Source organism: Populus trichocarpa, chromosome 5 (assembly GCF_000002775.5).
Source record: "Populus trichocarpa isolate Nisqually-1 chromosome 5, P.trichocarpa_v4.1, whole genome shotgun sequence".
NCBI classification, from domain to species: domain Eukaryota; kingdom Viridiplantae; phylum Streptophyta; class Magnoliopsida; order Malpighiales; family Salicaceae; genus Populus; species Populus trichocarpa.
In genome coordinates, this window is record NC_037289.2 from 18,822,603 (window position 1) to 18,944,124 (window position 121,522).

The following is a 121,522-nucleotide window of genomic DNA, read 5'->3' on the forward strand; positions in this document are numbered from 1 at the left end:
AAATGAAAATTGGAAATCTGGTACCCTCGTGATTTTACAAGTAGAAGTCCAAGAACAAGCATGAACGGCTTGAATTTGGTTTTCGAGACAAAGTATTGGTGGTGGTGGGATAAGAAGACTTTAACACCACGTGCCTGTGCAATTTTTTTTATTTTTTTTTTCTGGGCTGGCTCGTACCTCTTATAAATACCGCACCATCCCTTTCCTTCCAGTGTATCCCTGAATTTAATTCACTCTATTCTCCAGCTCATAAGAGCAGTGCCTCTGATACTGATAAATAAGCACACTCCCCCTGTCTCTCCCTTTTGAAGCAACGATAAAAACTAGGCTCTGAATCTATTTGGGTTTTGTGATTCTTGGGAGGTGTGTGGTTGAGCCTATGTGTCAGCTGTTGTTATTCTCGGTTTTCTGAGACTTAAACATCATACTTATAACTGCACTTGGATCTATCAAAGAAGGAGCCCCATCACTCTCTTTCGACACTTGTGCTTCTTTTCCACATGCTTTAATGTTACTGTGTTGAGTGCACAAACTTCCATATAGTCTCAGACGCTTTAGAGGCTCTTTTATAACATAACTCACGTAATTGGTATCTTTTGTGAGCAAAGATGGGTGAGAATACAGCCACAAAGAACCATCTCCCACCCCAGGCTTTCGGTGTCTCGGTTGACGCAGATCCACAAAGTGACTCCAAGTGGTTTGATGATGATGGGCGTCCCAAACGAACTGGTGAGCTTCACTACTTTTCTTCATTTCCTGGACAACTCTCACAAATAAATAAAAACATATTAGCGTTCACTGCTTTGGTTATCTTTTTTCTATCCTGATTCTCTCTTGTGTTGTTTGTTTAAACAGGAAATGTGTGGACTGCTAGTGCTCACATCATAACAGCTGTTATTGGGTCCGGGGTTCTATCCTTGGCTTGGGCTATAGGTCAGCTTGGATGGATTGCTGGACCAGCTGTGATGCTTTTGTTCTCTTTTGTCACTTACTATACTTCCATTCTGCTCTCTGCCTGCTACCGCTCCGGTGATCCTGACAATGGCAAGAGGAACTACACTTACATGGAAGCTGTTAGGGCCAACCTTGGTAAATTTGCTGACACATATATTGTTAATTAAATTAGCATGACCCTTTTTAACTTTAAACATTATAGATCTTTTTTTTACACGGTGATTTTTATTTTCACACAGGTGGTGTAAAGGTCAAAATATGTGGATTTGTTCAGTATGTGAACCTTTTCGGGGTTGCCATTGGCTACACAATTGCATCTTCTATAAGCATGATGTAAGTTTTAGTCCAACCAAGAATTTGTAATTAACTTTGCTCTCTTCTTCTTCTTCTTCTTCTTCTTCTTGTTGGGCTGATTGGTCCTTGTCTTTTGAATACAGGGCAATAAAGAGGTCTAATTGTTTCCACCAGAGTGGTGGAAAAGATCCATGCCGCATGAATGCCAATCCATATATGATAGGGTTTGGCATAGCTGAGATCCTTCTGTCTCAGATTCCTGGATTTGATCAGTTACACTGGCTCTCCCTTGTCGCTGCAGTCATGTCCTTCACTTATTCAACAATTGGTCTAGGTCTTGGCATTGGTAAAGTTATAGAAAATAAAAGAGTCAGGGGAAGCCTAACCGGAATAAGTGTTGGCACTGTGACTCAAACTCAAAAGATATGGAGAAGCTTCCAAGCACTTGGTGACGTTGCTTTTGCCTATTCTTACTCCGTGATCCTCATTGAAATTCAGGTATGTTACATTACATTCTCTTGTAGCATAAGTGCTCAGTATACATTCTCACATTTGTTCTATGATTTGCCTGTTAAACTGACCAATTGTTTGGTCCATTTCATGGCAGGACACGGTCAAAGCCCCACCTTCGGAAGCCAAGACAATGAAGAAAGCAACTCTAATAAGTGTTGTAGTGACAACGCTTTTCTACATGTTCTGTGGCTGCTTTGGATATGCTGCTTTTGGAGACCAGTCCCCTGGCAACCTCCTCACTGGATTTGGCTTCTACAATCCATATTGGCTACTTGACATTGCCAATACTGCCATTGTAATCCACCTTGTAGGTGCATACCAAGTTTACTGCCAACCCCTCTTTGCCTTTATTGAAAAAGAAGCGGCCCGAAGATTCCCAGATAGTGATTTCGTTACCAAAGATATCAAAATCTCAATTCCTGGTCTCAGTGCATTCAATATCAACCTCTTCAGAATGGTTTCGAGAACAATTTTTGTGGTTCTTACTACTGTGATTTCAATGCTCCTTCCCTTCTTTAATGACATAGTTGGTCTCCTTGGGGCGTTTGGATTTTGGCCATTGACCGTTTACTTCCCAGTTGAGATGTATATTTCACAAAAGAAGATACCAAAATGGAGCACGAGATGGCTTTGCCTCCAAATCCTTAGTGTTGCTTGCCTCATTATTACTATAGCTGCTGCCGCTGGCTCTATTGCTGGAGTTATTGATGATGTCAAGACTATTAAGCCCTTCAAGACCAGTTACTAGACCATTAGAATTTCATTGGTATCACAGCTGATGAGCATATCACAAGAAGGAGAAGCAACCAGCCTACTTCAGTGATTTTAGTCCCTGCTCATGTTCATACCATGCCAGAAGGAGATAATGTTGATTGATCATCTTATTTTAATATAGTTTCTTGCTGTTTATTTTAGCAGTTTAAAAACAAAAGATGGGACCATGCCTGTAATGTAAGTGGACTGTAAACGTATCCCTAGGCACCTATCCCAGCTCTGTAACTCTCTATTGTTCAATGCAAATTGAAAGAATTTCTGCAAAGGATTACCCTTATGATGTCTGTCCTAACTAACTAGTTAGTTCAATCCTTTTTTCATTTTCATTCTCATTCTTTGTTTCAGCAAGTTCCTTGTATTTGCTTGTTAGTCGAATGGTTTCAACGGTTGAATCTAAATTCAACTCCAATTTTGATCACTTATTATTCCAGCTGTTCAAATCAGCAGAGGGCAGCTCAAGATAGGAAATGGTATTTTTATTCTTACTTGATAAGGCATGTATTGGCATCTCCATTTGCACCATTGAAAGTGCAGCGATTTCCAATCAATAGCGACGAAAAGAGAGGGGGGGAGAACAATAATGACAATCCAGTTCATGCTGTTGAAACAAGGCCGATCATATCTAATCTGTCTTGAGGTTGTACATATATAGATCATGAGAACATGGTCAAGTGATCAAATGGTGGGTGGATCAATCGACTCGTGAGAGCATTAAGCACGAGTTCGGTCACTTTTTTGTGGGGGTCCAAAATATTAGATATGCGTCTTTGTTTGAACTATAGCAACAGTGAAAGGTTCAACTTTTTGGCCCAGATGCCTTGGCTAAAGGCGAGCCCTTCTCCTATATCCCCATTCCCTGCCATCCAAATGGAAAATGGATGTTGGTGAAGAACCCTGTATGGTATTGACACGAAGGTCTCCGTGAAGAGGAAAAGCAATGGCAATTTTGTGGAATTAAATTGGTCATTCCTTTCATGAAAGCAATGGTTTCCTAAATTGTACTGTGAGATATGTAAGCTCGGAGAAAATCTACTAAGTGCATGGGATAGTGGCATTGAAACAGAGGAAAAGAAAGAAAAAGCAATGGGAAATGAGATTTTTCAGAATTTTTCTGTAGAATTTTAATATCATGTTTCATTTTTAATTTACCTTAAATCAAGAAAAGTAGTAATAAAGAAAAGATTCCACTCCCCTAGCTAGTTCTCGAAAATTTTCCCGCTTGTAGAATAGCATGTGAGAACCATTGAGCGAAACACTCCTTGCGAATCCATTTTAGCATTTGAAAATTGAAAGCAAGAAAGCAAAACATCTGCACAAGTTGCTATTAACTACTTTGATCAACCTCGTTTATTCATTATTTTCACAATTCCCATGAAATGCAATTATGCAACACTGGAGTAAAGAAATACAAAATCTCTGATATTTTTGAGCCATGTCCTTGTCAAATGGGATGCTAGAGATCACCTACACAAACTCTGGACTTCAATGATGATGCCTGTTACAAGTATTTAAAATCGCTAAAGGTAGTGGGCAAGGCCGCCACCTCCGCCGCCACCGCTGGATTGTCCCTACTGAGTGGTGGGGTCTAATTTTTTGCCGGCATGGAATTTTTACTGAACTTTTCTTAAGGTCCAAGTTGATGTGCTTTTAGTGGGTAAGTATCGTGAAGTTTACCACCACCGATCACTCCGTTTCCCCGCCGTTCATTGATAAAACATAAAAGCGCTCCTTACTTGTGCTCGTTTATCATAATTACTTCCAATTAGCTAGTACCGGAGAGAATGGAGGAAGATTTTCCTAGGTTTAAGGAGATTTCAAGATTCTTTTTCTCCTAGCTGTGGTGGGATTTAGAATTGGACTATGTAAAGATTTAGTGGAGCATTGACGAAGGATTCTGGTGGTTCTGGGGATTGAAGTAGGCGTGGATTCTCATAGTAATAATTGTTTTTTAAAATATTTTTTTATTTAGAAATATATTAAAATAATATTTTTTATTTTTAAAAAATTATTTTTAACATCGACATATTACAACGATATAAAAACACCAAAAAAATTAATTTAAAATAAAAAAAATCAAATCAAATCAATTTTTTTAAAAAAATATTTTTTAAAATACAAAAACAAACGGGGTCTAAACTTATTAAGGAATCATATTATTCAAATTACCTTATATTTAATTTTTATAAAAAAAAAATAAAAATAATGATATTAAAACTTGTAACCGTTTAATTAATAAAGTTATAATACCATATTACATAATCAATTCAATTTAATAATTTAAATTATCACGTAAGTTACAGAAATACTTTAATATTATTCACTGACTGAGATAACATTGTTTAATTTATTTCTTGAAATCAATGAGCAAGAGGTAATTGGAGGATGCAGTTGAATTTATTGATGATTCAATGAATTTATGGATGCTTAAACTGACGGTTGTGGTGTTACCGCACAAGGAGCATGCATGTGGTTCGATGTTTGCCGTCCAATTGTCTACTCAGTTTTTGACAAATTGAAGTCGAGGTTTGGGTTCAAGAAACAATGATGAACCAGTTGCTGAGCCTCTAATCAATCTTGCTGTCAAGACGAAACGCAAATCTGCCACCAATTTATTGCGGTGGAATTTTGAGAATCAAGAACCAGTGGGAAGGGGATTGAAGACAATCCCATCCACCCGAACAGTAACATCTTATAAGGTGCATCTTTTGAGAATCAAGAACCAGTGGAACTCTAATGGTGTTTAATGTCCTTAAATCTGTCCAAGAAAAAAAAATGATTCATCATATGGTTGAATTAAAAAAAAAAAAAAAAAAAGGTGAAGCATAGGAGTAATTAGCTCACATTAAGCATTTAGGCCTCGTTTTTATGTTTTTGAATTTTTTTAATATTTAATGTTAAAAAATAAATTTTAAAAAATAAAAAATAAAAAATAAATTATTTTAATGTATTTCTAAATGAAAAACAGTTTGAAAAGCAACATTTATCACATTTTCATCGTAAGAAATACTTGTAGTAGAATTAGAAGAAGGCATGAAATTGCAAGGGAAAAAAGAAGAAGTTGGGTGTAGATCTGGCTTGCATAAAGATGATACCCTCTCCCTCTGGTTTATAGCATCCGTTGCTGGCATAGCCGATGCTGCGACAAAGCATTGTTTTGAGACCAACATGAATGCCCTTCCTGCCTAGTGTGCTTTTTTTCACCCCCTTCCTGACTTGGGAGTCATTTGAACTTCGCATGCTAGTTATGAAATATTTGTTTCCGATATTGAAATCAGGAGAGTTTTCTCATTCTTTTTTTTTTTTTTTTTTTTGGCAGCAACCTCCATGCCTAGTCTCTTTCATCCCTACCCTTTTCTCTTTGGCTTGGAAAAAGTTCGGTTTATGGAGTGTATATGCACATTCATCATTTGGCAAATGCTCATGCTCGGGGGGGGGGGGGGGGGGAATAATTTTTTTAGTGGGGAATCAATTCATAGAAATTAAAATAATATCACTCGGTTGTTTTAACGGTTCCAGATTATCAATAAAATTTATTTAACTCGAAATAAATATTTAACATGAACTTTTTTAATAAATATAAAGACGGTAATATATTGGATCGATTCAAATCAACCTGAATTAATCTGTCAATCTACATACCAAGTTATGAGATTATCATAACCTTATAAAAAGAAAATCAAAACAAATTATGAAACTTGATTTCAAATAAATCAAATATTAAATGATGAAACTGAGAAAAAAAAACAATTAAAAAAATAATCCAAGAAAATGATCATAGTCAACCTGGGTTAACATGTCAAACCTACAACCCGGTTCATGAGATCAAAATAACCCAATAGAAAGCAAATTGAAATAAATTATGAAACTCAATTCTCAATAAACATGGTATTAAAAGATAAAATTAAAAAAAAATAAAAAAATAACACAAAAAACAACTCGAGTCACCCTAGTTTAACTCATCAAACTCATGACATGAATCATAAGATGGAGACAACTTCATAGAAAACAAACTGAAAAAATCATGGAACATAATTCTCAATCAAGGATGAAATTGAAAAAAAAACAATTAAAAAAAATAGAATTAATTGAGTTAAATCATCAAATTCACTTATGAGTTTCAAATTGAGAAAAAATAAAACTTCAATGTCAAATAAATATAATATTAAATAATTAAATTAAAATTAAAAAAAATAAATTAAAAAATTATTTCAATAAATACAGTAAAAACATCTTCTCCTTTAGCTATGTTTTTTTTGTTAGAATAATATATACAGTGGTACTACAAAAAGCCCGTGTTTGTAAAGGTGTCGGATTAATTACGTATCCAGCCAGAATACAAGTCTGAAGGGAATAAGGAAATGAGGATTTAAAATTTACAAACCTTCCAAAGATGTATCTGGTAAATTTCAATGTGGTCCAACAATTTCCAAATAATATTCTTTTTTCCTTCCTGAGCTCTCTTATAACTTCAATTTCATCCCTAATTTTAATTGTGTCGGTTTGTATAAGCACAATCAAAAGACCACGTCACCGTTACCACATACCACTATGATCCCCAGTCAATTGTCAAACGATAATCCGTCATCATTTTTCACTAAAATTCAAGGAATCTATATATATCACGAACAATTGAGCCTAAATCCTGAATTCAAAAGTTTCTTTGCAAACCCGAGAATAAGAAAAATATTGATAAATTATTTAAAATGATAGTTATTATTATTTTTAAAAATATTTTTTACTTTAAAAATACATTAAAATAAAAAAAAATTAAAAAAATTATTTTTAATATCAAAATATTTGCATAACGAACGCTGCTATCAGCACAGAAACCAACAATCATGTTCTGTCCCCCAAAACTACTGAGAAGCAGCCTAAAAATGATATGGAAAATTACCTATCTGGGAATCATGCCTCAATAGTTTTGGCATTTAGGCCGATTTTTTTAAAGAGTAGTGGCCTCAATAGCTATTTGCATAGCGAACGCTGCTATCAGCACAGAAACCAACAATCATGTTCTGTCCCCCAAAAGGCCAAAACTACTGAGAAGCAGCCTAAAAATGATATGGAAAATTACCTATCTGGGAATCATGCCTCTTGTATTTACCATCATGCTACTTGCTAGTCGTTCACGTAATTGATGGCATATATCAGCGTTTAACAAGTGCAAATTTAAGGCACTTGTAAAACGCATTTATGTATATATTTATTTTTTACGTATTTTGTACATTGATCTTCAAAAAGTCTTAACTGCCCCTCTTTTACTTCACCGGCAGTGGAATCAACTACTGTCAAAAGTGGCCTCTTCAATTTCAACGTTTGTGAGGATCAAATTCAAATCATTAAGACTTTAGAATGGAACTTCACACTGGTAGGATGAAATTCTGTGTGTATCACTGCAAGAGCCTTGACAAATCGATGGCAGACGCAGATTATCACATCCCACCAAATAAACCATCGCCCCATTTTGAGAAAGCAAATGGGTGCATTCAAGAACAATAATTATGGTAAGAAAAAAATTCTGTGATGTTGAATATCAGCGAGTGCTGAAAAATCAGCTTTTGTAACTCAAGAATCATTAATTAATTGCGCCTGCTAAATGCACAGCAAAACAACCACACCTTTCTGATTGTTTAGTGGATTAAATTCACAGGCTCATGGAATATCATTATTACAATAAAGAAGAAAATCCCCCACGCCTTCCCCATAACTCAAATACTAAATGCTAATAAAGAATAAAAAATGAGAGCAAATTGAAATTCTCACCATCAAAGCAATTGCCGAATGGTAGTTGAAACTTTTCCTGGGGAAGGATTCTATAAATGTTGTAAAACCTGATGTTTCTAGAAGAAGCGTTAATTTACACCATCAAATACAACAGAAGTGATCTTCAATTAGCATATCTCTAAGTTATGAGACTCGGGATTCATGTTGTAATGGAGATATTGCACCTAAAGGGTGTAAGATCGACACAGCATGCAAGAACATTTACCTCAAAATGGAAGTCGTATAACTGCCAAATGGTGGGGCTCAAAATAATCGGAGGACGCATCATCAAAGGCATTCAAGAGAGCTCCTCCTTACTGAACTTGTTCCAAGCTTCCTGTTTAATGAAAAGCAAAAGACACCCTCAAGCAAATGAGAAACAAAGTAGAAAAGCAACTAAAGGCTAGATGTAGCAAATGAACCACAGTCGAAAATAATCCACTACCCAGCAATGTAGGTACCTAATTTTGATACTAGGAAATTCATGCTGTACCTTGAGGATATCAAAAACCTTCTCAGAAGTATATTTTTGTTGAATAGTGGCACCTTTCTGTTGAACCTTGTCAGGATGGACGCATAATGTTGCCTTTCTATAGACTTTTTTCACTGAGGTAGAGGTGATCAAATCTGTCAGTGAAACTGGTTTCCAATCACACTCAGGCCAAAGCACCTGCTCATCATTCCACATATAAAATAAACATGTTGGTAATTACTTTATGCTTAATTAAACCAAGCAGAGAAAAAAAAAAGAAATCATTGAACATTCAATAATAGCTTCAAAACATGAGAATGACACTTCATTTTCCTTTGAACTGAAACCCATCGCTTCAAGCGACCTCTTAAACAGAAAACACAACAAATACACAAGTTCTAGCGAGTCCAATGATGTTGCTAGTGGCCCTCAAAATGTTTTCTTTTTTTTTTTAGTTTAACGTGGGTGTCCGGGCCAGTTTGCGCGCACCTCGACTAATCCCACGGGCCCTGAAGTTAACGACCATGTAAGCCTCCAGCGGCCATCATATGAGCAACCATAGGGCTCGAACCTGAGATCACAGAGGAAGCAAACCTCTTGGTCCCAAGCTTTTATCACTGGGCCATCACCTAGATGGTTCCTCAAAATGTTTTCTTGATAGTATGGTTGGTGGTGAAAAAGCATGGACTTTACACCATTAGAGCAGTGCCTCTAAAGGTACCGCAAAAATAGGCATGCATGGAGTGTGGAGACACTATCATCACATCAAAACTACAACAATAATTTTAACTTCACCATCATAAATACAGATAACCCAACACTTTCAGAAGCAAAACAAATAAAAAGTTGTAGCAAGGCACAAGACTATTTTAATGGAGCATATCAACATATTAATGTTTCACGGCATTCATTCAGAGCCAGAAACAGCAGTTGTGATCGTCAATCCAGAAGCTCGCTTCGAAGACTGGTTCCAAATTCTCACTTCTAAGATGCAAGACCACAGTTTGGTCAGAGACTAACAAGCAATTCAGATATAAAAAGTAACAAATATAAGAGAATAGATGCAATACTTTCTTGCCTAGTAAAGTGCTAAAAGTTAAGCAAAAAGATTTACAAATTAAAAAGGCTGTTGTGAAACTCACATGTTGCAATGATGATAGCAGTGCACGCAAATTGCCTTCCTTCCCTGCAGCCCAGTGCTTTATCTGAACATCCATTTTGTCAGCTATCCTCTGCAAATTAATATCAAATATCACCAAAATATTACTCAAAATTAAGAGGTTACAGTGCGAAGAAAAAAATAAATATTGGAAGATATAGCCATCACCCTGTTAATCCCAGCCTCACAAAGAGAGAGCAACAAAGAAATGAATAGATATGATCATTTATGTATGTACCATATGTACATACAAATTAGCATATAGAGTGAGTTCTTTACAACTCGTCTTCAACCCCAAAAGAAGCACCGCAAGCATCCTTACATTGTGCATATGGTGCAAAAAAACCAATAACTTGTAGAGCCAGTACACAAAGATCCTACTAAATGCATTGCAAGTCAAGGCAACTCTGAATTTACTTACACGCCTCTCCTCTTGCTCATGCAAAGTTTGAAGGTCACGCTGGTTCATATCAGCAACTGCTTGTTCCTGTATATAAAACAATCCAAAATTGTAGAAATCTTCATCTATGGTGACAAATACAAATTCAATCTACAAAGTAAGGATGCATTCAATTTCATGCTGTCAACTAGGAACATCAGCTATGTGCTTTAAATCCGCAAGCAAGGAGTCACAGATATGACTCAATGGCAAGTTATCATTATTACTCTATGCAGGCTCTTACTAAGAAAAGGTGCACAAGATGAAGCCAGGGTGAGAAATACTGACAAAAACCAGAGAAGGACAAATCACTTCTTCCACTGCTGCTGGAAGGAATTTTGTGCAAGATGAAGGTCATTAATTTATGACTATAGCCACTAATTCATCAAGGTATAGTCACTAATTCATCAAGTACAAGAGCTCTTAGATACTCCTTTTCTATTCTTATTTCATTCATCCACTGATTTCTTTTCACCCTCTATATAAACAAACACGCAGTATTACTATAATCCAAGAGAAAAAAATAAGTTCATCCAGTCAATATTATAACTCTGGTCGTGTTTGAGAAACAAAGAGTGGAGAAATGACAAGAAGGAAAACAGACCATACGATCCCTGGTCCTCTGGTGACGATCCCATCTGGCTCTTCTTCTTTCTTCACTTTCCCCTTCAACTTCCTCAAATTCTCCAGATAATGTGGCATCTTTGGCAGAGTAAAGGTGTCATCATATTAGAAAAAACAATGCATCAAAAGAACATTTCTACTGCTACCACTGAAATCTAATTTCAATAACAAACTACCTCCAAAAATCAAAGAAAGGTCACCAAGTGCATTTGTTGTAGAAGAAGTCTTCCTTATGCCAGGTGAGGGGCTTGAAGCCTTTTTAAAAGGGAATTCGGGCTTTCCCTTTCCATTTATCTTTGCATCAAATAGAGGGTCCTAACAAGTCCATCCAGAGTCAAATAAAAACAAGCTACTAGTGTTACAGAAACCTTTACTCTGGTATCAGTAGTTCTTACCAGAACTCCAGACCTTAACTTTGGTACACTGCTAGACTGAGAAACCCTGCCAAAAAATGATTCTAGATCATCCGCGCTCTGCTTTACTTCCCCAGCATGGTGACCATTAGAGACACTACGAGCATTGTTTTGCATCCTACCCATAGCAAAGTCTTCCAGTTCATCTATGGCAGAAACATCCAAAACTTTTCCTGCATCATGGAGCATTGTAATATTATTAAGTTTATGAGAACAGACAAGTAAAGAAATCAAGTTGACCTATTGTTTCAATTTAAGTACACAGACTAATTTTTACCTGTCTTCAAAACTTGTCCTGGTTTTGGAGGGGGTCTCAATGGTGGGGAACAATTTGATGAAACAGCAGGTTCTGTTCTTCCAGAATGATTAAACTTACCAAATTCCTCCAGTGGGTCTGTAAACGATTTTGTTGTGGTTGAAGTTTGTTCAAGTACTGCAAAAGGGTCCTCTGATGAAGTGAATGCTGTTGTAATTGTATGCATATTTTTTCTGCACCAAAAGTATGATAACAAGAAACGTTCATGGCCATGCCATTACATCATACAGAAAATGGGGTAACACTATATAGGTCCAATAAAAAAGATTATAAATAGACTGGTAAATCACTATAAAAGGCTTTGAAAAATTTAACTAAATCCATACTAAACAAGAAATCTAATGCTCGATTTCAAGAATCACTTTGAGGTATATCATCCTGTCCCAACTTTTAGGCCATTAAACTACCATCTCATCATTTTCTTGAGAATGTGTGACAAGTAAAATAACTTGTCATGCCCACCAGTATTCATACATAAAGCACAAGATTTATTATAGTAAGCAAATATTTCCTTACATATACAAACCAATAACAGTAAATATAAACTAAAGCATTGGCATTTAGTTAACCAAACAACTAAGCAAGTAATCGATGAAAGCATCAATTAAGCATGTAATCAATGAAAGCGTCAACTTCCCCATAAAGAGACACATACTCTTTCCTTGATGAGTTGCTGGGACCAAACCCAGGTATCAAATCATCAAAACCAACAGATCCATTACGGCTCGGAGGCTTCAATTTTGTACCGAAACCCCCCAACAAATCTTTGACTGGTGCACTTTGCTTGGCGCCCTTTGAAGAAGTAAACGCCCCAAAAATATCACCATCCTCGTTGTTGTTGTTATTGTTATTGTTATTAACTGATGAACTAGACCCATTTAACCCACCAAATATATCATCAACAAAAGACGATTGCACACTCGAACTTTTAGTACTTGAAAACACAGAATCAATATCGAAAGCAAACCCAGTACTCGTCTGTTTTGAATTCTTTTGAAAACCACCAAAAATGTCAAAATCATCACCAAAATTCTGGGATTTTGAATTGCTGAAGAGAGTTTCGCGATCATCCATGAAAGACCCATTATATGAATTGGAGTTGTAAGTTGATTTAGAAGAATATGAGTTGGATTTCGGGTTTGAAGAAGGGAAATCTCGAGTTTGGGCGTTATTGGTTCCTCTCGATGCAGACATTGGAGCCGATTTTCCTTGCGGTTTTAACCCAAAACGTTCTGTTAACACACCAAACTCGTCCATTTTGAAAAGAAAAAAAATTGAGCTATTATTTTTAATCAGTTCTGAGAAATGGGTTTTTTGATCTATAAGAAAAGACAAAGAATTGGATGAAATTGGAGTGGAATTGAAGCAAAAGAAAGGAGGATCTTGGAAACAGGGGAATTTTTCTTTTTTCTTTTTCTTTTTCTTGTGTGGAAAAAAAAAGAGAAAGAATTAAAAGGTGAAAGAGGGTATCAGATGGTGTAGACAAAATGGCGGGAGTTGGGTGATAAATAGAAACAGAGAGGAGAAAATTTTCCGGGATTTGTCAGAGAAATTTTAGATTTCAGGGGTCCAGCCGTCTGCTTCACTCCCCCTCTCTCTCTCTCTCTAACATTTTCTGATTAGTGCCTGTCTGTCTGTGCTTCTGAGCACTGCCTAGGCGGTGGGTGGAAACGTGGAAGCAGCTCCATTTTGACTTCTAAGTTTATTATAAATCCTTCATCTTCTTTATTATTATCATTTATAAATCTCTCCCTGATGTCTCCAAAAGAAAATTGATATATATATACACTCAAATGGATTTTTTTCTTTTCTTTTCATCGAAAAGGAATTTTGGATCCTCTCATTAAATATGATTAATCATGTTTTTAAATCATTCTATTATTTTTTAAATTTAATGGTTTGAATTAAATAAAAAAATAATGTATAATTAAATTGCTGCCATTCTTATTATGCTTCAAATTATATTTATTTAATTTATACTCACAATTTAAATTTAATGAATATAATAAAATAAGAGAAGGAAATGACCTTAATTCAAAAAACAATATGCGACCAAAATTTTCAATAAATATAAAATTAAAAAAAATAACAATTGAATTTTTAGGATAGTTTATTTTCATAAATAGAATCCAAGAAATTTATATAGAGACTAAAAAAATTCATTGATAAATAAGAAATTTGTCTTGAACTAGTTAGAAATTCACTAAGAATTACCAATTATAAGAACAAAAAACTATGATCACCTCATTAACTTTAAGCAGTGAATTTTGATTTTTTTTTTGTGATTTTATAATTATTATTTAGATATTGTTTGGAATTGTGATTGGAATTATTTTTTAAAATATTTTTTTGTTAGAAAATATATTAAAAAATATTTTTAATATTAATATTTTAAAATGATCTAAAACATTAAAAAATTAATTTAAAATAAATAAAAATAAAAATTCTAAAGAGTACAGTTGGATAAAAATAAAATATTGTATTAAAAAGTTACATAATCCAACGTGGATCATGACAGTTTTGATAAAGGCCGAAAATCATAATTGTTTTTATCACCGACAATCTGGAAAAGGTTGGGCTGTGAGCTAACGTTGCGCTGCGAGGACTTTTACTGGCCAGAGTTTCATTTAATTTGAGAATATTAGTTTTAAAAAATAAAAATTATTTCAGTTTCAAAAATCAAAACTGAAAAAGCCAAAATCAAACCTAAGAAAAAAAACTTACAAAAAAACTAAAAGCTCGTTTTAGATTAAAAGCTCATTAAATCAAATTCTACCTTAATTAAAAAGTTCATGGATTAAATTGAATTTATTTAATTTTTTAAAATATAAAAATAAATCAAACCAATCACCCTCGTCAACCGAAGATTGGTCTTCAACTGTCGTCTCGTCTCCCAGGTCTCCGTCATGCCTTTCGTTGGCTATTGACTTTTGGAGGACTCCATTTTTATCGTAATAAAACTAGATAATTAGCTGGTGTTTCGCTATCAGTTGGATTAAAATCTTTATATATATATATATATATATATATATATATATATATATATATATATATATATTGTTAGCGTATTTTATAGCAAAAAATTAATTATAGATTTAAAATTTGATGCATAATTTTAATAAAAGAGATTGAGAATGATGTGTTAAAAAATGTTAAAAATAGATTTTGTTCCTAACTAAAATTAAGTCATGAAATTAAAAAATAAACACAAATCAAAATATTTGATTTTGTTTTTTGTCGTGGCAACCCCTTTAATTTTTTTTTCACTTGATTACAACACAGTATTTTTACAAGAAGACTAATAAATTAAATTCTATCAAAACAAACTAATTTGATGGTATAAGTCTTTTTTTTTATTAATATCTTTAATTTAAAAAAAAATCTAGCTTTTTGTTCATTGGCATTCATTTAATAAAAATTAAAAGCAATCACAACACATATAAGAATAAAAATATATCTCCCAAACCAGAGGTCTAAAACTCCTTCGTTTCATTAACGGGTTGAACTTTTAATGAATTTTTTCAACATAATATTTGTTTGTTAAGAAAAATTCTATCATTGTTCCAAAAGCAAGTTTTTATTATATATATAAAAAAATATTTTAAGAATTTTGATGCTAGTGTATGAACAAACATAAAAACAATACAACACTTCATAAAAACAGTACAACACTTATACATTCATCGCATGAAACTCTTTGACAATATCATCAGACTCGATCTAAAGAATCAATCTTGAAATCTTCTGACTTGAATTCTTGACTAGATCAGATTTCAAATTAAACCATGTAGGTTTAACCTAGGTGACTTAACAGGTCCTTGAAAACCTAGACAACTGATAAAAATCTGGCTTGATTTAAGAAAATTCAAGACGAAATCTTTTTATATGTTGATATGAAAGCATCTTGAATCGACTTAGATTAACCCTGACTAACTTGCCCAACTTACTATCCCTGTGATAGATCTGATTGAGTTTAATAACTTATTTTTACTATTTTTATTTAATTATATAATAACAAAAATTAACACTCACATGAAAGCAACCTAATAAAAAAAATCATGGTTGGTTATACAAAAATAATGTTTACTGTTGTTCTTAAAAAACTGTTATACTCTTTTTAAGAAACAAATGGTATTTAATAAAATAATTTCTAAAATATATTATTAATTAATTTAAAATTTAATAAAATAATATACATGTAATATATTTTAAATAAATTAATTTAAAATACATTAAATTTAAATTCAAGAAAAAACGTTTTAAAAAAAAATTGCAACAGTAAAATATCTGATGATCAACAGTAAAGTCAAGAGCTCATTTAGATTCATTTTTAATTTAATTTTAATAAGCAACATGCAGTTGACCACAGCCACTTCAATTGGACGTTATCAGTTGTGTTTTCTAAATAAATTTGCAACAGACAGTTGAAAAACGAAAAGTCTTTAATGCCTATACGCAATACTTTATAATTTTACCAATCCAACAACAATATTTTTAATGCAAACCAAAGACATTAGGGTGGTCTCATTGAGGGGGCGGCGGACGGGAGGTTTATGAGACGCCTGAGATGAAATTAAAAATCAATAAGGGGTATTTTAGAATTCTAAGGTGGTTTGATAAAAGTCTATGGAAAGTAAGACAATTTGAATTCAACTATTATCGAGAATAGTAGTTGTGTTTAAAAATCATGTCACTCTTAATTTGATTTGATTTAATTAATAAATATAAAAAAATCAATCCAAAAACAAATGAAAATTCAATGAATACAAAATAAAATTCAAGATTCAATATCAATAAAAAATAGATCATCAAGTTTTATTTTCAACATATTTATTACTGTTAGAAATATTTCAATGAAATAATTTTAACCATACCTTAAAAGACCACCAAACGTGATCATAATTTGTTAACGGCTTTGTTTAAGGTTAATTATGACCTTATTTGGTATTTTTTTCAATATGTAGTTAGAATCATCTCGTTAAAATTTTTATAATGGTACTAGGTGTGTTGAATATGAAGCTCGATGTGTCTTTAGTGATCTATTTCCTTCATTTCTTTCTCCTGCCACATCATTTTATATTATCTTTCTTTCTTGACCATTGAATCTTGAATCTTAATCTTTAACTATTAGATCTTTATAGGATTTTGAATTTATTTTTATTTAAGTTAATTAATTTGTAAAAAAAAATAATCTTGAAACATGACTAAACAACCATTATTTTAAAAAGTAGATGCGTGCAAAAATATATTCTGAAACTTGCCTATTATTTCAAATAATAGTTGTATATAGAAATGCTATTTTTAAATACAATTATATTTAAACTATGCTATTTTTCAAATATTATTTAATTTATGTTATTGTTCCAAAACTTGTAGTATTGTTTTTAGCAATGTTTCAAAATATTTTTTGATTTTTAAAATTTATTTTAAACATTACTGTATGAAAATGATTTGAAAAAATATATAAAAAATTAATTTGAAATAAAAAATTTAAAATTTTTTAGATTTATTTTAAAATATTTTTGAAAAGAAAAGAAAAGAAGATCTTTCACTTACCTGCCGAGTAATAAAAGTAAGAATAAAGTACCTATATTTGTGTGTTTCGGCGCGTGCGTGTATTCCGTGTCCAAAACCAAAACGTGAGTTTTGACCACGACCACAGCCACAGCCAGCCAACATTGATTGATTGTTCTGTTCAAAGCACAACAAATAACTAACTTTATATAAGTCCAACATGTGATTGAACAAAGGTGGTTTTGAAAGCCGCACACAAAAATGGGAAACAACCTGCTCTTCTCTTCCTCTCTCTGCTCCTGCTTCTTCTTCTTCTTCTTCACCATTTTATCCATTCATCCAGTTTCAGCCGCTTCTTCATGTCCCGTAGATCTCAGCTACGTCCAAACTGTGCCGTGGGACACATCGCTGTGTCGCCAACCTGATGGATTAGAGCATTGCTGCCAGACTCTTCTGAGTCTCTTTGGCATGGGACTTGCCCAACAATTAAGAGAGACCTCCATGTTTCAATTTCCTAATTTAAATGCTTCATCTGCTTGTTTATCTGATTTTCAAGCCAAACTTGCCACCTTGTCGATAGACCCATCATTAGTCCCTTCTTGCTTCAAGAACTCGAGTCAATTTGTTAGTAGCACTTCTAGTTGTATTGGAATCGTTACTACACAGGATTGGATTGAGAAGGTTGGTCCAATGACCCCATTAAACACGGCTTGCAGAGGCGATTTTTCAGAACTAACGAGGTGCAGCTCATGTCTTGATGCAGGGCAGAAGGTAAATTCTCAGTTAACGAGTCTAGACCCAAATGCCACCGCCACCTCCAAGTGCTTCTACTATACTTGTTTATATGCTGCTGGGATTGTGAGCGAGCTTGGTCCCCTGGATGCCAAAACAGCTGCCTGCACCCTAGCCTTGCCATTGGCTAACTCAGGTACTAAAAAGCCAGCCAAGAGCAAAGATAAGTTACTCAAGCTCGTATTTGGGCTATTGGGCTCTCTGATTGGTGTCTTGCTTGCTTTTGGACTGATCACCATGTATAGAAAATGGGACAGGAAGAGGAAGGTCAGTGCTTCACATGAAAGATTTGTCAGCAGTTTCAAGGCCAGCATGCTGCCTAACTCTGGTGCAAAATGGTTTCATTTATCAGAACTTGAACGAGCCACACAAGGGTTCTCTCAAAGGAATTTCATCGGCCAAGGAGCTTATGGGGTTGTGTACAAAGGAACTCTAGCAGATGGCACCTTGGTTGCAGTGAAACAAATGCATGATTTGGATTCACAGGGTGATGAAGACTTCTCCAATGAGGTTGAGATCATAAGCAAAATAAGGCACAGGAATCTTCTCTCTCTGCGAGGATGCTGTGTTACAAGTGATAACTCGAAAGGTAAAAGGAGATACATTGTTTATGATTTCATGTCTAATGGTAGCCTCGGTGACCATTTATCCAATGACCATAGCAGGAAGCAATTAACTTGGCCTCAGCGTAAGAATATCATTCTGGACGTGGCCAAAGGACTTGCTTACTTGCATTATGGTATCAAACCTGCCATTTATCACCGTGACATTAAGGCCACTAACATACTCTTAGACTTGGAAATGAAAGCAAAAGTTGCCGATTTTGGGTTAGCTAAGCAAAGTTTAGATGGCCAGTCTCATCTCACCACAAGAGTAGCCGGCACACACGGTTACTTGGCACCTGAATATGCTCTATATGGGCAACTGACAGAGAAAAGTGATGTTTACAGTTTTGGAATTGTGATTCTTGAAATCATGAGCGGCAGGAAGGTGATTGATACATCAAACTCATCATTCCTTTTGATTACAGATTGGGCATGGACACTAGCGAAATCAGGGAAGTTGCAGGAAATTCTCGATGAGTCGATAAGGGATCAGGGACCAAAAGGGGTAATGGAGAGATTTGTTCTTGTTGGAATTCTCTGTGCTCACGTGATGGTAGCTTTCAGACCTACCATTGCTGATGCTCTAAGAATGTTAGAGGGCGACATTGACATCCCCAGATTACCAGAAAGGCCATTGCCACTCGGTCACGAGTCATTCAGACCTTTATGGAAGGAAAGTTCGTATACAACCGAGAGATCAAGAACCAGCAGCTCAAGCAGGAGATTAATGTAGATTTTCCTACATTGGTTAGGTCAGCAAGGACATTGTTTTTTAATCCCCGCCAACCTTGGAATTTTCAACTCAGACCCTTCAAATGTGGCTGCTCTTTTGCATCTTGGAATACCTTATCATTCTACTTAATTTTACATCACTACCAATGTAATTAAAACATTTCTTTTTTCTATATCAAAACAGAATGTGGTTTCATTTATTGATCCCTTTCCTTTTTCCCTCATGGGAGAAAATAAGTACTGGGGAAATGCTTCTTTTTTCCAACCTCATGCGTGCGTTCTACATTACTTGTTGCAATATACCTTCGCTCTATCAAGGAAAAATTAACATCTCATATTGTGTTCCTGATAGCTGTCATGGCCGAGGGTTGAGCGTGATTTCTGCCACTCCAAACAGCAGCATAAGAGCTTTCCTCGCAAAACTTCAAGCAGCAGCATGTTCCCTGACTGAAGATCAGAGTATAACTTTTTGACTCACCTGCTTCATTTCACCAGTTTCCTTCTTTGGCTCTGCAAAGTCATGCCACATTTAGAGAACTACTAGAGACTATTGATTAAAATTTCAGCAGCTCAGAGTGCTGACTAATAACATCATGTTAGGCCCAAATGGAATAAAAATCATATAGGTTCTGATCCCATAGTCATATCACCAGAAACAAAACCATACAATCTGTCATTAACAAGCAATATCATAAATCTTAAACAACTTGCACTTGCGTGTGCACATGACAAAAAACAGGATGTAACAAAACATTGTTGGTCATGGATGCATGGAAAATAATTTAACATTAGTTCCAACATTCAAGCAAACCAAGAGGCATGCCTTTTACCAAAGCCTTAAAAAAAATCTCAAGGCATTCCATAAGTGCCGGACAACAGTGACCCATCTCAATGTTTTTATACTTTAGTTAAGCATGTCCCAAATTGTGAGCATTTTGACATTGTTTAGATAAATAGTGTGCTTTCAAAAAATTGCATGAAATTAACCAATACCAAAGAACTTTAAAAAAGTTCTAAAGTAGAGCTGCCGATAGATAGGGATACAGTACATGCATGTGAAATTCAACACAGAGATTGTCTAATAGGAAAATTCCCTTCTATCTTAAGGCACTTGGGTTTAAACATTAAATTCATCTCAACTGCCCAAGTCATGGAGAACAAAGATTGTCAATCTATCTAATGGCTTTCTACTGTTTCCATTTTTGAGCAGAAGTTACAATCCTCTTCTCTCTCTCAATTTTTAGTGATTGAGCCCTCCGCGGGCATTTGTTCTCATTCTCTCTTTACAGGCGTTGCTGATGTTACTCAGTCCAGTTCCGCTAAAGAAGGTTCAGTTTTACTCAGAAAATTTTAGGGGGCAAAAAGAAATAAAGAAGCAAAAACAGGACATTAATAATATGCAGAACTGCAGCATTGCCACACAAAAAAAAAAAAAAAAAAAAAAAGAAGGAAAAGAAAAGAAAAAAGAAAGAAAGAAAAGAGTAAACCCATCTGCGAAAACTGACCTATGCATTTGATACCAGGCAGTATACAGGCATTGCAACTCTGAATCTCATTGTTGATGGATAAACATAACAAACAGATTTAAGCTCATCCGAAATGGTTCACCACTCCCATAAAGGGTCATTGACGAGGACATTTATTTTCTTCTGAAGAAATTTTAGTACATCTTCTCTTCCTTCTTTTATAAGCAATTGTCTTAACCTCCCAAATGTCACACCCGAAGGCCTAATTCCCTTTTCTATCATCTCTTCCAATAAGACACAAGCCTGAGTGACATCACCCTTCTCGCAGAGTCCATTTATAAGAACTTGAAAAGTGTGCATGCTTGGCATAAACCGCTTCAACTTCATGTACTTCCACACTTTAAGTGCCTTTTTTAGCTCATCCCTCTCACAAAACATTTTTATCATCATAGTATATGTATCTGCATCTGGCTCGCATACCTTGATCATCCTGAGAAATACCCTATAAGCCTCATCAGTCTCTCCACGGCCAATCAAACTGCTCAGAATGATGTTGAAGGTCCTTGAATTGGGCGTCACACCCTTGCAATCCATCTCATTTAAGACTCTGTAGACGTTTTTAAGCCTGTTTGCTTTACAAAAAGCACCGATCAAAGCATTATAAACTGCAACATCAGGCTCGATTCCATTATTTTCCATCTCTAGGAAGGTGCTGACAGCATCCTCAATCCGATTCTCTATTCCGTATGTATGAACCAGAACACTATAAATGAAAGGAGTTGGCTTGCAAACTGTAGAGTCCATTTCATTGACAATTCCAAGGGCTTCATCAACCCTCCCAGCCTTGCAAAGCACATCTACCATGATACCATAAGTCACGATATCAGGTCTACAACCATTGCTGACCATTTCTCTGAAAATCTCCCTTGCTTTAGGCAGATTTGGATCCTTTCCCCATCCTTCAAGCAATATACTATAAGTTTTTGAGTCCGGAACAAACCGGTCCTTGATACTGTCAAAGATCTCTTGAGCCTTCCTCACATTCTTAGACTTACATAAAGCACTAAGCAACCCATTAAACGCCGCTAAATTTGGAGGCACATCATACTTATCCATGATATTAAACGTGTAAACAGCCTCCTCCACCTTCTGAGCTCTAGCATACTTTCTCATAATAATACAAAAGGTCTCAACATTTACCATTCTCTTACTCTTCATAACCTTCACAACATCCCACATTAGCTGATACTGCCTTATCTTAGCTAGAGAATCAATCACAGTATGGAAAGCCTTAACACTATGGTTATAATGCCGTTGTTTCTCGGCCCATTCGAAGAATCGATAAGCCACCATCCCAGCATTTTCAAACTTCTTAAGGACATCCTCCACTATCTGTTCTGAAACCCTAACCCCACTTTGATCAAGAGCAGTATCAAGTGTGACTACCGACGAAGACATCATAATTTTACATATTGTTTTCGTTGTATCACTTGTTTCACTTGACATGTATCTTCTCTTTAGCATTTTATTAAATCCCGAATATAATTTATTCGAGTTATTATAAATTCTGCTCATCTCTGTTAAACCCAAAATCTACCTGAAGCAAACACCCACAAAACTGTAATTAATTTTTTTTCTTTATCTGATACATCTGTCATTCAATGGAGTGTAAGCATATGTTTTTATGGGCAAGAAAAGATTTTTAAACAAGCAATTAAGAGAGGAAACTATAATTAACGTAAGTAATTATGAAATTAGCAAACGATAAGATTTACCGTGCTTGGGGACAGCTAAAGCTCTGTGACTGCTGCTAAGCTAGCTGTTGTTTCATTTCCGCCACTGAATCACTCTCAACGGAAGAGGAGATGAACGAATCTGGTACTGCTATATACGTAATATTTACTTACATTTAAGGGCATTTCGTTCTCTGTTTATCAACTTAAACGAGGCCCATAGGAAAAATTCACCCGAGCCTTGATTTTATTTGGGCTCCCCTGATAAGAAAATAAAAATAAAAATAGAAAGAGCGAGAAAGAAAGAGAAAAAAAGTGTTCAATTTGGGCTTTTATCTTTTGATTGAGTTCGCGCAAGACATCCCGTCACGATACCACGGATTGAGTTTTCTACTTTACATGTACATACTTGAATTAAAATTTATTATTTTTATTCAATTTAAAACCCTATAAATATAAATATCAAATACTCAAATCCAAACCTATTAGATTTTGGGTATTCATGATCCGAGAATATAAAAATTATAAAATCCCTCTATAACCCTAGTAATTACTAAAAAATTCTGAATGCAAACTTTTTTTTTTAATCTTTTTTAAGGTCAAATATGTATTTTAATTGTACATGAAGAAGGGGAAAAAAAAAACCCTTATCTTACAACCCAATATTTTTTTTATCCTAAAGATAAAAAAATATTTTTATTGTTTAAAAATTTATGAAAAGTAAAAAAAAAAACACTATATTAACAACTTTAAATTTTGGTGACTTCGATGATAATTTTTTTTACTGTACATAAAAAATTAGAAAAGACTTGGATACTCATAAATAATCTTTTAATGACCAATGAACAAGTGGAAAAGCCAAAGCACACCCACAACTAAGGGCTCGTTTGGGAACGCGGCTGCGGCTGCGTTCCTAAAAAATTTGAATTTTTTTTTTTTTTACTAAAATTTAATATGGTTTGTATGTTTTGGATCGTTTTGATGTGCTGATGTCAAAAATGATTTTTAAAAAATGAAAAAACATCATTGGCATGCATTTTGGCATGAAAAGTTATTTGAAAAGCACCCGCAACCACACTGCCAAACACACTCTTAGACTCCTATTCTTTCCACTCAAAGACAAAATAATCATTTTGTTGTAGCAATCCACAATAATGTGTCTACTGCTACAGTGAAATGGTCACGCCCTATATATTTTGTTAAAGAATTCACAACACGAGTCATTATCACGGGCATGGTAAAGAAACCAACATTATCATGATCCAATAGGAGAATCAACTTCCACATAAAAGAATGGTTTTACATAGAAAATAAAACATAAAAATCAAATTAAATAACATGAAATTTTGTTCTAGCTAGCACGAGAAGAAAAATAAGAGAAACTAACCCTTCTATTTTCATGATCTAGAATTTTCATTGGAGATAAAAGAAGAAAATGGGAAATGGACTAAAACCCTTTTATTTTCACGTTGTTTTTATCTTTTGGGCTTTTATCTTTTGATTGAGTTCGCTCAAGACATCCCGTCACGATACCACGGATTGAGTTTTCTATTTTACATGTACATACTCGAACTAAAAATTATTATTATTATCCAATTTCAAACCCTATAAATATAAATTTTAGATACTCAAATCCAAACCTATTAGGTTTTGGGTATTCATTATCTGAGAAAATAAAAATTATGAAATTCCTCTATAACCTTAATAATTACTAAAAAATCATAAAAGTATTTCTAAATACAAACTTTTTTTTTGTTTTTTCTAAGGTGAAATATGTATTTTAATTGTACATAAAGAAGGGAAAAACAAAAAAAAAACCTTATCTAACACCCTATTATTTTTTTAATCTCCAATATTTTTTTTTATCCTAGAGATAAAAAAAAATATTTTTATTGTTTACAAATTTATAAAAAGTCAAAAAACTACTAGTTCAATAACTCTAAAATTTGTTGACTTCAAGGATAGTTTTTTTTTACTGTGCATAAAAAATTAAAAAAGACTTAGATATCCCAAAACAATATTTTAATGACCAATGAGCAAGTGGAAAAGTCAAAGCATCCCCACAACTAAGATTTCTATTTTTTTCAACTCAAAGACAAAATAGTCATTTTGTTGTAGCAATCTATAATAATGTGTTTACTGCTATAGTGAAATAACAACACCCTATATATGTTGTTAAATAATTCAGAACACGAGTCGGTGTCACGGGCATGGTAAAGAAACCAACATTATCATGATCCAATAGGAGAATCAACTTCCATATAGAATGATGGTTTTACAAAGAAAATAAAACATAGAAAATCACATTAAATAACATGAAATTTTGTTCTAGCTAGTATGAGAAGAAGAATAAGAGAAACTACCCCTTTTATTTTCATGAATCTAGAATTTTCATCGGAGATAAAGAAGAAAATGGGAAATGGACTAAAACCCTTCTATTTTCATGTTGTTTTTATTGGTTGCTACTGGAAAGTGGACGAATATAAGGCCATCGTTGAATTTTGAGATAGATTCAAGTCGGGTTTCAGGATAATATTCATGCCCAACTTGAAATCCAATCTTTTCCCTTCATATTTTGCATTAATTCAACTTAAATTCAAACTATCCATCAAATTTATTATCAAATCAAGTTGGTCAATATTCATCGGGTATTAGTAAAATTATCATCCTTTGACGTCTTGAGTTATTTTCTCTAGAGAGGTTAAATTTGTTAATAATAATAGTTACAGATAGTAAAAACAATTGTGGGGTTATTATACTATCTTGAGATTATGATCTTTTTCTAGTAAAATCTCCCTAGAAATATTAAAACCCAGAATCAATTCCCACCTAGATGTATTGGATTAAACTAATAGCAAATTATTGTGTGACATGTCATTGGTCTTAGAAGTATGTTATGATTCATTCTTATTTGTTATTATTTAAACTTTCTTAGCTGTATATTTTCAATTGTAGTCCTAGGATCTAAAACAACACTTATAGCTCTCAGTTGTAATCTTCCTCTGTATATATTTGGCTACTAGTTTAATGAAAGCAAATAAAGAAAAAACTTACTCATTCCAAAGCTTTACATGGTATCAGAGCATCAGTAATACTTTATTTTTCCTGCCTTCCCTCCCCTCTCTTGCCACAATGGCCATCACTCCTCCCCAAACCACCATTCAAAACCTCAATAACAGTTATAATACACTCATCACCGTTAATATAGCAACCTAAATTCCTTTTAAACTCATGTCCAATAACTACCTCTCCTGGAAATTACAGTTTCACACCCTATTCATTGGGAATGACCTTCTAGGTTATGTTGATGGATCAAAACAATGTCTCACTGCCACCATCACTCAAAATACCACCACCAGCCCTAATCCAACATATACTCTCTAAATTAGACAAGATCAACTCATACTTAATGCCCTCATTGGTTCACTCTCCCCAACTATTATTCCTTTCATTGCTCAATACACAACTTCTTGTGAAGCATGGAAAATCTTGGCCAACACATACACCAAGCCATCTCGCGGACGCGTCAAGCAAGTTAAAACCCAACTGAAGCAACTTACCAAAGGTTCTGAAAGTGTCTCTGAATTTATGTAGAACATTAAAGCTTGATCTGATGAACTAACCATTTTTGGAGTCTCACTTGATATAGAGGATCTTATAGAAAAAGTTCTTGACAACCTTGGAGATGGCTACAAGGAACTTGTTCGAGTAGTTCAAGCCCGAGATTCACCAATTACCTTTGAAGAACTTTATGAAAAATTACTTAACTTTGAAGCATCCTTAAAATTACCAAAGCCAAAATCATCTCCCTTCCCAGCCACTACAAATCTAACCAGTCACAATATATAAAGCTGGCACTCTCACTTAGGCTCTAGAAACAACAACTCCTAGCGTCCCTTCAACCAGGGGCGGAGCCTTTTACAAGGCTAAGGAGGGTTGTAGCCCAGGTTAAAAAAAAATTAATGACCCACTTTCCCTTTTAAATTTTACACAGCAAATCTTGTCCCACTTTCCCTATCTTTTATAGCGAACCTATGTCCCACTTTCTGCATCTTTTACATCAAACCTAAATCCCACTTTCCGCATCTTTTACAACAAAACAAACCTAGTGTCCCACTTTTCCTTGCAATACAAATTAATTACTACCATCAGCTGCCACTTTACTTTCTAATTAGCCACCCAACTTCTCTTCCAATACTAATTAGTTAGTTATATTTTACAGCAAATTTATTTAAATATAAATAATTGATTGATTCACATGCCTTCTAAATAACTTGGGGTTTTAGCTATTTTTCTTCTCAACAATATACAATTTTAGCTTGGATTTTGAAGAAGAATCTATACAGAGAGCCGCTAGAGTATAAAATCATTAGGTAAGAATTTACAAGCCATGACTTTTCATTTTGAATTCAATGTTTCACATTCATTACAGTAAATTGTTAGTGGAGTAAACAGTAAACTGTACCCTAGAAATGGATGCATGCTAACACACCAGTAGTCTAGTACTAATAATTTACTGGTTATTTCAAAGTTAAGTTCCCCAAATCTCCCAGTAGTTTGCATCACTAGTTTATCCTTGTATATTCTGCATTTTATGAATATTCTATTGTGGCATTAGTATCTTTTCATCTTGCACCTAACTTCCCTAATCCTTTTTACTTGAATAGGTTATAAATTATAATGGAAAATTAAGGAAACAAGAGAGGAAAAACTATGTTTTCATTCTTTAAAACCAAACGAACAAACATCAACCAGTAAAGGACATTCTCCTTCCAATGTTGATGTGTCAAATCGTAGTGAACAACCCCCTTTCAAATCTCAAAGAGTTGAAATTGATGTTAATACTCTTGTACGAGATCCTGGGTTATGAATTCCAGTGTGGAGACATCCTATTAATCAACAAGATGAAATTAGAAGAGCTTATATCAAAATGGGTCCATTTCAACCTAAGTTAGCAGAGTATCCAAGGACTGAATCAGGGAGACAGTATCGTCGATTTCAGTACACTTGGTTTGATCAATTTCCTTGGCTAGAGTACTCTCCATCAAAGGATGCAATATTTTGTTTTCCATGCTTTATCTTTGAAAACAAAGTGTCTCGTCATCTCACATTCACCACCGAAGGCTTTAGAAGTTGGAAGAGGGTTAATGATGGGGTTAGATGTGCACTTTTGATGTATGTGGGAAGTCCCACTTCACCACATAATAATGCTGTGAAATCTGCTGAAGATTTAATGAAAGTAAGTAGACATATTGATAAAGTGTTGAATGCACAAACTGTTGAAGAAGTTCAGAAAAGTCGGTTGAGACTTATGACAACAATTGAAAGTGTTCGATGACTTAGCTTACAAGCATGTGCATTTAGAGGTCATGATGAATCTTCAGCTTCTAATAATCGAGGTAATTTTTTGGAGATGATAAGACTTATGGGGAGACTGAATGTTGACATTGATGATGTTGTCTTAGAAAAAGCTCCGAAAAATGCAAAGTATACCTCGCCGACTATTCAAAAAGAGATTTTGCATATTCTTGTGAACAAAGTGAGGAAAAAGATTTGTGAAGAAGTTAGAGATGCAAAGTTTTGTATTTTGGTTGACGAAGCCAAAGATGCATCAAATAAAGAACAAATGGCTATTGTTTTGAGATTTGTTGACATTCAGGGTTTTGTACGAGAGCGTTTTTTTAGTATTGTGCATGTTTCAGATACTACTTCTTCAACACTTAAAAAAGAAATTTGTGATGTGCTCGCTCGATATAACTTGTATATTTTTAATATGCGAGGTCAAGGGTATGATGGTGCTAGCAATATGCGTGGCGCATGGAATGGACTACAAGCTCTATTTCTCAGAGATTATCCTTATGCATATTATGTACATTGTTTTGCTCACCGACTACAACTGGCATTAGTTGCAGCAGCTGGAAATGAGATTTCTATTTGGTTATTTTTCTCAAAATTGACAACCATTATCAACCTTATTTGTGCTTCTCCCAAACGTCATACCGAGTTACATTATGCTCAGGCTATAGAAATTGCACATATGGTAGCTACTGGAGAATGTGAGACCGGTAGAGGAGCTAATCAAATTGGTAATTTACATCAAAGTGGAACTACTCGCTGGAGCTCTCATTTTGATTCTATTTGCAGCTTAATAGATATGTATGATGCAACTATTCTGTGCTTGAAAGTATGGTTCAAGAAGGATCTTCTAATTCTATACGTGGAGAAGCTGGTGGTTGTTTGATTGTGATGAAATCTTTTGAATTTATATTCATCTTATATTTGATGCATAAAATAATGGGGATTACTGATTTACTTTGTCGAGCTTTGCAGCAAAAATCTCTTGACATCTTAAATGCAATGGATCTTGTATCAACTACTAAAGCATTGCTTCAAACTTTGAGAGATGCCAGATTTGATCTTCTCCTTGCAAATGTGCAATTTGTTTGCACAAAATATGAGATTGACATACCACATATGAATGCTTCGTATAAAAAGGCTACAGATCGTTCATGTCAACAACAAGGTTCAGTGACAGTTTACTAGCATTATCATTATGATATATTTAACTCAACAATAGATTTTCAGTTGGAAGAATTAAATTCTAGATTCAATGATGAGACAATGAACTCCTTGTACTTAGCTCTGCTTTAGAACCTAAAGACAACTTTAAATCATTTAAAGTTGATGCTATTTACAAGCTTGCTGAGAAATTTTATCTTGAAGATTTCAATGAACAAGAGATGTATTATTTGAGATATCAGCTAGAGCATTATCAGATTGATGTGATTCATCATGAGAGCTTTCAGAATATGTCTACCATTTCTGAATTGTGTCGAGGATTAGCTGAAACAAATAAGTCACAACACTATCATTTGATTGATAGGTTGATTCGTCTTGTTTTGACTTTGCATGTTTCCACTGCCACTACAGAGCGGGCATTTTCAGCTATGAAACATGTTAAAACTGTGCTTTGCAATAAAATAGAAGAGGAGTTCTTAGCAGATTCTATGATGATTTACATTGAACGAGAGCTTGTTGAAGATATTGATTCGGATTCGATCATAGATGAATTCTATACTACAAAACATCGAAGGGTGCAGCTTTGATAGTATAATTTATTTTTATTTTGAATTTTATGTACTTTAAATTATATTTTATATATATTTTATGTTATGTATTTGAATTAAAACTTTATTGTTAACTTGACAAATTTATATATTCGAGTGAATAATTGATCTTAAAAAATAATTTATGTGTATTTATATAATAATTCAGGATAAGAAAAATTCATGGCTACTCCGCTCCCTTCAACCACAATGTCAATCGCTATTCAACACCACCAATTGGTAGACCACATTTTTCTCCTAACAATCGTCCTTTTTGTCTATACTTGAGATACCGTCAAATTTGCAGAATTCAGTCATACTGCCAAAAGGTATCCCTTATTCCAGCTAGTTCTTATTTCCTCGACCAACACCAACTCCACCCCTCCACCAAATCATCTTATTTCACCCTGGCAACCACAATTACACTATGAAACCAATTCATCTCTCTCTTTAACATGGATTCTGGATATTAGAGCATCTCACCATGTTACCTATGATCTCACCAACCTCTCCCTACACACTCCTTATAATGGCTTGGATGATATAATGATCGTAAATGGCTCGAGCCTTTCTATCACCCATACTGGTTCCATCTCTTTCACAACAACCTCTCAACATAATTTTCAATTAAATATTGTTCTTTGTGTTCTAGCAATGAAAAAGAATCTAATTTCCATGAAATAGTTTTGTGTTACAAACAATGTCTCGATTGAATGCTTACCACATTTTTTTTTCTTATGAAGGACCTTCGCACGAGAGCTGCACTTCCAAAGCTTTACATAAACATCTTTAAGTTAAGCCTCTCTCATGATAAAACAAAAAAACAAAAAGGAAGCTACTAGTATGGTGAATTTGTGGTGATGATCAATCACACAGCGCCCCTTGAAACGAAGGCATGCCTGGTTATTGGAATTTGTGTTCGAACTCGCCTAACATTTTTTGACAATTGGGAGAAAACGGCTACAGCCAAGCCTGGTGAAGGAAGATGGTCAAACCATCATGTCATGGCATTAATAAAGAAAGAAAGAAAAAGACGAAACTCTTTCTACAACCCATGGAAACAGCACGTTAGCAAGCCACACAGTGACGTGCTGTTGGTGGCCATATGTTCCATGACTTGTCATCGAAAGTCTCTGTCGCCTTTTCTTCCGCCCGTCATGCATGCTCGCTGGCGCTGGCTTTTGCTCGAGAGGGAAGTTTATTCTTTTCTTAATGGACTATTATTTATATTAAAAAATCCCTTAGAATCTCGATAATTTTTTAACGCGAGAATGCGTTGATCATAAACTCTTCATAAATCATATCTTGCGCGCTCAGTCAATGGCCATTTAAAATAATAAAAAATATCTCTATATATTAATAATTCAGATCTCGAGAATACGTTGTGTGGAAGATTAATGCTTTGAGGTTATCTTGAGATTTTGAAAAATTTAAACAAAAACCTACATGTAGTTATTTTAACCTTTTCAATTGTAGTAATTTGCTTAGCCAAATCACCTTTTCAATGGTCTAAAATCTATTTTAATACCTATATAGCTCTAATTTTCATTAATTAACTATTATTTTTTAGTTGTGTAGAGCAATGACAGCTTCTAAAAAACAAATATCTATCATTTAATTAATAGATTAATTTGACTAATTTTAACTCTTTATATATTTATGATAATTACAGAATAAGCTTTTTCTTAAAAGAAATTTGTGAAAACAAGACTAATTAGCAAAACAAATGATGACTTTCTTACTCATAATTTAGTTGTCTAGATAGAAAAAAAATTGTGGTTGTGAGCTTCATAACATATATGATTATGGATACGTACTACTTTATAAAAGATGAGTGAGGATGACTTAGTTTAGAGTTTTTTTGCATTTTTTTATGTTTATATTGAATATCTTTAATTTTTAGTATTTATTGAAATATAATAGAATACTACATATAAAAGAATCAAGAATTTTATTTTGTTATAATTATTAAGCTCATTGGAATGGAATTTGGTTTCATTTTTTACTATTATTTATATAATTGTTTTAGAGTATTTTGTTACAAGAAAAATATGAAGATGATAAGTATTTTATTTATAAAAGAATTATGGGTATTAAAAAAATCAAAATAGCAAATATATAATGTTTTTAATTTTTCATTAATCATCAGGTTGATAAGATTAATGATTCATTATGAAATGTTAAGCCAATTTAATACCATGGGTATGTAAAATATAATTTATAAAAATTTAATAATCAAAGTGTTTCTAACCTTTTAAAAAATAAAATTTTTAATAATTTTATCTTATTATTTAAATAAATAAAAAGTGATTAAAATATAAAATCATGTTTTGTCATTCTTCACAATAATTCTCTCTTATTTTATGCCGGTAAACCTTTCAATATCTTTTAAAACTTGTTGTCAAAACAATTATTTTATTATAAAAAACTAAGGTGCGTCGTTGTTTTTTTCTTCTGCAGATTGTGAGGAGAAGCATGTTTTTTTTTAATTGTGTTTCTTTTTTTTACTCCTAGAAATTTTTATGCTTTGGTCCTTTAGTTTCTTTATCTACTTATTTGATTCTTTAAAATTGATTTGATTTCCGATTGTTTTCGGTGATTTATTTTTCATGCATGCTTATAGATATCTCGAGGTGTCGAGGAAACATTTCGTCGCTCGGTTAATTCTTAGTATGAAAAAAAACTTAATTTCATTAATTAAAAAAATTAAAAAATCAATAATTGAATTTGAAGCTTAAAGAAATATTAAGTCTCTTTTTTTTTTCCAACATCGAGGACTAATTTGATTTCTATTATTTTGATTGTTATTTTATTTTATTTTTTATCAATCTCATCCCTCAACATTTAATTTCATTTAATTTTTACATCAAATTTGATCCTCATTCCTTCTTTTTTATCCTTTTGTTAATTATTTTTTTTTATCACATCCCTCAACATTTAGTTTTAATTTATTTTTATGTTAAATTTGATCATTGTTTTTTTTTATTGTTATTTGTTTTGTTTTAGATCTTTGGTTGGATTCTTTTCTTCAATCTTATCAATCAACATTTGATTGACTGAGAACTTAACTTTATGATTTTTCTGGGTTTTTGTTTTATGAGGTTAGTCTCAGCCCCATAATCTAGGTCACGAATTTTGAAAATTAACTCAAGTTGACTTATGTTTTTTAGGTTCTTTTTAAAAAAATTGATTATTTTTTTAATTTTATCATTCAACATTGAGTTAGTAAGGGATTGAGCTTCATGATTTTTTCTAGTTTTCTTTATATGAGGGTTATCTCGATCTTATATCTCGAGTCGCTGGCTTGACGAGTTAACCCAAGTTGGCTCGGGTTTTTTTGTTGTTTTTTTTTATAAATTTGATTTTTTCTAGTTTCACTCTTCAACATTAGGTTGTTTGATAATTGAGCTTCATAGTTTTATTCAATTTGCGTTCTACGAGGTTATCACACTCTCACAACCAAATTGTGAATTTAGCAAGCTAACTCAGGTCGAGTTTTTTTCCATGTTTTTTTTTTACTTTTTTTCTTCTTCTAATTTCTTCCTTAAACATTTGATTTGATGAGAATTAAGCTTCAAATATTTTTCATTTTGCTTTTTTAATGGGCTATTATATTCTCATTTAATTTTTACTTTATTATCAAATAAGATTATAAAAACCTTTTTAAGAATATTAAGAGCATATATTTATGTAATATTGACAAGCATTTATTTTTTAAATTTATTATTATTAATTTTTCTGTTTAGTTCGAGTTATTTACTGTCATTATTTTGTTTTAATCTTCTTATTAAAGTAATCAAGCTTATTGAATTTATTTAAGTTAATGACTAAAATTTTAATTTTTTCTTACTGTTTAAAAATTTCTAGCATCACTTAAATATTATTTTTACGTTGAGAAATATCTGGCTCGACTCACGATGTAGCAGATGTGAGCGATCTAGTAAAATCTACTAGGTGCCGACTGATTATCACATACAAATTATTTATTAATATTAAATATTAACAGAGAAATGATAGATATAAAGACTCATATTTCATAAATAAATAATGATTATTACGAGAAACATTTTTTATTCAATAATAAACACAAGATTAAATCTTTTATCAAGAACTCATTCCACATGTAGGAAGCAGTGAGAAACTCGGTGAATGTTCTATTTGTATATATTTGTATATGGGATTATGAAGGATGGCATCGCTTTTTTACATATAGACTCAAAGAGAAATAGTACGTGGCTCGCTCGCTCGCTCCAGCGCGTGCCCGGTGGTTCTGCAAACTCCCAAGCGAGTAGTGTGTAAGAGGTCCTGTTATGGGCGGTTACCGAATGGAAGTTGGAAAGCACCAAGCCATCATCTCTCAATGGCAGCTGTTAATATTCTTTTCTTATTCCCCCTCTAGCCTTTTAAGCTAATTCTTCCTGGTTCTAGTTTTATTCTTCTAGTCCACCAAAATTAGAAAGCAGAGAGATAGAGAGAGAGAGAGAGAGAGAGAGAGACGGATTCTTCTTACATCAACATGTGCCCACACCACCACACACGCAAATCTCAAAAAACCCAATAACTCTGACAGTCTTCTCTTCTTGGTAAGTCAGTCTCAGTCAACCGTTTCTTCTTTCTTTCTCACTTGTCATTAATTCTTTCTTGTTAGGTCCATTCTTTCAGTTTCTTGGTTTTCTTGATTTTGATTGTTATGTTTTTTCTCTTTTTTTTTGGCTTTAAGCCTTAACTCATCCTTTATTGCTATTTGAGCTCTTAGTTTCCTTTTTCTTCTAATTTGTTTTTTATTGTCTTCCCACTGTAAAACCTCTAGACTGCGATTCCTTGGACTTTGCATGGTATACTTGATATGGGTTGTTTGCTGGCTGACGAATTTAGTTGGAAAAACTGCAAGTGCTAAGTTAGGTTGAAGTGGACAGTTACAGTTTTTAGCATATCAATCCGGCCAAAAACGTTCTTTTTTCTACAGGTTTCCTATGGTAATTCCTGTCGTGGGAAACTCAAGCCATGGCTTCTTCTTTTGAATCATCAACAGTAAACAATACATATCTGGGTTGCTTGAAGAACATGGATTATTTATGATTTTCAATTTATTCAGAAATTTACGGATGCCTGCGCTTGTGCAAATGAGCACATCCCTGATTCTTGAATTTAAAGTTTGGTTTCAGAAAATGAATACTTATATTCCTCTTTATTACATGCCTCTCTGCTTGTATACATGCAACTACATGTCTCAATTAAGTGTTTTCCACAAGTCTCGGTTCACTTCCTTTGAATGAATTTATCGGATCCAATTCCCATAGTACAGGGTTCACATAAGAATTATCCAGTGTAACAGTCATAAAAACCCTGTTATTTGATTGCTTGATAAAAATATTATTGCTGGAGTGTTGTTTAGTTTTCTAATGGGTTATGAGAGTGGTATTTATCCATTCGAGTTTCTTTTAGTACACAAAGTGAATGATGTTAAGCTGATCTCTTGATGCAGTTCAAGCCCAGACCTTGACATAACTCTCTGTTGCTGAACGATTGTTGGAGGATAAAGCTGAAGTGAAAGCTTTCGACTTTTCAACCGACCAGTAAATTGTGTGATCTGGTGTTAATCGAATCATGCAGCTATATCACCATCCATACTCCCTGGATAGCCAGAAGGTCAGACTAGCTTTGGAAGAGAAGGGCATTGATTACACATCAAACCATGTCAATCCTATAACGGGCAAGAATATGGACGCCTCATTCTTCGGGATAAATCAAAGCGCAAAACTCCCAGTTTTCCAGAACGGCTCTCACATCATTTTCGACACTATTGAAATAATCCAGTATGTCTCATCCTTCGCATTTCCTTTTCTACCACTGTTCTATCGAGTGTATGAGTTGTGTTTGGAAGCTATTTCAAATTTGACACAATCCATGGAGGTCTTTTTTCCCTTAGTTATTTCTCATCATAACGCATATGCTCAGAAGTATTTAAGAATCAAGTTTGAGTTGACTCACGTATTATGATACATCAATAAGCTTTCAACATTTTCAGTGGTACCAAAAGGCCACTAGTTTTTTTTTTTTTGAAGTTCTTTCAAATACACCATATTTTCAGGCAGTTGTTAAAATGATGAACACTACTCTGTAGGTATATCGAAAGAATTGTAGTCGTCTCTTTGGGTGGTGGTGACTCATCCTTTAGCAGCAGAGAGGTTGTTGAATGGATGTGCAAGATACAGGAGTGGAACCCCAAGTACTTCACACTTTCACACGTCCCTGAGAAGTACCGCATCTCTGTTTCCAAATTCATTAGACAAGTGATCATAGCACGGATGGCTGAATCTCCTGAACTAGCCAGTGCTTACCACCGTAAGCTAAAAGCTGCATATGAAACGGAGGACAGGCTGGGAAACCCTGAAGTTTTGAAACGGAGCAAAGAGCATCTTGTTAGACTTCTTGATGAAGTTGAGACCAAGCTAAAAGAAACAGCATATTTAGCAGGGGAGGAATTCTCAATGGCAGATGTAATGCTGATCCCAGTGCTGGCTCGCTTAGTCCTCTTGAAGCTGGAAGATGAGTACATAAGTAGCAGGCCAAATATTGCTGCGTACTGGGTTTTGATGCAGCAAAGGCCTAGTTATAAAAAGGTGATTGGAAAGTATTTCAATGGCTGGAGAAGATACAAAACACTAGTGAAAACCTGGTGCTTTGTTCGTTTCAGAAGTTTGTTGAGGAGGTATTAGTAAGAAAAACAGATGGGAAGTGACATAATGGAAGCAGTAAATATCAAGGTAATGTCTGTGAAATAGGAAGAGATTTTTGTATTAGCGAAGATGTGGCTTGTTTTCTTTCATAGAAATGGGAATTTGTTTTGATCCGAATGTTAATGAGGTTGAGAGAAACTGTATTATAATATATATATATATATATATATATATATATATATATATATATATATATATTTTTATTTTTATTTTTTATTTTTTATTTATTCTCATGTGGATGTGCAAGAAAAGAACACTCATCAAGGTCTAAAAGCGTGTGGGGGCAGGCACTTCGGCTAGGAAACAGGAAGGATCATGCCATGTTATGGTCATTAAATTGATATCTCCTGTTACCAAAAACAAAAACACCCCCCCAAACTACAACAAGGTGATTTTACTCCCGCATGTAGCCGGTGGAACGGCATCCAATTCAGCTGCTTGTGTAGTAAAATGTGAAGGATCTCAATCATGGCAACTATACAATTTTCAAATAATTGTTCTTTCTTGCCGCCTGTCCTTGACGAATCCCAAACTAACATCCAACAAAAGGAAATTCATTTTCACACAAATTTCATGTTCTTCATGTTTTGGTACCATCTCATGGATCATAGATTCATAGTTGATAAAATCTAATTAGCGATCCAACAAAATCCATGATAAAGATCCAACATCATGATGGCAGTAAATAGTAATACAATAATTGTTGATCACACCCGACGAAACCTAAACAATTGGTGAGACTGAAAATCTTATAGAACAAATCACGACATACCATAAATGTTAACCACAGCATACTACAAAGTATATGAACACCAAACGACATAAGCAGGCCTTTTCATAAGAAATCAAGCATTTGTGCCCGATTGTATCACTAGACAACATATTATCTTTTACGAGACTTCAATCTTACAGTCCTATTAATGCTTTCTTTTTCTGCTGCTAATAAATAACTGCAATCTATGAGACAAAATAAAACAACAGATTTTATTTGTTAATGATTACGAGCTCGGTGTTCTTGCATAAGATGAAAAGGAAACAAGGATAGCCAGCATGAATTAACAGAGAAGTTAGTTTCACACTGCACACCACTAATCTTTTGCTACGAACGTATGTGTTGTGGATGTGCACTCAGATTCTCCAAAATCAACGTGGAAACCTGACATGCATAAAAGTTCTTCCAAAATCACAAAAGTCAAGGCAAGAACAATTAGAATTTGCTATTTTTTGTAATAACGAGGCATTCACTTGACTGTAACTGCAAGCCATTGACTTGATTAAATCGACGAATTACTGTAGCACTACAGTTCAAATGGAGACCCAAACTCCAAAATACATGAAACTAATCGATGGAGAAATTGCACCAGCCAAGTACAAAAACTAATTTAAAATAATCGAGAAACCATCGAAGAAACACAATCATCTTTCACCTTCCATATCATCAAAGAATTTTTTTTTTTCCAATGCAAGATGCCAATAAATTGGTTATCAATTCCAATGATAAACAATATTACTCCTATGAGAAAATTTTAGATAAACAAGACTACCTACCTCTTCGAGGTGTGAGAAAATGGATCAACATCCAACAGAAGACATTGCCGGATAAGAAGAATGCTTTCCCTCCAGCTATAGCATCACAACTTTGAGTATGAGGATTGACATTCTGAAATGAATGAATTTCCCATTGAAAATAAAAACCCGAAAAAAGAATCGAGAATACATTAAGAGTATGGTGAATAATCAGTAGCTCTTCAGAGCATTTCCTAAAAAATCAATGCTCATTTAGACGCTGTGCATGCTGATCAAGTATTTGCCAGATTTCTCCAGTCCACAGCTTACAACCTGTCAACACTATGAGTTCCTCTGTTCATTTGTTAGACTTCCCATGTCAGTGCTGCACATTCCACCTCTTGAGTTGTCTCCTACACATCCCCACCCATTCCTATTCCGAACCCATGGAGGAGACACTTTATTCCACTTCTGTTGCTTAAAGTACCTCCTTCCCAAATCATATGAAAATCCCCTCGCACGTTTAAATGTTTGATGGTCATTTGGACAAGGGCTATTCACATCTGGTTGGTTAGCACCACTCATGCTTGGACTACTTTCATTTGGACAAGTGGTAGGATCATGGCTGTCCTGTTGCCCTCGATCTGCTTCACCATCAACCTCCATAGAGCTCACAGCACAAGAAGGTTGAGTCCCTTTCTTACAGGAGGGAAGTGGTGGTAATGGTGGAAAAGGATGGAAAGGCATGCCAGGAGCAATAACCCAACTCTCTACAGTTTCAGCCAGGGGTGATCCTAATTGCTGCATAACAGACAACGGAATTCCATACGAGACAGGAAAGCGGGAATTGAATTTCTTCTGTGGATGACCGACAACCATACCAACAGGAAACTTCAAATGGAAAACATTTTGTTGAGGGGGGTCAGCAACAGTGGAAGAAGCATTGGATGCAAGAGCAGCATTAATCGGAGATGAGAATCCAGGTGGAACATCCTCATGAATATTCTGCTTTCTGTCATCAGCACTACTAGATTCATCTTGCCAGCGATAATTGCGAACACAATGAGGGCAATAACTGTACTCTCTACCTGCCTTGTCCACATGAACTGGCACTTCTTTACTTAACTCAAGTAATGGGTTAGATTCATATTGTTGTACCAACCCAGAATTAACATTCTGTTTAATATGCTGAAGAGAGCTGGAAGCTATATTTCCCACAGCGGGTTGATCCCATCTAGTTTTACGCTTGCGAGTTCTTGCACCGCTGCCTACACGATTCACAGAGTTGTCCTCATGGACAGCAGTGCCCCCTGAAGTCATTGCAAGGTTTGATTCCACAACACCATTAAGTGCTTCTGTGTGTCTTACACCCTGATCATGCCAATGATTATGAGAAGCTGAAACCCTATTGCAGTTTGAACCTCTGTGAATCTCCATCCTCCCATCATCCCTATCCATATAGCTATGCTTTCTGATATGTCTAGGGATCCATCTATCTCGAAAACTTCGTGCAATTTGATGAACCTATGCACACATGCACCACAATCATTAAAGCTCAAATTCCACACCCAAGGACAGCAATTAGTCATTACTCGTTGCTTTATCTCTAATACAGACTCACAATAAAATTTGCAAGCAACATTCAAAATCATGAAGTCAGAAAAGGCCTTCTGTCCAAAGTCAGTCCTTTCTATTTTGGTTTGATCCAGCAGTATTTGTCCACTGTCAAAATTTAATGGACACAACAGTTTTTTTTTATTTTAAATTAAGCCTTATCATATAGTTGGAAACTTTTTTTACTCAGCATTGGCATTTCCAATAGTTGTAAAAGAAACCAAAGCTCAATTATCATCGAATTGAAGAAAACTTTCAAGAGAGCTTGGGGACAGTCTTAAACCATGTATCCTTGTGGGGCTGAAAGCAATCACCACAATCTGAAGTGTAAATTTTGGTACAGAAGAGGCACATAACACAAGTATTAAATGTGAATTTAGAACCAGGTTATGAAGGAAAGAGTCAGAGACGATACCTGTTTGTCATCATGCTCTGTCAGGGACAACATGGATTCTGTAAAGCTGCATAAATAAAACTTATCAGGGAACACATGCCAGTAAAATAAATATGACAAGAAAAACCAGCATTTTCATATTGCATGCAATGAGTCAACAGCTGCAAGAATTTGGCTGTCTTGAGAGATAAAACAGGAAACCAGAAGGTTAACTGTAGCAATGGCAAGTTGGCAACGTCCTTTAGGCTATGTCTGCGGGTAAAATGGGGGAAGAAAGAAAATGGAGGAAATGAACATAGAAGAGGAGAAAATAATCGGAAAGGAATGTATTTTCTATCATTTGTTAGAGGAGTAAAAATGAATGGAATCAAAGGAAAGGAATTTTTTCCTTTGTTTGGTACACAAAAGCAAAGGAAAATATTATTTGTGTTGCAATTATAATTATGTCCTTTGAATTTAATACCACAATAAATTTCAGTTATGAGTAAAACATAAGTTTTAACTAAAATCAACCCCCCAGCACCAAAAAAAAATACTTTCCTGGGTAATGCCATTTCCACATGATCTCTCCCCCTCTACTCCTTTCCTCTCCCAAACAAGTAAAAATACTTTCCACCTATCGTCCACCCTCCCAAACATAAACCTTTAAAACAAGGCCTGTGAATTACTCACTCTAATCAAACTCACCTTCATCTATTCCATGAAGTTTCAATTGTATAACGGGCATCTTTCCTGGGTAATGCAAGCTTCATTCATCCCAAGGTTGCTTCTCTTTTTTAGTCATTTTATAGACTTGCTTGTTCGGGAAAAGAACCACAGAATAAGCTTGTCTTTCTAACTTATTATTTTGCTTCCAGATGGTGGTCAATTCCCTTGGTGAATCAAAAGAGTCTATACTATTTTCTCATTACTCTACATCAAACAATATTATTCCTCTGTTCATTTTCAACTCACAAAATCAGCGGTCCATCCTAAGAAAATCCTATCAACCTTTTCACTTCCATATATAATTAGTTACAGACCACCAAAATTGAATCAGCAGTCCATCCTAAGAAAATCCTATCAACCTTTTCACTTCCATATATAATTAGTTACAGACCACCAAAATTGAATCAGCAGCCCCTCATGATGATTTCCTACAGCTAAAATGTACTAGAGAAGAAATATGACCACCACACAAATGATCCCAAAGCAAACTAAATATATCACTAGTTATCCACCATGCATTTCCTTGTTTGAAGAAAAGAAAGGTACGACCCCTATTTCATCAGCAAAGTAGGACAATACATATACTAAATAAAAACTAGATGAATAATCTAACCTCTCCATTCCAGGACAAGGAGGACCTCCACTTATATGTTCCAATGTAAGTATCTCCCTGACTGCCAAATGCTCTAAAACCTGCAGAAAAGTCAGTTAATAGCACGCTTTAGTCTCAAAATTCTAGAAAACTTTGCTTGTCATGTTCTAAAAGATAGTCTAAATGAAATAAATCAAGTTGCAAGAATATTTCTGAAGATGAGCAGATGAGAAATTATGGAAAGAGTTTAGAGGTTAAAAAATGATTTTATCCACAAAACTCAAAAGGAATACCACTAACTTGTACTATTATAGTTTATAGTTTCTCCTTCAATAGCCACCACGCTTAATAAAGCATCTATTTTTAACAATTTTGCAATTTTGAGCCATTAAGGACTAAGAGTATCTATCTGGAAAAAAAATGTATAATAATCTGTTTCTGTAGATAAATCAACTGAGTACTAGGATATGAAATTTGACACAAGTTGGGGTGTGGTATGTCTATATAACAGAGCTGCCAACATGTGCACCTTTAAAAGCTTCCTGAGAATTGGAATCTTTTTAAAGTCCCTTCTGTACTGCTTCATTATGTTGTGAAGCATTCTTAAACCTGAAAGAAAGCAACCACCGGTTATTCTTTAAGCAAATAAAGGTGCAAAATCAACAAATGTACTAATTCCTAAGCAAGATTGGTTTGTATGCCATGCAAAAGGAAGAGGGAAATCTACCATTTTTGTTAATTATATCCATCAGTACCACTCGTGATCTAGTTTTCAAGAGTGCATCGAGTATCATTGAAAGCTCCCGATTACTGCGAAACAAAAAAGCTAAATTATTAAATCAAGACCTCATACAATCATCTAGCATGAGTCCTTTTCAGGATTCATCTCACATATGAAAAGGAATATTATGTACCTAAAGCACAGGGTGGTGGTGATCTTGATGTACGATAGATATCAGAAATAATAGATAAAAACAATGTAAATTACCTCTGAATTGCTTCACCACTTCTAATAGCACCAGAAGCTGCAGTAAGGAGGAGAAGTTTCAGGTAGCCTTTAGGAGCATCCTGTCAAAAAAAAAAAAAAATAATTTACATGGACAATGGAGCAGAAATGTATAAAACAGATAAAGTTTTCAATAATTTTAGAAACATCTCCACATCATTGCAAGTAATTTTGGTAAATAAAGAAATGAAATATCTGGATACTGAAGAATATTTATTACAGAAAATCAAAAGCAGACATGCACAGCCACACAAAAGTATGGCAGATGCAAGAACTAACAGTTAAAAATCTAAAAAGAATAGAACAGGAAAGAGTTAGAGGGGGGGGGGGGGGGTAAAGCTCACAAGGCAAACATCAGCTACCTCCAAAGGCTACACTGTGTTTTAGGCTATTAACTAACATTAAGAAACTGCCAAAAACTTGAAAAACACTATTCAAGGAGTTACTTACTTTCCGTTTGCTTATGCCACCCTCGGAATCCAACAACTCATTAAGTTTCTCCTGAACTGAAAACATTACAAGGCATTAATCATTGAAGTATTGCAGACAATACCATCTTGACAAAAAGATCAGTATGAGGATCCTAACCTGCTTCAAAATGGCCATTCGAGGTACTCTCTATTAATTTTTTGGGTTTGATAAGTGGAAACTGAGGTTTGCTGGCTATTGTCTGAACCTTGTTTATGTTTATGAGATTACCAGCAGACTTTCCTTTCTTGATTAAACTAGATTGGTGTGGAGTTTTAATAATAAAACGAGATTTCACAAAAACCCTCTTGTTTTCAGCTGCGGCAGACTTAGACTTCCTGTTAATCATAACATCATCAGGCAATATTTTGGTGGGAGTTGAAGTTGGAGAGGTCCTCAACTTTTCACTGGAATACAAGGATTTGTTCATAGTCTCTTCCATGGAAATCTCTTGCTGAACAGCAGGTGTGGGTTGGCTCATTACATCTTCAGCCTTTGGGGAGGTTTCTACTTGTTGACTGGAAGAAGAAAAATCTCCAGGTAAACCATTCATTTCTGATGCACTGGGTGATAGAGACATGGCAGGGGTTAATTGGCTTGTCAAGTCCTTAATTTCAGTTGCAACCTCCAAGTTCCCAACAGCTGTTTTGAATTCTATTTCCCTGTCTTTTGACAAACCAAAGAAATTGGTTTTGGATATTTTATTTTTTAAGCCACCTCCCACTCTTCCATCTTCAAGCATTACAGGTTCAGGAAATTCTTCATCCGAATCAACTTGATCAACTACTTCAGTGCTAGTTGGATCACCACCAATATAGCCTCGACATTGAGGCGAACCACAATAGCATCTTTTAGCAGCAGCCCCAACAACTCTTACATAGTTATAGTCAAATGTCACCTCTTCGCCCTGCCAAAAACCTATGGTTATGAAAATATAAGATAATCATGCATGTATGTGAAAATGAAAAGGCAGGTGTGTGTGGCTGCGACAAGTGATGCCTTTTATGGTATACATGTAGTGAGGCACTGCAACCTCTGATGCTTTCTCAGAAACTTCTGCCAAGCATCACTGAATTTCTTTTTTTCATCTGTTGTTTAATTAAGAGCCAAGGATAGTTACTAAGCTAAACTATTGTATTGTTGAAGGCTAGTTGTGCTGGGCAATCTTCAATCAATTGATTTGCAAGCAAGTGATTTAGCATAAACAAACTAGGAACGTTGCTTAATCTTCAAAAGGAAACAAAAGAAGAGGAGGCGTTTAAATATACAAATTCCACCCTTCAAGGAAGAAGCTTGTTTCATAATGATTAAAGGAGCCAATGTAACCTCTTTCTATTAGCCAAACACAAAGGTAACAACATGATCAATCAAGTTGGTAATGCCACAATTTATGAACTCCCCACAAATCTACAGTGTAAAATAAACATTTAAATTCCCACAATGACCAATCAATTTTGTGTGGCAATCCAGACAATCATGGAATATAATATTCATATAGATTATCTGCTCAACCATTTCCATCCCTTTAAATGTTTAGCAGAGATGAGCAAGTGGTCGCCAGCTGAAGTAAACCTAAACACTAACAAAATAAAACAATAAGAAAGGCAAAGTGAAAATAAAAGCACATATGCAAACTTTCAATCAGAAAATCCCCTTGATCATCAACAGTTGCATTCCATGATACAATGTGCTTCTATGGTAAGTAGAAAGTAACCGGAGATTGAAAAAAGAAAAAACTATGACAACTGTGGCTCAGATGGAAAAGCACAAGATTAATTAATTTAAGGTGTAAGCATACCATTTTAATGTCCCTCAACGCAAATAATCCAATACAGATTTCTCCATTGACCACCCACTGTAAACAAAAATTTACAAAGTTAAGCAAATAAATTAATTGAGAAATGTTATAATGGATTTGAAAGTTTGGAATTTAAAGGTCACGCAACTGGCACCATACATAATAACATTAAAAGGATACTTGTGCAAGGATAGAAGGTCATTGAGTAAGCCAAAACACTACATAAATCATCCATCGAATAAGAACATTTATATGTCACTCCAAAGTGCAACGAGTACTTGAAGTAAATTAACCAACAGAAACATGTGGCGGGTTAAAGATTTGACACGAATTTTTATCTGTCGGTACATAGTTATCAGCCCTATGTGTGATAAAGATTATGTACACAGATGGACCCAAACGGAAGTGGGACATACTTGAACAAAAAAGAAATGGACCAAAACCATTGAGATCCAAACAAACAGGGCATGTTGTCCAAAGAATATTTTAAAGATTTCTGTTCAAGGTTTCTAAACACTATAATCTCTTACATTTAAAAATAAATAATATAATTTAGTTCCATTGTCCCATAAAAATAGACCCTTAGATAAATAATAATAATAATAATAATAAAGCCTCTTTGTTGACGAAGAATGCGACAAAATTAATTTGACTTGACCTTTCCAATTGCTCCAATCACAGATAATATTTAAAGTAAATTCTTTCTTGTTCTTTTGAGTGGAGAACATATATCATGTTTAATATGTAACCAATCAGAAAAAAGGATAGTTTAGAGAAAGGAGCGAAATTCAAAATTTGATTTCTACATATATTAACATATATTGTGGGAAATCCTGAAATCCAAATGGATGGTGCAAGGGGACAGTGAATCTACAAAATGTCCATAGCACAAAGCCTAAGCCTCGGAAGTCCGGGCACAAAAGAAGCATGGACATGTATCCAAAACATGGCCAATAGCCCTCTCAGTGGTTTCCTACCAGCCTTCTGAAACCAAATTATACTATAAAACTAATTAATAACTTGTGAAAAGAGGGTCCAAAGACTGCGGTCTCCTCTACGAAAAGTGATGTCAATTCTACACCGAAGATAATGAGGGGGTGGCTAGTAGGAACTCTGGGATCTAAAGATTAAAACATCTTCCTGTTTGTCCAAAGTGAATAATTGCATTAAACATTTGTATAAATTAGTCCCACATAGATCAAATTGAAGGCAATGGCTATTGCAGTTGGTATGCTGTCATTGCCTCACAGAATATGTCTCTGTAAGATGGTGCTATGCATCCCAAATGTGGGAAATTGCATTACCTTACACCAGACAAATTGTCTGACATTTATTCAAAACTGACAGAAGTAGGTATTTGTGACATTGATTTTTCCAATTTAGTAGGTATCCAGTTTGGCATGATTCAAGTGCCTCGTAGGCAAAGGTTTTGTGAGCTGCTGCCATGCATCCCCATGACTAAAGTCAACTCATTAATCATTTTTTAATTCTTAAAATTTTTCAAATACTAAAAAATAGTTAAGCTCTTCATCATTGTGGCTCACAGGTTTCTGGATTGACATCAATGGGGATTCTTGGCCTGTGCCAACCCAGCTATAAGGAAAAGATGAAAAGATCCAGAGAAAGAGGTGCAATAGAGAGAAGTGAAAAAAAACAGAACTTCAGCAGTAGACTTGGGAATATAGTCCTGAAGAAACAGTGCATCAGAAATTGAAGAAATAAAAATCTCCATCAATGACTCAAAGCTCAAGAATGCATATTCAAAGTGCATCATCCAACCATAACAATGTGCAACGAAGTGTAAAATATGAATCTCATTAAATAAATGAAAAAAATGAAGAGAGGCATGTATCAAAATTAATCACCTTTTCAGTACGACAATTAGGATCACAACTATGATTAATAAAACGCCCCAAATTTCCCTTCGCACATGCGTCAATTACCTGAAAGGAGGGAAAATGTGGATTACAAAACAGCATGAAACAATTGTGGCGAGATAATTAGATATATATATATATAAACCAGCGGACATCAAACAAAACTATAAATCCATTCAACATAGAGAAATGAGACAAAAAATAAAACAAGTCATTGCAAGAAAATTATATGGTACATCTGGTTAAAGGTGCATCATTAGTACCAAGCAGAAGTTAGAAGTTAATATTTGAAATCATAAAATGATTGTTATTTTAGTGAACTTTCAAGCGATGATGTCAGCAATCAAAGGACACCTAACACATTTATAAATAATCTCTACAAATCTAACAATTAGAGGGCCCAGGTGCATCAGATACCTCTTGGCAATTTTAACCAAACATATAAACTGAAAAGTTGATAAGGCAGTAGATACTAAATAGTGTAAATAATGCCAAAAGTTCTGTCTGGTGACAAGTTAGATATAAAGACCTGGAAACTACCACCAGTACTTTCATCACAGCATTTAGAAGCTGCCTCAGAATCAGATGCATATGCCGTGGATCATTGGCTTTCAATTCCAGTGTTTTAGTGTTGATTAAAGCAAATTAACTTGTAAATAATGAAAGAAATATTATTAAAGAAGAAGAAGAGCTTCAGCAAACCTCACTGCCATCCAATGTCATGAAGTAGAAATGTTTGTGACCCTTGGAAGCATAATCTTTTTGCCTTGCTTCATAAGCATGCACATCAAGCACCTGAATGAACCTATATTAGAAATTTGGAGGAAAGAAAATAGAAAGAAATTTGCATGCGCATTTTGAACTAAATCTTTCTTTTGGTGGAATAGCCATGTATGCATGTGGATAGTGCGAGAGAGATCAAACTATCACAAAAAGGCATATTAACTTTAATTATTGAGCACTAGTTGGATAATCCAAATGTGAATTGAATTAAGCTGATCTCAGAGTTGGCCAGGAAAGTATACATCCATAGAAAGTTTTGAAGTGATCTAGTACCACTCACCTAATATGATCATGCATCAAACATATTATATGCAAGTAAACTAGCATCAGAGAAAACCCGGTATGCCTATGACTTCCAACATTGGCTCAAAGCCCAACTCATGACAAAGTTCATATCTGATCAGCAGCCTACAAAAAATTAAAAGAAGTTACCTCTCCAACGTATTCAATAAGGAATTGCCCTCTGGATATATCCTCATCCAATCGCAGTCCAAAACCTTTCTTCCCACATCGCTCCCATGTCATTTTGGCATAATTGCGCTTTTGGAACTGCAAAATGATACTTAGACTAATTTTTTTAGAAAAACAAATACTATTATGAGAAGTGAAATAATTATTACTATCTGCGAAAGGTAAGCTATGTAACCTGTTGATTTGAGCAATGGTCCCCACATGGACAGGTTCCTTGAACACACTCAATATTAAGCATTCGATTCAAGCATTCATCTCCACAACCTAACCGACCGGCCACAGGTGCTTTGCAGTAACAAACCATGATCTGTTTAAAAAATATGGAAAATTTTGTCAAAACATAAAATTTAGAGAGGCCATGGCCTAAACAAACATTCCAAAAAAGTTGCTCCTTTTACCAACCTAATGAGTGTTAAAAAAGAAATATCTGGATTTACACAGATCAGAAATGGTGGAATGGGGGGGGGGGGGGGGGGGGGGTTGACAATTTGAGCAAAATACATGTTAAAGATTTAAAAAAAATTCTGTGCCCACTGGGTATATTAGAATGTAAGAGTCAAGGATTGATACCTACAATACCTAGGTGTGTCCATGCTACTAAATAAATACAGGAAGTCTCTAGTAATAAAAAACACAATGACAGACAAATCGCAAACAAGAATACAAACAACTTTATAGCGGGGAGAGAATCATGTCAATTATGCTTCTTCAAAAAACAAAAATCTAAAAAACGATGGATTGACACTTATCCTAAAACTAGTGATATCATTTACTCTTGAAGGAAACCACAGGAAGATACATGGATGCAGACAGTTCAGCACAATCACACCTACTAAAACTAGGAATGAAAAAACACCATGAATAGCAGAGGCACTAGCAAAGTTGGAACATTATAGATTGGTACAGAACAACAACAGCATCCAAGGGCAAAACCAAAGGCACACAGATGTCAGCATCATAAGAAAATAAATTAATTATCAAGGAAGATCGTTTCTTTGTAGCATTAGAAGTATAAAGCAGATTTCTAAAAGAAAAGGATAGTACAATTGTCATGTTAGTGATTGTGGATAGCCTAAGCCATGATTAAGATTAATCATCGTCAGTAACAATCATCCTCAAAGGGGTGTGGTTTTGACCTAGGATAGCACACTTCATGGATGAATGTATGTGTTGATCAAATATGTTGCATGACACAATAACATTTGCACATTTTTTATTCAGATTGCAACAGCAAACTATCACCCTCTCATACTCGGCACTTTTCAAAATATTTTCTAATTCATGACATTTTTCCCAGAGTAACACAATTCCTTGAGACATACACTAATCTAGATCTATATGAGAACCAACGCTACCAAGTTCATAAACATATTTTCTTGCTAATTTTACCACTTTCATGTTACAGTACTAAACTAGCCAGGTCTAAATGTGAGCCATTATGTATGATAGCCATCAAGACATCCCAGAAACCAAGCCCATAGCCATCTGAGATAGTGTTTGACTTGCCATAACTCAACATTAGGTGCACACATGCTGCTTAAGACAAAGCACATGTCCTTCCTGCCAGCTACCACTTAACAAAAAGATGCAATTCTCAAAATCTAGTGCGAGTCAGATCACAGCAATGCATAATTATTGTAACATTGATAGGCAAAAATAAAATTGATTCAAATTCAGACCTCATCAATAGTTTGAGTTTTACGGCTACGGTGCAGAAACTGATTGGTAGTGATGCGTGTAAATTCATACTCCTTGGAAACTATAAAAGAAGTAAAATATCATGTTAGGTGAAAAGGTGAAACCCTTATGAATCAAAGCACAGGCCCTGCTTCAAGCTTGTGTTTGATCTTGCTTCTCTTCTATGCCTACCAAATGCTTCATACCTGATGTCTGTCTACATTCCAATTCCATATAATTTGAAGGGGCATCGCAACCATCCTCATCAACATCTGATATGCCCAACTCTGCATTTATTTCTGCATTTGACTTCTCTTGGGGGAAGGAGCAATCAGCAAAGGCTTTATTCATGTTGTCCTTGCAGATCCTAAGAAATCAAACGAAAAAAGAACAGATGACAATGTTAGAGAATCGAAAAGGAGACAGTGAGAAAGGAGGGAACAGAAGAAGGAAACAATTAGAAAGAAGGGAACAGAAGAGGGAAGCAGTAAGGAAGGAGGGAGTTGGCAGAAATGTTTGTAATGCTGGAAGGCAGCTCCCTCTTACACTCACACCAAAACAAGATGACTTGAGCTTTCAAATTGAGATCATAAGAGAAACCATACATATCATTAATTTTTGCCAGCTCAGTAAGTTGCATGGCCTTAAAAGAAATATGGAAGCTATTCATCCTCAAGAAGCAATACCCAAATATCAATTTCATTGGAACCAAAGCTGAGAAAAGAAAGTTTGGAGCACACACAGACTCCTAGCCTAGTCGAGCAAGATTGAGTACAAGGTCCATGGGACTATTGCATAGTTGATTCATGCCCAAAAAGGAGAAATAAATTGATTGAAAGAGTGGCCATCTTTCTCCTTGACCAAAGCAAACTTAATCAAGCAGGTAAGAAACATATGGTTGAGACTCAAGCCAAGATATTTGATACTTGTATATCCTCGGAAATTTCAGAAGTCCTTTTTTTACCTGTCTTACCTGTACAACTAACCCTATTTGAGAGGCTAAAGAGCCCGTAAGGTCAAGCCGTTTTCGGTCAACTGTCCTTCAGAGGATACATGTCGCAAGCATGAAAGTTGATAAAAGTTGCATTTGAATGTCTGTATCGTGTGTCCTAGTAGTGGCAAAACATCAGTCCACTTTTTTTTTTTTTTTTTGCACTGCTTTGTCCCAAGGAGTTCATGGAATAGGACTTTGGCGATTAGCGATTACTGTGTATGTCCAAAAACCATGGAAATGCTGTTGTATATATATGTTTTCTAGGTTTGAGGAGAGATAAAAATGGCAAGATTTTTGAACTTGTACAGTGTTTGTATTGAAGCTCAAATGAAGAGAAATGCTAAAAAAACAATCAGCAAGAGTCAACAAGAGAATTTTTCAATTATTCAACCAACTGTCTTTGGGATCACCGGGTAATCATGCCCACTGCATGGTGTTCTGCTCTGGAACATTTAAATACCCTTAGTTCTTTTTCAGAATGATTTGATGGCTCCTGTGGATTAAGATTCTCATGCTAATTTGGAAGAGCTCTTAACCTCTTCATTGAACCTAAACTCGTGCTAATAAAAAAAAAATTCTTAAGCAAATAAAAGGAATAGATATGTAAAGGGGTGTGCATGCAGCAGAAAAAGTTAAAAAAACTGCAAGATAAATAAAATGACTTGTAGGGTGAAAGATAAAGTACCATTGGCAATGTGTTTGACTAATAGATTCTACAAGTCGAACTGGAATACGCCGCCATTTAAGACAATCATCACAGCGAACCCAAGCATTATCTGGGGATAAATTTTGCTCCATTACACCACTTGACGGCGTGTCCAAATCAGCTACCTCTTCTGCAGCAGTATCCTCAACAGCATCAATTTTTCCATTTTCATCTGCAGTATGATTACAGCGATACTTCATGTCAGAGCAGAATGCTTCTTGACCTTTGGTATAACAAAAGGGTATATTGAGTGCCATGAGGGCATGACTGCAAAACCATAAAAAAATCAAATCATGCAACATAAACAATTCAGTACCTATTTCTGGATCATCATCAACTTTGTAAAAAACATGATCACAAACACTCTTCCCCTTGGCTTTGTTCTTTTTAACTGACTTCCTATCGTTTCCTCTATCCTTGCAACCATTTGCCCTCCGGCTTTTTGCAGAGTCGGAGACTTTGGACCTTCCCTTGTTCACTCCATTTCCCCTGGATTTAGTTGAAGGAAGAGGATTCTTTGAAATCTGTGATTCTGATGACCTAAGCTCAGCATCCAGTCCACCAACACATATTTTAGTTTCCATACTGATTTCTTCTGTCAAAACCTCTCCAGAGACTTCAAGTTCAGTCTCTCTTGACAAAGGTACCTGTTCTGCGGAACATTCTTTACTGCTTGGTGTGTTGATCAAACCATTCACACTGCTGGATGAAGTAAGAATCTCAGTAGAGGAAAGGCCATCAGCCTTTCTCTGCCTGCCCCCACGTTTCTTTGCCAATTTAACTTTGTTTAAGCTTGCCGCAGCAGGTGAACAGTTAGCGGCTTGAGGGAGCCTTTCTTTCTTTTTTCCCCTCCTTTTACCATTACCCCCTTGATCTGTAGCAAAAGCCTTAGAAGAAGACAGAACAGCATCATGAAAATCTTCTGGACATCGTGCATCGACTTGGCCCTCGGCAACTAAATTGATAACTTCTGAATCTGGTGAAGTTCCAGGATCTGTATACCTCTTCTCAGTTGTTGCTCCCAGTGCTTCAACCTCTGTATGGAGAGGAACCCCGATATAATCTTCCACAGTATCTCCAGGTGACTTTTCAAAAATCACCATGCCCTCCATATCTTTGTTTGCAAGATTTACATCCATGCCATAAGGATCGCAATGTAACTCTGCCTTCAACTTAATATCAAAAGACTGAAGCTGTTTTCCAGCTCCCTCTTCAGCCACATTATCTTCAGCATAATGGACTAACTTTGACATTTCAAAACTGGTTTCCTGATATGACTCAACCCCATAATTGCTTACAAGTTCAGCAGATGCTTTTGTATCAATTACCTCTGGGATCATAATCTTCGGATTAGCTTCAGTTTGACAAGCTTCTTTTCCCACTTTAACTTTCAAACGAATGCAACTAGCTGAAGCACAGCCTTTCTTGCTAGACCTTTGTGACCTTCCACCAGCACGATTATTCCGCTTTCTGCTTCCTCTGCCACCCCTTGCTTTTTGTGATCCATTATTCTCAATTTCATCAAGTCTGGGACCATCAATCATTGTAAATGCATGTGTAATATTCCCCAACAATCCCCAAGCAGAAGACCGAGCTGGTTTGGAGAAACAGCTTCGCTTCCTTGTCACACTTTTGAAGACAGTCTCAATACCTAGATGAAGGTTTGGGACTTTGGTTGTATTTCTAGATTTCCTTGCAGCCCTTTTTGTCTGGGCCTTCCGGCTTGATTTGCGTACTCCATTGCTCCTTTGTGAAGATGGTGATGCAATGTCATGACACTTGGTTTCAGAAACACTATCAATGCTGACATGATTCTTTGCTTCATTGACCGTCTCTCCAGAACAGTCACCTGCACTGTTAGAGTCAATAGCACCATGTGGTGATACCTGGGCATATATATCAGCTCCTATCCTGGCTGAGGCATCGCTTTCCTGCTCTGGAACCCTCTCTATAGCTAGACCATTGACAACCTTAGAATCTAGTTCACTTGGTATCAGCTTCTGCTCATCATGATAAACACTTTCTTCTGGCAAACCAGTCATGGGCATTAATTTCAAGGTCCTCTCGAGGCCCTGTGATGACAACAACCAATTGGAAGTAGTAGTATCTGTCGCATCTAAAGCATCACTTGTTTCCTCCATAACCCCTCCTGCAATGAGACAGCTAATGATCTGATCACCCTTCTGGTCATCCGGCTGAAGACACTTGCTTGGTGGACATGTAACAGTTGTTGATTCCAAATGCATTCCATGGTCAAGTGAAGGCAATATTTGGTCTTGATTATCAGTCTCTAACCTAGTTAAAAGAACACTTCTTTCTTTTGGAACCACAGTAGGAGACGTACCATCATACTGCTTGTCCAGTTCAACACCATAACCATTCACTGAAATTAATCCAGCAGGGATTTCACAGCCTGACAAAGGTCCTATTTCATTATGAGTAGCAGTCTCTATTGCAGCTAAACCATCACTTTTTTCTTCCATGAACCCTTCCATACTAATACTCTCTGTCCCAGCTAAATCATTGTTTCTCTCTTCCATGGTCAGCACCATAGAGGTGCTCCTGTCTTGCTTGTCCTTCTCAACACCATTTCTAGGCAAACGCTCAGCGGGCATTTCATATCCCAATGAAGGCAATATGTTTTCACAAGTATCAGCAGTCTTTGTTGCCACTAAACCATCACTTTTCTGTTCCATCACAGCTTGAAGGTCTCTATTCTCTAGCCCAGTTAAATTGTCAATTTTCTCTTCCATAACTGCTTCTTGAGAGGTACCACAATCATGCTTGTACTGTTCATTGCCATCACTAGGCAAACCTTTTTCTGGTAGTAGTTCTGCAGGCATTCCTTGACCCGATGAAAGCACTATTTCATGATGTATATCATCAAACTCTATTGGAGCTAAGCCACTACTATGTTGTTCCATGACCCCTTGAACACTGACATTCTTATCATCCCTCTGGTCATCTTGTTGATCACCATTTCTGCTCCAATCCTTTGCTTGCATTAATTCTGTTGGCATCTCACTGCCCAGTGAAAGAACTATTTCATCAGAATTAACAATCTTTATTGCAGCTAAACCATCATTTTTCTCTTCCATAACCCCTTGAACACTGCCACTCTCATGATCATTCTGGTCATCTTGTTGATCACAATTTCTAGTCATATCATTCCCAAGTATCGATTCTACAGATGTTTCACATGAGGTTGAAGGCACTACTTCATCGGAAGTATCAGCCTCTACTGTAACTAAACCATCACTTTCCTCTTCTGTAACACCTTGAACACCAGTTTTCTTATCATCCACTCGGCCATCCTGTTGATCACAATTTCTCTCCAGCAATTCCAAAGACCTTTCACAGTCTAGTGGTCCACCATTCTTGACTCCAAGCCCTGCTTTTTCTTCCCGGGATCTATCCGTTTCCCCATTACAATCATCTATCCCACTTTGCCTCTCATCCAAACAACCCCCAATAACCCCAGATTCATCCTCCAATAATTTCCCTGCTGTCAAACCAACCACACTCTCCCCCTCACCCGTCAACCCAATTCCCATATCAGCTGACACAGCCTTAACATCACTGTGGCTGGCACAAACAACATTATCTTTCTGAGACAAGTCCACAAACCCATCAGTCGCACTAGAGGGTTCCACATTAGTATCAATTAGACTGTGAGCAGTCTCCAAGACTGGCAGCTGCTCAGAATCCTTGATAAATTCCAAGCACGAATGCTGCTCGGTGGCAGCAAGAGTCAAGGGCTCGTGTGGCTCAAACGAATTCTCACACGCCCCCATTCAGTATACCAATTCTTTTAACCCAATTAAGACGCACCCATCTCTAAGACAACAATAAAAATAAAAATAAACCAAAATTACACCAAATTGCAGCCAACCACAATGCACGAGCCTAATCGCCCCCAAATCAAAAAGAAAAAAAGAAACCTAGCCTCTGTTTCATTCACTCACCATCTCCCTCAAAACAAAAGCAGCAAAAACCGGCAAAACAATACCTTGGTCAAAAGCTAGAAGAGAAAAAACCCTAGAATCCACCTTCTCTGCAAAAGCAAAAGCCTGTATAATAAGTCCAAGGATAATGCAGATATATAAAAAAAACAATTAACGAATATATAAATATTTAGCACCCATATCTTTTTTGAAGCACAGAAACAAGGATTATTAGAGAAGCGAAAAAAACCTCTGTGTGAAGAAGAGATGTATCGGGCCGTTGAAGAACTGAAAGAGAAGGGTTGTTTTTTTGTTTTATTTTATTTAATATAAATATATTTTTTTTTCGGAGAGAGAAAGAAACAGAGAGAATTGCTAATGGAGTTGTCAAAGGAGGAATAGGACGCACGGGAAGGAAAAGCGAGGGGGTAGCCGGAGAGAGAAATATAGAGAGAGGAAAAAATGTTATCGATTTTCCTTTCTTTTTTTTCTCTCTCTCTTTTATAATGGCTTGGCTTGTAATGGCTTGGCAGTAACCGTTTCACCCCTACTCGCCTGCGTTTGGTGAAATGAGATATTATGTGGAGATTTTTCGACACTTGTCATTGAAAGTGGCTTTTTTGTCATTTTGTTAGATCGATCATTTCATATGCCTTTTATTTAGCTCCATGTAAGAATTAATTCTGGTTATTTTTTAAAATAATATTTTTTATTATTATTTAAAATTTATTTTTAATATTAATATATCAAAATAATTTAAAAGTATTAAAATAATTAATTTAAAACAAAAGGATATTTTTTTGAAAAATATGAGCACCTCGTAGTGCCAAACATGCTCCAAATAGTCTCTAGATTTTGTTATTTATTTTACCATGTTCATTCGAAGTGAACAGGATTTAATTCTACGAGCGATTGGATATGAGAACTTTAATTCCGTGTAAATTTTTCTTTGAAAAATTAAGATTTTTTGAAAAAAATAGATAAAGGTGCTTGTGAGTCCAATAAAAAATTAGTTTATATATTAAGGTTACGTTTGGGAACGCGGCTGCGGCTGCGTTCCCAAAAATTTTGAAATTTTTTTTTTTTTACTAAAATTTAATATGGTTTGTATGTTTTGGATCGTTTTGATGTACTGATGTCAAAAATGATTTTTAAAAAATAAAAAAAATCATTGGCATGCATTTTGGCACGAAAAGTTATTTAAAAAGCACCCGCAACCACACTGTCAAACACGACCTAAATACGTGGTTTACGCTAAACCATGGGCTACACAAAATAACATGGATTGTCAAGTCATGATAATTCTATAAAAAAATATGATGGTCAATTTCCAACTATCCAAATACATAAGGATGAAACCGAAAAAAATAATAAAAAGTACCAAAAAACACATTAGTAAAAATATGGGTAAGTTTGTCAAACCCCGAATATGATAACATAATATAAGGCAAACGGGTTAAATTATAAAATTCAATTCTTAAACCAACTCAATGTTAAAACTGAAATAAAAAAATATCTAATCTTACAAAAGCAACCCAAAATATAGACCTGATTTAAATCGAGTTAACCTGCTAAACTCATGCTTTAGGTTATGAGACCTGGATATATAACTCTATAGAAAGGAAAACAAAGGAAATCACGAAACTCAATTTTAGAACAGATTGAATATTGAATGATGAAATTGAAAAAGAAAATCAGTGTAAAAGATATATAAAAAGGGACTTAAGTCAATATAAGCTAACCTTTCAAACTTATGACCTCGATCATAAGACCGTGATCATCCCTTAAAAAAATCATAAAAATCAATTCCTAACCAATCCAATATTGAATGATAAAGTTGAAAAGAAATAATTTTAAAAAGGATCCAAAGCAAAAAAAAAAAATAGCAATGAAAAGAATGAGGATCAAATTTGACATAAAAACAAAATGACAAGATACCCTTTGATTTTGGGTAGGCTAGCGTGAATCCCGGGAAGAGAAGAAGAAACAAATGTCGTCAAAGCCCTACTAATATGTTACGCCTCTCCCAAAAGTCCTCGTTGTGCTGCTTCTAACGCCACCAAGAAAATCAGTATTTGATCGCTAGAGGAAGCTGTAAACGCTGTCAAAACATAGCAGTTTGTCTCCACATGTTAGCGCATATATTGCAAGCATTAGCCAAGTTGCCCTACCCCTTGATTTCACCCGTCATATTTGTTTTAGTTTTAGTTTTAATTTTGGCATTATTTCACATCAACATAATTTTATTCTATTTTTACAAATCAAGCATTAACCGAGAGACAAGATTCCCCCACTATATTGCAGGATCCCCTTACCCAAGCAACCAAAGCAGACTATCAAGTGAAATTTTAAATAAAGACGATGTGAAATGATCAAGTTAAAAAAAAAAGGTTAAGTAACAAAAAAAGATAAAAAGAACATTAAATTTGCCTCAAAATGAGCAAATCATTCCCTGACTACAGTTAAAAAAAACAAAGAGATTCGACATTTATTTAAGCTCCAAATTTAGTCCCTTAAACTCTAATTCTTTTAAATTAATAAAATTTAATTTTATTTTACCAAAACAAATGACAATATATTTCCTCAACACCACAAGATCCCTATACATGGGCATATAAGACAAAACACCAAAATCAATCCTAAATCAAAGCAGTGTTAAAGGACCAAATAAAAAGTAAATAGAATTGAGGGACAAAATAAATAAGATTAAAAAAGTGAGATAAATTATTATGCGAATTCATAATGATATCTCTCACAATCTACAAGAGATTTATGATCTTTTTTATTTTTTATTTTTAGTTTTAGCAACAAAAAAGACACTGAGCATTTGTTTAAGCTTTGAATTCGGTCCTTGAAGCTCTAATTCTTTTAAATGAATGAAATTGAATTTTATTTTTCCAAACCAAGCATTAACCAAACGAGTAAACATTTTATCGACACCATGAGATTCCCAACACAGGTATAAAAGACAAATCACCAAGATCAATCTCAAAACAATGCAATGTTAGAGGACTAAATAAAAAGAATAGAGAATTATGGGAACAAAATGAAAAATAAGATAAAAAAAATAAATAAATCAATATATGAATCCACAATGGTCTCTCTCATAATCTATAGGAGATGTCTTAACTCTTTTAGTTTTTTTATTAATTAATGTAAAAAAATAAATTGAAGTTGCTAAGAGTGAGTTTCCAAAAGTATGGAAAAATTCTCGATAAATCTATGGATTTTTTAATGAAAAAAAATGCTTATGATATATTTCTTAACTTTATCCCAACAAATACATTATACATAAAAGAGCATGACATGGTTTAGATTTATGGGTTTTTACTTAAAAGTTTTGAATAGTTATGAAAAATCACTCTCTTTATGTTATTTGAATATTAATTGTTTGTTTGGTTTAAGAAAATAAAATGCATTTGAAAAAATAATTGTGAAGTGACAACATTAAAGAAATTGATGTATAAGGATATTTTAGAAAAAGTGTTATTTGTTTTCTTAGATATTTTTATTTTTTTCTATTAGTTTAGAAAATTAAATATTATGCTTAATAATTTTATTTTTTCTAGATTGTTTAGGACTCTTATTACTTTCCTTTACTTTTAAGACCTAATTTGTTTAGGTTGGGTTTTAGTTTTATCTAAGGAATTATAAACCTTTTAAATAGAAGACTCCTAAAAGAGAAATATTCAATAATAAAATCATAAATTAGGCTTCTATATGACAACCTTATTTGGCTTTAATTTGTCTTTTCTAGCTTGATGTTTTCTTATATTGCTTCTATTTGTATCAGTTGGTATAAAAGCCTAATGATCTCGGATGTTATTTGCTTATTGTGTGCTTGAATAACAATGATTGAAAGAGATAGCAAAATAAGATGTGCTTATATATGAGGGGATGAAGAGGTTTTCCTTCGAGAAAGAGACATTTAAAAACTAGTGATGGAAAACATGCATAGATGAATTGCAAAATTGAAAATAGGTGTTAAAAAAATGATGATAAAAGACAAGCAAAGATAGATTACAAATTTGATTCATTAGATAGAGAAGGTGAGGACATTGAAGGATCTTGAGAAGAGTGATCCTGAATCCATAAGTAATTTTTCAATTGTTTTAATACATTTGTTTGGAAAATGTGGAAAGATATAGGTTTATAAGTGTTATTATATGAAAGGAGTAAGAATTTTTCAAAGAGAAAAGAAAAATCTTCACTTTCTTTCTTAGGTTAATTTTAGCTAAAAGAAGAAGAAAATTAGAAAATTGAGTCTTGATAATATTATTGAGAAATCTTGCCAAATTGAAGATAATTGATGTTGATAGGTTAAATTGAATAATGACTTTTGTAATAAATAAATAAATAAATAATTCAAAAAGAGGGTTTTATCCTCCTCGAATTAAATGTTTAATTAAGCTTAATTAAGGGTGTTGGATTTAATCAATAAATATATAATTGGTATTAGAATTTTAGCGGTTCAAATGAATGAATAATGACATAGTAAATTGTGTTGGTACAGAGAAGGCCGCAGGACCTAATCAGTAACAAGGGACCTCTTCACGCGTACACACACTAAGTAGGTGTTTGACACCTTGAAGTAATTAAATAGCTTACTTTAAATGATTATAGAAGAAATTTTTATAGATTGTAATTTTAGTATAAAGTTAAAAAAAAGATAAAATAATGCCTTGTTGAATGGGCGAGTCGAGGAGATTATTTCCTGGTTATTGTGAATAATGCCTTGTTGAATGAGCAAGTCAAAAGGTTATTTCCTGGTTACTGAAAATAATGCCCTGTTAAATGGGTGAGTCAATAAGATTATTTCCTAATTACTGGAAATAATGTTCTGATGAATGGACATGTTAAGAGAATTAACTTCCGGGTTAATGAGATAATTATTTGGTGTAATACATAAATTGTAAAATTTAATCGATTTGTATTGAAGTTAAATATGTGGGTTTGTTGGAGACACTCTTAATATTTTTTTCTACATTTTATCCTTTAATCCGGAAAAGAATTTATGAAATTATTAAATTACTAAGGATATGATAATTCTTTTAATGATGTGAGAATTACTTCAATGTTCATGAATATTTATTTCTTAATCAATTATTTGTCGAAATATGCAATTTTAATCATGTTTAATGTGATCATGTTTTTAGGTACTTCGCACCCTCATACTGAAAAGTAGATGCATGGATAAATAATTTTGTTAAGTGATTGATGCAATTGAAAGAACTAAAATTTTGTTGTAATACATTTTCATGTTTAAGAATTGTAATGTTTAACTTAACTTATGTATGATATAATTTATGATGTTATTATTAAGTTGAATTATGGTTGGTTGTTTGCATATTTGAGAACAATTATTTAAAAAAAAACACAAACAATGCATGCTATGAATTAATTAGTTTTAAATAATTGTTCTATAGAAAAAAAGAAATGAGATATTAATATATGCTTGAGTTTTCAAAGTCCAAATGATGGGATGAAAATTGTGATTGATATTACAGGTTGAGAAATAATTGAGTCGATAACTTGGTATTGAAATAATACAGAGAAAACTCTGCTGAAATTTCATTAATATATATATATATATATATATATATATATATATATATATTGGTAACCACGAATATATATCATATAATTTGAGTTTATATAATTGGAGTTATTACAAACTCATACTACTTCGCTTAAACTAATTTATGACTCTTCAACTTCCTGTTATATAAAATATAAGACAATCTTGTATTTTTTTTTTTGAGATAGAGAGTTTTTAGTTTCACAAAAACATGCCAACCAAAAATTATTTGAGAATAATATATATATATATTGGTAATCACGAATATATATTATATAATTTGAGTTTATATAATTGGGGTTATTACAAACTCATACTATTTTGCTTAAACTAATTTTTGACTCTTCAACTTCTTGTTATATAAAATATAAGACAATCTTGTATTTTTCTTTTTCGAGATAAGAGTTTTTAGTTTCACAAAAACATGTCAACCAAAAATTATTTGAGAATAATTTTTCATTCATCCATATTTTTTTAATTATGTTAATATTTCTTATTAAAGAACTTATGTTGAAGAATAATTGTTAACAAAGTTTTAACCATAAAAGTGGGTGGAAAACACTTGACATTTAACCTTAAATTTATCAATTAGCCATGGTTTTGAAACAAATTTACTAACAATTCCCTATATAAATGAAAATTATCTGACTAGTTGAAAAAACCTTTAAGATTTGTAGAGAGATAGTGATTTAATGGATCACTATATGATGATAGATAGCTTTTGACTTTGAACCTTTTTTAGTAAAATACTATCAAATTTATTTGGTTAAATAGTGAACATAATATGTTGAACTATTCAGCTTTCTATGTAGACCATGACAACAATACTCACATAGTTCTCTACCTAAATATTTTATTTGGTTCTCATGATTGTGTTTTTTAAACCTGAGTAACCCTATATTATGAGTGCTTTAGAGAATTCTATATATTTTTTAATTCTTAAAGAAATAGCTATATTTTTCACTAATATAGGTGATCTTTTATTAAAAATATTTTGTTATACTCTATTTAGTATACAAAGATACAAAAATCATTCAGAGCATAACTTATCCTTCATCACGCAACAACTAACATCTCTGTCATCATTAGAACAATGAAGAAATTAATTAATTTCCAAGTGCTTAAGAATGTTGTGTGACTTAGTTTTTTCTTTAAACCTAAATCTTGGAATCTTCAATCAACTAGATAGGGGTATAATTATCAACCTTTTTTATTTTTAAAGGTTGTAAGTCTATTCTCTTTAATGAATTATGTACAAGCTCTATCAATAAACTTTTAGTTAGCAAATCCATAATATTTTCCTTTGGATAAACCAATGCAAGTAATTCCATTTGAGATAGTGTTTAATGGCATTATGTGTATGACATATATGTCTAAACTTACCATTATACATACTACTTTGTGCCCTTCCAATTATAGACTGATTGTTGCAATGGACACAAATTACTCACATTGATTTTTGCTAACATAGAATCTCCTTTAAAAAATTATGAAGTCACTTGCTTCCTTTCCAGCTTTGTCAATAACAATAAACTTTGATTTCATCATGGATATTATGATACACATTTGCTAAGAGGATTTATATGACATAGATGTTCCATCAAGTATGAAGACATATTTATTAGTGAATTTTGAATCCTTAGTGTTTGATATCCAATTTATACCATTGTATCCTTCTAGTATCTTCGAATAACCATTTTAGTGTAACCCATGGTCCAAAAATCACCTTAAATATTTGAGTTCTCTATTTATTGCTTTTAAATGATCCATACTCGGATTACTGATAAATCTAATCAATTTGCTAAATAAGTATGCAATATCAGGTATTGTGCAATTTATAACATCATCAAGCTCTCAATAGTTCAAGAATATTTCAATTGATTTATTTCTTTTCCTTTATTTTTAGATAGAAACACACTTATGTCCATTGATGTTTTAATTGTGCTATTGTTATATTTAGAAAATTTATTGAGAATTTTATCAATATAATGAGATTAAGACAATATCAACCCATAAAATGTCCTAATATTTTTTATTCTCAGTATGATATTTGTAACACTCATGTCTTTCTTGTCAAACCTACTAGTTATCATTATCTTAGTAAACTTGATCATAATCTTTATTTGTGTTTATCACACAAACATATTTATCAACTTAATTAATTTTAAACTCGTTTGAAAAAATAACCTCATCAAAAATTCATACCATTATTTATTACTTATTTCAAACTATATAATAATTTCACAAACTTATAGACTTTCTTTTATTTCTCATTAACAGCAAAACTTTCAGGTTGTTTTATATAAACCTCATCATTAAGGTCATAATTTAAGAAAGTTATTTTTACATCTATTTGACATATTTCAAGCTTGTTAATAGTTGTGATGACTATTAATATTCATATAAAAATTATTTTTGACATGGGCGAATGTGTGTCAGATTTTTTTTATGCTTCCTTATTGTTTGAATCCTTTAACAATAAGTCTTGCTTTGTATTTGTCAATGGTTCCATCAGCTTTCATCTTTTGTTTTTTGAAGATGCCACTAATGACTTAATAATTTACTGATAGGTGGAAGACCCACTAGTTTCCATTTATGATTATTCATAATAGATTTTATTCCACTATGGACCACCTTTTTTCAAAAGAAATCTTCGAGACATGACATTGCCTTAAAGTATATCTAAAGTTCATTTTCTAACAAGTATGCTAGAAAATTAGGACCAAACATTTTGGTTATTTTTTCCTTTTTACTTCTTCTAGGCTCAACTTCACCATCTTTCAAATGATGATGACTACTTGAGTCAACCCCAATTGTTCTCTTAAGTTAATAATTTTTTTATGCTTCTTTTAATAGAAATACATCTTCAAATAATATAACATTCATTTATAGTATTGTGATGAATATCCTTAATACTTAACTTGTGTACAAGAAATTGATATACACTATTGTTATAAACATATCTAATAAAAACACATTTCATAGTTTTAAGTCATGTCTTGACCTTTTTGGGATCGGGTACAACCATTTTTTCATGACACCCTCACACTTTGAGATATTTATAGGAAGGTCTTCTATATTTTCATAATTTATATAGTATATTCTCTAATTTTTTATGGGATAATTTGTTAAGTATATAATTAGTAGTTATAATTGTCTCCCCTTATGAATTCTAAGGTACTTATAAACTTATCAACATGATATTCTTTATTTCTTTTAAATTTTTATTTTTATGTTCTGTAATGCCATTTCATTGAGGTTAATAAAGAGTAGTGACTTGGTGGGTAATACCATTTTAAAAACAAAATTCACCAAAAAGAGCTTAATATTATTCACATATACCACTTATTATTACAATTATTTTTTTATTAAGTTAATTTTCAAATTTATTCTTGTAATGTTTAAACATTCCAAGAGCCTTATTTTTTCTTCTAAGAAAATAGGTAAAACAACACCTTATGCAATCATTTATAAAACTAATGTAATGCTTTTTTTCTATATCTAGTTTGCATAAATTTTAAATAACTGATATCCAAGTGAATTAAGTTTAGAGGTTTACTACTTTTTTTCAATTTTTTGAAAAGAATGCTTTGTGAATTTTAATTCTACACAAACTTCGTGCTTATGTTTTTTTTCCCTAAAAAACCATACTTGATAATAATTCAAGGTTAATTAACCTTTGTATATAATTATAATTCACATATTCTAACTTTTTATGCTACATATCACAAGACTCAAGAAAATAGAAAAAAAATATATTATTATTATTATTATTATTATTATGACGATGACGATGATAGACATCACCGTCATCATCATCATCCTTTATTGGAATGATAATTATATTCATTTTGAGAAGGTCATCACTAATATACTCCTTTCCTACAAACATGCTCGTTTTAGAGTACAAATTTATCACTCTCAAAGACCATCTTACAATAATATTTGCTCAACAATACGCTAGACATTAAGTTCTTCCTTATATTAGCAACATGGATCACATTGTTAATGGTAAGAAGCTTTTTAAAAGTCATCTTCAATATGACCTTTCCAACACTTAGTATGTTGGAGGTTGAAGAGTTTCTCATGTACAAGTGTTCATCATCCACTTTTTTATATGTGAAAAACATCATTTTCTCGACGTATATATGTCTTATTACACAAGTATCTACCCAACACTACTTGGAATTGTTGATTAATTTGACGTCATAAATAACAACAAGTAGATTCACTTATGAATCTTTATTTATTAGGTAATCAACCTCGGTGATGTTGGATTGAGTAATATTTTTCTTATGGTTTCCTTGCTGACCTTTATTTATGTAATTAGTGGCTTAGTGCTTGGCTTTATTGCAGATGAAACATGTGCTATTAAACCTTTTAACAATCTCTTTCCATTTAACAACATGCCCTTTTCTTTTAGTTTTATTATGGGTCTTTGCCACTTGTTCCACAATATTTATCTTCGGGCCATGTCAAAAGAGTTAATTTTTATTTTTGGACAACTTATTATCCTTTTATGTTCTTAACCTCAAAATGAGGTCTTCAACTTCCATTTCCTTACGCATGCTTAAAGTAATTCTTAAAGTCTTTCCAAGATAGTGACAAATTTTCAATTATAGCCATTTAGAAGGATTCACTCAAAGTCATATTTTTGGCATGAATATCATGTAAGATGATCTGAAAGTATTAAACTTGACTTATAATAGTCTTTGAGTCGACCATTTTAAAGCCTATAAATTTATTGATTGTGAACTTTTTCATGCCAACATCTGTAGTTTTATCTAATATTATCTATGCGCTCTTGATTAAACTATACACATCATATAGTGTATTATCCAATCTATTTAAGATGTAGTTCGTATACAAGAAATTACTGCAATAGTTATAGGATCATATTCTTCATTTGACAACATTAACACTTTTTCAATAACAAACTTTGCCAAGTTAAAGGTAGTCAAATTGGATATTATCTTTTGCTATCATCTCTTAAAGTTCAATCCATTGAATTTTTCAGGTTTTTCACAATGCACCATGAAATATGATGGCAGAGTCCTTCTTACCAAAGTAGTATTTGTCGAAACAACATTAATTGTGGTAACCATTTCTTACGTAGAAGTCATGGTATATTTCTAAATAAATAATAACCAAAACTTTATAATTAAAAATTAGCTTATCAAATACAAGTATAAAACAAATATATATATATATATATATATATATATATATATATATATAACAACCACAAGATACTAAACAAACTAATAAACAAAAGTCTTATAATTATGCAATATTATATTAATCACTATTTAACAATTTTAAGTTCAAAAGATATTCATGCATCATATCAATATAATATGCATATAGATTAATAAAATTGATTGAACATACCAAACTAAATTAAAAGTAAACTTAACTTAAAATTAATTATGTTAACAGCTTAAAAAAAAACTTGTTGCAGATAATTAGATGTATAAACTAAAAAAATAATAAAGCCTTAGGATTATTTGTTTTGAGATATAAATAAGACTAGAAATAATAATTGTTTAGTTTATATAACATGCACTTTTCTTGTAGTCCATTTAGTTTAGATAAACATGTAATTATATCTAACCAAGTTAATTGATCTTCAAATAGAATTAAACAAGAAACTTAGCATGCATTCTAGGTAATTATCAAAATTAATTCCCGTTATTTGTCTTAATTACCTATCATAAAAAAACCTTATAACTTTTTGCCTTAAAAAATTAACAAATATTTTTCTTTGAAAATAAACTATCCAGAAGGAAGAAGACTACCCAAAATCTCTATTCATAGGTTGTATATATATAAGTGGGATGATAAAAAAAAATTATTTATGCACCAAAGAATTATTTTGTAATAAACTTAAATCTAAGTTCAAAATAAATAAGCAAAAAAAATAAATAAGTCCTAGGCTCGTGGCCTAAGTCAAGCCAAGTGCATGCGTATTGATTAAACTCATACTACTTTGGTTAGACTCATTTATAACTCTTCAACTTTCTACTATATAAACTTCTAAGATAATCTTGTATTTTTTTTTTGTGGTATAGAAGGTTTTAAGCTTCACAAAAATATTTCAACTAAAAGTTTTTTTAGATCAATTTCTTATTTATCCGCAATTTATTTTGATCATGTTACCATTTATTGTTAAAAAACTCATGTGGAAGAATAATTTCCAATAAGATTTTAACCTTAAAATGAGTGGAATCCATTGTAAACTCGACATCAAATGTGCCTATCAACTATGGTTTTAAAATAAATTTACTAACATTTTTAAAGTGACTACTTAACAATCATATTAACTAAAATTAAGATTAATGGAAAGATCTTACTGATAATTCATTGACATGCCAGAGATTTAATTAAGAAAAAGCAAGTTGAGGATTATCCTATGGATAGAGGGTTTTTATTTTAGGTTTGACATTAAAATTGACCGCGAGGTGTTGTTGTATCAAGAGAAAATTACATGTCTCCCTGAGTTATTGGTTATCGACACTCAATGTGAAACATAGACCTCGTATGGGAGGGTGGATGAAGTGTCATTAGAGAATTGTTTGACTAAGAACACTACAAAAACACCCACGTTGACCATGTCAAAGCAAAATTGGGGGTTCGCTGGTAGGAGGTCATCGCGATGGATTTTCAATCACATGCCGACTTCATTTTTGCTGGGCAAAACATGTGCCTGAACCTTAGGTAGACACCCTTTAGGCATTTTTTTTAATAATCACGTCAGGTGAAGGTTTTGGTTTTGGAGAAGAGAGTAGAGTTTAAGATGATCAACCCACGATTTCTGAGCTGAATGATGACTCGAGATGAATTAATTTTTTGAGGATCATCACTCGGGATCAAAAAGAGACATTTTCAATCATGAAATGTGTTTGAGGAGTACAGCATCGATACTCTCCAATCAAAACCAACAGTGTTTAGTTCAAGTGATTTAATACTTATTGTTTTTAAACAAGGTTTTGAATTCAAGTTTTGTATATAAAATATATGATTGTTAGAAAAGTTTTATTTCTTACTAGGTCGACTAAGCTCGAAATTCATGGCCTTGATTTATAAAGCAGATAGGCGTATAAATAAACATAGGGTTTTGAATGCACACGCAGTCACACACAAATAACTTGTTTTCCACAGTCTAAGCTTAGGATCTTATCTAATTAATACAAACAGTACTGGAATGCTGAAAACGTTAGTTAAGAAAGGAAGATGAGGATTATGGATACCAACTAAGACCCTATTAATTACATTCTCTCTTGCAAATTTGGCTGGATAGGCTGCACGCGGAATGCGAAAGGCACCTGGAAATTATAGTCCCTCATCCTTTGTTGATGATAAGCATTTTCCATCTCCATTGCATTCTCTCCCATAGCCATCTCTTGTTGCTGCTGCAAATACATATAGATAAAGAGAATATGTGTTGACAAATTTATAAGGAATATATATATATATATTCACAGTAAGATTGAGAACCGGGCGGGGTCGTCATGATCTACTTAATTGTTTGATGGGATGACTCAAACCAATCAAGATATATATGGATTGATTTTGACAATTTTATTTTACTTTTCACTTTGTGGTATCAGGATACATACTCGAGTTCAGTACGTAACAAAATTTACTTTTATTAACAAAGATGAATTAAGAGGGCCTGCCTGCCGTGAGGATATATAATTTAATTTTTGCTTTTTTCTTCTTATGTTGTACGCACTTGATTTTCTGGTAGAGCTTTCTTTTAGCTTTTTGGATAGACAATTAGTTGGTTCTTGAACATTGGTGTGGTGCATGGCATATATAGCCAATTCTACATGCATGAAACACACAAGCACACATAAAGTTCAGAGTGAAGGTGATAGCTAATTATACCAGAACGAACTGGAGGCGCTTGAACTCCTCATCCAACATCTTTTCCTGAAAATTTTCAGTAAGAAGGAAAATAGTTAGACATAAAGCAGGACTTTCACTAGTTTTATTCTGGGAAAAGAAGAAGAAGCGAAGATGATAAGAAGAGGCCAACAAAATCGAAGCAATAATATCCTGTCAGTCACGATATGAAGAAACAGTATGTAATCTACATACATTTTGCTCCAACATGCTGTGGTACTCCATCTGCCGAAAGGAAACCCAAAAATGAACATTAAAAAAAAAAGGAGTGCAGAAAGATTAATCCTTCTATATATATGTGTGTGTGTGTGTGTGTGTGTGTGTGTGTGTGTGTGTGTCAGGATCGCTTCTAATTAGCAAACAACTATAAACATTTTTGTTACTATAAAATATTGTACTGGCCTGCTTTTTACGGACAGCGGCTAGGCCAGCATCGAGGGCTTCCTCTATGGCCATCAACTCTGTGTGGTGCAAGGATGAGATATCTTCCCCTTTCAGGTGCCTGGAAACTCACATATTTTGACATGATCAGAATGAGAGACAGAAAGAGAAATCAAGGATCATAGAGAGAGGGAGAAAGGATATTTTACCTCAGCTCAATCTGCATGCTGTCATTCTCTTTCTTGATTCTGTCAATCTCTTTGCTGAGGTTCTGTTTTTTTTTTTTTTTGATATATATATATATATATATATATATATATATATATAGAAACCCTACGTGTTAAAATTTTCTTTGCACATGAACATAAACGATAGAAATTACAGAAAAGAGAGACAGGTAATGAGCAGATCGGCCCACAAAACTTGTATTACATGACAGATAAATGGGTTTATATTCCAAAAAACAAATGTTCTAGTGGCGTCCCTGTGAAGCCTGTAACGAGGAGTAAATTTGATCAACTGCTTAGATCTATTTCTGGAAACAATTTTCATTTCCTTGTGGTCTAGCTAACACCTTTTTAGTGATCTTTCAATTTTAGCAAGGAAAAGGAAGTCATTGAGAAAACAATTTTTACTAGATCTGTTCATAATACTATAGATTTTTAGTTTTCTTTTATAAAAACAATATTATAACAGACTGCAATATCCCTTTTGTAGATCTGTTCATAGAATTCAAAGTTCATGTTTCTTGTCATGATTTTAGCAAAATATATAGACTTCATCTCATTTTCTATTGGAATAACAAGATGCTTTCGAAGGTAAAAACAATGGACAAAAGGTATTGGATCGGATATTAGGAAGCGGAAAGAGACAGAAGAGAGGAGGGAAGAGAATTAAACACCACCTCATGTTTAGCGTCCCACAGCCTCTTACCAGACTGCTTGTGATACTTGTCCAACAGATCGACCACCCTTCACCATCAAAAACATAATTTAACTCAGAGAAAACGTCAAAATTAAAAAAAAATATATAAAAAAAATCAGTAAAAAGTTAACAAAAAAAAAACAAGAGAGAAAAAATGAGAACCGTAAGATTCACAAAAGACCTAGACAAACGAGGAAGAAACAAACTGGAACTACATACGTAGTGGAAGGGCTGCAGTACTCATGCATCCTTCCAGAACTAGCAAAGATGACAAGAGAAACTTGAGCATCGCATAAAACTGTGATCTCCTTAGCTTTTTTTATAATCCCATTTTTCCTCTTAGAGTAGGTCACCTGCCTGTTGCTTGCGTTCTCAATCCTCTTGATCTCAATCTTACCTCTCCCCATTTCGCACCACCACACACAGAGAAGCCCTTTCTCTTCTATTTGTTTCTTTTTCTTGATTTGAAATTGAAGGTGTGAGGAGGTAGAGTAGAGCTAGGAGTTAAAGAGAGATCACAGAAATAAGGCAAAGCAATAGAGAGGAGCTTACTATTACGAGTTAGAGGATACAAGACTTTCGAGTGGCACAAAGGGAGAACCAGATAAGGGTTTGTTTGCGGGTAGTTGACAAAACCAAGCCATCTGCTTTTATCTGGTGTTTGATCTGGCTTTGGTAGTTTTATTTCACCTTGTTAACCATTGGTTCCTTTTCTTCCTCCTGTGGAGATGACTGATATTAATCGTTGCTTAGGGTTTTAATTTAGAAATCTGGACAAGACTTTTACATAGACTAGGGTGTGTCTGATACGTAAAATGAAGGCGCACATGTCTTCCGTACTGGATATATAGGTGCCCTAGCATAGATAGTGTCTTGATGTTGAAAAAAAAAAGGCAAGTTGAGGGCCTTGAGGTATGTGATGGTCATGTCTAGGGTTTGAGTGATGAAAATACGCAGTAGCTGTTAAATAATCAAACCTTAACCATCAAATCGGAAAATTCATTCACAGGGTCTCTCCTCCATAGATTTCATGCCACGAGATAAGGAATATGGCAAAAATTAAGGGTTTCGAAGCTTTCTTACGTGCCCCATTGCAGATGAAAATTAATGGATTTCAGGCTCCAAGGCTGTGAGTGAACTTTCACATTTTGTACACGAAATAAATCGAACACGCTGCAGGTTGCGTCTCTTTACTTTTGAGCCATCGGACTATAGAGGTGCCTTTCAGGAATTTAAAAGAATTAAAGTTTATTGTCATTTTCTTTTATTTTCTTTTATATATATAACAAATATACTTAAAAAAAAGAGAGGGTGAATTCCCTTTATCCTATTCACTAAAATAGTGGAGTGATATCTATAGTTTTGAGAAAAAAAATATTTATTGTATTTGATTTAAAGGTATTTTGATCTTTTACATAGTTTATTTGTTATTATAGATTTGTTTAGAAGTGTTTTTGTCTAATCATCTTTTAATGTACAGTAAAATAACTAGAATACCCCTAAAATTAAAAAAAAAAAACTAACATTGTTAGACAATAGTGTTTTAGGACGTATTTTTCTTTTAATTGTATAGTACAATTACACAATTGTCCTTGAACTAAAAAAAATCAACCATATACATGGGTATTGGTGTATTTTCCTCAAGGTGTTTTTTTTTTTTTTGTAATTACTAGGTTGATCATGGATGATGAAGCAGTTTAACATTTAATTAATATTTTTTTATTCAAAAAGTTGTTGACGCGTGGGAAGCACCACACACTTCAGGCGGCGCGTGCAACGCCTCCTGACGGTTGAAAATTTTCTCCCACCATCTCATTTTGTTCTCCACCATGTCCTCTTTCTTTATGACTGGCGTGTGTCATCTAAAGGTGACTGACTGCTTTATCATAGGTTTCCCTTTGTTTTTTTCCACCTTCATTTCTCTCTCTTACACGGAGAGATACACTCTAGCCCTTATTTTTATTATTTTTTTTAGATTTAGTTCTTTTACTTTTGATTGTTTATTTTTGTCTTTTTCCTTATGTTAAATTTTTATTATTTGTCAATTTAATCCTTCAATTCTAATTTGTATATATAATATTTTTCAGTTCGATCCTTTTACTTTTGATTTCTTATTTTGTTTCTTTTCTCTTTTGTTAAAGTTTTTATGCTTTCAATTTTATCCTTCAAGTCAATTTTATGATTTTTTTTTTTCAATAATAATAAAGATTTCAATTCAGTTCGTTTTCTTTTGATTTCTTGGTTTTTTTCCTTGGCTTTTTTGTCAATTTTTTTTATGGTTTTCAATTTTATCCTTCAAATCAAATTTATGGTTTTTGTTTTTTCAACAACAATAATAATGACAGCAATACTAATAATAATAATAGTAATGATAATGATAGTAGTAATAGTAGTAGTAGTAATAGTGATGATGATGATGATGCTAATATATAGTGATAATAATAGTAATAATAGTAGCAATAATAATAATTTATTATGATTGTAACTGTGTTAATTAATGATAGTACACAATAATAATAGTAGTAGTGGTGATGGTGGTGGTGATAACAATAATTGTAATAATAATAATAATAATAATAATAATAATCATCATCATCAAAATGACCTTGGAATAATGTGTTTTGGTATATTAGTTATTTTTCTCTTCAATTCAACCCTCACAATGAAAATTTTTGTCATTTTTTCTTATAATTCTTTTTTTTTTGTATGTTGTCCTTTTGAATAAGTATTATTCCATTTTGATTTAGTCTTTCAATTTTAATTTTTCTTGTATTTCTTTTTTTTTTATTGGGTCCTTATTCTTTGGATTTCTTATTTTTTCTTTAATCATTTTATAAAAGTTTTATTGGTTTTTTATCTTCCCTTTTAATCTGGTGAGTTATGTTTTTTTATTTTCCCCCATTCTTTTATTTCTTCTAGCTTGAGTTATTTTTTTCAATTAAACCCTCTAATAAAAAAAATTGAGTTGCTCTCTAATTTATTTTGATTTTCACCCTTATTCTTTTAATTACTATTTTTTATTTTAGATCTTTTTGTGTAGTTAGTTTTTATTCCCTATGTATGTTGACTCGGTCCATTTTTTTTAATCCAATTTCATGCTCCCATTGTTTTTTTCAAGGCTTCATGATATTTTTTGAAAAAAAAATTCAGATTAATATCATTGTCTTTTCTTTTACCGTCTAATTAAAATAAAACCAACTCTTTAATCTCAGTTGGTGTTATAACTCGAATTGTTAATTTCTCTTATTTTCTTAAAATGCGTTTGAGTGATTTAGACATTATTTTTCATGAAAACAATACGAGACCCGCAGCATAGTGCATGCTCAAGCCTAGCATGTATATAATTACAATGTGAAATTGGAGGACCACTATTAGTATGATACCGGTGGATTTTTAAAATTGTTCCATAAAAATCTTGTTTCAATTTACATACAAATTGACATAAATATACACTTACAGTGCATAATAAAAGATTTATGTTCACGAACATAAATTCATGAGGACTTTTTCGATCCTCCAATTAGTCGGTGTTTGTATGAAGGGGCTTTTTCTTTCTTTTTTGCCTTGCATATTTATAACACTTATGTTCTGACTACCATGTTGTTGTGCATAGGTTTTCAAAACCAACGCAACTTTGTGATTAGGACTAACATGTTGGTATGATTATCCTCAATATTTCTTTGATTTGGATTATTAATTAGTTTTTTACTTAGCTAAATAACACACTTGTAATGCTCTCATGAGACTATGGTTGCTAGAATAAAGCAGATGCATGGATAGCTTCCCTGCTGCCTTGATCAGGTGGCTACATATTTTCTCCATGGCTGTACGCTTCGTTTGGATACAGGCAAGTGTTACTCGACGTCGTTCTACTTATATCCGAGCTGATCTTATGCCTAGATACTAATAATGGATCGAATCCATCTAACCAATAATGGATCTAAGCATGTCTGCAAGCTGAAAAATTAAGGCGCTTAATTTTCTGATCTCGAACAGGATCTGGTTTGGTAGATTTCAACTTGTCATGAAAAAAATTAGATATGAGCAAAGTAATGCTTATCATATACTATTTCATAAAAGGCAGAATGACAAATTAACAACACATTATTTATGTAAATGATATGATTATCATAAATAATAATGATGTAGATGAGATGGAAAATTTGAAGAATTATTTGACTTCTAATTCTAAATTTGATATGAAGGATTTAGAGGGTAAAAGTATTTTCTAGGATTTGAAATTTTTCGTTCTAAACAAGGTATTTTTCTATCATAAAAAAAAAATTGAATTTATCGAAGTAAACAAGTTTGCTGACTTTTTTTTCAAGATACATATAACATTTGGTTGAATGAGAGATATGGGGATGATTCTTCGACCCGTCAGGATCTCGATCCGGATTTGTGGTTGGAAGCAAGATCGTTCAGACCCGATAGAAATCAGGGGTACAGTATTTCTAATACTACTACTGAGGACTTACGGACGAATCATAGTGTTTCAACTATTGGATACTCGCAATTAGTTTTGAGCACTCAAACTCCAGAGTTTGAGATGGTTTTAAACCAACGAGTTGAAGCTCATGCGGCCCATATTGCTGCTCAAACAAAACGACTCACTGTTGAGATGCTTGATCTTCGCCGATTGTATATAGAGTTGAAATCACAAATAGGTGGTACATGTGCTCCTCCTGATTGGTCTCATGGTCCCAATGAAGACCTGCTTCCTCCTTTTCCACCGGCCTCTATTCTAAATTAATTTTATCTAGACTTATAAATGTTTAAATTTGTAATAAATATTTGATTTTTATATTAATTTATTTTAATTATTTTATACTTCTGTTTAGTAGTTTTTTTTAATATTTTTAAATAATTACTAGCGGTGTTAACAATGGACTAGGTCTATTGGTATATTCCAGAGAGTTGAAAAATAATTATTACAATTGCCACTACCACTGTTTAATTACTGACGGAATTATATACAGTTTTTTTTGTTAGTTATATGTCAAATTCATCGAGGAAAATATTGACGAATAAAAAAATTACCGATAGAATTACATATGGCGTTTTTGTCGGTGATATGTCATATTCATTGATGAAAATACCAACGGACTAAAGAGGATAATTGTTTTATGCATTTTTTTCGTCAATAAATCCATCAATAATTTTATTACCGACAAACTCAACAACAAACCACACTCACTGATGATAGTTTTTCTGATGAAGCATTTTTGTTCATGAGCCCATCAATAAATTTCATGCCAACGGACTGAGAGTATAAATACCGACAAAATATTCCATCGATAAATTTAAAAATCCTGGTAGTACGTCACTGTAGAAGTCTCTCTCCTTCCCAACCCGGGAGTCTTTCATTTCTCACATCATCAACAATTTTCTTCCCTTCACTAAAACACACCCAACAACACTGCCATCACTAAACAAAAATGGCATCATTAGCAGCGATAAAGAAGAAAACAAAAAAAAATCAAACATTCCCTTCACCAATCTCTCTTCTTGGGTGATAGTGGACTTCATCGTTAGTGTAGAAAGGAAAAGGAGAAGAAGGTGCACCCAATCTAGCTTGCTACTTGCCCAACCTTTATTGGCACATGAATCCACACATCACAATCATGTCCATACATCAAGGCATGCAAGCCACGTGTTGCCACTGTTTCAACTACTTTTCAGCACATTTTATAGGTAAAAATAACTTTTCTAGCCTATTTTATCATTATAGTATATTCTCCATATTTTCACATATCCATATATAAAAAATATTATTATAATTTTTTAATTTGTAAAATAAAAATTTGCAAGGAAAAATATGATATCTTGAAAAATGTTTTAAATATAATAAAATAGTGTACCATGCAAAGTTTTTTACTCACTCATTAATATTTTATAAAACATCAATGTTATTTTTTGAATTTGTTGTAAATATTTAATTGTTATTTGAATTTAATTTTTTATGCTCATGTTGATGTGTGCATGGATTTATTATTGTGTTTTTGTTTTTGAGATACTCTTCTTTGACATTACGAGTTAATTTAAGATATATCAATGCGATTCTATAAAGGCCCATTAAGTATAAATTTATTTCAATCAATATAATTTTAAATAAGTTTATACCCATCAAGTGATCATCATCCTTTTTTAGGTATAATGTTCATATTTCAAAGTTATGATTAATATATCTTGATCTAGTTCTATATGGTTTTTTATATATAAATAATCTAGTTTTATCTCCGATCCTCCTTATCGGATTTACATCTCATTTGAAAAAGGGTTTTTATTAAATCTTATGATTCGAAAGAGATTAGCATTCTCTAGCTAAATATAATAGATGATGTGTTATTTATTACTTTTTTTTCCTTTACAAAAGAAAAAAAATATAAAACTCCAAAAAATAAAGTCAATGTATAAAAAAAATCAAAGAGAATTAAAAAATCAGGTGTCATGTGAATATATAATGGTGAAAAAGTTTAAAAGAATTATTTTCTAATTTTATTTCATTAGATATTTGAATTGTTACTAAAAAAATATTTTGGTTTTTCTTAAAAAAAATAGCTATAACAAAATATACAATTTAATATATATGTGCAACCAAATTAATAATTAAAGATATATTCAAAGTGTTAAAATATAATTATTTTTCTACAAATAATGTTAAAATATAGTACATGAAATGCAAGGGAAAAAGACTAATTAAGGCCTCATTTAATTATTTTTTATACTACAATGACTGATTAAATAGTTTTTAGGAATTATAAAAAATAAATTATAAATAAATCTTACTTTCATATTATCTAATGAACAATTAATTTAATTTTGATTCCACAAGCACACTAACTTGCCTTTTTTTTCTTTAATTTTAACTTTTAATATTGAATTTTTGTTAAATTAATTATTTAATTTTATTATTCAATATTTATCTAGTTTTAAATTAGTTTTATTTTTATTTTTTTATATAACTATATCACAAAAAATTATTGAATTTAATGGAGTACATAACCCGAATTACAAGTTTAATAAAGTATCCTGAGTTGACTCGAGTCGATACAATATGTAATTATTTTAATATTTTTTAATAAATTAATCTCATTTCTATTTTATGTTTAAAAATATTTTAATCTAACTTGTAGTAAACCACAACAAATAATTTAGAGTCTATTTTTTAGTGTTATAGAAATTATTTTTTAAAGTATTTTTTATTTAAAAATATATTAAAATAATATATATTTTTATTTTTCATATCAGTATATTAAAATAATAAAAAATATTAATTTAATTGTTTTTTTAAAATTCAAAAATTTTAATTAGCATGACGCAATGAAAAATGATGTTTTAATCAAATCACTAAAGACACCACGACAGCAAACTTTCTTCGCTTTTTTATTTCCCTAAACTTGCTTTCGCGTCAAATATTTTTTTTAACTCTGAGGTCTAATTCACGAAAATTACAACATAGTGATAAAATTGAATAATTGTAAAATAAAAATAAAAATGGGGAAGTTTAAGGTTTTGCCTTTTGAACATGAACTTCAGTTGATGAGTGGCCCGCTTCAACTCATCGCAGTGGACTTGTCAGAGTTGAAGGCAAATAGCCGCCCTCTTATCATTACCGGGTCGGGCTAAATTGTCAAAACGGGCCATGACCCGCCCTTTACCTCCCCCGATTTTTCTCGGGAAAGAAAACGCAAGAAAATTACAAAAACAGAAAATATTTCACTTTTCCAGTTAAACCCCACAAAACCGTTTCGGCATCCCGCCCAGCTATTCTCCTCCTTCTTCCTAAAACATCTCCTCCTAGGGTTTCTTTTCCTCTTCCATGTTTCCCGAGTCTTGAATTATCCGATTCCCACTCAATTCCCATACCCTAGAATTCTGACCCGACCTTGCACTGTCTCGATGGAGGAAGGGAGCAGCCGTGGCGGAGGAGAATCGTCATCTTCAAGGTTAACGCCGTCGTATGTGAAATTAGGAGACAGGCAAATATTCACTGTGGAGCTCCGACCCGGAGAGACAACGTTCGTGTCGTGGAAAAAGCTTATGAAAGACGCCAATAAGGTCAATAGTGGATCCGCACCCCCCGCACCAGACCCGCCTCCCGTTAACGCTCACCCTAACCTCGAGTCTCGAATTGCCCCCGTAAGCTCCCTTCCATTTCCGATACTCAATCACTTAGAACTATACATGTTTATGCCATTGCTTATGTGTGTTTATTCATCTTAATTACTAATTAAATTTGCAATGTATTTGGATAAATTGTAGTTAGCTGGTACCTGGAATTAGTTCTTTATAGTGATTAATTGTTAGATAATTTTGTTTCAGGCACCAGTGACTGAAAATGAAGTGAATGATGACCCTCCTCCAAATCGTTTCAGTGCGGTAATCGAGAAGATTGAGCGTCTTTACACGGTATGCTATACTTAGCTCCACATGTGTTATTTCCTTTTTGCTTGTAGTTGAACTTGCATAGTCCTAATTGATGTGTGTGAGGATATAGTCAATGTAAATGGCATTTCATTTGCTAACACGACTTCAATCCTTCACAGGGTAAGGATAGCAGCGACGAGGAGGATCTAATGGATGTTCCTGACGATGATCAGTATGATACAGAAGATTCTTTTATTGATGATGCTGAGCTGGTTGGTACCTTTAACTGTAGTTTGCATCCTTTGAATTTCTTTGTCGGTATTTGTGCAGCTGTGTCTTCCAGTACTATCATTGTGTGAAAGTGGTTTTCGACTATGAAGAGGCTTACGTTGTTTGTTAAAATATTTCTTCTGCAGGATGAATACTTTGAAGTTGATAATTCAGCAATAAAACATGATGGCTTCTTTGTTAACAGGGGGAAGCTGGAACGCATGTGAGTTACCTCTGAACCTTTTTAGAGCTTGTACTTCAATGTCCACAAATTTGTTTTAATGAATAATAGCTCCATCCATTTATTTCCTGTTGGTTAGCCTTTGCTTCCCCCAACACCCCCCCCCCCCCCAAAAAAAAAAAAAGTGCTTTAATATTGGGGTAGAAAATCTCACTGCAACTGGATCTTTTATGTTCTTTTCAAATGAATTATTGTGGTAGATAGCATCATATGATGCAGGAGTCAAACAATGGAGTAGAGAGGTCTCTGCGACAGTATAGTTGCCTTTTTTAGAAGCCTCCCCTTTTTATCTTCCTTCAATTACTCAGTAATAACCTAATGAGGTAGTAGGTATTATATAGCACTGAAGGATATAGAAATGGATTTGTTCGGGGGCATAATTGAATTGGATTTTGATGCAGAAAAATCCTTATTGTGCTAAAACTTGTGCGATGAAGATTTCTCACACCCTCTCACATGCAAGATTGCTGACCCCTTGAAGAGAATATGAAGATCCTGCAGCTTCAATATGTCAGGGCTATTTTAGATGTTTTTAGCACAAAGTCTGGTCTCCTGTCAAACTGTTCTTAGACTGTGCTTTGTTCAAGATACTCCAGATCCAAATTAGGTGTGTTGTAGTGATTTCAGGGTAGTGGAATTAAAAAATTTAAATAAGCGTTGTTGGTGCATAAAGCTTCCACATTCAAAGGATTTTCAGCTTTTTCAGGCTTTCACATGTTGATGACCTTTATGATAGGAGTAAGAGTTATACAGTTCATGCTGTCAACTGCAAAATGATTATTAACCATGTGCTGTCTTCTGGTGCTTAAGCTAACCAGTATCTTGGCAATGCTGACTCTGTAACTTCATCTGTGGACTTGGTTGAAAATGCTTTCTATGTAATTTATATCTAGGGAGAACTCATGTTTATATTTTTTTTTTCCTTTCTTCATCTTGAAAGTGTCTTGCTTTTCTCTTTTCTGATTCCTTTTGTTTCATTTTTTGCAAGAAATGAACCTCCTGTTGTGCCAAATGAAAAACCGAAGAAAAGGCAAAGAAAAGATTTATTAAAGGCACCTAATGACTCTGATGATGGTCGCATTTCAAATAAACCTGCAAAGCTGGGAAAGTCAACTGTGGAGAAGTTGGCACCGCCTCCTGGAAAGAACTCTTCAAACCTGTCTCAAAATTTGACTATGATAAGTGACCAATACGAGAAGTTCCAGAGTCAATCAAATTCACCTGGAAATTCTTCCAAAAAGAAATCTGCAGAAACTAAAATGAAGTTGGATCCGTCTTTGTCAGTGAGAGGTTCAAATGGTGATGCTTATGCATCCCTGGCAGAACCACAGGATATTGAAAAGTCAAAGACAGGAGGCCTCCAGCCTAAGAACCTCACTAGCAAACCTAAAGATGCAAGTGGACTCTCTGATTCTTCAAATCAGAAGTCTCATGAAAAAAGTGCTTATGTGCAACCCAAGTTGCAAACTGCAAAAACAGTATACAATGCTGAAGATCTTGAATCATCAGCTAGATCAAAAGAAAAGAATGGGGTCCGTGAACTTCCTGATCTCAATCTTAATATTTCTGATGGCAAGATTTACACGCAAGCAGCAGTAAGCTGACTTTTTTTAATTTCTTAATTTCTTTTCCTTTTGAGATTTTTTAGCCAAAATTAGTAATATTGGCATTAGCATTTAGCTCTATTTTTAAGATGGATTCAGATATCCATACATTGCAACTCTGCAAAATCTGGAAATGAAGATCCTGATGTTGTATCTGTGAATTTAGTCGTTGAACTCTTACATGCAGATATAACTTTGAATCTTCACTGGTGTATTAAACTGTGCCCCATGAGTTTCAGAGATAAATATTTGGAATAATTATAGTTTTTTATTTTTTTGGAGAGGAGAAGGCAGTGTTGGAAAATAGTCTCTAATGCTCGCATGCATGTGCAAATTATTTTAGAACCATTTAGTCTTACTGTGTGCTGACATGGTTTCTTGTTCCAGAGAGATTGTAGTTAAAGGCTTTTATCATGTACTGCATTTCTTTCTTGTCACAGAAACTATTTTGTATGTCAGTTTGATAACATGTTCATGTTGCTTGTCTTGATTTTGAATGTAACACTTTGCAGAAAACTTCACATGTCCACAGAAAGGATGGTTCGAGTGTCAGGCCTAAAAGTTCAATACTAGAGAAGGCTATCAGGGAGTTAGAGAAGATGGTTGCAGAATGTAAGCTCAAAAATACTTGTCACATGTACACTCCCAATGACTATAATATGTGCAAGTTTCTTGCAAATTGAAATGTTCTTCTCTGTGTAAAAATTACAGCAAGGCCACCTGCTATGGAGAATCAAGAGACTGATACTTCAGGCCAGGGAATTAAAAGAAGATTGCCTACAGAAATAAAGCTGAAGCTTGCCAAAGTTGCCAGACTAGCAGTACTATAATTCTTAACTTTTTAAACACTGTTCATTGCGTACTCTTTTGCTTATCTTGTTTTTGATAGTTATACATGGAGGCTGCAAAGAAATGTAAAATGTTTACTTTCCAATGGTTGCAACAGGCAAGCCAAGGGAAAATGTCAAAAGAGTTACTGAATCGTCTAATGAGTATTCTTGGTCACTTAATTCAGCTCAGAACACTGAAGGTATCTTCTTGTAGAAATTGAAGACATGACTCTTAAATATGGTTGCTTTGCTTCCCTCTTCTCCCCCCTCCCTCTCCCAGATTGCAACCACAATTCTCATCTGTGATATCTCCAAGTAGTTGAGGGAAGTGTTTGGATGATGGTTGTGGTTGTGGTTGCTGCGCCTTGTGGATGTAGTATTAAGTTAGCTATTTGGTGCTTTAAATCCTGTCACTCTCTTCTTAGTTTTAAGAAATTCTGAAGAATTGAATCTGGGAAACCAGTTTTAAGTCACCACTTCTCATTGATACATTTCATTTTATTACTACTGAATATAAAATGAACAATTAACCTTTTTTAGATCGAAGAAAATTTAATTATAGATGGAAATGATCAAATCACACAATCAAGAACAAGACAATCTTAATCTGAAAGACCACTAACCACAATCACATCACTTAATCTATTGATGTGGGAAGAGTTTCTGTGGTCATTCAAGCTCTCTATGTTGCCATGATAGCATTATGACAGATTAAATGAAAACATGGTAGTAATTGTTAGTATGAAAATGAATGAAGTCTGTATTATCATCGCTGTCTTTATGCGCCTTGGCTTTCAATATCGTTTACAGCTTTTGTGGAAATTTTCTGAGCTTCTCGTTTTTTTGCTGCAGAGAAACTTGAAAATAATGATTAACACAGGCTTGTCAGTGAAGCAGGAGAAAGATGATAGGTTTCAACAGATAAAGAAGGAGGTTGCTGAGATGATTACGACACGTATCCCTTCTGTGGAGTCTAATGTATGTTGATACATCTCTCTCTCTCTCTCTCTCTCTCTCTCTCTCTCTCACACACACACACACACACACACACACACACACACAAACTCAGACTGGCATTCAGAACTGTTGCTTAGGGCCTTCAGGTACAATGCTCTTTTTGCTGGAGATTTATCTAGAAGTCAATGGTAGATGAAACTGTTTTTTACATATTTCCCTAGTCATCATTTCTTTTCGTTTCTTTCTTTTTTTTGAAAGGATGAAACATATTAAATGCTGATTGGTGACATTCTTGTCAAGAATTAATTGAATACTAGCGCTTTTGCATCTGAAATCTTGATATAATTGATTATCAATTAATGATGCCTTAACAGCACCTTATTGATGGAAGTATGAATGTTCCTTGACCATTGCATGCTAACTTCTATTGCTTTTTAAACACTGTAGAATTGATCCAATGATTTCTCAGGCATTAGTTCAGCAAGCTGGAGCATCTGATGATTTTCAAGAGATTGGTTCTGAAGAAAAAGGGGCCCTTAAAAAGAAATTTAGCATGGATGTTGTGTTGGAGGACAAGATTTGTGATCTCTATGACCTTTTTGTTGAGGTACATACCTGCTTGGAATGCCTTAATTTTTTTTTTGTGGAAATCTTTTTCTCAATGCATCTCATGCTTTGCTCTGATCTTGATGATTATAGGGATTGGATGAAGATTCAGGTCCACAAGTCAGAAAGTTGTATGTGGAGGTTGTGATTTCTTTTCCCCAAACATGTTTCGTGGTGCTTTCATTTGCCTAATATATTCTTAGTGCTTTCATATGCCAAATATATTCTTAAAGACGACATCCATTTTCCACAAGTTATTTGCCCTCTACAGCTCTACTATCACCAACTTCTTTGCCCTTCTGGCAATGTTCTGATTCTTTTTGTTTATGAAGTCTAATTGGAATCTGATTTGGTTTTCTCCAATATGCTTTTCACGGTCTATTTCATCTGTGATTTAGCTTGCACAATTGTGGCCAAGTGGTCTTATGGACAACCATGGGATCAAGCGTGCAATCTGTAGGGCAAAAGAGAGACGAAGGGTTGTATACTGCAGAAATAAGGTATGCAAGTTCCTCATATCTAACTCCGCTTCCCCCCATCCCCAACCATCTTGTATTTGAAACATGAAGGTTACTATTTCCTAGATGCTTCTTTTTTTTAAATAATATAACTGGAACTATGTCTTGACAGTCTTAGTTTACAATCCTAATCATATAACGTTGGACTATGCTGTGGTGAATTGTGATTTATGAAGTGGTTGGCATTTGTGGGTCTCAAAAAGTTGTTTAAGTTGACAAAAGATTGCTTTATGTAGACTCAAGCCAGATATTTTTTTTTTGTGTAATTACGATTAAAACAGGAGTGGAGGTTTTTCTATCAATGGAATATAACATCTACTGTGGTTTGTAGATGTTATATATTGGAATTAGTGATGCCTACTGTTTTATTACTGCAAGGACCTTTACTTCTTGTTATAGAAATAAGTTTTTTTTTTTAGTTGTCTTTTAGTACCACCAATTCTGTTGGTCATTATGTGAAATACTCTGAAATCCCATGCATCTTCTGCTTTCTTTCTTTCTTTCTTTCTTTCTTTCTTTTTTCTTGGGATGCTGATGTTGAAATTGATTTGTAATATTTAGGATCTGGAGAAAATGAAGAGTAAAAAGATGTTGACTCTTAAACAAGAGGAGGGTGTTCGAGCTGAGTCTGGTTTAGTTGCTCAGCCACATGTGCAAGAAAGGGTGGCCATGGAAATGGCTGGTCCTGTTTTGGCTTTAGCTAGTAAGCCAGTTTCCAATTCCGCAGCAGCATCTGTTCGGTTACCCAGTCCTTCAGCAAACGGTCTTGTAGTGGACAAGCTCAAAGAGAAGCCGAAAGGAAGTTCAAGCAATTCCATGGATGAATCAAAGATGGGTGTCGATGGTGCTCTGACAAAGAAGAAGGTAAAGAGGAAACCAGAACAAGAGTTGGATGAAACACATCTCCGTTCAGAGAAGTTGCATCCCCAATCTAGTGGGGAAAGACACAAGTCACTTAAGCATGCTTCTGTTCTTCCCCCCCAAAAGTTAAACCTTCCATCAACTGCCCCTTCGAGTTTCGAACCATCTAGCTGACTTAATAATAGTTCGACTAGGATGTCTACACCAAAAAAGTGATTGTATAACATAAGTCCTTTTTTCTTTGCCTTTCCCTTTCTTCACAGCTTCATCAATTCTGACTAGCTGATTGATACCATTTTTGCAATTGAATTGTCTTGTTTGGCGAGTTGTGAATTGAAGTATCATCTCATCTCAGATAAGAGATGCAGATTGCTTGTGCAATATTCCCTGCTTTGAGGCATCGGTTTGAGACTTTCTGTTCTATTTATTGCTTGCTCTTTAGTTTGATCCGCCGCCTTGTTTTTTTGTAGTTGATAGTGGCTAGCAGTGATATCTGACTGTCAGAGCAAACTGTGATTTAGGCAGATGGATGGAAGGAGGCCGGTTGCTTTTTGAGAAAAAGTCGAGTCTCGTTGGTTTTGTGCTTTAGAACTGAAACAGAGACTTGCAAACAGGCCGTGGTGATAAGTTTATACCACAGAGAGCTGAGCCTTGGTAATGAGATGTAAGAGTCCCAAAGCAAAATTCGCTGACAGGACAGCCCCTTTGGATCCAATAAACAGACCATTAGCATTAAGCAACCAAGATGAAGTTAAAACAGGAAATCATGTAAGACATGTCGCTCTTTTGAGGATAGAGCGACGTGCCGTTGTTGTGGACAGTACCCTCTAATAAAATAAAAGCAAGCAAACGACATCACATGCTTTTCTTCAGGAGATGAAACGACATGGGTTTTCCAAGATATCAAAAAGCGACTTACCATGGGAGGGTTGAAGCATACATTACAGGAGGGACATCAATGATCGGAAACGCAATGAAGATATGATTTTTCACATGAATATATATTAAAATATTAATTTAAAATAAAAAATAATAGTTTTTTTAAAATATTTTAAAAACATTTTTGTAACATAAAAATAGAGACAGAACCCATCTATCCATCCTTTCCCGCGCTTTCATTTTATTAGCCCTTTGTGGTTTCACATTTCCCCACTTTTCAAAATTCTCTCCCCTCCAAAACGACAAATAAAAATCCCTAGACTCTCTACTACTTTTTGCTTACTAGTCATCTCTCTCTCTCTCTCTCTCTCTCTCTCTGATGCGGTTACCCATAGCATTTGCAAGAGATAGAAGATGTTGAATACGAGGCCTTTCAAGGGAGCGAACGTGTTTATTTCCAGGAACCTGGTTCCGCCTGAGGTCTTCGACGCTCTTCTCGACGGTCTCAAGCTCAACGGTGCCGATGTATTTCTCTGCTGCGATCCTTCGCGACACGGCCCCAACGATTTCCACATAATCTCTTCTCCCGATCATGTAGGTTCTATCAATTAAACAATTCCTGCACATTTCAATTCAATTTCACCTTCGTTTGATTCTTTTTATACCTTTCAGGAGAAATTCGAAGATCTTAAAGCTAAGGGCTGTAATTTGCTAGGTATTGTCTTATAGTTTTTTTTATTTGTTTTCTTGCTTACTGTGCTGATACGCGTAGTTTCAATAAGGAGGGATATGGCTGTATGAAATAACTTGCTTATTAATGAAGTGAATTTTGTTTATTGACAATCTTTATTTGTTTGTGTAATATTGAGCAGGTCCTCATTGTGTGCTTTCTTGTGCAAAAGAACATAGACCACTTCCTAAACAAGGCTTCACTTGCTGCCTTGCAATGGATGGTGTCAAAGTACTCGCGTCTGGCTTTGACATGGATGAAAAGGTAAGTATTGTGCTTATCGATGGGGACTATACAAGAATTATTGCCAACTTTTTTTTTTGTTCAACGGTTATAGACAATATTTATATACATTTTCAAACGGGTGTGGTCATGAGCACGCTTTTTTCTTTTCTTTTCTTTTTGTTCAAGGGTTAATGGCTCATTCCAGCCTCTCTCTCTTTTAATTCAGAAGATTTTTGGGAGTCCAAATCTCAGTTTCCATGTCCTTCCCTCTCCAATTATTACATGTATAATACTGTAGGTTCCAATATTTTTTATTTTGTTTCAGGTTAAGATAGAACAGATGGTAACAGCAATGGGTGGGGTGTTGCAGACTAAAGCATCTGTGGATGTTAGATTTGTCGTAGTGAAGAATGTTTCTGCTGCAAAGTACAAGGTCCAGCTCTTGACGACTCTTGTTAATTCATAATGTTTTTCTTTTTGTTGTAGTTCTTTTGTTTGTGGACAAGCACTACAATTAGTTTCATGCCTTGCTCTACTTCTCCTCTCCTGCTCTTTCTCTGTATGCATGTGTATTAGTGTCCGTGATGCGAGAAATTAGCTTCTAAGACTTCCAAAAACTAATTGATGCATTTTGTTGAGCTTGATTGTGCTCCTTTTTTTTTTTGAACCACTGGAGCTTGTCATCAAGCATGTCTTCTTAGGAATTGTTTTTTTAATGATGCTGTTTAAACTTAACATTTTCCATTGACACTGGATAGAGGTTGTGACCGAGTCCTGTCATTAGATTTCGTAGTGCCCCACCCACAAGGATTTGACACGCCTTAGAAACTTCATCATTTAATGGCCATTGCCAATCTACTTTATGATTGTTCAATCTTTATTATCCTTATTGTAGAGGTTTAGATGGTCAGGTAGAATATTGTTAGGATATGTAAATTTACATTGATAAATACTATAACTGCTCTTCTGATTTTTTATTTTTTTCCTTTTCCTTTTCGCAGTGGGCTTTGAATGTGCTGAAGAAACCAATTGTCACTATTAATTGGTTATATCAATGCTGGAATGAGCACCGTGTTGTTCCTCAGGAATCGTACAGGGTTCTTCCTTTTTCTGGATTAACAATATGTGTTACAAGAATTCCAGCAGGTTATCATATAAGCTATTTTCTTATTGTTGCTGCTGAAAAGATATATTTCTCTAATGCCGGTTATCTAATTTTCACAGATAAAAGGAAGGAGATTGAAAAACTCATCATACAAAATGGTGGGAAATATTCTGCTGAGCTGACCAAGAAGTGTACACATTTGATATCTGATATATCCTTTCCTGTTTTCTTAAGAAAACCATTGATTTTGATACTGTTTTATACTCTTAACTCTCAATCTCGCATTACAGCAATTTTCTTTAAGTGTTTTTTTTGTTAACAAAATCTTTCAGTCTATTTTAGTTTTCATACAGATGGCCTCTCATGTGTTTTCTTTTATTTGCTTATCCTAGACTGTTGTAAGCTTGTATATCACACATGCATCTGTGATTGTGTTGTGCAACTGCTCTTCAGGGGATTTAAAAATCTCATACATTTTCTGGGCTTGGGAAATATAGTAATAGATAGCAATATATGTACAAGAACTCGCAGTCCTGAATGATAAATATTTCTAAAGGCGTAATCAAGCTTGTGTATTTGTTTTCTTGACTGCTTGTACGCTCCTGAAGGTGACAAATACAAGGTTGCCAGAAGATGGGGCCACATTCATATTGTAACGAGGAAATGGTTTGATCAGTCTATTGCTTGCAAAGGTAGTGTTTAACATTATAGATGCTATAAATTTAAATAATATTTTGAAGTAATTTTGTTTTTATTCTTGGATTCATAACATGTTATTCAATCAAGTTTTTAGAGATTGTAAAAATTGCATCTGACTTGGAAATCACCTTCTTTGATGAATAGCATGTCTTAATGAGGAGTCGTATCCTGTCCAGGGTGGTTGTCTATCTTCAAGCAAAACAGTGAGGGGTCCCATGATTGCACACCACAGTCAAGACAAGTGTGTTGGGAACACACTTTCTGTCCCATCCTCAGTGGCTTCAGAATCAAATTTGCCTGCTACTCCGTGTGCTGGGTCTTCAGATCCAGACTTGGAAGCTACACTCTCACAGAACATGTCTTCTATGTTTTCAGATCGTCCTGTTTCTATAAAAGTGGTGGACTGTGATAAGCCTATGGTAAAGGAAACAATCGAAACAAACCTTGATGGTTGTGTTGCCAATGACTCTCAATCTGAAGATAGTGATATGTACTTGTCGGAGTGTAGAATATCACTCGTTGGTTTTGAAGCTCCTGAATTACGCAAACTAGTTAATATGGTGCGGAGAGGTGGGGGGTCGCGGTATATGACTTTCAATGATAAATTGACCCATATCGTTGTTGGGGCTCCGACAGAGGTGTAAGCATTCTGTGCCTTGGCTTTCTTCCACTATCCTTATTTGTTTCAGGTTCTTTTAAGCAATGGTTCTCATGTATTATCATCCCATGCCAACTTGCTTATGTTTTCAGTTAATTCAAATTTTGTTGATTTGATCTTTCTGCTTGGCATGGTGAATTTGGGGAATCTCTTATTCTTTACATTCTTGGTCTCTCACATGCTTAATGTACTGTAGTGAAAAGAAGGAGTTACGAGGACTTGCAGCTTCTGGTGTTATTAATGTTGTTAGAACTGCCTGGCTTGAAGATTGTGATCGTGAAAAGAAAGAGATCCCTGTTCTCTGTCAGCATATTGCATATGATTTACTTCTTCCCAAAGGTTTTCTAATGACTCTGTGATGACTGTCTTTTGATTTTTGTTTGTTTTGTTCTATTCATGATCATACTGGACATTTTGTTACTTATTTATTTTTTATGTGTTTTGCTGAGATTAATTTTTGTTCTCATAAATAAGCTGTTAAAAATCTCGTCATGCATGTTTGTTATGCTCTCTAACTCCTCAACCATCATGTAGATCCTGTGAGCTCTCTCAAAGGAACAATTACAGGCATGGCTGGTAATCAAGCTAAGAGTTCCATTGTTCATCCAAGCATTCACTCTGATCAGGTGCTTGGTGGTGCAAATTCTGGCCTTAGAATGCCATCATTATTGAAAGAAAACAGAGATGTGAAACCAGAAATGAACATAAATTTGAGTATCCCTGTGGAAGGGACTGTGAGGTGGTCCCAACAAAATGTATTTCCTGTTGTAAAAGATCCAAAGAAGGGTACAAAAAGGACGCAAAATGATTGCAGTGATCAAGATGTTCAAAGGATGAAGTCAATAAATGTATTTCAGGGGAAAACATTTTGTTTTTCAAAAAGCTTTCCTGAAGATAGGGTAACCAGTTGAATTTGGCATTCTCTTGTACATCTATATCCAACTATTGCAGTTAAATTATTGCATGAAATGTCTGGTGATGTTCTGAATTGTTTTATTTTTTTCCTGCCAGAGATCTGAAATTGTGCAATGGATCAATCTAGGAGGAGGTGAGGTATTGATAGATAAAGCAAAACAGAAAGTGCACTTCATGATTGAATGCCATGGTGTGATATCTAGGTCTGCTGATGATCCCTGGACTCTTTATGTGTCCAGTCACTGGGTCCGGTCTTGTTTGGAGGTATACTTGGGTGACTTGTAACCATTGATGTTCTTTGTTAGTAATGTTTCATTGTGGCATGTGATTATTTGTTGATCAGGATTTGAATTATAGAGGCTCAGATTCTACTTCCAGTTAAGAATAGCATGCACATGCATCCATGTTCCACCTCATATTTAACTTTATCACTTCATTGGGGGGAGGAACAAGAAATGGGAGAGATTTTTATGGGAATATGTTAAATGGAGAGAAGTTGGGATATGAAGAAAAACAATTAGCACTTGGGTGTTTTCTATAACCTTTTCTTACCTTTCTTAGCCGATGCTTTAAATTATTCTTCAAGTAAAAGTCCATGGATTCTTTCCTAAATAAATACACGCAAAAAGAAGAGGTTGAGAACTCCAATTTGATTTCACTTATTTTACTAGGCACCATCTTTAGGTATGCATTAGGTACCTTTTCTTCCAAGAAGAAGTCCATGGATTGTACGTATAATTAATTTTTTTTAACTTTTCCCACAACTTTGCTATCATGAAAAACACAATTTCTACCATCAACTTAAGAAGTATTTTCATTCCTCAAGAATAATAGCCTAAACTGAATACTCTTTACTTGTCTAATAATCTGCTTGCTGCTGCTGCTATAGCTCCTTATTCTTTCTATTGTATTTTTTGTTTTTGTTTTGTTTGTTGTGGCTTCATTGTCTGCTAATCCATTTCTTACAATTGCTAATGAATGTGATTGCTATTGAAGGGTGGATGTCTGCTGGATATTGGTAGTCATATTATATATTCTCCACTTCCCTGCCGGATTCCTTTGCCTGGTTTTGAAAAATTCCGCTTTTGCATCTCACAGTATGAAGAGAAAGATAGATTGCTATTAAGAAACTTATGCTTTGTTCTTGGAGCTAAATTTGTGGAGAAATTGACTAGAAAGGTCACACATTTATTGTGCAAGTTTACCAGCGGGCCAAAGTATGAAGCTGCCTGTAAATGGGACATATGCTTGATTACATCTGAGTGGATTTACGAGTGTGTCAGGCAGGTATATTCCTGATACTTTTCTTTGTATGCATGCACACGCCATCCACTTGCACTTGAACTTGTGAAATTTAGAGTGGTACTTGTTTGCACAAAATATCTTTATACAACCTGCACTGTTTTGGCAGAATGAAGTTGTTGCAGTGGATCAGTTTCGCCCAAAAGAAATTACCTCTCAAGATGAAGAGGCAGGATTATGCACTGAGAGCCAGTTTCCTACACAAGATGTTCAAATGATATCTGGAGAGAATGCATCTCAATTTATTACTCAGCCACAAGGCCTTAGAAACTCATCAGCCCAAAATGGGGGTAGTTTAATCAACAGCTTCATGGAAGAGGCCCAACAATCTATTGATATCTGTAAAAAGGCAAAGATTTTTAAAGATAATGATCAGAAGAGTCTGCTTTCATCTCGAGTTCATTTGAGTGATTCTACCCTGAATATGAATTCCACTGAAGGTGACAACGCAAAAGATAATGGAGAATCTTCTCATGACATTCCTGATGTAGCTGCTGCTATTGAGGACTTGTTGGAGCAGACAAGCAAGGTAAAAACACCAGTTATTTTTCGACTGCATGGTTAGCATTCAATTTATTGGTTAACTAATTCTTGTCTGGTTTTCCTACAAGATTCAAGATCAGAAGTCACCAGGGAGGAGTGGGTGTGATAAGAGTGTATCCTTAGATCCTGATTATTCTTTTAGATATATACTATGCGACTTCTGCTTCTGTTTAATCCTTGACAATAGAACAGCTATTTTCATCTGACTGTTCAATGCTTGGTGAAGGCCATGGGGGTTCTCCCTCTGTGATCGGGTTACCGAAGCACTGGTTAAGTAGGCAAGTTTTTGTTTATGTTTGCAATCAGTGTGTATTTTTGGTATCAAATAAATGATTATATATATGTTTTTTTTTTCTTTTCAAACTGGTCCCTTGGTAATTTTGACTGTTTGCCTTGAAACTTTAAGATAAGAGAGGATGTCAGCCAGCGGATAGAAATATTCTTTGTTAACTCAAATCGAAAATGCCCTCTTGATTAGGGCTGCTTGTCATTATTGAGGGCACAAAACCTTGAGAACAAGAAAAAGTCAGAATGTCAGCCAACAGATAGATTTTCGTGCTCATCTCAAATTCAAAGTGCCCTCTTGATTTGTGCTAGTAAAGGTCCTTTTCCCCTCCTTTTATTTCGTGCACTTTTGAATTGTTGTTGTTCCTCTGTTCTTTTCAGGACTGGGAGAAGAGATGAGCTATCCAGTCCCAAAGAAGCAAATGGAGGACCATATGATAGTTTCAGCGAAACACAAACAGACTCTCAGGTTTCAGCTCTTTAATCGTCTAAATTTTTTTATCAGTTACATGATTGTTAAAACACAGTTGCAACATCGTGTTTCCTTATTGGATGGAGGAAGGATTCTATTGCAATGATGGTGCTTGATGCTGTAAATGTAGGTTGTTGGTTATGAAGAAGATTTGACAGGGAGGCAAATGCTCATAGATAGAGTTCGTACCAGAAGTAGCATGACCTGAGCTGAAGCACAGGCGCATTCCTTGTCTGATTTAAAGGTAAGAAGTATCTCGGGAACAGAGAGCATTAAATGGAAAGGAAGAGATAGTCAATACAACTATCAATTGAGGCTACTTTTGTCCAATAAAATTGGGCAGCGCCACGCTAACACCACCAAAGAGTGGCTTGAGTTGACAAACAAATATATATATATATATATATATATATATATATATATATATCGGTCCATGCTATTCGGTTTTGTCAATTAGAGACTGAGATTTGGATGAAAGAAAAGGTCGACTGAAATCTTTCACTAATTCAGACGCTTAATTAATCGCTGGTCAGGTTAAATAGACTCTTACAAGTCATTGATCTTAATTAGCCTTTTCTTTTTCAACGTTTGATTTATATATTTATTTTTGGGTCTTAAATTTCAAAAAATCATTTGTATTAATTTTGAGATTAAAAAGACTAGATTTTAGAATATTCAAGGGTTGAAAATTGAGTTGTAACTTGAACGAGAGAACTTTTTTTCTTTTTTTCTTCTAATGGATGCAAAATTAGTGAATGATTTTTTTTTAATCTGCAAACTAGTGAAATAGTTCTTGCAACTTATGGCAGTTTATTTTGTTAACTGATACGTGTTTGGTTTTCCTTAAAGATTCACGAGACTGTCTTCGATAAAACAATAAGCATATCTTCGTTTTGTAGAGCAAAGCTCATAACTAATTTAATTAAGACTTTATATTTAAATATTGAGATTTTATTCCTTTTTTCTTTTAACTTAATTCTAGAAAAATGGAGACTAATAGATGCTTGCTTGACGAGCCTTCAATAATTCTCCGTAAAGCTAACCAAGTGGAGGTAACAGTATTTTCTTTTGTGGTGGCAATATCTGTTTCGCCATTGCTAATAATATTTGCATCCTTAATTTTTATTTATAAATATATTGTTTTAAGGATCAAAATTTGGCTTAGAAGTGCTCATACCATCAATGAAAAACATTTCCTTTCTCGAACTATTACCGTTTACAACAATAATATCTGCATTTTTCCTCTCCAATTACAATCAATTTACTATTAATATTAAATGAAAAACTTATTAGATTAGAGAATACACCCACAAAGGGAAAGAATCACATGAAGGGTTTGAGGAATTGACATTGAAAAAGAGCAATGCTAATTGTGTTGAGTATTTTTCTCAGAATTATTCTTTAAAATGATATTATACATCAAATGAATGAGTGAATCCAAGTAGTAAATAGTATATATCTATTTTCTGAAAAATGATTTCAAGAAAGTAAGAAAATTAATTATTTACAATTAAAATCCATTAACTCACTGCATGAAGGTTTCTTAAAAATTAATTTAATATCAAAATTAGCATTATAAAAAACTTTTGAGCAACACGACAAAAGCTTTATTTAAAAAAGAAAAAAAATTCCACCACCACAAGCTAGAAAAGGTAAGGGCTACCAATAATATCACCTCCAAAATTCAAATAATTTTTAAGAATCTATCTGTTATTTTGTTTTATTAATATAATTATCCAGACCTATTTATATATATCCTGATTAATTTTATATACCCTTGAATTTTAGTAATCTTGGAAGCAAACCCGCTGACCAGTTGCTTTCATTCAACTTATTTAGGATTTTTTAAAATGTTTTTTTTATGTTAAAATATATTAAAATAATATTTTTTTATTTTTAAAAAATTATTTTTAAAATCAGTATATAAAAACAATTTAAAATATATAAAAAATATTAATTTTTAATTAAAAAAATTAATATTTTTAAAAACACGGCTCCAATCACATTTACAAACGATATCTTTTATGTATCCGCCAATTTATTTGCACAACATCGACACCAATTTTTGCTTTTCTCAATTCTTAAACAGTATTTTATTATCCTAAAAAATTAAAAAATAAACCAAACAGCAAACACCAAAACTAAAATTCATTCACACATGGTGCTATGTCTCTTCCACGTGTCTATCATCATGAATAGGTTATCTCCGGTCACCGGAATATTGACGTCATGTCCATGCTCGTTCAAGCTTCATAACAGAGACAGTAAACTGGTGGGTTGTGGGTTTGGTTTGCAAAGAAAGGAGAGGTTAAAGAGGAAGCTTAAGTTTGTCGTCAGTGCGGAGTTATCCAAGTCTTTCTCTGTGAACTTGGGTTTGGACTCTAAGGTCATTCTCCTTCTCACTTTATGATTTCTTTCTGATCTCTTCGTATTTTTTTTATATCTTTTTCGATTAAATGCATCAGAGAGTAACGGGTACCTTTTTTTTTCATGTGGGCAAGAGTGGCATGATTTCTGTGACTTGGAAACTTTTACTCGTGAATATTTGATGTTGCCCGTATTGAAACTCTTGGATCAGCTAATGGGTTTTTTTACCGAGTATTATGACCGAACTTCAATTTTTGATTGGCACTTCATGTAATTTCTCAATTGGAATTAATTTAAAACCCGCTGAGTAGTGAGAACTATGCTTGTTGAATTCAAAATTTCAATGAGCTTGGTTCTGTAACTAGTTAATTGTACTCTTAAGTAGATAATTGTGATTGAAACAACAATGTTGTTAAGTTATTTTGTCTTTGAAAGAGAGAGAGATTTGCTAGGAAAAAACTAAAGAAGAGCTTCTGGGCATAATTATCTGTTTTTCCTTCTTTCCAACAACCAATCTGGGCTTTAAATATAGTTATAGACATGAAATAGCAAACCTGTATGATTAGTCAAAATTAGACGTTTTGGTGAACTCGTTACATCCCCATAAAACTATGGAAACTATTGTATCGAGTTTATTCATAATAAATACGTTTTCTAGCATTTGACTCCGTACCACTGAAAGGTTTAGCGTACACTTGAACTTAAAAGATAACCTAATAAGGCGAAATAATGCTTGGATAATGATAATGGGTTTATACGGATCTTTTTGGGTTGAAAGCACACATCAAAATGACATTGATGTAAATTGACAAGGTAACATTTCCATTTTTTCATCAGAAGAGGTGTATCCTTTGAGCTAGGGCAAGGCCCATCATCAGAAGCTGTCAAATTAGAGAAACTGAGTTTGAAAACTTAATTGTGGGATTGAATAAAGGAAGTGGCCACTAACATTCTGCTTCCTTTTTCAGCTGTTCTTACTCTCACAATCTTGTTTTCTTAGTGCTCATGGTTATCCACTTACATGTTACTTTCACATCCTACCTGATGTTGCTATTTCCCTTTTTATCAATTTATCTGCATCAACAAGAATAATTTTTCTCATTTTCTATGTATGTTGTATTATTTCCACTTTGTGTGTTTTGGTTCTTACTTATTTTCTATCTAATATGTATGGTTGATATAAAAGATGGTGATTTAGGGTCTGTTTGGGAATGCCGTGACTTTTAGTTGTGGCTGTGGCTTCTCAAAAGCTACAAATTGTAGCTTCTGAAAATGACTGTAAAGTCATGTGTGGAAGGGGTTGTGATATTAGCTTTTATGTATTACCAAACACTTTGGAATTTTGCCTTTGAATAAAAAGCCATGGAATGTAAACAAAAGCCAAAAGCTAGTGATTCCCAAACTGGCACTTAATGATTTAGGAAAGACATCCATATGATAGACTGACATGGATATATATTTGATTAGAAGATCGGTCAGTCTCATGATCCATCACAGCTGCCCTGGATTGGTCCAGTTCCCGGGGACATCGCTGAAATCGAGGCTTATTGTAGAATATTTAGAGCAGCTGAACAGCTTCATGCTGCATTGATGGATACATTGTGCAATCCATTGACTGGAGAGTGTAAAATTTCTTATGATTTTACGCCAGAGGAAAAGCCATTGTTGGAAGATAAAATAGTATCTGTGCTTGGCTGCATCCTTTCGCTTTTGAATAAAGGAAGAGAAGATGTTCTTTCTGGAAGATCTTCCATCATGAGTTCCTTTCGGGGTGCAGAAGTAAGTGCAATGGAGGATAAACTTCCACCTCTAGCCATTTTCAGGAGTGAGATGAAAAGGTGCTGTGAGAGTTTGCATGTTGCTCTTGAAAACTATTTGACACCTGACTATGATCGAAGCCTGGATGTATGGAGGAAACTGCAGAGGTTGAAGAATGTATGTTATGATTCTGGTTTTCCCCGGCTTGATGATTGTCCTTGTCATATGCTGTTTGCAAATTGGAATGCAGTTTATTTATCCACTTCTAAAGAAGATCTAATGTCGAAAAATTCTGAGGCTGCATTTTGGAGGGGTGGGCAGGTAACAGAGGAAGGTCTAAAGTGGTTACTGGAGAGAGGATTCAAGACCATTGTAGATCTTAGGGCGGAAATTATTAAGGATAACTTGTATGAAGCAGAGGTAGCTGATGCTATTGCAGCTGGGAAGGTTGAATTGATTAAAATTCCTGTTGAAGTTAGGACAGCACCTTCAATGGAGCAGGTTGAAAAGTTTGCTTCTTTGGTTTCAGATTTCAGCAAAAAGCCCATCTATCTCCACAGCAAGGAAGGAGTATGGAGAACTTCTGCTATGGTCTCCAGATGGAGGCAGTATATGACTCGCAGTGCATCTCAGATTACCACTCAGAGAGATGTGGGAAGTAGGCGGGGACCTTCCATCATCATTAGAGGGGGGTCCCTCTCAGGACAGGAAAATGGATCTCTGCCAGAGGCTTTGGATAAAGATCATGGTTCAAATGGAGCGTCTAGTGAAGTTGTCTCTCCAAAGGATGAAAATGGTCAGAGCATTAACAGGGCATACAATGACCATGCTTCTGTTCAGGGTTCTATTCCATTAGAAATGGTAGATAATGGGGTAGGATTCTCAGCAAACATCTCCATGGAAGCTGACCCTCTGAAGGCTCAGGTCCCTCCTTACGATTTCTTTTCCAAAGCAGAGATGTCCAGATTTTTCCGAACTAAAAAAATCACACCTCCAACATACTCTAAGTATCAGTTGAAAGGGTTTGAAAAGTTGCTTGTTTCTAGAACAACAGGTGTTGCGACAGTCCCAAAAGTTGATGGTATTGATCCCGAGTTAGGGTTCGTGGAGGCAAAAAGATCCTATGGATTAGTAAGAGGTAAAAATGCATCTCCAAAGCCTCAGAGCTCACCTGCTGACAGTGCCAAGCATCTGAATGGCAGTAGTAATACTTCTGCTGGTTCAGGCAATGGTGTTGTTTCCTCAGCCTCCAGTGATGATGACATGTGCACGATTGAAGGAAACATGTGTGCTTCTGCAACTGGTGTTGTGAGGGTGCAGTCAAGAAGGAAAGCAGAGATGTTTCTAGTGCGGACAGATGGATTCTCTTGTGCCAGAGAGCAGGTAACAGAATCTTCCTTGGCCTTCACTCATCCTAGCACCCAGCAACAGATGCTTATGTGGAAAACTACGCCAAAGACAGTATTGTTGCTGAAGAAGCTGGGGAAAGAACTCATGGAAGAAGCAAAAGAGGTACAATGTAAAAATATCCTCAATTGATGCCAAATTCCTGGAAAATTGGCTTCTTGATATAAGTGAATTATGAAACCATAATTGTGTAGGCATTGTTCCAAATTTCCAAGGATCAAAGCATCTGCAGAGTCATCAAAAATAGATCAAGGTTTTACTTGAATTTTTATCCAAAAAAGTTCAAATTGGGTTTTTCTCAATTCTCATTCTCAATTTGAAAATTTTCCATTGCAGCATAGAGAAAATCAACATATGCAGTTGCGTTCTCATTCACTCAATTCGAAGTGTGAAGTCTAGAGTCAAATTTCTTTCAAACAAAGCCTTAAATATTACATTCCCCAGAATTACGAGAACATAAGAACACAAATGAAGCCTTTTTACTTGGAATAACACTTTGTCGCCCTCACCTTTGATTACTTTGTCTTGCAATTTCCTTAAGACAAACTTTGTCCATTGAGTTCATCACTCAGTGCTTGGGAAATGTTGACGGAAATTGATATCCATTGTGTCTTATGGTTGGTTGAACATGAATGTAGAGGGTACCCATAGGGGAAACAGGTTGCGGGTCCTACAGGGCCATACAGGTGCTGAGTAATGATAATGGAAAATGGAAGCAGGGATTACCTCAGGACAATGCTTTCAGAACTTCGTAGTAATGAGTACCACTGAAATCATTTTATTCATGTGTAGTAATCCTAACTTATTTTTCTATCTATTGGCAGGTTGCCTCCTTCTTGTATCACCAAGAGAAAATGAATGTTCTTGTTGAACCTGATGTTCATGACATATTTGCTAGAATTCCAGGGTTTGGATTTGTTCAGACCTTTTATAGTCAAGATACCAGGTACTGGAAGTTGGGAATTGGGATCCAAACAAGCAAAGACATTGATGTATAATTTTATATTCCAAATGCCTCACTGGTAGTATGTGCATCTCTTGATTCAGTGATCTTCATGAGAGGGTTGATTTTGTGGCATGCTTGGGGGGAGATGGGGTTATACTTCATGCATCAAATTTATTTCGAGGGGCGGTTCCACCTGTTGTGTCCTTCAACCTTGGATCTCTTGGATTTCTGACTTCTCATTATGTAAGTTTGATTCCTCATGTTTTGTTAATGGTGTTTTTATGCTCTCATACTTGACTGCTGCCTTTTGTTCTTTCTTTTAGTTTGAAGACTACAGGCAGGACTTGAGACAGGTTATTCATGGGAATAAGACCTTGGACGGTGTTTATATAACTCTTAGAATGCGCCTCCGGTGCGAAATCTTTCGCAATGGTAAAGCAGTGCCTGGGAAAGTTTTTGATGTCTTAAATGAGGTGGTGGTTGATCGGGGTTCTAATCCATATCTTTCTAAGATTGAATGCTATGAACATGACCGACTTATAACCAAAGTGAGTTTGGCAATATCATGTCTCAGAAGACACAAATTCACATTCTTGCATACTGCCCTCAATTATTTCACAAGGGGCAAGACTTATATTGGCTCCGCAGCTTAGAACAAATTTAAGTTTTATTTTGGTGTTTTAACAGCAATGCACATTTACTCCACATTCTGCATGGTTACACATATACGTAGCATAAAAGAGATTTTTACATCTTCAATGATATTTCCGTACTTATTTTTATGAATACGTTTTATAACCAAGGTGAGTTTGGCAATGTCATGTCTCAGATGACACAAATTCACGTTCTTGTATTCTGCCCTCAATTATTTCACAAGGAGCAAGACTTGTGTTGGCTCCTCTGCTTAGAACAAATTTAAGTTGTATTTTAGTTTTTTTACAGCAATGAAAATTGATGCTCATTCTGCATGTTTAAGCATATACATAGCATACAAGAAATTTTCACATCTTCAATGATATTTCCGTGCTTATTTTTATGAATACCTTTTCTTCTAGGTGCAAGGTGATGGAGTCATAGTGGCCACACCTACAGGAAGCACTGCTTATTCCACAGCCGCAGGAGGTTCCATGGTAAACTGTCCTTTTGAGTGTCACTTGCAATTTGTGATGTTTAGCATCCAGATAGTTATCAACTCTTAGATGTGAATTCTTACATTATTTTGAGTTTTCATGCCTAAATCTTAAATGTTTTTGGGGAGCCTTGTTTCATTAGGATGCGTGAATTGCTAGAGTGAATATATTTTGAGAAATCTGACTTAAGTTTGTTCCTTGTAGTTGGATTTTGTGCTTTCTATTCTTCTTCTTCCACCCATTTCTTTATCTATAAAGCTATGTTAATGGAAAACCATCTCTATCAATCCCTTTTTCCCTTGCAAAAGGATTGACAAACAAGATCGAGGGCTCATTTCCCTTTCCTCTCAAAACCTCTGATGCAAACATGGTCTTAATATATTCCCTGTGGTTATTGCTATTTCTGGCCAATTCCAATTAACGTAATCATCTGTGTATTGATATGTATACTGGATCAGGTGCATCCAAATGTTCCTTGCATGCTGTTTACCCCTATCTGCCCGCATTCTCTGTCATTTAGGCCAGTCATCCTTCCAGATTCTGCAAGACTTGAATTGAAGGTAAACTAAAGGCTCTCAGATTCTGCAATCATATTTCTTTCTGTTATATTCTTCAGCTTGAGGATTTATAATTGCTGATCAAACAGATTCCAGAGGATGCTCGAAGTAATGCATGGGTCTCTTTTGATGGGAAGAGGAGGCAGCAACTCTCAAGAGGGGATTCGGTCCGGATATCTATGAGCCAGCACCCGCTTCCAACAGTCAACAAATCTGATCAAACAGGCGATTGGTTTCACAGCTTGATCCGCTGTCTAAACTGGAATGAGAGACTAGATCAGAAGGCCCTTTGAAGCTCAGAAACTGAAGAGAAACCTGCTCCATTTTCAACCCAGGATCGAGGTTTGTGTAAATTTCTATACAGATTGTAAATTAGGATTACTAAAGAAAATTGAACATACAGTGAGTAAATACTATTCATTAGTCATTACCAACATTGGCTCCCACATGAGGATAGGGCTTGCCATTTTCTTCTTCTTCTTCTTGTCGATAATGATAATGCAAGTATATACTATGAATGACTATTGGCAATAGAAACATAACCTTTCAGCTTTGGCTGGACCTACAATCTCGATGCCTGGTTGCTCATACTCTGTTGATAAAACTTTATTTATATATGATGTGTTACTTGTTTAGTAATACGTTGGAATTCCTAGGATAGAGGAAGGAGTACAAAATATAAAATAACTTCAAAAAGCGCAAGGGCAGAGTGGATATTATACTGGCGTGGTATCGAAAGCCTGTGTATTATCTAGGTACTCCATGAATCTGGACGCCGCGCCTCTCTATTTGTGAGATTATGAACATTAGAAAAATCTTTAAAGCACCATTAATGATCTTGATCAATGTATCAAACACAGGGTTAATTACTTATATGGTCCCTTAAGGCTTAGATGCTGGCCATTCTAACCCTTGTGCTTTAATTTTGGGCAGAACAACCCTCAGATATTCAATTCGTGGTCACTCCATAAAACTCATGTTCATCAAATTTCTGCTTTGTGCACACATACAAGTGGATGAAAGGATCAGATGTGACCATTAAAATGTTTACAGCACTGGGCGCTCTCTCCTTTTCTTTTTTATATAACAACCATTAAACAAACCAGCGCTTTGTTTCTGCAGTCTCTTATCATTTAAGTTGCTGGACTCTCCTTCTCCCCGCTTCCCTCAATTATTTTCTTGAAGATATAGAGCTTATTTCACAGTACTGTTTATATAGGATACTATTAATTGTACAAAGCAAACTTTAGCAAATGTAGTGTAAACACCTCATAATTGCATAACAAGGAAAGGACATGAACAATCTAAAGAAAACACACGGATATAACAAGCTTTCGTTTCTCTTCATATGTATGGTTAAGAGAAAGAAGCCTTCTGCCATGAGGCAAATTACCTGTCACTAAAACCATATACTAGAAAAAGAAAAGGTTTCATCTTCTTAATGTGAAGCTGCACCCTTTTACATGGCCGTTGCAGCTTGGAACCTGGGCTCTTTCGGAAGGAACTTCTGCTCAGCATAAACAGACATGTAATCACCAAACAAAAACTTGGGGTAAGTTTGATTGATCTTTTCGCTATCTTTCTCCACCAATGCTGGTGCAGGAGCTACAGTGGCCTTAAGCGATGGATTATAGAAAGAAGCAATCGACCTTCTGTTCCCGTCCGGGGAGGCCAAAACACGGTGCCACGTACTCTTATATCGGCCATTGCTAAGGACCTCAATCTGATCACCGGTATTGATGACAATAGTGTTCTTCATTGGCTGGACATCAATCCATTGCCCATCTTTGAGAATTTGAAGGCCGCCTACCTCATCATCTTGGAAGAGTAAGATGACACCCCCAGCATCGGTGTGGGCTCGGAGGCCATTGACTAGCTCAGGATGAGGACATGGTGGGTAGTGGCTAACCTTGGTACCAAAGAAGGCACCGTCTCCTTCTCCATCATTGAATGCCTTCTTGATGTATCCTTTTGGTAAGTCCAAGTTCTCATCCATCACTTCCATGACCTTCTCGGCCAATTTCTTCAGCTCAGCACGGTATTCAGTCATGGTTTCCCTGTCATTATTGCCAGAAAGTTATATATTGCGCCTGTTTTTCTTTGATTAGTTATACCATTGATAATTTTCAGGGATGATGAAAGTTGAGTTATATTTGTCTGTGCCGAGTCTGTTCTTTTATCGAGTCACCTTTTGTTTATACGAGTTTCAGAGGAGAGAAAGAAATCATGCATGGAAATTGGAAGTGCTTATACTTACTTGAATCCGGGGGTTTTAGATGGCCACTCGTTGTTATCTAGGAGAGTGATAACATCTTCCCAGTCCACACTCTCCAATTTCTCACCGCTCTTCTTCCCAGCTAAGTCATTCAAAGTCTTTGCTACTGTTGAGTTCTTGAAGGTTTCCTCTCTTTCCAGCTTAAAGTATTCTGAGCTAACCTTCTTCACCCTCTCTAGGAGCTCCTCTGGGATTCCATGGTTCATCAGCTGTAACAAGTCATAAACAATGCACATTAATTTAGAGAAATCATCTTACACTATACGCTCTTGGCAGGTAATGCCACACCAGGAAATTCTTTTTTAAGGGTAATGGCTTGAATGGCCAAGGAAATCCAAAATTATCCACCATTCTTTTCTAAGACCCAATTTTATGTGTTATGATCATCCAACAAAGAAACATTGCCCTGAAACTACATAAAAAATAAAATTACCTGGAAGAAACCCCACTCCTCGCATCCATTGGCAATCTGAGCCATTGTCTTGGCCCTCTCTTCGCCTGTGCCATTGACCTTAGAGAAATCAATCACTGGAATTGCCATGGAAGTAAAGGAAGCAATGAGCCGAACACAAGGTCAGAGGAGGAGAGGGAGAGATTGCTTTTATTGTGATTGCAAATGGAAGGGTTGCATGGGGGGTTATTTATAGTAAGATTTCCCGCCATATAGATTGTCAACTCTCTTCTTAATTACTTTAATTTGTTTTTTTTTTCTTAAAATAATTAAGAAGCCTTTGGGGTGAGGTACGTGGGACGGCGACATTTTTGCTTAAGGTCAACGCTTTAATAGCCACGTAATGCCACCGGCAATCCAAAACAGAAGCATTCTGTTGCTCTTTCGTAGTTTCTTTCAGGTGAGGTGATGCGTATACATACCTCTCTTTTCTATATTCTAAGTTCTAACTGTCAGATTTCTTTTTTACTTCAAAAAACCATAAACAATCACATCCTATCATTTCTTTCCATAATTAGTAGCAAAGGTAGCCAAAGGCAAAGTTAAAAAAAAAAAAACAACTAAATCAGAAGGTAAAAACATTGTAGCTCCTTTTATATTTTTTTTATTCACCACTGTAATGCAATAATCTTTTTATCATTTACAAGAAAAACTGCTTGTTTTTTAACCAGGGATATTTTTGTCTTATCATAAAGTCTATTAGTCATTATAAATTTATTCGGAGAAGGCATTCTTGTTTATTCAATATATTTATAATAGTAAAAGAACCAAAATATCCCTACAATAGGGGAAAAAAAATAACATTATAGGGAAAGAGTATTGTCTTTTTCTTTTTTATAATATGGTATGATTACGGTTATGGCCTTAGGGACAAAAAAAAAGCCATTGAAATAGGGGTATTGATGTCTTTTTATCTTGGTTTTTTTTTTTTTGTAACTGTTGGTTTGGTTGAAGATACTAATATAATTTACAATTTAATTAATAATTTTTAAATAAAAAAAGTTGTTGACGCGTGTCTAGCAAGCACTAGTGCATGGGAGATGTGACACATTTTAGGCAGCGTGTGCAGCGTCTTCCGGTGATAGTAATGAGCTTCTGCCATTTATTTGGTTATCCTTCATGTTCTCTTCCTTTATTGGTAGCACGTGGTATCTAAAGATGGTTGGTTTGTCGTCGGTGGCCCTTCCTTCCCCCCTCCATTTATCTCTCCTACCTAGAAAATCAACTTCGGTTCTTGTTGGTGTTTCAGATTCAGTCCTTTTATTTTTTATCTTTGATCTTTGTTCTTTTCTCTATGTTTCACCAGTTATCTGAATTGTTTTTGAACTCGTTAAGTCGATCAGATCACATCGAGTTAACCTCCACATGATTTAATTTTTTTACTAAAAAAATATTAACAATGCTTGAATTTATTTTTTTTGTATATTAAAAAAAAATATGATTCGACTCATAACGTAATGCGGGCCAATGATATAGTATTAATCTAATATATTGTCAACCTCATACTAGTTGTCCATCATATGCGTTATATTTTGATAATACATACTAATATTTCGTTGGTTATAATGCATGCATGCGAGCTAGCTAGCTAAAATGGTTTTTTGATTGTTTTACTTAGTAGTTTTGGGATGTCTCTAGTAGTTTTGGGATGTCTCTAGTACTGTTGGAGCTTGGGTGGATGAGTCCTCACCTTATTTTACTGATCGTAGTTGTTCTTTCTGATCTGGTTCTTATATTTGTCTGAATGTTAGGATACATATATATATAGGATCGGACAGATTATATATGGACCGCTCGATCAATAAGTAATGTCGGAAAATTAACCGTATCAACATCGATCATTGCTGTACTTGTAGAGATAATGTTAGGAATCTATCTATTTCATTGCTGTTCTTGTAGAACTCATTAAAAGTTAGAAAGCCATCTAAATCATTGCTGTTCTTGAAGAGCTAATGTTGGAAGACTACCTAATCCATTGATGTACCTTGTAGTTGTAAGTCGTAAAAATTGTAAGAAAAAATATGGTCGGATTTGCATAACTGGCATGTTTCCAGATACAATCAATCATAACATGAATCAGTGATTCTTCTTTTAGCCACGTAGTATGCATATGACAGTGCCATATCCTCAAAGCTGGATCATATCATTTCTGTCTTTTATATTTGTGGTCGAGAAGACATCATCACCATATGATATATCTGTGCCACCCTCTCATTCAAACCCTGCAAATAGAAAACAGAAAAAAAGCTGATGTGTTAGTGTTAGTATCAGTAGCTAGGTAGCCGTAGTTTGAAAGCAAATGTTTTATCGCAGTAGAGATCGTGCATGGTCACAAAATGGACATCAGTGGTGACTGTGGAATGCTTGCCAGCACTCCCTCAACATCCCAAGTTCGTTTGGACTTCCTGACCTGCACCTCGGTGAGAATATATAAAGAATAAATTAATAAGCAATGAAAAAGATTGTTTAATTACATATATAGAATATCTCTGAGGAGCCAGGCAGAGAGTACTGTTAGCTAGCTAGGTATCGTGTCTTCATCATACCCATGGAGGATCAAGAGTCAAACTGGCTATCTAATCCAGCTAATTTTGATGAACAGAACATGGGTTCAGTGGCTTAAGGTCAACTCGACTTGCTATTAATATAAACTTTAAGTAGAAAATTGTTGTACGTAGTAGAAGTCTGTGCCCAGCAGGACTACAGAGCTGTCAGTTTGCTAACCTGAGCACCTTATATTTATTTAAATCTGTGAGAACTCGAACCAGCGAGAAATTAATTAGGCATACTAAACGCAGCCCTTTTGCCATCTCTCGTCTTCATCATATATTGTTTGCATTTCATAAAATTCAAGCTCAAAAGATTGTTGCTGAAACGTAACTGTAAACTATAGGGACATTTTTTTTTTCCAGAATTTATATATATGACCAATAATCTTGTAACTTAGAGAACGATCAGCAGTTTAAGATATGGGTTGAATGAATGCAATTACTTAATGAATATTTATTTTTGGTTAAAATATTATTCATTACAATAATTTGATATTATCCTGATAATTATTTTTATCTGAGGTCGCATAAAGGAGCACTCAAATGCATTCCCCCGAGACAAGGCTCATGGAGAGTGGGGAGGAAATGCCTTGAAAAGGGTGAAAAACTTTGTGTAATATTCATGTATGGTGGTGAATAGTTGATTCGGTTCCTTCCTCTTGAAGAACTCTTTCTCATCCTCTCACATGGCGCTGATTAATGATGTCTCTAAAAACAAGGCATCCATTAGGGTAGAAGAGAAATGGTCTAGGGTGTCTGTACATAGATTTGGTTTATGCTCCATGTCTTTCATCATGTTTTTTAATCAATCTCATCATACAAAAAAAAATGTAAATAATTATCTTTAGGAAGCTTTGATAAATATATAATAATTTTGTATAGTAATTATAATAACATGTTCAAGCCGGCAAACTCATCCCCGTGGTCAGCAAGCATCCATCTGTCCACAGAATTTTCAACCAGTTCCATTGGAAATCAAAGGTGTGAATGACTTTGAATTGGATTAAATAATTCCTTCATAATAGCTTGATTATGTATATCAATCTTGTCAATGAAAATGATGTTACTAATATTCAATACAATGCACTACCAGAATATTTCATAACACCTACGGAATATTTTGTCAGTGATTTAATCAAAAATAAAATTAGTGACATAATATTAGACATAAACATGTTGTTGAAAAATATATTGTCAGTGATTTTTGTTTTGTTGGTCATTCTGTCAGTAATATAATCATTGATAGATTTATAAACAAAAATAGCACGCCAAACAAAAAGAATTTACTGGTATCCATTCCGTCAGTAAATCCATCGGTAATTACGGCATGTTACCGCGGAATAAACCGTTGGTAATTCCATCAGTGATCATATGCATATTACCGACGAAATTAAATCATCGGAGAATTACATCTAATAGTGACAGGTCTTGTAATTTTTTTTCAACTCTCTGGAACTTTTTGATGGATTTACTCCACGATAACTCCGTCAGTATTGTATTTAATATTTTAAAAAAGAATTAAAATAAAATAAAATAACCAAATTTTATTATTAATTTAAAAAATATTATTCAATACAATTTATCTAGTGGATAAAAGCTAGAGGAGGGGAAGAAGGCAGATCTTCATCGAAACAGGAGAGCGACGAGGTTGACCACTTGTACCAATAAGGGTTGCCAACAACTGCTTAAGGATATTCACTTTATCCCTTAGGCCGGCCATCTCAGATCTAAGTTAGGTCATCTCAGCACTAAGTCAGATCGTCTGAGCTTTAACTTATTATCGTACAATCACCTAGACAACTAAAGATTGTTAGCTCGAACCCGATTGCAAGGAACCAATGATCGATACACTACGGCCCATTTGCATATCCTCAGTTGTAGTGTTAGAGATATTGTAAACATGATTTCTATCGGGTCCATCTAATAATTCAGCCTTCAACCACAAATCTGAATCGATTTCCGGATGGGTTGCAGGATTGTCCTCATATCTCTCCTACAATTGAGTGTTATATGTTTTCCAAGAAAATAAAAACAAGTTGTCAAATTTAAAAAAATATAATTTAAGAAGAAAATTGTTAAAATCCAACTTACCACAAACTTCTAAACTTGGCTATTCATGAGTTGTTCCATCCATTTCTGACGGTCTTCATTTCGCATGTGAGTTTCAACAAAAAAAACTCCATTAACCTTGGATCGCGTCCAAGCACCGTAGCCAACAAAAAAGTTATTGTTAGTTAAACATTTTCATATAATACAATATTTTTCATGTGAAATGTATGGAACGGGTCCACTAGTATGCGTAGACGCAATGAATCTTCTTATTTCAGTTCTCTGCATCGGATCGCGACCGCAACACCAAACGCTCAGACATCATGAGTTTGGTATAAGTATCCAGTATAGCCTTTAAGACGATGAAGATTTGAAATTTCTCCACACAACCACGTCTTCCTGGACCTAAAGACCTCTTTTTTAAATATTTCTTTAATTTGTTTTACATCTTATACCAAAAATCACGCAACCTAGTTCGTAAAAAAACATAATTGGTTAAGATTATGAGAAGTAAAATTTGAACACTTTAAAAAAAATATCACATTTTGAATTCAATCTTACCTTATGGCATGCTTATCCTACACTCTCATAGAAACAGAGTTGACAACCTACTCCGAGTAAGATTTTTCCTTGCACGTCAATTTCATAAAATAATTAGTTTATTAAAATTTAAAAAACTAACTGGATTAAATAATAAAAATTGTTTAAGTATATACTAACCTTAAAATTTCTGAACCAAACATCAATCATAGGCTTTTATTCAGGATTTTTAAAAACCTGACTCCACTGAAACAAAGACACTTCCATTGACGATTTCATCGTCGATGTTATCATGCGAGCAGCCTTCACATTTATAAACCTGAAATTTCCTTCGTTCATTGAAATTAATTATTAAAAGAGAAGAAACTTACATGTTGTGGCCAGGCTTTGATTGAGCAATATATTTCTCAGTGTATACATCCTTCTTTAAAGAGATACCTTCTTTGTGAGTCGCCCTCTCACTAGACGAGTCTGCGTCGAGAGAGGGTGCTTGTGTCTAAGGTGCTTGGTCATGGTCAACACTTAGCGACTCATGGTCAATCATAAGCGTTGTCAAAAGAACCAGCAACGTTCATGTCTGTATTACTCTCTAATGATCTTTTTTCATCATCTAAACAAAATAATTATAAAAAGGTAATAACATTATCATTATATCCTATTTAAAAAAAATGGCAACACCTCCCCTACGGAGACTACTCAAAATTTTATTGACCTGCAAATACGAATAAATAAATAAAGCTACAATCTAATTGATTTTAATTTTGACTACTATTTAATTTAAAAATCATTCCAAAAATTCAATTAATATCTTAACATCGTAATATATTTAATAATTATTGCATGTTATTGCTATCCATTTAGACAGAAAAAAAAAAAGACATGTATGATAACATCTAGAGAAAATAAAGAAGGATGCAAGCTCAGAATAAAAATAGCACATTTAAAACTTCAAATTATAATCAAACTTTGTACAAATAAATAATTGTAAATAATGTTTCTCTCTAATTATTGTAAAGTAAACTTTCTGCATCCAAATCATAGATTTCTCGGCCATGTTATTTCATCTCAAGTACTAAACAAACATATAAACACTTCCTATTTTTTATGGTCATTGACTTTTCTATCCTATATTATGACTGGAAAAAAAATAGTAATTGAAACTCTACAACACAATTTCATTAAAGAGCAGGCTACGTAAGTAAAGGCTCATGAGCTAATTACATTTCTTTCTTGACTATAATGAGCTGATCCAAAAATAGAAAATCCAAACCCTAACACACCTATACCAACTTGTCACAAGTATTACATTGTCTTTTACATACTTTCACTCATTACAATTTGATAGATAATCACATATACAATATACATCCTTGGCTATAGTGAGATTTTCAATTGAGTGTCTAGAGTATTTTTTTCGTTAGTATTTTTATTTGTATTTGATAATTTTCTAGTAGTGTTTTTTCTATCTTAGAACACTAACGAAACATAATCTAATAGTTTGTGTATTTCTTTCTTGCAAATTCTAGGGTTTTTAGCTAACGAGATTGGTTTAATAGTTAAGTTCTAATGGGTTTTGAAATTTTAGTATGAATGAGTATATTTTTAATTGAAGAAAAAGATAACCAATAACATTTCTTCAATCTCTTTGGCACTACTCAATCCAAAAAAGATGAACACCCCAATGTAATCCAGTCCACATTAGATATAACACCCATACCTAACACTCCCATAAAGCCATGTGTTGTGATTTTAAAAAAGCATGGATTTCAAGTAAGGTGATGAGAAAAGTTGAGTCTATGTGCCATTACCATGTAGGGGATTTCATGAGGTAATGAAGACGTGTAGTAAAGGGATTAGGAAGTGTAGATTCATTGGTTAGCCAGCCAGAGAGCCTAAATAGTCTTGGCAACAAGGAATAAAAGAAAAAAAATGAAAGGTTAGCGGATACAAGAAATCAATTGTACATGTCTACTATTATTGAGATTTCTTGTTATAAATAGACAATGGCATGTTGATGCCAGTCTTTAGATGTAATTGGTGCATTAATTATTACCTTTGTATTAATTTCAACCAAACCATGGTGGGAATCTTTAATTTCGGTGATATCATACCAATAACATTTGAATAAAAAGACTCTATTATACTCATTATAATATTGCAATTCAACCACCTCTTCTAATTTCTCATAATAATGAACTTCAAATTCATTAGAAGTTGATCATTTAATAAAAACTCCACTATTATAGGTCTTTCAATCCCTTTCATACTCTTCGGTATGAAAGACATATTCATTAACAAAATACTTATTATAGCACCTGACCTTTCTTTCAAGACCCAAACATAGTAAATTCCAATTATCCCTAGCATTCCCTCCTATCTGATAAACCTGGTATAGGATTACAACTATCAATAGCTAAAGAGAAAGGTGTTATGAAATTAAGTATTATGAGAGTTAGGAATTATTAAGTATTGCTTACATGTGTTCTGAACCACATAACAAATTGATCATCTTCTAATTGGAAAATTTGAGATTCAGTCATATGTGAATTTTAAAATAGTAAAAATTGATAATATTGCCTTCGAGAAATTATTCAATCTATTAATTTTTAAGAGTATAAGAGAAAAATTGTTTAAAAATAACATGTTAATATTTTACTTACCAAATAAAATATCTCAATTCATTGCAGTTAAATAGGACATAATTAATTGCATGTCTGAATTCGATTTCTATCAAGTATCTTCCCCTTATTGTATTTTTTTGATAAAAGTTGTCCATGATGGAAAAATATTGACAAATTCTCACTCGAAGGCACTTCCTCACCGTTATCGTGTCTTTGCACTTGGTTGATTATTGTTCTCAAGTAAGATATAGTACGAGATAAATATTGAGATCTCTTTAACAATATAAGCCTCGTATATTGAAACCTCGTATTACGCCTTGTTTTTAACTTTTTTATTAAGGTTGAACAAGTATCTGCATGGAATTAAATGAATATTTTAAATTAAAAACTAAAGACAATAGAAATTTAATTAGGATGCATGTGTATGATTTTATAACTTTTTTTCTATAGAAATTTAATTATGATGATGAGAGCTTGATTTGTGATAAAATGAGGGGAAAAGGTGTTATTTTCAGCATATAAAAAGGAGGAGGAAGAAGAAATGAGGGTGGGGGAGAAGGAGGTCGTCTGACATATTATAACTTAAGTATTACCGATGTATTCACCAATGGATATTAGAAACGGTTATATTTTATTGGTAATTCTATCTGTAATATTGACACATCATAATTTTATTTTTTTCATTTATTTATTTTTAATTATAATTCTCTCGGTATTCACCGACAGAAAATTTCTATCGGTAAATACCTAGAAAACAACGATGTCATTTCTTGTAGGTAAATATCATCATAAATAACTAACGGTATTTTTTCTGTTGGTATTTTTTCATTTATATTTGATAATTTTCTAGTAATGATGGTAATATATATGCAACCGTGTTAGGATTTCGTGTGCAACAGTCTAAATGTTCGGTCTGACTTGATGGGATACGTAGAAAAGCAAACATAGAAAAAAAAAATCTTTTTTTTTCCAAAACCCAGGGAACATAATGAATTTTGATATAAAGAAAAATCTACCATTGAAAAATTTATTTAACGTGATTTATGTAATTAATATAGACTTAAGTTACTAGTCCTAAAAGAACTATATTTATAGAAGAAGTTAAATATCCACTTCCCGTATAATAAGACAAAACCATACCAAGAAATCAACTCTCAGCCGCATCATTTCTTGATTCTATCTTCTTTCAGCAAGCTAAGCATTTTTCCTCCTGCCTGGCTTTATATATAATTCATATCGTTTTCCATCCGTATTGCTTGTGTGCATCACCTTCTTACTAATATTTCATGGAAGCAACTGCAACAATCAAAGTGTCGTTTGCTTACAATAGCAATGGTTTTTCCCACTCACCATTAAAGCTCGTCAATCCACTGCTTCCATCTGGTATGAATACTGTATTACACTTTGTTTTAGGTTAAATTCTGCTCATGATGTTAGGCAGGATCATTTGAATTCGTTTACTTTTTATACATGTTCTTAAATACTTTATGTCACTATGCTGTCAATAATCTCACCGCCATGATTGCGGCATATCCCTGTTCAACGAGGCAGAGCTGGCGATAATTCCATTGGTTTCCAAAATGTCGAATCTGAATAATATGATAATGGCATTTTGTTTCTGTTTCTGGTTACGGATCGATGATGACAATTTTTTGAATTTGCTTGATGAAGTCTTGGGTTTTATTCTTATACTTTGGCCCAAAACTATATTTCTTCTGGTGGAGATTAATAAAACTCTGCCCGTAATATTTAAGGCTTCGTGGTGGCCCAAATTCATAATAAGACGTTCTTTCTCGTATTATATGATATATTACAGTTATTTTTTAAAATATTTTTTAATTAAAAATATATTAAATAATATTTTTTTATTTTTAATATCAACACATCAAAATAATTCAAAATCATAAAAAAATAACACATGAATCTAATCTATTATTAACTTTTTGAAAAATTATTAGGTTTAGATTAATATCCATTAATGCCCTAATGAATATTCGTGGCTAAAAGAACAGTCCCACCTTTGAGACAATATGTTATAATTTCGTAAATATGAATTTTATAAATGATTTCCATGCTAACATGAAAATAAACATTGAAAACTCTAATTTATACATTTCCGGACTTGCATCTCAGCTACGGGAGTTATAAATACATCACCATGTGATGTGATGGGCCAAACTACAAGGCCCATAACCCAAAAGAAAGAGGCCAAACTAAAAGCCCCAGTAACCAAAAAAGACCGTCCAAATTTATGCTTGGCCCAATAGCTACTATCCAATCAGCTAGCTAGACTAGAGGCCCAGCCAACTAACAAAGATAATAATAATAATAAGATTTTTCCAAGCAAAGAGAAGAAAAAAAGAAAGAAAAGAGACCAGTTTAGAAACCAAGAAGAAGACATAGAAAACAAGAAAGAAAAAGAAAAAAAGAAGGATAGGCTACTAGAGCGTTACTATGACTTTGTCGTTTACATGTGCTAGATCAAAAGAACAATCTTACTAAGACAAATCCAATAATATCAAAAAACACAACCGTCAAATATGGGAAATAGCTACATGCATAGCTAAAAAATGATCGGGTGTCCCATGTGCTAGACCTAATTTCTTTTTTTTTTCTTCAATTTAGTCCCTTGTTTTTCAATAATTCTTTAATTTAATCGAACTAGACAATATGCAAGGAAAGGAAGAATAAAGGAAAAGAAAGGGAAAAACGAAAAAATATTGACACATCAAACAATGTTTAAGCATGTTCCATAGCATTGTTATAACCACCTACTAGTATTCTCTGTTTCACAAGGTATTAGTGTAGGCACGTAACTTATCTTGTTTTATAAATTGACAATATAATATTTATATGAACAATGTTTTTTATAAGTTACCCTTGTGGTCAAGTAAGTAGTTTTTATAATTACTCTACATGATATATTTGTGAACTTCACTCTCCACAAAACGATCTTATATGACCTTAAAGGTGTATAAATATCTAAGAATATCAAGTAACAAACACATAGATTTCAATACAAAACCATAAATACAACAATCACAACATGTGCTCCTCCAGGTTCTCTCATTCTCTTTGTTATATGTTATTTTTCTCCTGCATGTTTAATAACTTATATATTAGAGGATTTCATCCTGATAAGAAACTTGTTTTGTAGAAGTTAATAATTCATAAGTCCAATTCAATTTTTTTTAAAAAAAAAAATCCAAGGCCTATTGCAGAAAAGCTCAAATTTAATTTGATTTTTTTTTAATTTTATTAGTGGTGTTATTTATGTAAAATTGAATAAAAACTACTTCATCTCTTTTTAAACATCACTTTAAGTTTTTTCTTGGCTAAAAAATTAGAAAAGTCAAGGCATGTTAAAGTAACCAGCCTCTCTACTATAGGTCCTTTAGATCTCCAGCAAATTGCCTACCAAATAAAAGTGATCACTAAAATTATTCAAGCCACACAAAAAAAAGCTTTGAGCTTTGCAACTCCCGATGTAGACGATTTTAGTTTCTTTGACAAATAAGATAAAATGATGTGCAAAAAACTTGGAAAGTTATATTGGTTATTTTATTGAGGTTTGTAATTATTTATTATTTTTTATATTTAATCAAATATTAAATTATATCTTGACATTATAATAATAATAATAATAATAATAATAATATCATTTTAAAAATGTCCTTTATGCCAATATTAATTTTTTTATTTTTAAAGATATTTTAATCGTTTTATTATGCAATTAATATTTGAAAAGATTTATTTATTTTCAGTTCATTTAATTGATAATAACTAATGAATTATATGAAAAGATTTCAATACCTTTAAAAGGTATTCTTAATTATTTTGGACAGGGAAGAAAAATTATTATTACATTATTTCAGTGAATGGTATGAGTTCAATGTTTTTATAAAATCAATTAGTTTCTTTTAATCGTGAAGTTTTTTTTTATATTCTGGGAAGAAAAAGAAATAAAAAAATGCTTTTTAGAGTCATTTTCCCCCACTACAATATATACCTTGGGCAAGTTAAATTCGCACTTCAAATTAATTCGCTGGGTTAAAAGTATTTATTTATCTCCCAGATTGCTACTAACTAGCACTTAGAAAATCATCGTCGAGTACTAAAGAGCAGCATAATCGATCAAACACCTTAATTAGCAACAGGACTGAATGTATATGTTGGACATATTATTATTATTATTATTATTATTATTATTATAACTTAAGGTAGCAAGTTAAATATTATTATTATTATTATTATTATAACTTAAGGTAGCAAGTTAAATGAAGGTTAATAACCATTTTATAAAACTCTGGAACTGGATTAATGATCAGTAGAACAGGAATAATATCATCCTGCCATTATTCACGTTACAACACTCACTCTTCGTGCAGTCGTGCTCGTGTCCTTTGGAGTGAATCAACAACCCATAACCATATCTAGGCCAATCGAAACCAGTTCCAAGAACTTTAGCCCAGGTCGTAAAGCATAGCCGAAGACAACATTATTGTGGTTTTAATGCCTGTATCTTTCGCATGGCCCGGTTTGATTTGGAACCGACAGTAGGCCCCCATGATTCTCCATCACTGTGCTCAGGGGCAGCACACACTTTCCCATAAAAACTTCAAACGAGAGCCAGAAACATTGAAGGCTGACTGTCTTTCTTTAATAAGGCAGCATCTTATCAAGAATATCTACACTTCACATGCAGAGAGTGATTTACCTAATCCCAGTATCCAATATTAAATTATTTGTTCGTTCCGCAGCTAACAAAATTATATATCCAGTCACAATCACCAGAGACCTATATATCCAAATAATTTGAATATCAAATTACCCCTTAAATTTCTCTTGAAAAATAAGTTAAATTCACGCTTCAGTTGGTGGGTTGTTTTTATTTGATTTGATTCTTAAGGAGATGCATGCCACCTCATGTGGTGGCACCCATATTTATTGATCGAGTTCGTGTTATTTGTAAGTGCAGGCACTGCTTCATTAGAAAGATCCAGTGGTTACGTGTTCTTAATTATTCTACATGAGCAAGTGTGACTATACGTGGAAAATAGGGGGATATATATATATATAGAATATAAAAAGACTCCTTGTCTTGTTTATCAAATCGATTTTAAGGTTAATCAATGACTTGGTCACATCATGTGTTTTTGTTACCAGAGGAACTGGTAGAGCTGCTGGTGCTGGTTTTTCTCAAAGCAGTCGATATCAGGTTGGAAAGAAGAAAGAAAATCTCAAGGACTATACGCTTGTTTGAAAAAAACTGGCTAAGCTTATCTTCAAGTAGGAAAGAAGCAACGAAATTTATTGCCTATGACTATATTCTAAGCAATTTCGCCAGCTTACTTCGATATTTCCTCCTCGTTCTCTAAGATTCTCGTCGGCTTAATTTTGCACACCAGATCGATCTCTTATCTTCAGTCTTCTCTAAAATTCCCGTCGACTTTTCCATACTTTATCAATCTTGAGGAAACTGCTAGCATGATGAATCCAACTAGGGCAGTGACAATTCATCACTCATTCTGGCAGGGATAGGATAGGAGACAGTTGCATGCAGAGGCCCAAACTGATACAACCTTAAACGCTGCGTAAATCCCATCGAGTTCAGTGATGATGGGCTCCACTACCTGAGCTTTTGCTGATAGATTAATCATTTGACCACTGGTAGCTTGATCTAGAATCTAGAGAGGGCGGGAACACTTTCTGGAATCAAATAATCTAATAGAGTAGTAAGACTAATTAACTGCATCATTTTGTGCCTTGTTATTGAAAACACACAAGCCCACCAACTGACAAGTTACGTTTCCTTTTCTGTCAGTTAAAATATGACAAGTTAGTTGAAGATTTAAGGCGGGAAAGAGGGACATCTTGCTAATTCTTGTTTGCCATTGCCGCTACTCGCATCTGTTTTTGTTTCTAGTTAGCATGTCATTTTGGACTTCCAAACCCCATTCTAACCGCAGTTGTTAGCTAGGAACATAGAACTCGAAGCAAGTATCATTATGCCTAACCGCTAAAAGAAACCATAAACTAGGGCTCTAACGTTGTTTTCTTGCCTTTCATGTCCTGTGCAGGCACTTGATGTATGACCTAAGTTTCCTTCCTGTTAATCATGTAAGAGCTACGTTGGGAATTGCGAGGAGCACACTTTTCATGACATAATTACGGCCTTGTTTCAAGGCATGGTCAAGCCTCTACGCATTGACTATTAAATATAACATTTGTCAACGTATAATTAAGGCCAGTTTATTTTGATGGATGGTTCAAAGTTCGTGCCCCCTCGTTGATTACTTCTAGTAAATTTTAGGTTATGGTGTTTAATAAGAAATTTATAAATTTTCAGATTCTGATATAAAATAATTTGCCTATAAGATTAATATATATAATATTAAAATCCAATGGGCAAAAGCTAGATTGATGAGGAAAAAAAATAAAAAAATTCCTCCACGAGCTATATAATACAGGAGCCACCTCCCAGTCTACATGGCCCACAAACTTGGTGCGCTGTATCAGCAGCGGAAAGCATACATACCTAATATCTTACCTAATACCTTGACAAAGAATATTATCTACTAAGAGCCTGTTTGGCTCATCGACTGCGGTAAAAAAAAGCATACTATTCACTAGATTTCATTTTTTTTCTGCGTTGGAAACGCAGTATTTAAAAAGCAAAGAATTCCTTGTTTTTTTTGCACTGTTCACGTTAATTGCACTGTTCAATGAACAATGTAATTAACATGAATAGTGCATAGTGATGCACTGTTTATGTGAACAGTGCAAGAGAATTGCACTTTTCACTTAAAAAATAGTGAACAGTACAATTCTTTTGCACTGTTCACTTACACTGCGTGGACACTTTTTTTTTTTAGTGTGTTACTTTTTTTAACATTTTTTTTTAAAAAAAAACTAGTTTAGAGTGAATTTTATACATGATAATGTTTTATCTAATTTTATTACACGCTAAAAAATTATGAAAACTGTAGTTCTTGTCAGATGTATTTCGTACGTGATAGAAATGTAGATAGTTTAATGAACCAATAAAAAATATTTTATATAAAGTATGATTTATTTCATAATGTAATAATAATAGTTAAATCTACAATATTTAAATTAAAAACCATCAATATTAATATATATTTTTTAAAATTATTTTATAACCTCAATTTCAAAAGCATTATTAACCAAACACATTAAACTACTTTTTGTTCAACCTCAATTTCAACCACAGTTTTAACCAAACACCTATTTTTTTAAACCAACCTCAACTAAAAATACTTTTTATAAAACAACTTTTTTCAAACCACAACCACAACAACTACCGTAATACCAAACACACTCTAACTTTGTAACCAGTGATCCGGAATGGGTTATAATTTTTTTTAATAAAAATATCAGGTATATAGATTGTTAAAATTTAAAGTGTATATTGAAATGCTTCTGAAAATATCTATTTAAATAAATTTATAATTATTTATATAAATAAACAAAAAAAATTATTAACAATAACCCAAAAAGAATTCAAACAAATTCAAAAATGAATATAAATCAAGATATTCAATCACTCAAAATAAGATATTAACCCAAATATACTCATTGAAATTGTTTATTGAAATCAATAAATAAATTAACACTATAAAAAATCTATGAACTAAAGATAAACACAAATAAAACATACTAGATAAACTCACACCGTAAAGAAATATTACACAGCACCAAACACACCATAAATATTATTTTAAAAAATATATTTCATTTGTATAGAACAAAAACAAATTATAGATGAATTAGAATAATATCTTGAAAAATCAAACACAAAATCAAAGTAAAAAAATTATATTCTAAAAACGCATGCAAAATCCATGACCTAAGTCATGAGACCGGGATAAACCCATAGAAAAGAAATTGAATAAAATAAAAAAAACAAATATTTTTTAAAAAATAATATATAAGTAAGTGAAAAAACCAATAAAAAAAATTTTAGACATCACCCAATAATCATTAATGACTAATAAGGCAGTGAAAAAACCTAAAACACCCTCACCCTCAAAGCTTCTTTTTTTTTTTTTTTTTTGCATTCAAAGAAAAATAAATAATTTCATTTTAGTAATACACGATAAATTATTTCTATGGCTACAAAGTGAAAAACTCAGGCAGTATAATGTTTTGGTTAACTGGTATGTAGAAAATAAATATAATCCACGGGCTCACATGGACTTAGGGAGACCATTAATTAGTAATTACTCTATACATACCATAATCAGAATCATGTGATGCTTAAACCCCTTTTATTGGATTTTATACCCTACAACCGGTCTCAATTTCGGCAATGTGGCAGTTGTCTTCATTGTAGGCCCACAAATACTGATGTAGGAACATCCGTACAAAGAGTCCCACGAGATCGATTTGGCAAATTATCAGACCTGAAAAAGATTATTTTTTTCGGCCATCACCATTTGATTGATCACACGTAACCTCGCATATCTCTGAAAAAAGAAATCAGTGGAGGATTTATTTTCAATTTATTTATCCAATCTTTTTTACCGAGTGATGTTGTATTTTTTATAAAAAAAATTCAAATCATGAAATTTCATGTTAATTTTATCATATTTAATAATTAATAAAAAATTAAGTATTTTTATTATCATTATAAGTTGTAAAACATTAGCTCTATAAATCATTCCTGATTTAGAGAAAACTACACTACCTCAACTTTAGAATGAGAAAAAATAAAACCCTGTTTATTTATGTTTTTATTAATTAAATTGATTGATAAAATTCAGAGAGAAAAAAACCTTTTTAAATCAGCTAACTAATTATTCAAATTATTTCTTTATTCAATTTAAATTAATTTTTTTACTATACAATTTTATCCAATCCAGTACGTAATTCAAATACTTAAAAAGTTACTGTTAACTATTAAAATACTTAAAAAGTTCCGGATTCAATTTTTGAAAAGAATTTAACCTAACATAGACGAAAATAATTAGGGTTTTTTTCTTTTAAATAGTGCTTTACATGTGATTTTAAAGAAGTTGAAAATTAAAATTGGATTTTAGCGCTTTTTGGCACGTGAGACTCCATACTTGGATCCACCGACATGCTACGCTGACCACGCAATCCAATAGTTAATAGATTGCTAAGCAGAATCAGGACGTGTTTCCTTCTGCATTTCAAAAATATTTTTAATAAAAGTTAAATTTTTTTATTAAATTTAAATTTATATATTTTTAATATTTTCAAATTATTTTAATGTGTTAATATCAAAAATATTTTTTTAAAAATAAAACAATATTATTAACATATATTTTAAAATAAAAAATTATTTAAAAAACAACAATAAACACCATCAAATTAACTACCGAACCTAATTATAGCTGCAATATGGGGGCGATGTGGACCTGCACCTGACCTTAGATGGGACCCATCCATCACGTGCAGTAGAACGACTATTATTTTAGCATGTTTGCTTTTGAGAAAACGCTTTTAATTTTTAATTTTATTTTTTTTACATTTTTATATCATTTTTATTTATTTATGTTAAAAATAAATTTTTAAAAAATAAAAAATATTATTTTAATCAATTTCTAAATAAAAATCAATTTAAAAAATAATCACTATCATATTTTAATAAAAAAAACTCTAGGAGAATATTAAAAAATACAATATAAATTGTTTTTTTATTTTTTTTAATTTTAAAATATATTAAATTATTTTTTTTCAATAAATTTTTTTTTAACCTCGTTGTCAAACTGTCCTATTTGTTTTTGCATTTTAAAAACGCTTTTGAAAAAAATTAATTTTTTTTGCTTCAAATTAATATTTTTTATATTTTATCATTTTGATACATTAATATTATAAATAATTTTTAAATAAAAAATACTTTAAAAATCAATCACAACCTCCCAAACACAATATTTGTCATCAACGTGTTCCACCCTCCTAGTACTCCGTCAACTTGGCGCTTCTATTTTGGACTGATCCAGTGAGCAGTCTATTTACGCTCTTGTTCCTTTCACTTTTTGACACCAACCATTTTGAGAAGTATGCTCTTTTGCATATTCCATATTCCACTTGTCCTCCTTCGTTTATGGGAAAAATATTTGTGCAATTTTGACAACAACTGTTGGAAGCCATGCTTTAATTTAGTCTCCCATCCTTGTTAAGACGAAATATATTAATTATATTATTCTTCATACCTTTGCATGTTTATCACAGAAAATAATATAAAAAACAATATTATTTTTAATCATTTCTTCATGCAATAGCAAAAAAATCCTTCAATCGACTTAAACATCAGCCAAAATTAAACAAAAAAATTAAAATATTCCGAGCTTATATAATCCATATATATATATATATATATATATTAAGAAAAGTCAAAAACTTTGTTTTTCAAACACTAATGTTTTCCTTGCTCTTGTATTTATTGTAATATTTCTTAGATTATCGATAAAATACATCTCCCTATTTAGTATTTTCCATGGTTTCTTTTCGTACTATTATAAGGCAGGTTTCTCGTAATTTGTGTTCTATTTTCTTCCCTCGGTCTATCTTGTATTTTAGCCGTACAGCATGTGCATGGAATGGGTTTCGACAGTTATTATATTATATTATATAAAACACTAAATAATGCGGCCAAACACTGGGCCCGCATCATTGTTCACACTATTGACATTTTACCGTGATTTTATTATTTAAAATTTTATTTTTAATTATTTTTTTTATGATTGTAATTTTTTTTGTCAAATTCAAGAATAATTAAATCCAAATTGTTGATAAAGATAAAATTAAAAAACAAAGGTCTAGAGTAGAAAATGCGCCACACATGGTGATGGTTTCAAAGTTCATACAAAAAATTTAATTTAGTCCTCAACTTTATAAATTATACCTACTTGGTCCCTCAATGTTTTTTCAATTTAATTTTGATGTAAAAGTTTATTTTTGTTTTGTTTTAGTCCCTGTTTTAAAAGAAGAAATAGAGAGATCGCTAATTCCGGTGATGATGAGAGAAAATCCTTGAAATTGCCTAAAAAACAACTAAACTTAGGAAGATTTTTT

At 33.8% G+C, this 121,522-nt stretch overlaps 12 protein-coding genes across 21 annotated transcripts in view; 7 read left to right on the forward strand and 5 right to left on the reverse strand.

The window, feature by feature from the left end:
* Positions 1–2,800, forward strand: part of LOC7469170 (amino acid permease 3) — a 3,611-nt gene extending 811 nt beyond the window's left edge. Inside the window, exons 2-6 of the mRNA XM_002306614.4 lie at positions 609–729; positions 856–1,089; positions 1,194–1,287; positions 1,392–1,746; positions 1,856–2,800. Coding sequence (XP_002306650.3) covers positions 609–729; positions 856–1,089; positions 1,194–1,287; positions 1,392–1,746; positions 1,856–2,509 — 1,458 coding nt within the window. The 3' untranslated portion in view covers positions 2,510–2,800. The remainder of the gene's footprint in view (positions 1–608; positions 730–855; positions 1,090–1,193; positions 1,288–1,391; positions 1,747–1,855) is intronic.
* Positions 2,801–8,091: 5,291 nt separating this feature from the next.
* LOC7469171 (auxilin-related protein 2) lies at positions 8,092–13,414 on the reverse strand. Of its 2 annotated transcripts, XM_002307421.4 has the most exons (9): positions 12,377–13,414; positions 11,683–11,894; positions 11,388–11,578; positions 11,169–11,307; positions 10,973–11,070; positions 10,351–10,416; positions 9,913–10,002; positions 8,792–8,968; positions 8,092–8,635 (listed from the first exon to the last, which is right to left on the reverse strand). In XM_002307421.4, exons 1-9 carry the CDS (start codon positions 12,976–12,978, stop codon positions 8,597–8,599), a joined length of 1,614 nt encoding a protein of 537 aa, XP_002307457.3. In that variant the 5' UTR covers positions 12,979–13,414; the 3' UTR covers positions 8,092–8,596. The 2 variants fall into 2 exon arrangements, with proteins under 2 accessions (XP_002307457.3, XP_006383589.2); XM_006383527.3 differs by lacking the exons at positions 8,092–8,635; positions 8,792–8,968 and having other exon boundaries at positions 9,225–10,002.
* A 4,039-nt stretch (positions 13,415–17,453) lies between these two features.
* LOC7460976 (probable receptor-like protein kinase At1g11050) lies at positions 17,454–19,564 on the forward strand. The gene has a single exon (XM_024601995.2). It carries the CDS (start codon positions 17,497–17,499, stop codon positions 19,363–19,365), a length of 1,869 nt encoding a protein of 622 aa, XP_024457763.2. The 5' UTR covers positions 17,454–17,496; the 3' UTR covers positions 19,366–19,564.
* LOC7469172 (pentatricopeptide repeat-containing protein At1g77360, mitochondrial) lies at positions 19,514–22,776 on the reverse strand. 2 transcript variants are annotated; one of them, XM_024601996.2, is made up of 3 exons: positions 22,606–22,776; positions 20,870–22,423; positions 19,514–19,874 (listed from the first exon to the last, which is right to left on the reverse strand). In XM_024601996.2, exon 2 carries the CDS (start codon positions 22,403–22,405, stop codon positions 20,969–20,971), a length of 1,437 nt encoding a protein of 478 aa, XP_024457764.2. In that variant the 5' UTR covers positions 22,406–22,423; positions 22,606–22,776; the 3' UTR covers positions 19,514–19,874; positions 20,870–20,968. The 2 variants fall into 2 exon arrangements, with proteins under 2 accessions (XP_024457764.2, XP_002307458.3); XM_002307422.4 differs by having other exon boundaries at positions 20,870–22,427.
* Positions 22,777–27,493: 4,717 nt separating this feature from the next.
* On the forward strand, positions 27,494–29,669 carry LOC18099599 (uncharacterized). The gene is made up of 4 exons (XM_052453221.1): positions 27,494–27,860; positions 27,948–28,792; positions 28,894–29,086; positions 29,245–29,669. The coding sequence occupies exons 1-4, from the start codon at positions 27,494–27,496 to the stop codon at positions 29,667–29,669; spliced, it is 1,830 nt and encodes a 609-aa protein (XP_052309181.1).
* Positions 29,670–33,869: 4,200 nt separating this feature from the next.
* LOC7468479 (glutathione S-transferase TCHQD) lies at positions 33,870–36,558 on the forward strand. Of its 2 annotated transcripts, none has more exons than XM_006383529.3 (3): positions 33,870–34,252; positions 35,155–35,485; positions 35,794–36,558. In XM_006383529.3, the coding sequence occupies exons 2-3, from the start codon at positions 35,277–35,279 to the stop codon at positions 36,386–36,388; spliced, it is 804 nt and encodes a 267-aa protein (XP_006383591.1). In that variant the 5' UTR covers positions 33,870–34,252; positions 35,155–35,276; the 3' UTR covers positions 36,389–36,558. The 2 variants fall into 2 exon arrangements, with proteins under 2 accessions (XP_006383591.1, XP_024456606.1); XM_024600838.2 differs by lacking the exon at positions 33,870–34,252 and adding an exon at positions 34,358–34,645.
* Positions 36,559–37,778: 1,220 nt separating this feature from the next.
* On the reverse strand, positions 37,779–55,430 carry LOC18099600 (histone-lysine N-methyltransferase ASHH2). Of its 2 annotated transcripts, none has more exons than XM_006383530.3 (18): positions 55,198–55,430; positions 51,320–55,057; positions 50,983–51,226; positions 49,510–49,670; positions 49,306–49,385; positions 47,802–47,933; positions 47,588–47,704; positions 47,075–47,167; positions 46,361–46,438; positions 44,496–44,552; positions 42,818–43,604; positions 42,680–42,735; positions 42,212–42,291; positions 41,951–42,033; positions 41,753–41,832; positions 41,245–41,324; positions 39,945–39,990; positions 37,779–39,439 (listed from the first exon to the last, which is right to left on the reverse strand). In XM_006383530.3, exons 2-18 carry the CDS (start codon positions 54,795–54,797, stop codon positions 38,258–38,260), a joined length of 6,834 nt encoding a protein of 2,277 aa, XP_006383592.2. In that variant the 5' UTR covers positions 54,798–55,057; positions 55,198–55,430; the 3' UTR covers positions 37,779–38,257. The 2 variants fall into 2 exon arrangements, with proteins under 2 accessions (XP_006383592.2, XP_052309314.1); XM_052453354.1 differs by having other exon boundaries at positions 50,983–51,175; positions 55,198–55,429.
* A 12,150-nt stretch (positions 55,431–67,580) lies between these two features.
* Positions 67,581–70,299, reverse strand: LOC7460978 (agamous-like MADS-box protein MADS9). Of its 2 annotated transcripts, none has more exons than XM_024600303.2 (7): positions 69,958–70,299; positions 69,719–69,785; positions 69,024–69,085; positions 68,836–68,935; positions 68,629–68,658; positions 68,416–68,460; positions 67,581–67,934 (listed from the first exon to the last, which is right to left on the reverse strand). In XM_024600303.2, the coding sequence occupies exons 1-7, from the start codon at positions 70,143–70,145 to the stop codon at positions 67,794–67,796; spliced, it is 633 nt and encodes a 210-aa protein (XP_024456071.2). In that variant the 5' UTR covers positions 70,146–70,299; the 3' UTR covers positions 67,581–67,793. The 2 variants fall into 2 exon arrangements, with proteins under 2 accessions (XP_024456071.2, XP_002307460.4); XM_002307424.4 differs by having other exon boundaries at positions 67,581–67,937; positions 69,958–70,286.
* Positions 70,300–77,363: 7,064 nt separating this feature from the next.
* Positions 77,364–84,395, forward strand: LOC7460979 (ubinuclein-1-like). Of its 2 annotated transcripts, none has more exons than XM_052453295.1 (13): positions 77,364–77,880; positions 78,064–78,150; positions 78,288–78,380; positions 78,525–78,601; positions 79,608–80,151; positions 80,736–80,835; positions 80,935–81,044; positions 81,170–81,253; positions 81,906–82,031; positions 82,480–82,617; positions 82,710–82,757; positions 83,015–83,116; positions 83,696–84,395. In XM_052453295.1, the coding sequence occupies exons 1-13, from the start codon at positions 77,641–77,643 to the stop codon at positions 84,167–84,169; spliced, it is 2,223 nt and encodes a 740-aa protein (XP_052309255.1). In that variant the 5' UTR covers positions 77,364–77,640; the 3' UTR covers positions 84,170–84,395. The 2 variants fall into 2 exon arrangements, with proteins under 2 accessions (XP_052309255.1, XP_052309254.1); XM_052453294.1 differs by having other exon boundaries at positions 77,366–77,880; positions 79,608–80,214.
* A 713-nt stretch (positions 84,396–85,108) lies between these two features.
* LOC18099602 (uncharacterized) lies at positions 85,109–93,014 on the forward strand. 2 transcript variants are annotated; one of them, XR_002981828.2, is made up of 17 exons: positions 85,109–85,468; positions 85,547–85,589; positions 85,747–85,868; positions 86,155–86,262; positions 86,831–86,975; positions 87,054–87,145; positions 87,533–87,626; positions 87,778–88,273; positions 88,488–88,630; positions 88,826–89,190; positions 89,303–89,470; positions 90,203–90,493; positions 90,618–91,037; positions 91,127–91,164; positions 91,244–91,329; positions 91,718–91,805; positions 91,939–92,000. XR_002981828.2 is itself a non-coding variant. In XM_024601104.2 (17 exons), the coding sequence occupies exons 1-17, from the start codon at positions 85,289–85,291 to the stop codon at positions 92,014–92,016; spliced, it is 2,964 nt and encodes a 987-aa protein (XP_024456872.2). In that variant the 5' UTR covers positions 85,116–85,288; the 3' UTR covers positions 92,017–93,014. The 2 variants fall into 2 exon arrangements, 1 of the variants encoding a protein (XP_024456872.2); XM_024601104.2 differs by having other exon boundaries at positions 85,116–85,468; positions 91,120–91,164; positions 91,939–93,014.
* Positions 93,015–93,830: 816 nt separating this feature from the next.
* Positions 93,831–100,541, forward strand: LOC7469175 (NAD kinase 2, chloroplastic). 3 transcript variants are annotated; one of them, XM_024601106.2, is made up of 8 exons: positions 93,831–94,194; positions 95,643–97,445; positions 98,165–98,286; positions 98,388–98,529; positions 98,610–98,834; positions 99,342–99,416; positions 99,875–99,976; positions 100,063–100,541. In XM_024601106.2, the coding sequence occupies exons 1-8, from the start codon at positions 93,967–93,969 to the stop codon at positions 100,264–100,266; spliced, it is 2,901 nt and encodes a 966-aa protein (XP_024456874.2). In that variant the 5' UTR covers positions 93,831–93,966; the 3' UTR covers positions 100,267–100,541. The 3 variants fall into 3 exon arrangements, with proteins under 3 accessions (XP_024456874.2, XP_024456875.2, XP_024456876.2); XM_024601107.2 differs by having other exon boundaries at positions 95,646–97,445; XM_024601108.2 differs by having other exon boundaries at positions 94,050–94,194; positions 94,310–97,445.
* Positions 100,542–101,167: 626 nt separating this feature from the next.
* On the reverse strand, positions 101,168–102,883 carry LOC7469176 (1-aminocyclopropane-1-carboxylate oxidase 5). The gene is made up of 3 exons (XM_002307425.3): positions 102,682–102,883; positions 102,231–102,457; positions 101,168–102,030 (listed from the first exon to the last, which is right to left on the reverse strand). The coding sequence occupies exons 1-3, from the start codon at positions 102,787–102,789 to the stop codon at positions 101,433–101,435; spliced, it is 933 nt and encodes a 310-aa protein (XP_002307461.1). The 5' UTR covers positions 102,790–102,883; the 3' UTR covers positions 101,168–101,432.
* Between the last annotated feature and the right edge of the window lie 18,639 nt (positions 102,884–121,522).

Coding starts and splice junctions, on each gene's coding strand:
- LOC7469171 (XM_006383527.3), bottom strand. CDS start 12,978: ATGGACGAGTTTGGTGTGTTAACAGAACGTTTTGGGTTAAAACCGCAA. Junction 11,071..11,168: donor CCTTTCTTTGATTTTTGGAG/GTAGTTTGTTAT, acceptor ACTCTGCCAAAG/ATGCCACATTATCTGGAGAA. Junction 10,003..10,350: donor ATGAGCAAGAGGAGAGGCGT/GTAAGTAAATTC, acceptor ATTAATTTGCAG/AGGATAGCTGACAAAATGGA.
- LOC7460976 (XM_024601995.2), top strand. CDS start 17,497: ATGGGAAACAACCTGCTCTTCTCTTCCTCTCTCTGCTCCTGCTTCTTC.
- LOC7469172 (XM_024601996.2), bottom strand. CDS start 22,405: ATGAGCAGAATTTATAATAACTCGAATAAATTATATTCGGGATTTAAT.
- LOC18099599 (XM_052453221.1), top strand. CDS start 27,494: ATGGGTCCATTTCAACCTAAGTTAGCAGAGTATCCAAGGACTGAATCA. Junction 27,861..27,947: donor TGTTGAAGAAGTTCAGAAAA/GTCGGTTGAGAC, acceptor ATGAATCTTCAG/CTTCTAATAATCGAGGTAAT. Junction 29,087..29,244: donor TCGTTCATGTCAACAACAAG/GTTCAGTGACAG, acceptor AATCATTTAAAG/TTGATGCTATTTACAAGCTT.
- LOC7468479 (XM_006383529.3), top strand. CDS start 35,277: ATGCAGCTATATCACCATCCATACTCCCTGGATAGCCAGAAGGTCAGA. Junction 35,486..35,793: donor GACACTATTGAAATAATCCA/GTATGTCTCATC, acceptor ACTACTCTGTAG/GTATATCGAAAGAATTGTAG.
- LOC18099600 (XM_006383530.3), bottom strand. CDS start 54,797: ATGGGGGCGTGTGAGAATTCGTTTGAGCCACACGAGCCCTTGACTCTT. Junction 47,168..47,587: donor TTATTGAATACGTTGGAGAG/GTAACTTCTTTT, acceptor AGGTTCATTCAG/GTGCTTGATGTGCATGCTTA. Junction 41,833..41,950: donor GGATATAATTAACAAAAATG/GTAGATTTCCCT, acceptor GCTTTCTTTCAG/GTTTAAGAATGCTTCACAAC.
- LOC7460978 (XM_002307424.4), bottom strand. CDS start 70,145: ATGGGGAGAGGTAAGATTGAGATCAAGAGGATTGAGAACGCAAGCAAC. Junction 69,786..69,957: donor TACTGCAGCCCTTCCACTAC/GTATGTAGTTCC, acceptor TTGATGGTGAAG/GGTGGTCGATCTGTTGGACA. Junction 68,461..68,628: donor ACAGCATGTTGGAGCAAAAT/GTATGTAGATTA, acceptor GAAAATTTTCAG/GAAAAGATGTTGGATGAGGA.
- LOC7460979 (XM_052453294.1), top strand. CDS start 77,641: ATGGAGGAAGGGAGCAGCCGTGGCGGAGGAGAATCGTCATCTTCAAGG. Junction 78,151..78,287: donor AGATTGAGCGTCTTTACACG/GTATGCTATACT, acceptor AATCCTTCACAG/GGTAAGGATAGCAGCGACGA. Junction 81,254..81,905: donor TTCAGCTCAGAACACTGAAG/GTATCTTCTTGT, acceptor TTTTTGCTGCAG/AGAAACTTGAAAATAATGAT.
- LOC18099602 (XM_024601104.2), top strand. CDS start 85,289: ATGTTGAATACGAGGCCTTTCAAGGGAGCGAACGTGTTTATTTCCAGG. Junction 87,146..87,532: donor GTACACATTTGATATCTGAT/ATATCCTTTCCT, acceptor GACTGCTTGTAC/GCTCCTGAAGGTGACAAATA. Junction 91,330..91,717: donor CCGAAGCACTGGTTAAGTAG/GCAAGTTTTTGT, acceptor TGTTCTTTTCAG/GACTGGGAGAAGAGATGAGC.
- LOC7469175 (XM_024601106.2), top strand. CDS start 93,967: ATGGTGCTATGTCTCTTCCACGTGTCTATCATCATGAATAGGTTATCT. Junction 98,287..98,387: donor TTTTATAGTCAAGATACCAG/GTACTGGAAGTT, acceptor CTCTTGATTCAG/TGATCTTCATGAGAGGGTTG. Junction 98,530..98,609: donor GATTTCTGACTTCTCATTAT/GTAAGTTTGATT, acceptor TCTTTCTTTTAG/TTTGAAGACTACAGGCAGGA.
- LOC7469176 (XM_002307425.3), bottom strand. CDS start 102,789: ATGGCAATTCCAGTGATTGATTTCTCTAAGGTCAATGGCACAGGCGAA. Junction 102,458..102,681: donor AGGAGTGGGGTTTCTTCCAG/GTAATTTTATTT, acceptor GACTTGTTACAG/CTGATGAACCATGGAATCCC. Junction 102,031..102,230: donor TCTAAAACCCCCGGATTCAA/GTAAGTATAAGC, acceptor CAATAATGACAG/GGAAACCATGACTGAATACC.